The following is a 144,179-nucleotide window of genomic DNA, read 5'->3' as shown; positions in this document are numbered from 1 at the left end:
TTCAGCACCACTAAAACCAGCTTTACAACAAATACTAAGGGAACTTCTTTAGATGAAAAGAAAAGGCCACAACCAGAAGCAAGAAAATTATAAATGAGAATGCTCACCAGTAAAGGCAAACATATGGTAAAAGTAAGAAATCATCCACACACAAATATGCTACCAAGCCAAAAAACATGAGAAGAAAAGGGTACAAATGCAGGATACTGGATATGCATTTCCAATCAAGAGATCAGCAATTAAAACAATAGTGTGTGTGTGTATGAGTGTGTGTGTGTGTATTCCTATATCAAAATCTCATGGTAACCACCAACCAAAAACTTGCAATAGATGCAAAAAACAATCCATACACAACCGCAAAAGAAGAGAATTAGTGTTGTATTCTGCAACTTTACCAAATTCATTTATTAGTTCTGAGATTTTATTGATGGGATCTTTAGAATTTTCTATGTATAGTACCATGTCATCTGTAAATAGTGAGTTTTATTTCTTCCATTCCAAATTGGGTTCATTTTGTTTATTTTGTTTGTCTGATGGCTGTGACTAGTAGTATATTATACTTAAAGAATAAGCTCTCATGCACTGTGGTACTTCCCCAATCTTGATTTAAATCATGTATGTCAATTTTTTTTCTTGTTTTTTAGGGCCACACCTGTGGTATATGGAAGTTCCCAGGCTATGGCTCAAATCAGAGCCACAGCTGCCAGTCTACACCACAGCCACAGGAACACCAGATCCCAGCCGTGTCTGCAACCTATGCCACAACTTGCAGCAATGCCGAATTCTTAACCCAATGAGTGAGGCTAGGGATGGAACCAGGTTTGTTAACCACTGAGCCGTGATAGGAACTCCTACTAATAAATTTTTAAGGGGTTTATAGGCACCAGCTTAAAAACACCTGGCTTAAACACATAAACTGAATAATAAAATCTTCAAGAATAGAAGTAGAGTCCCTAGTTGTGAAATGAACTATGTTTTCATAGAGGTCTTTTGTCCATCAAGCAGTATTAAATCCCTGTTTCTATAAGAGGATGAAAAGAGGGCTGGACCTTCCTATTCTGCCATTTTGCTGACAACATTCCCAATGAACTGCTCAAAGTGACAAGGCTAAGTTTATCTCAGAAAGATTATTTTGAAAACTCTGTGGTGTCTGTGGGTCTTTCAAGAGGCTATCATTCCAGGTTATGCCTACAGAATTCCATTTAAACCCAATACATTCTAAATATGGTATAAATCTTATTGACTCTGTAATCATGCTTGTTAGGCAAAAGGGTAGAGTGTAACCAGCAGACAGATGATTATATTTGGGAAGATGGAAATGGTTGAAGACATTAACAGAGAGTTTTCAGTGGTTTGGTGAGACAAAAATCTGACAAGTGGATTGAGGAGAGCAAGAGAGATAAGAAAGTAAAGAAAGATGGGAAAAATGACAATATGTTCTAATGATGATGAAATGACCTAAAAAAAAAAAAAGATGATGCCAGGAAAAAAAAAGTATATGTGCAGGAGCACACACCTTGAATATAAAGGAGCAGGCTAGACTTCAATATAGAAATATAAGGATTTTTTTTTTTTTAAATAGGAATAGACATGTTGTGACCACTCCTTAAAACCAGCATGGGAAAAAAAATCTGTCTGAAATTACATGTGATGGAAATGGAGAGAGAAACAAGAAGATTTAACTTAAAAAAAAACAGAGCAAGAGGTGACGCTGACTTACACAATGGCTTTCTACCCCTCAGACTCCCATTTTATTGCCCCATACTCTCGGAGAGCCTTCCCTGGGCAAGGGGAATTACCATTATTTTCAGCAATTACACTTTCTCTGAAAACTTAAAGGCTTTGTGCCACTCATTTCTAGGTTGAACTTTATTGTGGAGAAATCTGAGGCTAACCTGGATTTTCCTCCCTATAGATGATTTGACTTTTTGCCAAGATTATCAAGAGAAACTTTCTTTATATTTAAAGCTTAGCCTCTTCACTAGACTGTAATCACTTTTAGCATTTTATCATTTGTGTCATTTCTCCCCTTCTAGAACATAGTGTTTTTTTTTCTATTTGAAAAGATTTTTTCCCTTGAAAGCTTTTTCTTATTAAACTTCTGAAATTTGTTTTTCTATTTAATACCAATTATGCTGAATCTCCTTTGTCATACTTCATATCTATTATTATTTCTGATACTCTTTTTTTGGTTGCATCTGTAGCATATGGAAGTACCCTGGCTAGAAATCAAATCCGAGCTGCAGCTGTGACCTATATCACAGTTGAAGTAAGGTGGGATCCTTAACCACCTACACCAGGATGGGGATTGAACTCATGCCTTAGCAGTGACACAAGCTGCTGCAGAGACAGTAACTTAACCCAATGTGCCACAGTGGGAACTCTATCTCTAATAATTTTATTTTATTTTATTTTATTTTTTTAATTTTCCCACTGTACAGCAAGGGGGTCAGGTTATCCTTACATATATACATTACAATTACATTTTTCCCCCAGCCTTTCTTCTGTTGTGTCTCTAATAATTTTAAAATCTAGGTTCATCCCCACTTATTTTTGTTCATTTTCCTCATTCCTGACTTCCCTATGTCTACCTGTATCATCAGCAGTATTTCTTATGTATTGCCTATAGTGTGACCTTTGATTCTTGTTCTCCCTTCCATTTCTTATTCTAGGTTTTGCTGCATTGTGTTTATATATCCTCATATATTGTTTTATTCTACCTTTCCTAAACTCTTCTACTGAGTTTATGGCAAGATATTTAATCATGGCTTTTATCAGCTCAATGGTAATTTTTTGTTTATATGTGTGTGTGTGTGTGTGTGTGTGTATAGTTGATTGTTCTTTGCCAGTTATTTATGCTTTTCTTTGTAATATTTTTTATTACAAAGAAATACTGTAATTATTATTATAGATAGTGTCCTGATAATTTTTGATAATTATTCACTTTAGAATCATAATAATTCTACCTGAATCTTTTGTTTATAGAAGCTTCATGGAGGGGAGACACTAATGGGGTGTTCTGGGCTAGTACTCTTATCTCACACTCAAGATTCTTGTGTATGTGTCTGTGTATTGGGGGAGGCAGTTGTCGTACCCTTTTTTTTTTTCCAGCCAGTTAAAATATGAAACTCTTGGGCTGCTTGAAATTTAGAGTCAGGAATTTCTGTTGAGGCTTAGCAGGTTAAGAACCTAATGTTTTCTGTGTGAAAATGCAGGTCTGACTCCTGGTCTTGCTCAGTGGATTAAGCATCCAGAGTTGCTACAAGTGACGGTGGCATAGGTTGCTGATGCAGCTTGGATCTGGTGTTGCTGTGGCTGGGATTCAACCCCTACTGTAGCTCCGATGCAACCCCTACCCTGGGAAATTCCATTTGCCAAGAGTGTGGCCATTAAAAAAAAAAAGAAATTTAAATCATTTTCCTCTATAGTGTCTTATGTGTAGACTGCTTCCTGCAGAAGTAGCCTGACCATGCATTTCCTCATTCTGCTAAGCATTGCCTGCTGCTTTTAATATCAGTGACGTCCTAAACATATTATCAACTGTAATCCATGCAGTCTATATCATTAGCCCAGTAAATATATTTGCTCCTTGTTTTCATCTTCTCGGTATGAAAACTTAGATCTTCTTTCTTTGAGATCAATAGTTGCAAGTGATTTTCCATACCTCTGGTTGATCCTTACTTTTGTCATTTTTTTAGATTTGGATGCAACAGACAACACTCTATTTTGTTTAAGGTACAGTTTGTGTTTCCACTCTTACTCCCAGAGACCGTTAATATTATAAAAATAAAAATTCCTTACCACATAGAAATGAAAAAAAAAATCTTCTAATTGTTTTAGAGGATTTCCAAGAGGATAAGATGATAAAATTGTGTTTATTCTGATCTCAAACCAGAAGTCGGAAAGCGTTTCTTTTGCTTTTTTTGTTTGTTTGTTTGTTTTTTTGGGCTGCACCTGAGACATATGGAATTCCCAGTCTAGGGGCTGAATCAGAGCTGCAACTGCCAGCCTACACCACAGCCACAGCAATGCCAGATCCAGGCTGTGTCTGTGACCTACACCAACGCTCATGGCAACACCGGATCCTTAACATTTTGAGCGAGACCAGGGATCCAACCTGTGTCCTCATGGATACTAGTTGGGTTTGTTACCTCTAAGCCATGATGGGAACTCCAGAAATCATTTCTTAATGCTTGTTTATTGTAGGGGATATTTATAATTGAACTAGAATATCAAGGCTCTCCTAGTATCATGAAACACTTATGGAAGATAAATTTGGGCCAGGTTCACCTTAAGTCTTTCTAAATGGACATCTGACAGAACCTAATTATATTCATCCATCCACTGTTCAGAATTCTTTTTGCTGAAAAAGAAAGAAACCCAAGTCAAAATATTTTAGCTAAAATGAGGGGTTTTTTGCCTCACATTATCAGATTGTGGGAATGTGAGGAGTAGAGCTGGTTTTCTGGACAAAAGGAAGTAGAGACTTAAATGCTTAGACTTTCTTTTGCTTCATCTCTCATCTTTGTTCCTTTATGTGTCAGCTTCAATTTCCTGGACTGGCTGAAACTACTGTAGAGGATTCTGTGACTTGTAGCTCCAAGCTTTCATCTTTATAGTGTCTTAAACATCCAAAAGAAGGGAGATTTTGTCAGCACCAGGGTGAAAAATCCCCCAGGGAATAATTCTGATCAGGCAAGATGAATACTGGTGACTGTCCCTTGCAGCTCTCATTGAGCCAGGCTTTGCCTTGCCTGTGTGCTTAATCCATGCCCAAGAGAAGTAGTGCCTGTTGTTGGGAGGAAGGATGTAGAAGCCTACAAACAATAGTCACCACACAAACCTAATCATGATTATAAGGCACAATGGAGATGATTTCCAAGAGCCATGTTATATCACTTATAAAATATCATAGTCAAACTGTCTCTGTAATACTTACACAAACACACTTCATGGTTGTCTCACACAAATGTGACATAGCTATTTTATTGTGAGCTGACAGAAAAAGCATAAAGAGATAAATGTGTCCCCTTTCTTATACTTCTCTATCACTTTTAAAATTATTTAGACAGGGTGGTTTCTAGCTAGACTGACCATTAATTAATGGAGACAATTCTAAAGAGGTTCCTCTGTGAAAGGGCTGCTTGGTTCCTAAATACTTAGGGAAGTACTTTATTAAATACATGGATTTTATTTAGTTTATCTCAGTAGACAAGAATTGAACAGGAATAAAATGATTATACCACTCTGGGATGGAGGGAAGAAAAACACTAATGCATAAACTGATTAAGAATCCAGGATGATTGCATTTCACTGAGTAAACAAGTGTTCAATGCTATTTGTACTATAAGAAAGAAAACATCAGAGTTCCCGTTGTGGCGCAGTGGTTAACGAATCCGACTAAGAACCATGAGGTTGCGGGTTCGGTCCCTGCCCTTGCTCAGTGGGGTAACAATCCGGCATTGCCGTGAGCTGTGGTGTAGGTCGCAGACGCGGCTGTGGCTCTGGCGTAGGCCGGTGGCTACAGCTTCGATTCGACCCCTAGCCTGGGAACCTCCATATGCTGCTGGAGCGGCCCAAGAAATAGCAAAAAAAAAAAAAACACATGACCTGTGGAATTTATCTTTCTTTAATCTCTTTAGGTACATTTTCAAAGTATTGATGTTTATATGAAATACTTTGATTTCAAAGTGTGTGACAAATCAATCAGCTGCTAAAAAGAAGAGATGATTGCTAGCTCCAAAAGAAAAACATTTGAATTTTGTTTTATTTTGCTCTTTTTTTATCTTGCTATTGCAGTGTAACTTCTTCCCAATCAGTCTCAGAGTAGTTTCATTCTCTTTATCAGGATAATGAAAGACAAAATTTCTTCTTTGAGGGGAAAGCAGCTGGAAAGAAGTAAAATGAGCAACGTTTTCTTGTTCTTTTGTGAATTTTATAGGATGGTAACTTGGCACAGACCCATGTTTCTAACATCTTACCTCTAAGGAGCTAGTTAGTGTAAAAAAAGAGAAAAAGAAAAAGAAAAAACCCACTTGGGCACATACAGGCACCAGTTCCCTCTCTCAAAAAACAAGAGGAAAGAAAACAATCCATGTTTTATGGTGTATTACCTTCAAGTGCAGACGTGACTGTGGTAATCACGCTTTTGTTGCCCACAGACTGTAAAATATTTATGGAGACAATGTGATTTGGGTCAAGACATTAAATAAAGTAAAAGTTGCTTTATTCAATATGTGATGAACAGTATCCATATTAAAAACCATTGGGAAAAGTGTTCAAATGAAAAAATATGCTTAAAACAAATTCATCTGTTCAATGTTCATAAATGTTTTAAGAAATGCAGACAAACAAGTCTTGAAATCCATATTTATTGCACACAGTTGGAAAACTAATAGTATTTATTTAATCCAGAGGGGGAAGCGACTCAGAATTTGGCTTTTAATGATCAACAGGAAATACTTTTCCTAAGAAATTACCAAAGTGTTTGTTGTCAATCAAGCTACAATAGGGTTATCACTCTTCTCTTGGCAAATAGCTAATGTTGTTAGTCTAACATCGATTTACAAAGAATAGGTTTCTTCCAGACCTGCAGAAAATCTTAAGTCTTGACTGAAAATACTGTCTAGGTTGAAGGAATGTGTATGTGAGAAATGCAAAGCCAAGTGTTGATCTGAGACTTGGATATTGCTCAACGGTTATTATGTAGCAAATTAGGTAATATATTCACTCAGGGATATTATCGGGTACTGATTAGGGTCAAACTGTGGGGTCTTGTTCTACTGGGTCATTGTCTAATGTGTGTTCATGATGAAAAAAAAAAGCTTGGTAATTTAAACAGAAATGTGAAAAGCAGCTACTTAGTTTAACGGTCTTTAGGATATCTGTCCTCTGAAGACTATGCTCTAAGTTAGCCAGTGAATTTAAGATCGGATTGATTGTGACAGTTTCACATACTTATTCAATGTTTGCTAATTATTTACAAATTCCTTCCTTGAGAAGAAACAGAGTTATCCATTTTCACCGAAGCAAATTTTTTATGTGTGAATCTAAATTCAACCTTAAGTAATTACATAAATCAGTGCATACTTTCTATTCTTGTTTGTATAAATAAATGAATGATGTGAAAAATCCTACATGACTTAGTTCATGTAAGTTTGAGTCAAACTTCAAGATAATAATAATACAGCCAACATTTAATAATAGCCAACAATGTAGTACATATTGGGCCTACACTGTTGTAGGTGCTTTCTTTGATTTATTTAAAGTGGTTTAAATAATTTTTGGTTTTGAGTAAATCATAATGTTTAATATAATATTACATGGCAAAGAAATCTTCTATATGTTTATTTTGTCCTTTATGGGCATAAGGATTTGCGAGGCATCACAAACTTATCAAAAGTATGATGTGAGAAGGTTTCAAGAAGACTAAGGTGAAAGAGGCCTAACGAAAAATGCAAAAATAATTAAAAGCATACAGTTAAAAGAAAACTAAATATTAAATGCTAATAATTGTCCTTTTAGTGGTACATTTCCTTAGCATTTATATAGCATTCATACAGCATTCTAGACAAAACAAACAAACTGAACACCATTAGAATCTGGGATTGGAAAGTGAGGAGTTAACAGACAACATTTTTATATTCTACATACAAAATCATTTCCTGTCCAAAATGCTTCATGTGCCTGTGCTTCTTCCAGACAAATTAGAAGAGAAAGAACAAAAATAAACTAATATGTTTACCTTTTTTTGACCTTTTTTTTCTATTCTGGTGGTTGGTTCAGGGACCAAATTCATCCTGATATTTGCTTTTATACAGCATGTGAGATACAGTGGTTTTAAAATTTTTAAGCGGTTGTAAAAATTTTAACAAAAATATTTCATTACATGTGAAATGATAGAAAATTCAAAGTTTAGTATCTCTATATGAAGTTTTATAGGAATACATCCATGCTTATTCATTTATGTATTATCTATGGTGCTGTCTTTCCATAACAACAGAGTTGAGTAGCTGCAACAGGGAAGGTAAGTCCCGAAAAGCCAAAAATTCTTACTAACTGGCCCATCAAGACAAAGTTGGCCACCCCATTCTGACCCAATAAAGTAATGAGTTCATTACTAACTTGTACCAAGTGCAGCTAGTTTTTTGAGACCCATCCTCAATGCAATATGCCTGGTAACTCTGAAGTTCTGATATTTTACCTATAAGCTCAAAAGTTTGCCTGACACATTTCATGTTTGCAAGTAGAGGACATAAGATTCCAAAAAGGCAGTTTACTAACTCATGGCATTGTCAGTCTCCAGAGTATCAGCTTTTTTGAGCTGCTTTTCCAAGTCCCAAACAGTCAGCATGCATGATGGGTGTGTTGAATTGCAAGAAAAGAGCTCTGAGCTTAAGGACCTAGAATCTTTAATAATTGGTGTTAAGCATTCTTCTGTTCTGCTACAGAGAAGGAGGCTACGTGTGTCTTCCAAGACTATTCACACTACAACCACCAATGAAAACAAAGGAACGAAGTCAAAGGCAAAGTGCCTTACTTGCAAGACCTGAAGAAATACAAGAGAGCTATTCTGAATTATTTCTAACGTTAATTATTTTGTTACCTTCAGTGATAAGACCAAATAAATATTGTAAAACTCTTTAGGAAAGTAACTAAAAATTCAGAATTGTATTTGACAATTTTCCACAAGGTAAATAGTTTTAATTTTTTTTCTATAAATGTTTAAAAGTTATTTAGAGAGGTGGTGCATAATGGAAAATGGATGTTTTTATCAACATAATTTGGTAATACACGTTCAGGCCTGTATATCTCATAATCAAATGCCTCACTTTCAGATATGTAGTAAACTTTACTGTTTACATTGTAGTGGAATTGTTTAACCCTCTCTGTGGTTTAATTTTCATAATGGAATTTTATTATTTTGTAGATGAGTAGTCTTCCAAAATTGTAGTTTTAGAGATTACTCATACTATTGTGTTTTCCTGTGGCTATTAGAATCCTGATGAAAATGTTTCATTTCCTTATCTCCAAAGTAGAAAGTCATTGTTAACTCACCACTTACCAGAAGTCTGTGAGAGTACTAAAGTATGGCCCCATAATAAGTAGCTAAGTGATACACAAAATAAAAGGATGTAAAATTTAATGTCACAAACAGTAAATGGGGGGTGGTGGTAAAAATTCAGTGTTGTCAAAATGTGTTTGAACTTAAGAGATCAGCAACTTACCCATATGGATATATAGATACAGACAGATATAAATGGCTATATATAACCTCATAGTAATCACAAGCCAAAAATCCACACTAGAATATATAAACACACAAGAAAAAAATCCAAACATATAACTAATGGTAGTTATTAAATCACACAGGAAGAAAGCGAAAGAAGAAAGGTGGGAAAAAAAGAACCAAAAACAATTTAAAAAATGGCAATAAGCACATACCTATCAATAATTAAATGTAAATAGACTAAATGGTCCAACCACAAGACATAGATGATTGGATACAAAAGCAAGCCTCATATGTATACTGCTTACAAGAGTCTTACTGCAGATCTGAAGAAAAACAGATTGAAAATGAGAGGATTTAACAAATGTATTCTATACTTCATCTTTTCAAAGAAACAAGTCTTGGTTTCATTGATCTTTTCTATAATTTATTTTTGGTCTCTAGTTCATTTATTTCTGTTCTGATCTTTATGATGTATTCATTTTATTAATTTTGAAATTTTTTGCTTTTAGATATAAGGTTAGGTTGTTTATTTGAGGTTTTTCTTGTTCCCTGAAGTAAGCTTGTGTTGCTATAAACTCCTTTTAGAACTGCTTTTGATGCATTTCATGGATTTTAGATAGTTGTGTCTGATTTTTATTTGTATCCAGATATTTTTGGATTTCTTCTTCTTTTTATTTAGAGGTCCATTTTTTTTTTAGTATCACATTATTTAGCCTTCACATGTTTGTGATTTTTGCTTTTTTTTTCTTGTAGTTGATTTCTAGTCTCTCAGTTAGTTAGAAATAAAGCTTGATATAATTTCAATATTTTTAAATTTATAGAAGTTTGTTTTTTTGCCTACCATATAATCTATCCTGGGTAATGTTCCATATGTAATTGAAAAGAATGCACATTCTGCTTTGTTTGGAAGGAGTTTTCTATATGTGTCTATTAAGCCCATCTTGTCTAATGTGTCTTTTAATGTCAGTGTTTCCTTGTTGATTTTATATTTGGATGATTTGATTGCCCATTGATGTTAAAATCCCTTACTATTTTGTGTTACTTTCAGTTTTTATCTTTATGACTGTTAATATTTCCTTTATGTATTTAAGTAGTCATATGTTGTGTGCATATAGATTTACAATCATATTTTCTTCTTGGATTGATTCCTTGATCATTATCAAATGTTCTTCTCTGTCTCTTGTTACAGCCTTGTTTTAAAGTCTAGTTTGGCTGATACAAGTATTGCTACCCTGGCTTTCTTTTCATTTCCCTTTGTATAGAATATCTTTTTGAAATCCCCTGACTTTCAATCTGTGTTTTAATTCAGATCTGTAATAAGTCTCTTGTAGGCAGTATATATATGGGTATAGAACATTTTACTAATTTTATCTTTTAACTTTCCTACTAGCTTTATAAGTGGTTGATCTACTACCTTTACTATATATTTACCTTTACCAATGAGATTTTTCCTTTCAAAATTTCATGTTTCCAGTTGCAGCCTTTTCTTTTTAGCTTAAAAAAACTGATTTGTTGATATTGAGTGCTTTTAGCTTTTGTTTGTCTGTAAAACTGTTGATCTCTCCATCATATCTGAATGAAAGTTTTTTTTAATCATTTTCAAAATATTATGCTACCTTTTTCTGGCTTGCAGAATTTCTATTGAAGAGTTGCTGATAACCCTATGTGAGTTCCCTTGTACTTGATATTGTTTTTCCTTGCTGCCTTTAATATTCTGTCTTTATCTTTAATTTTTTCCATTTAAATTATGTTGTATCTGAGTGTGGTTTTCTTTGGATTGATCCTGTTCAGGACTTTCTGTGGTTCTTAGACATGAATGTCTACATCCTTTCCCTAGTTAGGAAAATTTTCAGCTATTATGTCTTCAAATATGTTTTCTGCCCCCTTTATTCTCTCTTCTCCTTCTGGGACTTCTGTAGTACATATTTTTGTTCACTTGTTCCTACCCTTGAGCACCTAAAACTGTCCTTAACTTTTAAAATTCTCTTTTTCCTCTTCAGCTTGAGTGATTTCCACTATTTTGCCATCCAGCTCCCTGATCCATTCCTCTGTATTGTACAATCTAATATTTATTCCTTGTAGTGTATTTTTTAAATTTTGTATTGTCTTCTTCAGCTCTGATTGGGTCTTCTTTACCTTTTCTAACTCTTTGTTAAAAAGTTATAACTTCTTTTTCTCTTCTTCTATTCTTCTCTTATATTCTTCATGATCATTACTTCAAACTTTTTATTGGGCCATATGCTTTAAGGGTGATTTTATGTGGGCTGCATGTGTCCTTTTGCTGTGGCCAGGCTGACAACTGTGGGCATGCTGGTAGGCATGGCTGGGCCTCTACCCAGTTGGTTGTTAGGCATTGTCTTATGTGGATACTGCCAGCTTCAGGTGAGTGGGGCTGGGTCCTGGTACTAATAAGCTAGAGGAAGGATTTCAAAATGTCACTTAAGAGCATTAGTGTCCTTGTGGTAGGATGAGTTCTCAACATGGCTGCTTCCAGCATTATAGTCTCATGGAGAATTTTAACTGCCTCCTGCCTCACCAGGAGGCTTTCCAAGATCAGCAAGTGGCACTGTCCCAGATTTGTTTGTTTGTTTGTTTCTTTCACTGCACCAGCTGAATATGGAAGTTCCTGGGCCAGGGATCAAATCTGAGCTGTGGCCTGACCTACACCACAGTTGCAGTAATACCAGATCCTTAATCCATTGCACCTGTCTGGGAAACCAAACCCACACCATTACAGAGACAATGATGGATATTCTACCCACTGCACTACAGTAGAAACTCCCCAGTTTCTTTCAAATTACTTCTGCTCTGGGTCTCAGGGTGTGAGAGATTTTTGTGCATGCCCCATAAGAGTGGAATTTCTACTACTTATAGCCCTTTGGCTCTCTCAAATACTGGCTTTTAACGTCAAATGTTCTGGGGGTTCCTTTTCCTGGTGCAGGACCTCTGGTCTGGGGAGACCAATATGGTCCCTTGTTTCTTGGGGGCATGCTCTACAACTGTAATTATACTTTTAGTTGTGGATTGCCTACCCAGAGGTGTGGGTTTTGACTATACTGTGTCTCCTTCCCTCCTACCTGTCCAATTGTGGTTCCTCCCTATTCCTTCTAGATAGCCCTGGAAGAAACTGCTCAACCAATACTTTCCCTGTAGAGCAAAGAAGCCCCTGACATTCATTCCATCTTCTACTTCCCTCTGGCAGAACCACAGTCCACTTAGTTTCAGATTTCAGTGTAAAAAGGTGACTCTTGGATGGATACACCATGGGTGACAGCAATATATAATTTCCACTCTTTGTAAATCAAATGCATTATCTTGTTCTCAAGGTCCCCTGTGCTTTATCTATTAGTGTCTGGAAGTGACATTTCATGTAAGGGGAGGCTGGTCATTACATAGTGAAAAGAGAATGATCTTTGTGGTAAGAAGTCCTGTGTTTGAGCTATTTGACAACATGGACAACTTGTTTTATGTCTGGAGTCTCATTATCCTTATTTAGAAAGAAAAGGAATAAAGGAATAATAATCATATCATCTATATATGACTACCCAGAGGGACAAATGTGATATCATATGAAAAAGTCCTTTTTAAATTGTAAAGCTCTCAAAAACTTTTGGTACTACCTATTACTTGAATTAAACAAAGACTTTTATGTTGTCCTCTTCTAAAAGTCAAATAGCTCTGGAGTTCCCGTCGTGGCACAGTGGTTAACAAATCTGACTAGGAACCATGAGGTTGCACGATTGAACCCTGGCCTTGCTCAGTGGGTTAAGGATCCGGCGTTGCCATGAGCTGTGGTGTAGATCGCAGATGCGGCTCGGATCCTGTGTTGATGTGGCTGTGGTGTAGGCTGATGGCCACAGCTCCGATTGGACCCCTAGCCTGGGAACCTCCATATGCTGTGGAAGCGGCCCTAGAAAAGGCAAAAAGACAAAAAAAAAAAAATAAAAAATAAAAAAAAAGTCAAATAGCTCTGGAAGTTGTAAGATCTTATGACGAATGCTCCTATATGATAATTAAGTCTTGCTATCAAAGAAAAAAAAAATGTGCCATAACACATTAAGTTCAAAAGTTGACGTGAGAAATAGTGGAGGCTAACTTCATATGTGTTCAAGTTTGACTAAGACTAAAATCCATTTTCTTGATCAAAACCTTGGGTCGTTGAGAGGAGCATGTGCAAGAAAAGGATTATTATCAATTAATTTTAAATTACTTTTGAGAAAATTGTTCTTGGTCAATGTTGTCTTTCCTTGTAGTTAAAAAAGATAGATATCAATGTGTTTAGTGACAAATAAATAATCTTTATATAATAGATTCTGTTAAATATATTTGAAGGCAGTTAAGTCAAACAAGAGCATTTTATATTTTGACCTTGTTTTAGGTGGAAAGGAAACTCCAGGAGCCCGGCTATTCCCCATCAGTTCAGATGAAGTGACTGATTTCTTTTCAGTTGAAAGCTTGTTTTAATTATTTTGAAAATTGTTGAGACAATTATAACTTTCAAGCTATCAGAGAAAGCAGAACAGTGACAAGAAAAATAATACTTAATTCAGTTATTCTATTGAATGTAACTGTGTGCACTCTTGTTGTCAGGGAGCAGGGGGGAGAACAGAAATAATTCTGATAATCATACATGTGAACTGTTGATCTAAACCCAGATGAAAACTCCTCAGTTCAGGCTGCAGGAAAGTATAGACCTTATGGCAAAAAATTAACTCTCCACATGGGAAATTCACTACCGCCTGCACTAAATGAATGTAGTGTCAGCACATTGTTCTTGGTCACTTGGTATCCACTGAGGTCTCTTTTCGGCCCTGTTATTCATAAGCTTTACGACCTAGGTTCAGTATTTAATTTCTAGACAACTCAGTTTCCTCTTTTGCTAAATGTACTTTATGCCATTACAAAAATACACTTTTTGAGTGCACGCATTACATTATTACTTTATGTATTTTAGTTCTCATAACTGCACTATGATTGAAACTGTGGCAAAATAAAAAAAATATACAACTTGCCCAAATATCACATCACTGATAGGTGGAACAATCTTAAACTAAATCTTTTTTTTTGTTGTTCATTTGTTTTTCTAGGGCCACACCCATGGCATATGGAGGTTCCAAGGGTAGGGGCCGAATCAGAGCTGTAGTGGCCCACACCCCAGCCACAGCAACATGGGATCTGAACCATGTCTTCGACCTACACCACAGCTCAGGGCAACGCTGGATCCTTTACCCACTGAGCAAGGCCAGGGATCGAACCTGCATCCTCATAGATGTTAGATTCGTTTCCACTGAGCCATGAAGGGAACTCAACCTAAATCTTATAGTACCCTACAACTTCACACTGCCCATTAGGATATGGAAGAAAATAAACACTCCCCAAATGTCAAATCTCCTTTCTTCTCTCCTCAAAGTATTACTGTTACTGAGGTGGGATTCTCAAGAAGATTTTCTATGAAGAAAATCTCTGAGAGTAAAAAACAAAACCCCAAAATCTTCCAGTAGTCCCTCCAGGTTTCCTTCCAGAATAAGCATGTGAGAATGATGGTGGGAGGAGTGACTATATATTCCAAGTGTCCTAGAGTGGTCCACTAGGCAGGTTGGTGGATGAAAAAACCTTTAGTGATAGGAAGGGATGACAGGAGAGATGGAAGAAACAAAGGGTGGAGAGAAAGGCAATAGAAAGACAACATGAAGATAATGGGGTCGGGGAATGGTCAAGAATGGAAAAAGGTTTTAGCAAGAGCTTTGAGTTTGAAACTCTAGGAGAAAAATCTAAGAAGGTTTTCTATGTAAAGAACTGTGTCACACCACTACAACTCTCTTTAAAGAAACTCAAAACAAGTGTCTGCCTTATTGTCAGAGAGTATGGATGTGAATTGCTGTTTTTGGGGGGGTGAGATAGGAAAACATTGGACTGGGCTATTTATGCAATCTTTCTGCTTCAGCAAAGGGTCATTGCATGGTCATAACCATTATCCACAATACCAAAAAAGCATCATCAAGAAAGAACTATGGGGAGTTCCTGTTGTGGCTCAGTGGTTAACGAATTCAACTGGGGGCAGTGAGGTTGTGGGTTTGATCCCTGGCCTCGCTCAGTGGGTTAAGGATCCAGTGTTGCCATGAGCTGTTGTGTAGGTCGCAGATGTGGCTCAGATCCCTCACTGCTGTGGCTCTGGCGTAGGCTGGTGTCTGCAGCTCCGATTAGATCCCCTAGCCTGGGTACTTCCATATGCCATGGGTGTGGCCCTAAAAAAGATAAAAAGACAAAAAAAAAAGAAAGAAAGAACTGTGGGATAGTGGAAGAGCAGTGAGGAGGAGTAGAGTTAAGTAATACACTCCTTTGTATTTGGGGATTGTAATATCTCTCTCAAAGACATGTGAGGCTCAGGTAAGGCTTTATAAATTGTAAAACCTTCATGAATATAAGTTATGATTATTATACAGTGCCTAGATTTGTTTTTTCCCAAGTCATTCTATGGTGAAAAGGACCATCTTACTTGAAGCCACATTTGGATTTTTCTCTTTCTTGTAATTTAATGGCTTCTGTCCTAGATGAGGCTTGGAAAATCAGGACTTTTGGGGAATTTACTTTAGGAGTATGTTCTAATGGGTAAGTCAGACAGCAGTGATCATATTTTGTCAATTAAAATTAAAGACATATGATCAGACAACAGGACATAATATTTGAAACAGGTTATATATGGAAAAATCTAGGATTTCTGTCAGTAGAATTATAAGCTGGCATTTCCAGCAAAGGCTCTTCAACCTCATATTTTTCAAGGTCTTTGCTGAAGGGCAAAATTCCAAGTTTATAAAGTAGGGCACTACAAGGCTTTTAATTTCCCCTTCTGCACCCAGGGGGACAAATAATTAGTGCTTTCCTGTGTCTAAATAGGAGACCAGAGCCCAGAAATTCCACTATCGATGCTAGCTTACTAGGAAAAGACATGCTTTTGCCATGCATCACTAAGGATTATAACAGATTAGCAACTAAATTTGAGTTAATTAAAAATAATCAACTATAATAAGAAGAGAGTTTCCAGAAAATTACCATATTGATCAAGTTGCTGTCTAAACAACTTGGAAAACACTGAACAAATTTTAGAGGCCCAATGCCAAGTATCTGAAGAGGCTCATTAAAATTTACTTAAAAATGTTACACAATTCAATTAATTTTATTAATAGTGATCATAAAAATACATAGCAAACAAACATCAAGCTTAAAAGCTTGATAGCCTGTATAATAACGCAAAACTTAGAACATAAAATGTGACATGACTTTAAGAAGATTGAATGTGATAGGTGAAGTTTTTCTTTTTTTTTGTCTTGTTTTGTCTTTTCAGGGCCACACCGTGGCATATAGAGGTTCCCAGGCTAGGGGTCTAATTGGAGCTACAGCTGCCGGCCTACACCACAGCCACATCAATGGCAGATCTGAGCCACATGTGCGACTTACACCACAGCTCACAGCAAGGCTGAATCCTTAACCCACTGAGTGAGGCCAGGGATCAAACCTGCAATCTCATGGTTCCTAGTTGGATTCGTTTCTGCTGTGCCATGATGGGAACTCTAAGGTGAAGATTAAAAAAATAAAAATAACAAATGTTCTACAATAAATAAAAGTGTGATGTGTTCTGGAATACTTGTATGGTGACCTATATTTTGAAATAGAAAACATTGTATTTTGAAAAACAGATTCTCTTAAATCAAGGGGCCACAAAGCTTGCTGCTAATTTATCTAGAGGGAAAATTTATTAAAAAATGCATCTTAGTGTCTTCTATAGTTAGAGCTTGGTTGTATTTAGATCTAGTTATAATCTACTTTAAAGATTTTTAAAAGTCTTCTTTTAAAACATTGTCACTTGAGAAACTCCTAATCTATCATAGTAAGTGTCTCAGAAAAATAAAATGTTTTATCACATGAAGCTATCAGGGTCTTCAGATAGATGAAAATAGATTTGGTAAAATGGATTACCTGGCCTAGTTTCCAAAATTGTCATAAAACACATTGAATGACACAAGTTAATCAAAGTTAACATGTTTCTACTGGAGTAATATTTATTAATCTGTTTCATTTCTCAGATTTACTTATACCCAGCTATTTCCCAAAAGAATTTATGGTAGTTGTTTCCTTCTTTATAGGTACTTCTTGAACAATGTTTTTGGCTCTCTTATTTCATTTCTGTGATTCCAGTTCTCCTGTTCAATAAAAACATACCTACGAAAGGCTGATTGAGAAAACAACCTGTCTAGGAAATAAAGGCAGAATCCAGACTTGGAGGATAGCCTCTGCCAAAAGTCATCAGCAAATGTTTCCTTCACCCCAGCAGTTCTGAGCTCACTTAAAACCTTAAGTAAAGATATCCATCACTCAGCTAGGCAGTACCTATACCAGTGGGAAGAGACGAGCCAGCAGTTGCTATGCTGGCTGCTGAGCTCTGACAATAAACTCATAACTATAATGGGAGTTAGGTGCCCAAAGGAGAAAAAGACAAATGCAGGCCCAGGGCTCCTTAGTAAGTTATCTCAAAAATAGGATGAAGAGTGATACAGAAATTAGAACTCAATATCATGAACAGATAAACAGTCAGTTCTTATTCCTTCCAAGTTGTCTAGGTGATGTGCAGAAGACTAGGGAATTACTTGATTCCCCTTTACTTTCAGAAATAGATGAAGTAATTAAAAATCTCCCCCCAGAGAAAGTTCTTGGCCCTGGTGGAGCTATAGGAGATTTCTATAAAACCTTTGGCTTATCCCTCTCTGTACATTTGCTTGACGAGCTCAATCATTTGAGGGACTCAGGTGGATTCTTCCCTGCCAGCCCTTACCTCCAGATTATCTTAATTGCTAAAAGGGATTAAGAAACAGAAAACTGTACCACATCTAAGTTGAAACCCCTGATTAAAGTGGATATCAACTCTTGGAAAGGATTCTCACAGTTCTCATCATTATTTGATATCTGGGGCACAGTAATTAGGCTGTTGTTTAGGGATGGGTCACTCTTTGCATAAAATGATTATTTTTTTTTACTTGGATACTAATTCTGTTAGAGTCACAGGGCACTAATGACCCTATTTATTGTTTCCCTATTAAAGAACATTTTTTATTTTTTGTCAGAGCAATGAGTATTAGGGATACACTATAGGCTCAGCAACCCCAGATCTTCCATTATTTAATAACATGTATTTTGTTGCTGTTTCAAATGAGTAGGATAATCTCTATTTAGCCATTTCTCAGTGTCCTCAGGGCTGAAGTAGAGAGGCTGGTGTTATATTATACTTTTATCCTATTGACACACATGCACACACAAACACAAACATACACACACACACGTGTAGGAGGGATAAATTACAAAACATCTTGCAGTATGATCCCAGCTATTTGACATTCTTGAAAAGGTAAAACCATGGAGAGAATAAGAAGATTGGTGGTGGCCAAGGGCTTGGGTAAGGGATGGATGAAAAGACAGAGCACAGAAGATTCTTAGGGCAGTGAAAGTATCTTGTATGATAAAACGATGGTGGATTCATGTCATTATATATTGGTCTAAACCCAAAGAAAGTGCTACATTGAGAGTAAACTTTCAATATAATGTAAACTATGCACTCTGGGTAATAAAGATGCGTCAATGTAGGCTTATCAATTGTAACAAATGTACCATTCTGGTGGGGGATATTGATAATTTGGGAGGCTATGTCTGGGTGGAGGCAGAGGTTATATGAGAAATCTTTATACCTTATGCATTGAGCATATAATTATAAGTAAGCATACAAGTATTGAACTGATATGAACCTTAAACTGTTCTAAAAAATCAAGTCTATTAAAAATACCTTGCAGGAATAATTTTGGGGGGCTTTTTTAAAAGTGAAGTAGAGCCCCCAGTCAACTTTCTGGGTAAGAAATGTCAAAATATGTTTGCCAAGACTATCTAGATGAGTGAAGTAAATTTTTTTTTCATGAAATTTCCACTTCATGATGAAGTGGAAATTTCTCAGAAAGATGCTCCAGCCAAGACATTCTATAAATATTTCCTTTACTAGAGAGGTGTCTCTAGATGTCTGCCATGCCTGTGGCTTCTTCTGAGAGAAATTGTACCATCTACCCCCTAGAGAAGCCATGCTAAGCAACTTCTTCCATATGGATTTTCATCTTCTATACCAGGTGACACCAACATTCTAACTACAGGTCAATTGATCAAGGAATGGCAACTGACCCAAGGATATTCAATGGCAAGTGGTATTTAAAATATCCTAGCATAAAAGTTTTATTCAACAATGACATTAGGGAGATTTGAATGTAAGAAATCAGAGAGTAACTAAGATGGTTGTTCTGGGAACATAAGATTTATGGAGAAGCCAAAAGAGAAGAATAGTTGAGTCAAATTAACAGCTGACATTTGAGATCATTAAATTTCAGCTGTTTATAAGATGAAAATAACTAAATTTCTAGTCATGGTGGATTCTCAATGATCTTCTAAAATATGTCTAGGTTTTTATAAGACCTGGTAACCCTGCAGTTCTTTTTTCTTTTCTTCTTTCTTTCTTTTTTGAAATATAGTTGATTGACAATGCTGTGTTAGTTTTAGGTATACAACAGAGTGATTCAGTTGTACATGTATATAATTTGTTAATATTCTCCTCAATTATAGATTATCATGTGATATTAGGTACAGTTTCCAGTTCTTACTCCTTTTAAAGATACGTCTACATAGCTATTCTGAGCTCTTATGCAGTCTGGTCATTTACTAAGACATTCATTCAACAAATAATTATCAAGCACCTACTGCATCCCAGGTCCTTTTCTAGTAGCTAGGGGAAAAGCAGAGAGCAAAGTAGATATTGTTCCTCTGATATAGAGATTTTAGTCTAGTAAGCTTGAAGAAGATACATTATTAACTAACATATTTGGGATGGGACTATGAAGGAGAACTACAGGTGTTGTAAGACCTTAGGTATGATACTATAGCCTAGTCATGGGGGAGAGAACTTCCTGGTATTGTAATTCTTGTCTCTCTCATTTCTACAGGCTCCTTAGAATAAGCTCTTCATAGAGTGCTGAGAAACAATGCAAAACCATTACATCTGTGAATAACAATCATCAAAAAATATAAAAAAAGTAAAAATTGGCATTTAGAAGGACTTAGTGATAATATGTCTGTCTTCTGAGAAAATCCTTCCAAGGACATGAGAGGAATCTTTTTATTAGACATCTGCTTTCATGGCTCTTCAAAATCACCATGAACTTATTTTAAGTGAAAAAAAATTATCTTTCCTCTAAAAAGCACTTCAACTCTTGTTTTATTTAATGTATCACTAACATTCTCATTCCGCAGTACTTCAAACACATCACCACCCTCATACTAGACTCTGTCCTCTTACTCTAACTAACCAGAAATAAACCTCATAACCGGCCTCTTCTCTCTGTCTTCTTTGCTGTTACCTTAATCTGGACTAGAGGTTAACAAACTATAGCCTGGCTAATTTTGATCCAGTGTCTGTTTTCATAAAGTTTTATTATAACACAGCTACATCCATTTGCTTAAGTATTGTCTATGGTGCTTTGGCACTACAACAGCAGAGGTGAGTAGCTGAGACAGAGGTCATGTGGCAACAAAGCCTAAAATATTTACTGTCTGGCTCTTTACAGAAAAGTTTCTGGACCTCTTGTCTAGATACTGCATCTTTTGCTTCAACTATTAAAATAACTCTTTATATTTTTTCCTGCCAGCATATTTTCTCACTACATCCTGTTTCTTGCACTGAAAGAACACTAATATGATTGTTTCTTACTATGTTCCAGTTCAATATGAGCATAACTTTTGCCACAGGAAGAAAACTAAAAAGGCAAAGGGCCTTAAAAAGAAACCTTGACAAGCTTATCCATTCTTACCCTTGGCAGTTTCCTACCACCCTGTTTCAACCACAATCAATACTTTTTGCTCCATGGCCTTTGCACATGCTATTCGCACTGCCAAAAACAACCTCCCTTCCCTCCATCTCTCCCCAGCCCTTGAATTTTGCCTCATCTGAAAAATTCATATTCTTTCTTAAAAATCAGCTCAGCTGCCTTTTCCCATGTGAAGCCTTTGCATCTGTTCCCTGGGCTCCTTCCCTATGATCCCTTTGTTTTCTGGGCTTCTTTCGGGCTGAGTTCCTACATGTACTCTAGCACTTGGCATGATCTATTGTTATTTATCTGTTTATGTGCTGCCTGCTTGCATGAATCTTGTCTCAGTTTTGCATCAAGAGCATTTAGCATGGTGCTTGGCAACCTTTGGGCATTCAGTATACAGTTTTCTCTAGTATGTAACCAAGTGTACATTTCTGCAGAGTTCAGATTTACATTCTTAGAATCATGCAAAACCTGGATACACTAAAATATTTATCTATTTTTTTCTGTTTTTCTTAATGTACATAACTGAGAGTTATAATAACTACCCTCAAGAAAATTAAATGGATCTAGACCCAAACAAACAAACAAAAAATAATGTAAGAAGGAATTCAAATAAGAGGTGGGGGATATGTTGCAGTTTGGGTGTTCTAATGAAGACTAGATCAGATAAAATCATTTTGCAGAAGAGCTAGGACTGGTTTTTAAGTGCCTTAAAAGATGGATAGCACAGGACAAACATCCAGTTAAGAAAATGTTTCACTGTTCATTCATGCATTCATTTATTCACCTCACTGTCTCCTTGCTGAAGATTTTCTTGCTCCACATCTACAAAGTCTCTTGTCCTCCTGGCCTAAACTATGAGTCCTTTCACTTCATCTGACTTACCTTATTGTGTTAAGACTTTCAACTGAGGGTCTTCCGACTCTAAATTTGGGTGCAGTGTACTTTCCCCTTCATATATCCTATACAGACATGTACGCGCTTATTTCTTTAGGCATAATCTCTCCTAACTGTAAAGTGTGGTCAGGATCATATCTTTCTTGTACACCTAGAGTGATTGGTGCATAGATTTTGTCCTTTGCTCTTTCAATCACTTGACAGACATTTACTGGGCATCTACTGTAGGCCAGGCAACCAGTTAACATAAGTAAATCTTTTGTGTAGGAACTGAGAAAACATGAAGATGAGTAAAAGATATTAGAAAACCGTTGAATAGAAAAGATGGTATGCATGCCTGAAACACACTGCTCTTTAAACAAAGAAGAAACATATCTAGCAGGCACAGAATCTTGTTTATTTTTATTCTCTCTCTGGTAGAAAGGGATAGGAACAGCCAGTGCTGGTAAGCTGTGGTTGGATGAATGAATTATTTAATAAATGATAGGTTTCCAGCCTTCAAAATCCCTGCCTCTAATGTGGTATTCAGAGAACTGCTTTTTATATCCACTCCAGAAGAGCCAGCACCTGGTAGGATTCTGTCTCTGAATCTGAGATTTTAAAATTCATGCCCAATCTAGGATGTTTAGTGAGGGGATGTGGAGGGGCTACTGCCAGCCAGTTCTGTGTACCAAGTGGTCAAGTGTTCCCATCCAACTCTGTTTTCAAAAGTTGTGGTGTTTTGTTTTAAAACCAGAGTTAAAAATGGTATAAAAATGTGAGATGGAGGGAAAAAAGAAGCAGCCAACCACAATAAGAAAAGCCCACTGCCACTAGCAAAATTGTTAAAAATTCATGATTCTTCTCAAAATTTGTGAAATGCCTATAGTCATACCACATAGAGTTAAGACTTGACAGATTTCAATATCTAAAATGTATCTAACCTTATAAGTGTTTGGGGCGAAATTCTCCAAGGAAAACACGAAATGCAAGGGGAGGAAATCTTGCTTAAAGAATCTGTCTTTAGGAATTTGGACAGTAGGCCATGTGATGTTCTTGAGGAAACTGCCTTTTCAGATTGACACCAAATGGAATGTCAAGCAGGTACATGTGAATATAATCTTGATCTTTTGCGTGGTTACCAAACTTTCCAATTATGATCTTTTGCATGGTTACCAAACTTTCCACTTAGCTGGTGAAGGAACTGTCATAGGCACTGTTCTGAATTCCAAGAGTGGACAGCTTTATCGACTTTAATAAATTTGGTCCCAGAAACAGTATAAAACTTCTCTAGTTTGAGGACATAGGAGGCTAGAATGATTAATAAAATAATTATATTATAAAAAGTGTATTTGAGAGAACAGATCATCCCAATTCCCTTTTTTGCTATAATCTTCAGGTTTTAGTTATTTGTATAAAGCCAGCTAGATATAAGATATACTTGGGCACAAAATAGACAAGGACCCCAGTCTCAGGGGTGTATGGTGCTCAGAAGTTGAGTATCCCAACTAGGGGAAAGGCTCTAATGTCAGAGTTGGGATGGTAAGAAAAAATGAAAGTATTAATCCAGCCAGTAAAGGAGTGAGAGCCAACACAAAAACTCAAAGTGAAAGTGGGGTGTGGGAGAGTCACACTAAATGGAGAGAGGTTTTGGGGGAACCAAGCAAGCACGTGTAGTATATCCAGGATGGGATATGAGCCCAGATGAATTTTGGAGGTTCAGGACAACTGAAATACTGGGCTCATTTAAGCAGTTAAAATAGGGTGAAAATAAGACTTTTCATTTACTAATAGGCAAATATTGTGAGGATCCTCGAGGCTGGGAAGAGGCCGGCCTGTTTTCTCCTCTACATGGATTAGCCTGTGAATATTTGGGAACCATGGGATCTTGCCCATTTATATAAAATCAAACATGGACCGCCTTGTCCTCACGTTTTCTAGTTTAGTCTCTTTCTATTGGACTCCAGTTTGTGTACTGCTGCCAGGAACTCTCTGTCACATGTCTCTGTCATCGCTTAGCTCATGAACTTGCAGTGGCTTCCTTGGCTTCAAATCCAGTTTGCAGATAGAATCTCCATTGACCCCAATGTACCTTTCCCAGATCACCTTTCACTGCTTCCTACAGCATCTTCTATTCAACAAGGGAAATAATTTTCTCTCCTCCAGTCCCTACTCATTCTCTTATAATGTTTTTCTATTTGCTAACCTTCAACCCAAAATGTCCACTACTTTCAAAGCTCATATGAAGGTCTGTTAGGTTCAAGAAACGTTGGGTTATTAAGTTTACCCTACTTAAAATTTATTTTGTTTTACCATAGTATATTTTCTCTTAAACTTGTATGTAGCTTTAAAATTATTTCCAATATGACTCATATGAATGCAGGTTTTTGGCCTAATTATGCAGTATTTTCCTGGGCAACACTTTTTACTTCTTTTTTACTCTCTTTGAGTCTCAAATAGAAGCTTGAATATACAGGAAGACTCATGTAATGCTTATAAAACAGATGGAGACATCCCCTTACACTACTGGGGCTCCCTATTACAGAGTAATAAGAATTGGTTTTGAAAAGCAAATGTTTAATTTTTATGGTTCTTAATTAATAATGTATATATGACTCCAAAATTTATATTACTCAAAGTTACAGTGTACTGTTATTAATGTGGGAATTTTAGGATAAATTATTCCACATTTACCCACATTTCTTTTTTTTTTTGTCTTTTGTCTTTTTAGGGCTGTACCCGTGGAATATGGAGGTTCCCAGGCTAGGCATCCAATTGGAGCTACAGCTGCTGGCCTACACCAGAGCCGCATCAATGCCAGATCCTAGATGTGTCTGCCACCCACACCACAGCTCATGGCAACGCCGGATGCTCAACCCACAGAGAGAGGCCAGGGATCAAACCCACGACCTCATGGTTCCTAGTCAGATTTGTTTCTGCTGCACCACAATGGGAACTCCCACATTTCTGCCCATTCCATTTATTTGGGGTGAGAAAGGGTTGGGTGTTGCTTTGATAGTACTGGGGTACCAGATGAATAAAATTGGACTGTTTAATTAGCACAGGTACATTTTAGGTTCAATCAGCAGAGCACAATTTTCCAAAGCTAGGTGGGAGCAGCAGTTGTTAATCATGGAATCCTATTATAGGTATATAGGTAGGTATATAGGTATTATTATAGGCATATGTACACAGATAATTATATAGATAGACACATGGACCTGGAATATAATCTTCTCTAGGTGCCAGTGAGTGAAACTTCTTTTTCCTATATAGCTGTCTTATTTGTTGTCAAATCTTTGGTTAGGCAAAGTATTATTGTGTGGTCTTTTATCATTGTCACTGGGACTCTAATAACTTTTTAAGGATGACTTGCTTCTATGCCCCAGATCTTATTTCCTTGTATTTCAACCCAATAGTGAGTATTCTATTAATGACTGTTCTGCATATTGAATGGAGAGTGTTTTGTTTAAAAAGACCTATTTTTCTTTCAAACCAGTAGGGATATCATGTGCCAGATGGTTAATTCCCATGGGTTAATGACTGTACCCACACATTTCATGATTTGAAATATCCTGCGGACATTTCCTTTGGTGAAAGGATTGCTAGATTTTAATTTACATTTGTATGAAGTATATGTTTGCTTTTTTCTGCTGATAACTGAAAATATAGATTTTTATACATAATGTGTGAAATATATGGCATTTTAGTTATAGAATCCTCTGATGTTTGTAATGTAAATAATTTATAGAAATGTAACTTCCAGTCAAATTTAAGATTACATTTTAATTATCAATTGCATTTAAATTGGAGAGTAGGAACACAGATTTCTGATGTATACTTGAGGGGCTAATAGTTGGCAATATTTAGATGAGTCATTCTAGTGTCCTTGTTTCAATAAGATTTATATTTTTAACTGATTCTTTACATTATTATGTCCAATTAAGAGGCTAATAATTTATAGCCATTTAAGATGAAGGAGATTCTTTCAAAGTGGCAGTGCTAAAATGTCCAAATATTGGTAAAGGTAGAAAATAACATTTGAATCTTCATTGAGAAAAGCTCAAATAAAAACCACCACTACTTTAGATATTTTCAAGTAGTTAGGTAAGGATAGTTGACCTATATAGCTGAGTTTATGCAATAGTTTATGCTTTAAGGATTCCAGGATATAAAGGATGAACATAAAACACAAACAAATTCATAACAAAATATTCATATTAACAAACACTATGTTTATAGGTTTTTAAACATAAACATAAAATATTTTTATAGTACTCTACAAATGATTGTAATTTGCATGTGCCAAAAATTATATGGGCTATTAGTAGAGTGCAGTCCATCGTGCTGGCCACAACGTTTATAACTGAGAAAGATACTCAAAGGTTATAGTGCATCAAAGTAAGATAGCTAATCTCTAGGTTTTTTGGACAAGTCTCAATTCACAATATAGGACTGACATAACTCCTTCTTTTTGTAGATGAGATGAAAAAAGGCATCATCTTCTCCTTGGGCAATACAGCTAAATTTACTCAGGGAACTGACCAAACAATCCACCCATAGGGCTGCTGGTAAGAGGATTTCAGGTAACCCAACAACTGATAGGGATCAACTAAAGCAATAGCTGCACAAACAGATCAAACAAAATCTTGCGTATTCCTCAGGCAAGCAGTTGGTATGTTGTTTCCCCATTATTTTTCATGTTTAGAACAGGACAAACTCAAAATGGTGAAAAATAACTTTGAATCCTATATCTTACATATCAGAAAGTAAATGCTAGAAAATAGAGAACTGGGAGAGTTCCCATTGTGGCTCAGTGGGTTGAGAGCCCAACTAATATCCATGAGAATGTGGGTTTGATCCCAGGCCTCACTAGTGGATTAAGGATCTGGCATTCCCACAAACTGTGGTGTAGGTCATAGATGCAGTTTGGATCCTGCATTGTCGTGGCTGTGGTATGGGCCAGCAGCAGCAGACCCCTAATCTGGGAACTTCCATTTGCTATAGATGCGGCCCTAAAAACTTATATAAATAAATAAATAAAAAGAAAATGGAGAATTTGAGGACAAAGCTAGAGTGGGAAACTAAATACAATGTAATATAGCTTTTTTTTTTTCTGAGAGAAAGTAGCTTAATGTAGAAATCAAGTGGTCCTTGTAGTATTTAAATATAGACACATTGAGGCAAGATCAAGATGCTAGAGAAGGAAGACCCTGAGCTCACCTCCTCCTGCAGACATATTATAAGCACATATTGAGCAACTCTGAGAATGACCTTGAAAAAGTAGCAGAACAGCTCTTCTACAATAAAAGATATGATGAAGAAAAAAAAAACTCACACTGAGACAGTTAGGAAGGGAAAAGAAAAAAATTTAGTTAGGACCCACACTCCAGGCAAGCAACACAAAATGAAAAGAGGTATCACAAATTTGGAGGTCCTTCCTAAGGGGTAAGGGTTTAGATTCCCACTTTGGGCAGCCCAGCTCTAGGATCAGCCTATGAAAAACAACTCCTCCCTAACTGGTTTCGAAAACCAGCAGGGCTTAGGACTAGAAGATCCAGAGGGATATATAAAAAATAAGACTCTTCTCAAAGTCTTACTTGCTCTGAGTTCCAGCAGAGAGGCATCAGGTTGAAAAGTGCTTGACATTCCAGTCAGCTTTTCATGGCTATCCCAGCATGCACCCCAGCCCACACCTGGCTCTGGTTCCAATACTCCTGCCAAGGTGGTTGTTCCCAGCATACCCTGGGAGAAGCCCCATATGCTGCTGGGCTCTGGCTCTAGCTACCTATCACCAAGGCAGCAGCCGTAAGTTCACTCCAGGAGAAGCCCCAGGCTATGCCAGTCTTTGGATATATCCCCTTCAGCTCTAGTCCTACCCTCCTTGGCATGCCCCAGAAAAGCCCCAGCTGGTGCTCGTTTTAGCTCCATCCCTCTTGCCAAAACTACCAGGTACACTCAGTCTATATAGGGATGATGGTATACAAAACACACCTTCAAGACTGGCACAGGTAACTGTTTTGCCTAATTTATCAAGAGAAACACAGGAAGCCAAATAAAATGAGAAAACAAATGAATATGTTCCAAACAAAAGAACAAGATCAAATCTCAGGGGGCGGGGAAACAGCTAATAAAATAGAGATAAGTGATTTAAGTGACAGAATTCAAAGCAATTGTCACAAAATGAACACTGACTTGGGAGAACAATTGAGGAACACAGTGAGAATTTCAAGAAAAAATTAGAAAAGAATTTTAAAAGAACTAATCAGAGCCGAAGAATACAAAAAGGAAAAGTGGAAAATCAGTTAGAAGGTAATCAATAGCACATTAGGAGATACAGAATAACACATAAGCAACCTGGAAGACAGAATAGGATAAATTACCCAATCAGAACAGCACAAAAAATACTTTTAAAAAATGAGGATATTTTAAGGGACTTTAGAGGCAACATCAAGCATACTGACAGTCATATTACAGTGCTTCCAGAAGAAGAGAGAAAGGGGCATAAAATGTATGTGATGAAATAATGGCTAAAAACTTCCCTAACCTGAGAAAGGAAACAGACATTCAGATTCAGAAAGCACAGAGTCCCAAATAAGATGAAATCAAAGACATACACATCAAGACATATCATAATTAAAATGGCAGAAATTAATGATAAAGAGAGAACTTTAAAGGCAGCAAGAGAAAAACAAAGAGTCACATACAAGGAAACTCTCATAAAGCAATCAGTTGCTTTTTCAGAAGAAAATTTACTGGCCAAAAAGGAGTGGTGTGATATATTTAAAATACTGTAAGAAAAAATAACTACAACCAAGTTTATCATCCAGGCAAAGTTATCATTCAGAATTAAAAGTGAAATAAGATTTTCCCCAACAAGCAAAAACTACAAGAGTTATCATCACTAAAATAGCCTTGCAAGAAACATTAAAGTATCTTCTTTAAGTGGAAAATAATATCATAACAAGGTACATAACAAAAATCATATCAAAAACCATAATAACAAAAATGATTATATGCAAAGGAAAGCATCTTGCTGGTAAAGGAAAATATATAGTAAAGGCAGTGGATCAATCATTTAAAAAGCTAGTAGGAAGGATGAAAGATGAAAGTCATAAAATCACTATATTTATAGTAAGAAGTTAAGGGATGTATAAGAAGATGTGAAATATCTCTCAAAAACATAAAATATTGTGGGGGGAGTAAAAAAAGGAAAGCTTTTAGAAACTATCAGCTTTAAACAGACATATATGTCTATCTTTCTACATATAGATATATATATATACACCTCATGGTAACCACAAACCAAAAACCTACAATACATACACATACAAGAAGTGAAAGGAATCCAAATATGACTTTAAAAAATTATCAAATCACAAGGGAAGAAACTAAAAGAAGAAGAAAATAGCAGAGAAGGACTGCACAAATCTGTTGCATTTCTATACACTAATAATAAAATATCAGAAAAATAATCCAGGAAACATTTTCATTTGCAATGACATAAAAAAGAATAAAACACCTAGAAATACATTTAACCAAGAAAGTGAAAGACCTATACTCTGAAAACCCTAAGACATTGATGAAAGAAATTGAAGATGACATAAAAAATGGAAAGGTAATAATTTTTCATGGATTAAAAGAATAAAAGGGAAAAGAATATTGTTAAAATATACATATTACTCAAAGAAATCTATAGATTCATTGAAATAACCATCAAAATAGCCATAGGATTTCTCACAGAACTATAGTAAATAATCCTAAAATTTGTATGGAAACACAAAAGACCCTGAATAGCCAAAGCAATCTTGAGGAAAAAAATGAGAGAGAGATATGCTCTCTGACTTCAAACTATACTACAAAACTATAGTAATCAAACCAATATGATACTGGCAAAAATAGACACATAGATCAATGGAACAAAATAGAGAGCCCAAAAGCAACATCCCAAAATATATATGGTCAATTAATCTATAACAAATAAGACAAGAATATGCAATGGAGAAGAGATAGCCTCTTCAACAAGTGGTGTTGGAAAACTGAACAGTTACATGTAAAAGAATGAAACCAGAACATTTTCTCACATCATATAAAAAAAATGGCTTTAAGCCTTAAACATAAGACTTGAAATCGTAAAACTACCAGAAGATAATACAGGCAGTATATTCTTTCAAATCTATTTTCAGCTATGTGTATACATATATATGTATATATTTGTCTTCTCAAGTAAGAACAACAAAGCAAAAACAAAAAACAAAAAAACAAATGGGACATCAAATTAAATAGTTTTTGTACAGTGAAGGAAATCATCAACAAAACAGAGTCAAGCTACTAATGGGAGGATATATTTACAAATGATATGTTTGATAAGGGGTTAATATCCAAAATATATAAAGAACTCATACAACTCAAAATCAAAAAAACAAACATTACAAAAATGGACATAGAAACCGAATAAGCAGTTTTCTTAAGAAAACATATAGATGGGCAATAGGCCCATGAAAAAGAGCTCAATATCACTAGTCATCAGGAAAATGCAAATTCAAACCACAATGAGATATCAACTCATGTCTGTAAGAACAGGTTTTACCAAAAAAAGACAACAAATAACATGTGTTGGAGAAAATGTGGAGAAAAGTGAACCCTCACTCCCTGTTGATTGGATTATAACTTGATGCAGCCACTATGGAAGACAGTATGGAGTTTCCTCAAAAAATTAAAAATAGAACAGCCATGCAATCCAGGAATTCCACTTCTAGGTATTTTATTTATCCAAGAAATGAAAACATTAATTTGAAAAGATAATGCACTCCAGTGTTCATTTTTGCATTATTTACAATAGCCACAATATGGAAGCAACCTAAGTGTCCACTGATGGATGCATAAATGAAGATAATGTGGATTTATTAGCTACGAAAAAGAATGAGATTTTATTGCAACAACACGATTGGACCTAAAACATCTTATTTTAAGTGGAGATAAATCAGACAGAGAAAGACAAGTACTATGTTTTCACCTATCTGTGGAATTTGAAAAACAAAACAAAAAATAATAAAACAGAAACAGAGTCACAGACACAGTGGTTGCCAGGGGGTAACAGGTGAGGGGATGTGCCAGATAGGTGAAGGGGACTAAGAAGTACAACCTACAAGTTATAAAATAAATAAATCAGAAGGATATATTGTACAACAAAGTGAATATAATCAGTAATATTGTAATAACTTTGTATTTTGCATAATCTATAAAAATAGAGTCACTATTTTTTACACCTGAAACTAATATGACATTGGGAGTTAACTATAATAAAAAAATAGAAAGACAAATTAATGTAATAAATCACTTAAAAGAAGGTGAAAAATACATGTACACAATAAGGCATGTATTAAGACTAATAAGATAAATTAAAATCAAATAACATTTAAGAAAAATAAAAGAAAAATGCTTCCTGTTAGAAAACTTTAAAGTTATTGTTATTCAGAGCACAATGAATAAAAACTATGCTTCTTTGTATCCATTTAATGATTGACTTTTAAAAATGATTCATTAATAACTGGCTGAGGTGATAAAAAAAAACCACATAGGCTTTCTGATACACACATTTCTCTATCATATAAGAATCAATTCACATGTCTGCAAAGAGAATACACTACAATGTCAAAGATTTTTTCACATTTTTACTTTGCATTTGAAACCAAAATCAGATAATGTATATATTGCATTAAAGAATCTGTTTCCCACTGGTGTCTGTCTATATTGCTCTGTTATTTTCATCTAGTTTATTCTTCATTATTATATTGTACTTGTTCTTCATCTTTTTTTCACATCTTTACGTTTCCTTGCTTTATCCAGTTCAATTTACTCTGCAAATGTTTAGAAAACGTATTATAACTCAACCTTAGTGTAACAGTTTATAAAACTTCTGATTATGTGATCTTTTTAAGGGCCATTATATTGACAAATAAATTATACTTACTTCAGTCAATTGTATGTACTTATGTCACCTCAAATTTAACTTTATCAGTAGTTGTCAAATTCTACCCTATGGTCTTTTTAATGTTCCAATGTATTTGGCAATATTTTTTTTATTGACATTTCAATTTTGTTTTGCAGTGTACTAAAGTTATAAGAAAATAAATGACTAAAAGTTAAACCTGGGTCAACCCAGGCTGAAGTTAAGTTTTAGGAGTCTTTGGGATGACCTTATTTTTGTTGAGAGGGTTTGCTTCTGGACTGGTTAGGACCCTTCAATCAAGATATGGGTGTTGAGCTTTATTTGGTGAGGCATAAGAACACAGACAGGAGGTACTCAAAAAAAAAAAAAAAGCAAGTCCAAGATTTAGATTTTTTCTTACTAGCTTTATGTTTTTTAAAATTAGTTTAATTTTAAAAATCTTCTATCATAGTTGATTTGCAATGTTATGTCAATTTTCTATACAGCAAATTGACCTGGTTATACATGTATATACATTCTTTTTCTCATACTATTTTCCATCAAGTTCTATCCCAAGAAATTGGACATAGTTCCCTGTGCTATAGAGCAGGACCCCATTGCCCATTCATCCTAAATGTAATGGTTTTTATCTACTAACCCCAAGCTTCTACTCCCTCTCCTCTCCCTCTTGGCAACAACAAGTCTGTTCTTTATGTCTGTGAGTGTGTTTCTGTTCTATAGATGTGTTCATTTGTATCGTATATTAGATTCCAGATATAAGTGATATCATATGGTATTTGTCTCTCTTTCTGACTTACTTCACTTAGTATTGAGAATCTCTAGCTCCATTCGTTGCTGCAAATGGCATTATTTGGTTCTTTTTTATGGCTGAGTAGAATCACATTATATATACATATATATACACATACCACATCTTAATCCATTCATCTGTCCATGCACATTTAGGTTGTTTCCACATTTTGGCTATAGTGAATAGTGCTGCCATAAACATAGGGATGCATGTATCTTTTTGAATGAAAATTTTGTCTGGATATATGCCCAAGAGCGGGATTTCTGGGTCATATGGTAGTTCTGTATTCAGTTTTGTGAAGTTTCTTCATATGGTTTTCTATCGTGGTTGTACTAATTTACATTCTCATCAACAGTGTAGGATGGTTCCCTTTTCTCCAGCACTTGTTATTTGTCGACTTACTAATGATGGCCATTCTGACTGGTGTTAAGTGGTACCTCATTGTGGTTTTGACTTGCATTTCTCTAATAATTAGTGATGTTGAGCATTTTTTCATGTGCCTGTTGGCCATTTGTATGTTTTCTTTGGAGAAATGTCTATTCAGGTCTTCTGCCCATTTTTCAATTGGGTTGTTTGGGTTTTTTTTGCTGTTGAGTTGTATGTGTTGTTTGTATATTTTGGAGATTACGCCCTTGTCAGTTGCATCATTTGAAAGCATATTCTCCCATTCCAAAGTTTGTCTTTTTTTTTTTTTTTAATGGTCTCCTCTGCTGTGTAAAACCTTGTAAATTTGATTAGGTCAAACATTTATTTTTGGTTTATTTTTGTTTTTACTTCTATTGCTTTGGGAACCTGACCTAAAACAACATTTTCACTGTTGATGCCAGAGAATATTTTGCCTACCTTCTCTTCAGTAGTTTCATGATGTCTTATGTTTAAGTCTTTAAGCCATTTTGATTTTATTTCTGTGCATGGTAGGAGGGTGTGTTCTAGTTTCATTGATTTTCATGCAGCTGACCAGTTTTCCCGGCACCATTTTATATTTTTGCCTACTTTGTCAAAGATTAATTAATTGACCATAGGTGTCTGGATTTATTTCTGGGTTCTATTCTGTTCCATTGGTCTGTCTGTCTGTTTTTGTACCAGTCCCACACTGTCTTGATTACTATAACTTTGTATTATTTTATGAAGTCAGGGAGAGTTATCCCTCCTGCTTGGGTTTTTCCAGCCCCCTCATTTTTTGTTTAGTGGTCAATGAAGGAAACTGTATATCATTTAAACACTGTGCTTTGTAACATTCTCCTTTAGTGAGTTAATTACTATTTTCCTTGTTTTGTTTCTTATTTCATGACAAATCCATCCCAGATACTATAAATTGCTTTTCCAAACCTTGTCTATCTTCATGTCTCCTATTTTCTCCTGTACTAACAGATATGATGCCCAATATATTTTTGATGATACATAGTTGCTGCCTCACACACAAACAACTCACGAAATTGCTTTAAGTAGAGATATGGCTTGCACACTATAGATTTTGATATGTGTGTTTTTCCTTTAATTTTATTAATTTTGGAAAATAAAAGGATCTATTATGTTTCTTATTTTATCATTCTACTGGCTAATTGCACTGTAAGCTTTTTAGAGTTGCACTGCCTGTTCAATACTAGCTACTAGCCACATGTGACTATACAAATTTAAATTTAATTAAAGTAAATGAAATTTAAAATTCATTTTTTTCCCACTACACTTGCCACATTTCATATGCTCAATAGCTACATGCGGCTATTAGTTACTATACTGAAGAATGTAGATTACAGAAGATTTTCCTCATTGTAGAAACTTCTTTTGGACAATGTTGCCTTAGAATGTTCCCTTAGAAGAGCACTCCAAGTATTGAAGAATGATAAAAATTCCTTCCTTTATAATTTCAGATTGCTTAGGAAATGTCTGCTAGTTCAGACCTACAATATAGGCACAATCATTCCTGGCACTAAGTAGATCAAAATGACATTAAATTGGCTGCCACCAGAACCACAAAGTAAGATTTAAATGCCAGGAGCTATATCTGTGGAATGACTTCATAGTGGTTCTCTTGGTTCTTTTTCCTAGCAGTTTCAGTCATTCACCAATGCCTTTAGAAATTGGCTTGGCCTGTCTCTATAAGAGATTGCTGTTGGGCAATGGGGAACTTAATACATATAGCATGTTTTCTGCATATTCAGTCCTTAAACAGAGACAAGATTCACCAGGAATATTGAGAGTAGATACTTCATTTCTTACCACACCTCTTTTAGTTGCTATAAGCAAGTGTTCGAAGAGTGTTCTGGTGTCCGCATGTCTCTGCCTAAGAGAGATACATTTTCCAGTTAGAGTTATATCTGAAAGTTATGCTTCCTGCCAAAAGGAGATTTAAAGATTATACCCTCCCTGCATCTCAAGGAGAAAAAAGATCCCCCAGAACACAGACAGCAGATAACAAACAGATCACTCTAAGTAGAACAAAGAGATGCAGTGTCCAAGAAACAGAGCCCAACTACCTCTGGGCAATAAAAAGCGAGAACTTTTAAGACTCTTGTTGATGTTCTTAAAATGAGCCTTTAATAAATTACACATGATGGCTAAGATTAAGGACCTCCTTATGAATGAGTGACTTTCTATCATAGACCTACAAAGGTCTAGAAAAGTGTGGGATATTAAAAAATAAATAGAAAATGATCCACCTGGAACCAGAACGTGAGCTGTTCTTTGTGCCGTACTACTAAAGAGTTTTTACCAGCTCTGCATGAAGAGCAACTAGAAATTGTTACCAAAATTCCACTGTTTTGTTGTTTATAATGATGAAATTTGTCATTTCTAAAATGTGTCTACAAAACCGTTAACTGGCTAAGGAGAAAGTTTCCATGGTAAATAAGTTTAGCAAATACTGAGTTAAGTAAGATTAAATACATTAAAAAATAACTAGGCGACTTTTCAAGACTTTCACTATGATGATGTGTACTGTGATTCTCTAAAAAGCTTTTGGAGGAATAAATTATTTCTTAAGCTTTTGTAATAAGTATTTGAGATTTTAGGTAAAGCCCCCAGGCAGAGAAAAATTGGTTTAAGCAGCTTCATATTTTAAAAAGTAGCTACTAAACACATTGCCATAGAACTTGAGGGTGACAATATGCTGATGCTGATGATGTAAATATTTTAAAAGTGGGCACTTATAAAACTCTTAGAACAGTGTCTTGTACGTAGTAGATGCTCAAAAGTAATAGTTACATTATTTGGGGACTTGATGGGCTATGGGAGACAGAAGACATATGGAGACACTCTTGGCCAAGTAGAAGTGAGAATACTATATAAATTCTAATGATGGGAAATCAGAAACTGCAGAGTGTTCCAGGAGGGCCTGGAGGACTGGCTCATGCCTTACCCCCTCCCACATGTGAGACAGAGTGATGGTCATGGATCACTCAAAGAGCCAAATGTGGAATGGTGATTGGTGGAGGTATGGGGGTAGAGGGAGCTGGCTGGTGAGGAAACAAACTAGAGATGGTACTAGAGGTGGACCGAAGTCCCATGGAAGTGGTAAGACTTAAAATTCAAATCACGTTCATCTCTTGGCAGCAGTGAGCATGCTTTTCTTAGTGATTTTGATGTTAGAGCAAAGTGATCATGCCAGGATTTGACATTTATTTATCCAATGTTGAAACAGCAGGGAAAAAACTCAGATACAATCTTCATCATTTTCTGCTCTGGCTTCTCTGTTACTACTGCCCTTGAGAAGAGGTCTGCTCAGGACTCAGTCTCTCAGGCCTGAGTCTCCCTGGCTGAGTCTCTCTAGGAGGATAATTGGGAAAGCAATTTTGGTTAAGATAAATTTGACTGGGGAGGAGTAGTCCAGGCCCTAGGAACTAGAGCCAGGATCTGGAAGGAACAAGCAAGTGAAACTGAAGGATTCCAAAGGAATTCAGTCCTGGAGGAAAGGAATTTATCAGAACTCAGAAGGTTGAGGATTGGGCCCAGGATATAGCCCCTGATCATAATTTTCCTCTGCTTTCAGGATTATTTCCCACCCCATTTTAAGACCATTCCAGCAGAGACCTTGGAATTGATGGTGACCCAAATTGACTCTGGGGAAGTAAAAATGAATTATAAATACAAAAGATAAGAGATACTCAACCACCCTAAGAAATGAAAATTTAAAAACTGAGATAACTAGAAAAGATTTTAAGCACATGAAGGATATGTTCAGAATACTTTCTAAGTGAGGGAAAACTTATTAGAATCAGAATTTTCTTGTAATAATTCTCTAGGTAAGTTTCAAGGCATAAATGATTTAGGTTTTAGATTTTCTTGATAGACAGAAAATATAACAAGGCTCCAATAAAGACAATGAGAGTTTGGCTTTTAAAAATTGCATGTACACAGATTGGTAAAAATGAATGTTGCATTTGCTTCTCTCACTCTTACATGGATAGTCTTCTGATAAGTGGTGATAAGTCCTGCATATTCTCTAAAATACTCTGGACCTCTGTGTTAGTTATCTGTTGAAGCATAACAAACCAGCCCAAACCATAGTGGCTGAAAATGTCAACAAGTTATTACTTGTGTTAACTGGGCAGTCATTTTGCTGTTCTTGCCTAGCTCACCAGTGAGGCATTAGTCAGCTGGGGAATCAGGCCAAATAGCTGAGATGGTTGCAATAGCTGGATCTCTCTCTCTCTAAATGTCCTTGCATCTTTGGAGTCTTCAGAGCATGGGGATCTCAGGTTGGAAGGCAGCAAGGGCCAAAGCAGCAAAGTCTTTTCAGATAGAGGCTTGGAAGCAAAATAGCATCGCTTCTACCACATTCCATTAATCAGAGGTAGGCCAAATTCCAAGGGATGGGAAATAGATTTCACCTCCAGATGAGAAGGGTGGCAAAGCCATACTGCAAGGGGACTCATGTCTAAGGGAAAGACATTTGTGGTCACTTGTGCAAATAAGTCACCACAGTCCCTTAATCTTTACTGAGGAGTTAGAAGGAGACTAAACAAGAGAATGGTAGATAGACAGGAGCCTTTTTCTAAGGAATAATTTTACCTCTATTCCCCCTCGAAGTTTGGATCTTTAGACCTTAGGTCTCCATCTGCCTGGTAATGTTGACAGTAATTTTTATGTTTATGTGTAAATGGTAGAAATGGATTATACAGCTGTACTGGAGAAGTAGATGAATTTCTTCAACATTTGCGCTGGGCTTTTATTCATAAATTGGCTTTCAACTTTGTAATTTATAAGCTTAAAAAGCATGTCATATGATATCACTTACATGTGGAATCTTAAAAAAAAAGATACAAATGAAATTATTTACAAAATAGAAGTAGACAGGCAGAAAACAAATTTATGGTTGCCCAAGTGGGGGAGGGGTAGATTTGGAGTTTGGGATTAAAATATACATATTACTGGAGTTCCTGGTATGGTTCAATGGGAGGTTGTGGCCTCTTGGGAGCAGTGAGACACAGGTTTGATCCCTGACCTGGCACAGTTGGTTAAGAATCTGGTGTTGCTGAAGCTGCAGCTTAAGTCTCAACTATAGATCAGAGCTGAACCCTGGCCTAGGAACACACTATATGCTGTGGGGCAGCCAAAAAAGAAAAAGAAAAAGAAAAAAAGGCATTCCCGTCGTGGCTCAATGTTTAACGAAATTGACTAGGAAGGATGAGGTTGTGGGTTTGATCCCTGGCCTCACTCAGTGGGTTGAGAATCTGGCGTTGTGGTGAGCTGTGGTGTAGGTTGCAAATGAGGCTCGGATCTCACGTTGTTGTGGCTCTGGTGAAGGCTGGTGGCTACAGGTCTGATTAGACCCCTAGCCTGGGAACCTCCATGTATCTCAGGTATGGCCCTAAAAAGACAAAAAAAAAATACACATTACTGTATATAAAATAGATAACCAACAAGGACCTATTATATAGCACAGGGAACTATGCTTAATATTTTATGATAATCTGTAGTGAAAGATAATATGAAAAAGAATATATATATGTATTACTGAATCGCTTTGCTGTATACTGGAAACTAACACAATACTATAAATTAAATATATTTCAATAAAAATTTAAAAAAAGAATAGTCCCCATTTATTTTGCCCTTTTTCCAAAATATAGGTTTTATAATCATCAAAGAAACCAGCATATTTTAATTCTAAAATTATTTTAATTATGTTATTTAATTATGTCAACGTTGTTGACATTTTGAGCTTTTGAATTGTAAATTCAATAAAGCAAAATACAGTTGATGTTTATATTTTAATTCCTTTTCTTATTTGTGTTCCAAATGGCCAAACAGGCTGCAAAAACTGACAAGTTCTTTGTGCTTGTGTCTGCATTTCTTTAAAAGCCAGGATACCAAATAGAATAATTTGTTGATAAATAGAAGTCCTTACTAGTGTAGATGACAATTTTGGGTTTCTGGAGAAAAAAAGCCAATGACATAAATCTGATCATAAAATCTACTAGTTTATTCTTTAGAAAGTCTTTTGCTAATTGTCATAGACCCTTTTTTAAAATTCTCACTCTCTTCTTTTATTCTTATGATGATAAACAGGTTGAAGTCAGGGTGTTGTGTGTGTGTTTTATGCATATCTATAAATGTCTTAAGGAAAAGAGAGAGAGGGACAGAGACAGAGAGAGACAGAGAGAAGACAAGAAAAATTGATGATGTCCTATTCATCTCACAAATTTTGACTTCATCCTTGTTTACATACTTTTTGCTTTCTGGAGACCTCATGCTTAAATCAATTATTCAATTTTGAGTCTCAATATCTCCAAAAAATCCCCCATTCACTGGCCTTCACTTTCCCTTTGGGAAACATCTCTGATTATTTTTAAACATTTTGGAAAAATGTACACCAATATGTAACTGTGCAATATGAAGAGAAGGATGATGGTAATGAAATTGTGTGTCTCACTAATCCACTCAATACATATTTATAAATAAACAAAAATAAACATAATTTATTCACATTTATTTATTCCTCCCTTATTCCAGGAACTTGCTAAGTATAGAGGCTACAGAAAAAGAATACACAATGTTAATTTCTCTCAAAGAACTCTTTATATCAGGAGTTGGCAAAAGGACCGGATAGTAAATATTTTAAAATTTTAAAATATTTAAAATTTGCTGACCATAAGGAAAAGGACATTGTCACAACAACTCAACTCTGTCTGTATAGCACTAAAGCACTCCTAAAATATATATAAATATATTGATATGAGTGTCTTCCAATAAAACTATATTTATAGAAACAGGTGGTAGGTTGGATTTTGCCTCTAAGCTACAGTTTGATGACACTTATGCTATATACTTAAGGGACATAAAATTTAAGAGCAGTAAAATATAAATAATGTGGTAGTAATAGGTACAGGGGCATGAAAGAAAGTGTCAGTTCTCTGAGGTTGAAGATGGTCAGAAAAAACTTTCTGTGAGAAATGAATAGGTTCCTGTCAAGTGTACTAGGAAAAGAACAGACAACCTAACATTTCCCAGGAAGTACAAATGGTTTGGAATGACTGGGCCATAGGCAAAGCCACTGCAGCATGCCAATCATGGAATTTTTTATCTCAAGAGAGTCTTAAATTTTTTTTTAGCACAGTTACTCATCAATTCATATGTCCTTTTATACCATTCCATAAAGAATCTATGAAAATGACATTTAAGGATCAGCAAAATTACATGCTTTAAATTTTATATATATCAAATATATATTAAAAACAAATATCCTTATATCAAATAGATAAAGCACAGCTGATAGCTCATTTATTTCAAGCAACCACCAACACAATAACATTTTCCTAATATTCCTTTTCCCTTTTTACACACCACTCTCTACACCCCCTCTCTACTCACAGGTTCAGACTTACAGGATCATTCTCTTCTTAGAAAGGACAGATTCAGGTTTGTGGAGCCTGAAGCTGATATTTTTGAGGCTCTCTCTAAAGATAAAACTGTATGAAAAACTTATGGTCTCCAGAGGAGACAGTTTGGGGGGTGGGGGGATGTGCTTGGGCTGTGGGATGGAAATCCCGAGAAATCAGATTGTTATGATCATTATACAACTACAGATGTGATAAATTCATTTGGGTAATAAAAAAAATTAAAAAAAAAACAACTGTAAGTTCAAATGTTCTAGGTTACCGTTTGGGACCTTGGAAGGGGCTTGTATAAGAGGGGCCCTAATGTTTCATCAGCTTTGTCGCAAATCTGCCTCTAATAGCAATGGAATTTTCCAAGTTTCATTGAACTCCACAGACTAAAAAAACAACAAAACAAAACAAAAAACCCACAGGGAGTTCCTATTGTGGCTTAGCAGGTTAAGAATCTGAGTAGTATCCAAGAAGATGCCAACTCAATCCCTGGCCCTGCTCAGTGGGTTAAAGGATCTGGCATTGCTGTGAGCTGTGGTGTAGGTCGGCAGCTGCAGCTCCAATTCAGCCCCTTGCCTGGGAACTTCCATATACTGCAGGTGCAGCCCTAAAAAAACAAAACAAAACAAAACAAAACAAAACCCATACTCTTTCCTCTCAAAATCTGCCTGTATTTGGCATATGGCAGCTCCTAGCCTTTTGAAATCTAGAAATACTGAGTCATCCTATACTTGGCTCTTTCTAATACACCAAATCCAAGCAAGGCCAAGTTCTGCAGATTTTATTTCACAAAGAGCTCAGGTGTCTGCCCCTCCCCCATTCTCACTCTTCCCACTCCAAACCTCCTTACCCCTTTCTTAGGCTTGCCACCTTCTACCCATCCAGAAGAGGAAAAATCACTTCCTAAAATGCAAATCTAATAAGATTACTCATCTTCTTAAAACCTTTCAGGAGCTCTCCTTGGTCTCTCAGAAACGTTTATAATGATGTACTCAATCTTTGACAATGTCTTTGCGACGCATTCTCATTCAAAAGTGTCCTCACAAACAAGCTAAAATGATCTTTCTAGCTCCCAAATACAATGTCCAACTGTACTTAAAATTTTCTGTCTCTCTCTCCTCCCATAGAAAAAAAAAATTTAAACTTCTTGGCCCGATGTTCAAGAACCTCCATGAGCTGGCCCCAACCCATCTTTTCAGCTTAATCTCTCTTCAAGCCTCCAAATACGTCATCTCTCAGGCTGCCTCAACCTGCACACACTCGGTGTGCTGCCTGGCACACCTTCACCTTCTATCCACCTGGCTAATTACCTCATTATAATTCTGTCTTCCTTGAGTTCTTTGGCTTATACCATGTGCGTTTTCTTCTACATTTTGTCTTCTCCAACAAACGGATTACCTTTTTTAATCTTATATTGATTTGCTTTAAAATCTGTTCCTTTTTTATAATCTAGATTTAAGCTCCTTTAGGAAAGACCATGCTTATAATTTTTACTATTTTTTTCATTTTTTTAAATAATGATTTTTAATTTTTTCCATTATAGCTGGTCTACAGTGTTAAGTCAATTTTCTACAGTGCAGCAAGGTGATCCAGTACTATTGCCTTTGGAAGGGATAAGCAATGAGATCCTGCTGTATTGCACTGGGAACTATATCTAGTCACTTACTGGAACATGATAATGTGATAAAAAAAGAACATATACATGCTTTTAATTTTTAAATTCCTCTTTCTCTGTACAATATTGCAGGCACAGTAGCACACAGTACATACTTCTTGAATGAATGAATGAGTGAGGGAATGAATGGTTTAGAATGTGAAAATCACACAGAGAAAAAACAGACATCACAAAAAAATTCTGTGCAACAGAAAGATATTCTGGTTTCTGTATATTAAAATAATTAAGGAACTCTGCAATGAAGGCATGAGATTTGGCATAACAACCATCTTTCTAAGTCCCAATATTCCATAATGTTTTCTAGAAGACACCAGTATCACTTGAGTGCTGAAGGCCTAATCAAGCACTTCCCTTCATTATGTTATTATTGGTTTAACAAGTAGCAATCTTTGGAATTAGGGCAATTGGAAAATATTTCACCACCCCTTGACATATAGTATTTTCTTTCTTTTTCTTTTTTCCCCTGGCTAAGATTGGGGAAGGAAGAGAGGGGGATATGTTCTGTATTCAACTGATTTGATTACCTGGGGCTTGGGCATCCTTCCCTCTTGGTAATTTCTTTTCTTTTCTTTTTTTCTTTTTAGTGTTGCACCTGTGACATAAGGAAGTTGCTGGGCTAGAGGTCAAATCAGAGCTGCAGCTGCCAGTTTAGGCCACATCGATGTTGCTTGTGGCAATGCTGGATTTTTAACCCACTGAGCCACAGTGGAAACTCCCTCTCTTGGTGATTTCTGTCTCACATTTAAAGGACTTTGATCTGTCTCCATGCTGAGGTATCCTTTACTCTGGTCCAGTCTGATATCCTTATTTCCAACAACATTTCTTCCATTTTAGACGTATTTCTGTCTCCCTCGTATTGCTGTCTTCACCTTTCCACTACTGTATCTCATCTTAAAACAATAGTCTCCCCTAACACAGGAGACCTCCCTGTACACTGTAATTAGTGCTTCTTTAGCATTTGTGTGAGTTCTGTAAGCAGCAGCTGAGACTGGTTACTTACATTTTACCCCCAGCATATGGAAGTTCCCAGCTGAGGGATCGAATCTGAGCCGCAGCTGCAACCTATGCTGCAAACTGAACTGCTGCAGAGGCAGGACTTCTGAAAGTGGAGCTTTCATTACAGGCATTGGAATCACTTGGGGTGCTTGTTTAACATTCACATCCTTGGACCCCAATAAATCAGAATCTTAATTGACCAGCCCATGAAATCCTTAAGCAGACAGATGTTTGAGAATGTGTGCATCATGATACATATTTTTTTAATTTTTAATTTTTGCTTTTTAGGGCTGCACCCGCAGCATATGGAGCTTCCCAGGCTAGGGGACAAATCGGAGCTGCAGCTGCCAGCCTACACCACAGTCACAGCGATGCCATATCCAAGCCGAGTCTGCGACCTACACCACAGTTCACGGCAATGCTGGATCCTTAACCCACTGAGTGAGGCAATGGATCTAACCCACATCCTCATAGATACTAGTTGGGTTCATTGACCACTGAGCTACAAAGGGAACACCTCGTGATATATTTTTAAAGTATAATATTTAACATACTTTGTGATTAAGCAGAATTTGAAAATCAATGAGGGTCATAAAATGCTTTATAAATCTTTGGCTTAGTGAATTTTGTTAGTCTGTAAGTTTCTTAAAAACCTTATATCCCATTTAAGCTCCACAACATTATAGGAGCTCAGAAAATAGATATTAAATTGTATTTTGAATCAGTAACTTTGAAAAGTGAAAAGTCAGAGCACTTGCTATTTAGACATTAGATTTTTATTTTGGTCCTAAAGGCAAATCCTATAATCAATGAATATTGTCTAAGGACATAGAAATTCCATCATTTCTAAGGGACAGAAACATTTCATTCATTTCTAGCCCTAAGATTAATTGTACATAGTCTGGCCAACTTATAGCATTTCCTTGCCTCAAGGTTTTCATCTTTTAAATGGGAAGCATGCCTATGGAAATGACTATTTTAGGCATTACTAAAAATATTAATTACCATATGATATAGAAAAACAGTTTGGAAAAACACAGCTTTCCTTCTGATATATTTTACAATAAAATATGTACAAAAATATTTTAAAAAGTTTTCTTAGTGATATTTAGATAAAAATATTTTAAAAAGTTTTCTTAATGATATTGCTTGTTTAAATTTTTTTCTTCCCAATTTAGGCCTCTTAATAATTATCTACTTAATGTCTGAATGATGTGATGTTGGTCCCATATCCTATAAAATATGCAGTTGTTTTCATGACACCCAAGCCTTTTAAAATAATATTTTGAAAGTTATTTCATATCATTATTCGGTTGCTGTATATAGTTCTAGAAAAAATACTTTATCAGTGTGTTGCTAATTTATCATGTCAATTGTAACATTTAAAAAATATTAAAAAATCCTCCATTATGATTTAGTATTAAACTTTTAATGTTATAATTACTCTACTAATAAGTGTGTATAGATACCATCTTGTGGTTCTTAAAATTTTCATTTTTATCTTACTTTTTATTTTTAATGGCTACACCTGCAGCATGTGGAATTTCCCTGGGCCAGGGACTGAATCTGAGCCATAACTGCGACTTATACAACAGTTGTGTTAATGCCATATCTCCAACAGTGACCTGAGACATTACAGTCAGATTCTTTTTTTTTTTTTTTTTTGCTTTTTAGGTCTGCACCTGTGGCATATGGAGATTCCTAGGCTAGGGGTTGAATCGGAGCTACAGCTACTGGTCTATGCCACAGCCACAGCCACTCCAGATCTGAGCCGAGTCTTCGACCCACACCACAGCTTACGGCAATGCCAGATCCTTAACCCACTGAGCGAGGCCAGGGATCAAACATACAATCTCATGGTTCCTAGTCTGATTCATTTTTGCTACACCACAACAGGAACTCCTGCAGTCAGATTCTTATCCCACTGTGCCACAGTGGGAACTCCACAATTTATTTTTTATGGGTGTTTTTCGGTGGTCCTTTCTTCCCTTTTTTCCCCATGCTTTCCTAGGACAAGGTTGAGGAGGATCCTGATATTATAACTTCTGTCTTATGAGGACCACAGTTTGGTCTGCTTGGAGTCTGGACATTTTCCCACCCCCTTCATATTCACAAGGTGCTGGGATGGAAGGGGGAAGAGGGAAAAGGCATAGTTGGAAGGAGGAGAAGTACAGATTTGGCTTCTGCATAGCTCCTCCTCCTCTAGGTTCCCTTGTTGATTGAAGGATGCTGCTTTCTGCCTTCATCTTTGGGTATGAGGTAGGAGGGAAGTTCTCAGGCAATGTCCATTCTTGCCTCTTCCTGGGAGCCATTGAAATGATTGTACCTCAGGGCATTGGACCCCACTCTCAACTCCATCACTGAGGTTGACTTGATCAATAAGGAAGTCCAGGAACAATGAAGCAGATATCCTACTCCTAATCTGTTTTGGACTGAGAGATAAAGGAAATTAACCTATCTTGAAGTTCTGCTATTGACAAGATACTCTGCTAAGGCATTGATTGACCTATTTTTGCCACAGCCCAGTGAAGTGGCCTTTACTACTTTTTCACTAGTAAAAAGGTGATTTATGCTCAGAATTCTTTTTTGTTTGTTTGTTTTTGTCTTTTTAGGGCCATACACGAGGCATATGAAGGTTCCCAGGCTAGGGGTTGAATCGGACCTGTAGCTGCTGGCCACAGCCACAGCAACACCAAATCTAAGCCACATCTGCAGACCTGTGTACCACAGCTCATGGCAATGCCAGATCCTTAATCCACCGAGCAAGGCCAGGGATTGAACCTGCGTGTCCTCATACATACTAGTCAGAGAGTCAGATTTGTTTCCGCTGAGCTCCTTATTTTTTTCTTTAACAGCCGCACCTGCAGCATATGAAAGTTCCCTGACTAGGGGTGGCGTTGGAGTTGAAGCTCTGGGAACTCCTTAGCTCAGAATTTAATGAGTTTGCTTAAGTCAAATAGCTACTAAGAATCAGAACTATAATTAAACTAAATGTGAGAACTGGACTCAAACTCAGTGTTAAATGACTTAAAATCCATATAGATACACACATTTTCCAAAACGTTCCAAGCAAACCACGTTTTAGAATTGTGCATATAGGAGTTCCCATTATGGCTCAGCGGATGAAGTACTCAAGGTAGTGTCTGTGAGGATGTGAATTCAACCCCTGGCCTTGGTCAATAGGTTAAGGATACAGTGTTGCCATAAACTGTGGCATGGTTTGCAGGTATGGCTTGGATCTGGCATTGCTTTGGTTATGGTGTAGGCCACTAGCTTTGATTCGATTCCTAGCCTGGAAGCTTCTTATGCCACAGGTATGGCCCTGAAAAGAAAAAGAAAATTTTTTTTAATTAAAAAAATAGAATTGTGCATATATTAAATGTTAATGGGGACTGACCAAGGTCTCAGGTACCTATCGTTTGAATAAAGCTCATGTGCAAAACAGAGCAAAACTGAACTCAGAGCTTTCAAGGTGAGTGATCTTTGGGTTATTTGAATGCTTTCCATTTCAGGGTAATCATGACACAAGATTCAGATAATGTTTTTGTTTTATACTTAGTTATATATTATTAGGCTTGTTTTTGACTACAGCTAGTGAATGTTGCAGACTATGTTTACCTAACTGCTCCCTCCCCCAATTATACACCATTCACTGTATTGCTAGGGATGAATTTATTCTAAATCTTGTTCCAGTGTAGGCACTTCTTTTGTTTCCAGTCTCTTGATTCCTCTGCTTGTCAGTCCTATATAGTTAGCAATGTGTACTTAATGATTAATATAAAACAGGAATAGCATTTATGAAACAAAAGAAAATATTTAATCCTACATGAATTTAAGTGCTATAAGAAGAAAACTATAAAATACCTATTGTTATATAATTTATGTTTAGGGCTGGCCCTAAGGAAAATGGTAAAGGGATAAAATTTGCTTTAAAATTCCTTAGCTTCCACTTTTTGAACTCTTTTTAGCAGTCTATAACACATATTCTTATTCTTAATGGCCATGTATCTAAACAGCCAAATTAACGAGTCTCTGATTATTGAAATGCATCAATAGAGAAGATATTTGAGGGCTTATTGATTTGTTCTGAAATTACAGCATAAAGGTAGCATTTTGTATATCTGAGACAAGGGGTCACCCCTCAGCTTTATAGAGTTTTGGATGTAAGATCCACAATACAAATGACTAGAGAAGGTAAACTGAGATACTAGGTTAGAAACATTGAAACAATTCTGGTGTTCACTTCCAGCAGAGTTAGAGACAAAGGCCCCTCCCATGCTGGTTCTAAAGGTCCAAACCCTCTGAGGTATCTGTTTATAGTTGCCGTCAAAATGCATGAAGAAAAATTCCTGCTTTTCTCCAATTTTTTTTTTTTCCCTATCAAGATAAAAACAGAAATCTTACTTGAGGATCTTCTAGTAATATTTCAGAATAAGCTGGCAGAATTGTGAAAGGTTCTATAAACCTTTAAATTGCCATTAGCTTATCAGAATCATTGTTCAGTGATCATTATCTTTTATTAAATGACCACTGAATCAGAATGTTCATACTGCTTTTCAATTAAAATGTAGAATAGCCAGAACTGACTCACTAGCATACAGAGCAGCAGCGGTATGACCCAGTGAAGCTGCCATTACCCAGAGGTAATTGACCACTTAAGAACTTAAGTTAACTTCTTGATATAGCCAGTTATTTCTGCTAATGTCATTTCTAAAGGTGTTTCCTACAGAAAGAGCACTCATAAACAATATACCCTGTAATAGGGTGTTCAAGATCAAAACTGCTTATGATTTAACAAATTCCAATAAAACATAATGCTATTTTTTTTTCCTTGTTAGGGATTCATGCAATATCCTAGGGGGACAGAATGAGGAAGGGTGGTAGAAAAAGAGAGGGGCCGTGGATAGCTTGGGTATGACTAGTTAAGGATAGGACTAGTAAAATTTATTTTGAATTAGCAGGTACTTATGCATATGCTCAGACTCATATACAACCATCTGAGAGATCAAAGAAATTGATGGCAAAATGAAAAATCTGGTCCTTCGATTACCTCAAACATGATAGCAGATAATGTTTGATTATCTCTTTTTCTCACAGAAGGTTCAGGATTATCCTTTTAATTTTATTTTTTTATTGTTGTTGTTCCACGAACAGTAGAAAGAGCTTAATTATACCAAGATAGGATGGACTAGCTATCAAAGAGTTAAGTTTTCCATAAGAAGAGAAACACAGTTAAATACTACATCACAAATTACCATTTTTATGTCACCACCCCACCATGACTTTAGCACTAAGCCTGCTACATCTTCACACTCTCATTAGGATATAATGCATATTCATGGTCCTGATTATATAGCCACTTTCTTGACTTGTTTTAATTGTGCATAAAGACACTGTGACAGGAGACCTGACCTTTTCAAGATCATTTTCTCTCCATTGCTTTTCACAAAGCTATTAACTTGTCTCCTTCCCAAAGATTGCAATAATTTATTTCCCATTAATAAAAAATTCCTGGTGCCATGCAAATTAAAATTTATTCAGCAAATAGAATTCTTTGGATTATTTTCTAATGGCTTTAAATACTTCCAGCTTAGGAAGAAAAATAATATTAATGGGCACAGGCTGAGTGGATAATTGCATACATTGAAGAAAAATGAATATACAACCAATGCTGTAGCTTACCTAACATCAATTACCCAGAAGAGTTGCTTTACTTTTTTCAAAAAATATATTAAATAATTTATTTCAGGGGGTATCATTATGGTCTTGAAATTATCCCAATTGAATGAAAAGCTCAGCAACTTACATGTATAAACAACACATGTTGGTATAAGAAAACCAGACCACGTTAAAAAAAAAAATGTGAGTAGGTGTAAATGAGATTATTTAAGGGGGTCACTTAGCTAAATTGGCAACTGAATTACAATATAATGTGAGCAAGGGAAAAATGAAATGCAAGGAATTGAATTTCTTTTCTTACTAAGTGGCCCCTGTCTTTCTCTTTGTAATTGAGAGTACCCTATGAGAAAATCGAATTGTTTTGGAATCTCATTCTGAGAGAAGTTAAGTATATCTTCTTCATGCTTTCACTATTTTCCTTTTCCTTGCATTTTATGTTCATGTGATGAAACTTGTGTGATAAAATGTTTATGTGCAGAGTGTTTTAGACCTAAAGTGCTGTGGGTAGCATGCAATATTTACTGTCAACCGATTTGCTCCATATAAAAATAATATCAGTGCCTAAAGGATGTCAGTTAAAACTTTGAGCCATCATAAACATAACTCTTTCTGGTTTTTGACATACTAATTGGATTGGACAAGTGGGATTAGAAAGCCCAAGAGAACTTTGTGGGTTTGAAATTTTCCAATGGAAACAAAGCTCTTTGAGTATTTTCTTCATAGTCTAGGAAATTAGAAAATGAAGGAGTGGGTGGGCAATCTAGTTAACCTGCCAACTGGGGCAATTTTCTCCCTTAAATAGAAGACTTCATTGTCTGATCCAATCTAATTTTAAAGACGTTTTTCCCCCCTGTTCTCTCTCACAGTCCAAAAGGAAAAAGACAATTAGAGGAAGAACTGTTATTTTGATGCTATAGAGTGTGCAGTGAGATTTTGCACGTTATTTTACTGGACCTTCAGGATTATTCTTTGAGCTAGTTAGGATAATTTTTCACATCTTGCTTTACAGATAAAGAAATTGAAAGCTCATATAAATGAACTTATGTGTTCAAGGTTTTAGGCTGATCAATTAAGGAGCCAAGACTCAACCCCAGATTCTGCGGCCCTTCCTAAGTGCCTGCCAAATTAACTCAAATAAGCTAGTCTTATCAGCCTCTGTAGCAGTGGTTGTCAGCTGGGAGCCATACTGGCCTCCAGAGAACATCCCACAATGTCACTTTTAGTTGTCACAACTGTGTGTATGTGTTGGAAGGTGCAATTGGCATTTAGGGAGTAGAGGCCAAGGATGCTTCTAAGCATCCTCAAAGCACAAAACCATCTCCACAGCTCAGGATTATTTGGTTCAAAATATATGTCATTATTGAGAAATCCTGGTTTAAACATGAGATAAAAAAGAAATGAAATACATGTAAACAACTTTTGAAATAAAGTTACTTATACATGGATTTTTAGTATGATTGGAAAGGGTGATAATGACTCTGAACAACAATGGAAATAAATGTAGAAGAAAACCAAAAAACAAACAGAGACAGAAAATAAGATAAAACAATTCTTAAGAGAAAAAAAAAAATCTTGGGAGGAAAAAAATGAAGATTAAAGATCTGTGAATGTCCTAGACTGCAAAGCAAATAAAAAAAAAATTCTAAAATTTATTCAGCAATAAAGACTGAAGATGATGTGAATCACTGGGCATCCAGAAGATTTCACAGACTGTCTCAAGAATGGACACACTTGATAAAGTCCTGGAGTAGTAACAGGAAGTACTGTTAGATGGGCTGATCTAAGAAGTGTATAGAAAGAGGAGAAAGAGACTAGGAAATACTCTTTGAAGCAACATACAGCATCAATGTATCGTGTCCAAGCTTGGGAAATAAAGAAAAAGAAAGAGGGTTTTCTACCCTACCATTAAAGGTAGAGAGGAGTTTAAGTTTAAAAATAGGAGTTAAGCCTTCTTACTCTGGAGTTCATCTTTCTTTTTTTGAAATCTTTATATACGGTATATTGTAATCAATTTAGTTGGAGGAGTATATTTACCTTGTTCAGTCATTTTAAATGATGTATTACAGAATATTCTGATGTTTTGTAAAATTTAAGGCAGCCCTGGAATTTCCAACCTTACCAGGGATTTAAAATTAACAAGTTTCAATAAAATCATGGTGTGAGCGTGTGTGCATGCATGTGTATATATTTTAAATAGGACAGATCCCGTTTTGCTGAAAATAAAGATTCCAAACAATGTACAGCTCTTTGGAATTCCACTTGTCGGTGTGTTTTTGTGATTTGTGTGTGTGTGTGTGTGGGGGGGGGGCTTTCCTATACCAACAGGCAATTCTCAGACACCAGCAGGGTGTCTGAGAACTCAACTCAAATCTGATGCTCTCAAGAGAGTGTCAGATTCGATAGGTTAAGAGCTCAGTCCTCCAAGACTACCTCCCAACCCCCACCAAGCCCATTTCAAATATCTGTCAAAAGCCCAAGTAAGTACTTGTACTTCTGACAGACTGACTACCAGCTGAAGCATCCCATGATCTCTTCCTTGGATTTGATTAATTTGCTAGAGTGGCTCACAGCACTGAGAGAAACATCTTACTGACTAAATTGTCAGTTTATTATAAAAGGATATAACTCAGAAACAGTAAGATGAAAAAGATGCACTTCAGTGTCCTCTTTAGGCGCCATTCTCCCAGCATCTCCAGGTATTCATTAACCTAGAAATTCTCTGAGCTTCCTTCTTTGGGTTTTTATGTAGGCTTCATTATATAGGCATGATTGACTAAACCATTGGCCATTAGTGATTGAACCCAATCTCTAGTTCCTCTCACCTCCCCCAAGATCAGAGGTCAGAGAGAAATTCCAACCTTCTAATCACAGGGTTGACTTTCCTGACAACTAGCTCCTGTCCTGAGGTATTTCCAAAAGTCATCCCATTAACACAACAAAAGATATCTTTATTGTTCTCATCACTCTGGAAATTCCAAGAGTTTTAGGATCTCTGTACCAGAAATGGGGACAAAGACCAAATATATATTTCTTATTATAAATCATGATATCACAGCAGCCTTAGCTACACCTCCTTGCCTCTCTTAGCCATCTTGTTGAAACTGTGAGAAAAGACAGGCAGTTTAGGATCAGACAACCTGAGAAAAGGCTGTAAATCCCACCTCTATTTCTTACTGGCTTATGTAGTGCAGATATTCCTAAACTTTTCAAACATTGGTTTCCTATTTGGTAAACTAGGAATGAGAACTATTTATTGCAATGGTATTAAAAATATTTCACAATTAGTGTAGTATGGATCCTGATCAAACAGAATAGGTGGACTGACCAATCAGTGGACACTAGCTAGAAACAACCCATATGACCAAACCAGTCACTGATTATCAGGCCTGCCTTGCTCACAAGGTTCTGGAGAGAATTATATATTTGTTTCTTCATTTATTTAGTACATATTTATTACACATGCATGGGTTCTAGATGCTCTATTGGGAACTAGGAATAGAGAGATAAACATGATTTCATGCCTTTGAAAGTCTCAAGTCTAGTGAAAAACACATATAAAGTAATAATTGTGTATGTACAAGGGATTATAACTATTGAGCTTTATTTCACTATTACTTGCTTTGGGGTTCCACTCATGTCTAAGATCTTCAGGCTTAACTTTTTCTTGGTGTTTAGTGCTGCATTTTTAGCTGTATGCTGGACATTCTTTTGGCTAACTGCAATTACCTCAAGCAAAATAACATCCAAAACTGAATTTACAACTTTCTGTACAAAACCAGTTTCTCTACTTTATATTCCAGAATGATGCTGTTTTTGATGTTGCTGTTGCCAGGCTTAAAATCTTGAAGTTGTCCTTGGGTCTTTCCTATCTTTTAGGTCCTCTGTCTAACACTCAGCCAATCCCGTTGGTATTCCCTGTCCATTTTCCTCCATTCCTTTCCTAGACCGAAACTAGTTCAAAACTTATTATTTCTTAACTTGTCTCCTTCCAGGCTCTCTGCTTTTACTCCTAATATATATATTCCCAATTCCTAACTTTTTTTAACAACCAATTTCTATTTACATTTTCTTTATTTTTCAAGACCTATCATATCACTATGTTCTGTTTTCTATGGGCTATTATTTTCTGAAATGAACTTGCTCATATATTTTCTTATATGGTTATGTGTCTCCTTGTCTTCCCTCCCCAATTGACTCATGCTGATTATTAGCTACATGAGCAAAAACTTGACACAGAGGCATTCAGTAAATATGTGGTGAATGAATGAATAAATGATTGGTCCAGTTCTTCCCAACCCCTCAGACAAAACTGCCTGAATTCCCACACGACTTTATCTGTGTTTGCCTCTTGGCCACAGCTCTGGATTCTCACAGTTAGTGCCTCTATCATCTCACCAGTCAGTGATTCCAAGAGTCCCTAGAACTCTTGCCCAAGTAGTTCTCCCTATTAAAATTAAGTAACTAAAAATCAACTAAAAATTATAATTTTGCTTAACCAAAACATCTGTAACATAACATCTCAATAATGTTGTTAAAAGAAAACTCTGTGACTTTTAAAAATTTATTGCTTTGACATGAAAAAGAAACCTTAGCATTAATCCATTAAAATAACCTATCAAGAACTCGTTTTATTCTGCACCTAGATGAAGGTAAATTAAAGAATGCAGATTGAAACTCTAAGTAGGTAAACCCTGCTGTTTCTCATTTGCCATGCTAATCAAGGCTGCAGGAAGAAGTTTCTGACTCCATTAGCCTATGTTTTCATTTTCTACTTCTTTCTCTTCTCAGACCTCATGTTCTTTGCCACCAATCTGAGACTTGGATACTTTTCCAGAATAAAAAAAAGGATCTTAGTCAAGCATAAACTGTTCAAAACACTCATGTTAATTGTACTGACAGAGAACCATTGTAAAGGCATAGATTAACCTGTTTTATTTTTTCTGAATCAAAAAAATGCTCATTTTTAGCAAACCTGGAGACTATAAAGAGGGAAACACGAGACAGTATATACAAATTACTAAGTTAATGGTGCTAACAATGAATAGCTCAGAGTACTCTAATGATTGATTTCTAAATGAATTGGATATAAACTGATGCTATAAAGTATAGAAGAAAGGGAACTCTGACTTGTATTGTCCTAAGGGAGACACCTCTGCCTTCACAAATTTTAAATTTACTTCCACTTTAATCACATTTCAAAGGAATACCCTATTATCTCCCTTTCTTACTCCTTAGTTTCCTGTAACATTCGACTCATTGCAACATTTTATATTAGTGTTAAATGAAATGCTTCATATTATAGAAACTGATATGAAAAATGCTGCAAGAGGACTTAGAAGACCTGTTTGGGGGAATTTCTTTTAACTAAGAGAGGGCTACCATGAACCATTTTTGCTGAAAGTGATTTAGTGATCATTATTAAGAGATAGCCATGGGATATTTATTTTTTCCAGAGAGGCTTTTAAAGTTATCCTAATTTATGTGGCCATTTAATGATATTGATTATTGCCTAGTGGAACTGGAGATATGGATGCTGAAATCAGGACTGATTATGAATTAGATAGTTTAAAATTTATGCTGTGGATGCATATCTGCTTAATTAAACAGAAGTCATATACTCTTACATGAGACACTTTCATATGCTTCTTAAAACATGAATAAAGAGCAAAGGCATCTGTTTATGAAGAGGAAAGGCAACCTATTACAAGCCTGTAGCTATTGGTCAGCCTCAAGCTCAGAAACACCCAATATCATTCAGTGTACCCGGCTGAGTTATTATTGTTTGAGCTCGTCTTTTACTTTTGCTGGGAATTGTCTTAGCACTTCCTGATGTACCTGAATAATGAGGTTGTTGCACCTGTGAAATAATTATCACACAAGCCACCATCACCCATGGGATGTTTGGTGCAGCATGTGGGCCAACTCATTATATACTGGTGGGCTGTCTTCCTCTTTATACTTTTCCTGCTTCTTCTCTTTAGTGCAAATATGTGATTTAATCAAATGAAGACTAACTTGGCAAATAGCATAAAATTCATCTGCACCTTCTTCAAATCAACACTGAATACAAATTTCCCATCTCCAATTTTATGTTTGAGGTATGGAATAAATATAAGATGATCATATTCATGGTCACCAAATCTGTTCTGCAAAAGAGAAAAAAAAAACTGATGGAAACACTCATGTGTCAAAACTTATTGTTTAGAAAGAGAATCAACAAATTATATGATCATTTTTCTTTCTTATTGAAAAAATGCCAATTTAGTTGAAGATAGCATGATATAAATATTTTCCCTAGGTCCCATGAAAATATTCTACATGCAAAATGCATACTCATTGGGATGTTTTTGGACATCAAGACATGGAAAACTCCATTGTAAACTTAATTTTCACATATACATGTTTAGAAAATAGAGATGTTTTGTGCTCAATGATGACTTTAGTTCTTTTACAGTAATTACAATAAATGCATGCAATAGAATCTAATTGTGAGGAATGTTAACCTGTTCTGAATTTCTGAAAATCAGCTCAGAACAGTAAGTACATCAGTGGTTTATGTGATCAGTGCTTTATCTCTGAGTATTAAGTGCCTGGACTAGCTCTCTCACCCCCCATTACAACATTCTTCTTGTTGGAAGGGTTGAAAAGTTAAAAACTACATTTCTTATGCTGTCTCACAACCAAGGAGTTCTGACTGCAGGTCACTTTGTATCCACTATACTCAATAAGAGATTTGGGGGGAAGACATTAGGGAAGAGCCACCTTCTGATACCTCTGTTTGTTCTCCAAGTTTGGTCCCTGTACCAGCAGTACCTTGACTTGAGAGCACGTTAGAAGCATAAATTCTTGACACTAGCCCCAACCTACTGAGTCACAGACACTAACCTGTGAGGAAGCTAGACAATGATTTACCAACTACAGCAATCACCAATTTACAGACCCAGCAATCTGTACTTAAACAAGCTTTCTATTTGATTTTGATGTACACTGAAGTTTGAAAACCACTGCTAAGCTATTGGCAGTTAATTGAAAAGATATTGGACACTTGAGGATTCCTTATACAATAGTCCATTCTCTAGCTTCCTGGGTGTCGAGATACAGTCGAGCAGAGACATCTTCCTGATATGACTTTCTGTTTGAAAAGATGGATGTCTATTCTCCAGTTTTTCTGGATATGAGAGGCAATTACAGCCTTCACATTTGTGTCCTGTGTTTAGTGGCATTCCAGAAGCAGCCTCCAAAATAGGAGTGAATCACCTCTATGTTCCAGAAGTCTGAAGAGGACCAGCCTAAAACTTCCTTCTTCTCTTGTTCCTATACTCTCAGAAGCATCTACCTATATTAAACACTTTTAACTTAAGATATCTAGAGTGAGATCTGTTTCCTATACTGAAGCATGATGGAGCCATTCATTGGCAGTTTTGAAACATGGCCCCCGAAGTCTTCAACCATTTTCTCATTGAGAGGTGGACTCTCCTGTTGACCTCGAGGTCTATGACGGCTTGACCAATAGCATACAGATAGAAGTGACAAATTGCTAAGGGTTAAAGAAATTTACAACTTCCATTCCTTGTCTATTGGTACCCTGGCTTTTGTAACACAGACACTAACCTGTGAGGAAGCTAGACAATGATTTACCAACTACACAAGTGAGGCATCTTGGATGTGGATTCTCTAGCCCCAGGCACACAGCTCCAGCTGATGGTGCATGGAGCAAAGATGAACATTCTCTGCTGAGCTCTGCCCAAATAGAAGACTCATGAGCTTGGGAAAAGAAAAAAGATTGTTTAGTTTACTGCAAATATCATCTTGCCAGTTTAAGAAGTCTGATATTCCTCAATTTGCATTTCTACTTTCCTAATTCCAGTTTTTTTTTTTTAATGGACATTACCCTTAAATAAAATGATGCTATTTTATTTATTTATTTATTTGTTTATTTATTTATTTTTGCTTTTTAGGGCCACACCCATGGCATATGGAAGGTCCCAGACTTGGGGTGAAATCAGAGCTGCTGCTGCCTATGCCATAGCCATAGCAGCTTGGGATCTGAGCTGCATCTGGGACCTACACCTTAGCTCACAGCAATGCTGTCCTTAACTCACTGAGTGAGGCCAGGGATCTAACCTGCATCCTCACAGATACTAGTAGGATTAGTTTCTGCTGAACCACAATGGGAAATTCTAATTTTTTTTTAAGCGTAGTTGATTTAAAATTTATGCTGTACAAAAAAGTGACCCAGTCATTATTTTTCTCATATTACCTTCCATCATTCTATCACAAGAGATTGGACATATTTTCCTGTGTTACACAGTAGGACCTCACACATTATGCTATTTAAATGTGAACATTGATCCCTCTTATTTAGATAAAGACATCAGCAGAAGACCCTGCTGTTGTTTTAAGCCACTAGGTTTTGTCATGGTCTGTTATGCAGCAAATACATATCTGGAATAGACTCCAAGTGAGGATATTTGCAGAATTAGAACAAGGATGTCAAACCTAGGCCAAAATGTTGCCATACTTTGGGTTCCCCTAAGCAGACCCAGATGTGAGGTGGTTGGGGTATGACATTAAAACAAGACAGGAGGGGATTTTGAAGACAAGCAACCTTTCCACAGCTTTTATCGCGTATCACAGAGCTTGTTTGAATATTTCTCTACATCTGGTTATGTAAAATTAGCGTGTTTTCTGCCAAGGAGGCACCTGCATACTAGAGAGAATATACGATTTTCTCTGTATATATTTTCAAGAAGGCATAATTTTCCTGTTTTCCGGATGAAAAAACAGAAGTGCAGAAAAGTTAGGTAATAGTCACAACATCACATATTTAATAAGTGAATAAAATGATTAGGCACCTGGCCCTGATGGCCCTGAATCTTATGGAATATTCAATTTTACAGAACATAGTGAAGCAGAAACTTGGTCATTCTTATTGAAACTGTAGATTTGCTTAGTGGGATCAGGAAAATGAGACTATTCAAGATTATAATAGTTATAACAAATTATATTAATAAAGTATTATTTTAAATCATTGACATATTTCATTTGATCTTCAGAAAAACTTTATAAGATATATAGGGCAGAAGTTTGGCTTCATGCATTTTTTTGTAGTTTACAACAGTGAAACTCAGAATGTAGTAGTTATTTATCCAAATCAATATTTAACCTGAGTTATCTATTTAGATTATAAACATGGAGCAAAATTCCTGGATAATTCCTAATGTTCCACCATAATAGCATAACAAATAGGTCATTTTAGTACTATTTATTAACAATTCATTATTATATATATATTTTTCTTTTTCTTTTCTTTCTTTTTTTTTTTTTTTTTTGACGGGGCCCATGGCATGTGGAAGTTTCTGTGTCAGAGATCGAACCGACAAAACAGCAGTGACCTAAGTCACTGACAACATTGGATCCTTAACTGTGAGTCCACCGGAGAACTCCCATTGTTCTATATTTTAATGGCCTTTTTATTTGAAACTTTTAAATTCCATTATCTATATAATCATAATAATTTGAACTCTTCATTTCTTAAATTAAAAAAACCATGGACGCATAGGAAGGATTTCAAGACACGAAAAGACCTTTAAGAAGATCTCTTAAAATGTTCCTTTTTACAAATACAGAAACAAATGAAGGCTCTGAGAAGTGAAATGACTTTTCAAAGGTCATGGCTAGTTTATCCAGAGTGGGGTCTAGGACCCTCACTTTCTGACTGTTCCCCTCAAGACAGTACATGCCTACATACACAGGCTGTCTTCTTAACTGTTGCAATGCCTGTCACAATTGGGGTCTTTAATGTTTATTGAATAAATAAACAGTATCAGCATTGAGTCTCTTTGTTTCTATGATAAGCCACTTGAAGGCAGGGATTATGATTTATTGACTTTGTATTTCCTACGATGCCTAAGGACAAATTTTAAGCTCAAATCAAATATCCAAAAAGATTGGTTGAATTTGGTTTGGAAACGGGGACGGCAGCATCAGATGCGGGGCGTACAATAGTAAGCCATTTTCTCTCTTCTCCCCTCCAGAAATTTGCATTTTAATGTATGCCCTCTCCACAAGCACTTTCAGTTGTCACAAAAGAGTAACAACTAATGTTTGCATGTCTCCTTCCAAAGTGCTTTCCTGTACATGCTTTTGCTTGCTTCTGTCATGACCACGTGAAGGTTTGTACAGAGAGGGAGCACATTATAGAGAGGTTAATGGATTTGTTCAAAGCTATACTAGAGATACATATAAAGCAGGGGATTTGAATTGAAGCTTCATGTTCCAGAAGTCATGCTCTTTTCAGGTCCTACCTTGAACCAAAGGACCACCTAGAAGATGACTCAGTAAGGATAATGGATGAAGAAATAAGAGGTCATGTTTGAAAAATTGTTTTACCAAACAAATTCCATAACCTTAGGCAAACCTTTAATGTTTCTACTTTGTTCACGGAAAAATCCCACTTCAGATAATCCCAGGAGGAAGAAGAAAGTTGTGGAATAAATAGATACTTTCCACCTTTCCATGTAGTAAATACCACCCTTTGTTTCTAAACACTGTAGTGCAAGATGAGAAATCCAAAGTCTCTGTAAGTGTCCTGACATTTCAAACTATGTGATTATCGAATGCAGATATTCAATTCAGTTTGAAATGGGAGACAATATTTTATGCAGTTATTAGATTCCAGCCAGATACTTTTTGTGACAAAATAAAAATGTGAGAATACTACTCCGCAGTTTGTGTTGCAGGAATATTGCTTTCATTTCTTCCAGAGAATAAATAGGTACATGTCCATGCCATCTATTATGCTGTTATCACTTTATTTGCAGTATATTATAAAACCCAAGGAGACATATCTTTTGTTCACAGTGTGACTCTGCAAAAGAGAGAACATATCTGTTGGCCAGCCTGATATTCCAATAGAGAAGGGCTGTCATTAAAATCTTGCATACTATCAAGTGGGGAAGCAGACTTATATTGCAATTACTTTCCTATTAGCTGCTGCCCATTGCTCCTGACAGGTATAAATTAGATCTCGCTAGGTTGCCTACAGATTAATGAGTTCCCAAATTGGCATTCAATTGTTTGGGAGTGAAAGGCAGGAAAGGGAGGTAGATGCAAAATCTTTATACACCTGTGATTAGAGGATATTTTCTTTCATTTCATATTTTTCTTCCTTCTTCGGTATCGCTTGGGTGATAACTGACACTTCTATCCAAGGATTCCTTTCCAAGCAGCAGAAACTTGCAGCTGAGGCGAGGCCAGAATTAATAATTTGCGTGAGCAAACACACAGCTGCTGTTTGTGGAGAGAGATTCTATTAACGAACAGTGAATTCTCATAATTAGCAGAGCGGTTTCTGCAGCTGCCCGCCTGACCCCCAGACTACACAAATTGTGGGTGGTGTTCGGCCTCGAAATCAATCTTACCTAATTACTATAAGCATGTTCCTCCAGTCCTAATGACTGCAAAAAATTAGACATTTCTTACTCATTCAAATGCTCTTCTTATTAGATTTTCCTTTGTACCTAAATTTATATTTGTCTATTAGCATTTCTAAGAGCGTACAGGTGTAGTTACAAATCAGGCGCAGAGAAGTATAATTCATTTTCCTGCAGGCGTGCACCCACCAAGGTCTGCTCTGCAAACACAAGCAAGATTTGTGCCCCCTGAAAGCATCATCTCCCAAGTAGCATTTAGAGAACATTCTGCAGGTTGGTAGTCATTCAGAGCCCTGCTTCTCCTCTATGCTTCAGGTCCCTATCACTCCTCTCTTCCCCTATCCCACTCCCCAAAAGTCTAGTAAGTTCAAAAGGAAGCGGTTATGTCTGCCATGGTGAGCCCCGACCTCATGGGAGCCAGGGTTCTGCTGGTTATTCTGCCACCCTGAAATCAAACCAACTTCTTTGACATTGATTTGCCTGACAAAGGTGAGGCTGAATGTCCCACTCTCAATATCACCCCCCTCCCTCCCCCCCCAAATTGTAGCAACTTCTAAGACATGCCCAGGATTAATTTGTTCAGGTAACTCACTATGTTTTCTTTGCAGAAGCAAGCTTTGGACAAAGTCTCCATGCTGTCTGCTGGTCTTCTGTCCACATCACCTGAGCACCAGTACTTGTGTCTGCTGCTACGCTGGAACCATGTGCCTATAGCCCAGACGTATCTCAGCTACATTACTTTTCACTGAACTTAAGAAATGTAAAAGTGGAGTTCCTGTGGTGGCTCAGCGGATTTAGAACATGACATAGTGTCCATGAGGATGTGGGTCTGAACCCTGGCTTGGCTCAGTGGCTTAAGGATCTGGCGCTGCCACAAGCTACAGTGTAGGTTGCAGATGTGGCTTGGATCCCGTATTGCTGTGGCTATGGTGCAAGCAGGCAGCTGCAGCTCTGATTCAATCCCTAGTCCAGAAACTTCCATATGCTGCAGGTGTGGCCATAAAAAGAAAAAAAAATGTAAAAGTGCTTATTCTGAATTAAGGTTATTACACTCAGGCAGTGGAGTGCACAGTTGGGCCTCATCTTCCATTCTACACCTAGAAAATAGGGGTTATATTTTTTTCCCCCGCATCAACTATATCATCCAGGTCTGAGATGAATGAAACTAGTGTGAGCACCACTGAAACTATAACTTCTCTTTTGTTACATATCCAATCATTCAGTATTAACTAGTTTTTTTTTCTTCCCTTTCCTGCTCTGCCTCCCTTCTTTCCTTCCTTCCTTCCTTCTTTCCTTCTTTCCTTCCTTCCTTTATTAAGTGCCTATTATCTGCCAAATACTATTTTGGGTACTATGTTTGTACTAACAGGCATAATCAATATGGTCCCTCATCTCATGGTACTTCTACTTGAGAGGGGAAGACAGACAATAAGCAGGTAAATAAATACATACATGTGTAATTACCAATTGCAAGAGACAGCACAGTATTGTTTGAAGGGCATGGGTTCTAGAATCAGACTTTGTGTCTTTGAATCCTGGCTCTAAATCTTACTTGTTGAGGACTGGTTATTAATTTTTTTCATTCCTCAATACCTTCATTTTTCATATAAATGTACTCATTTGGTTAAAATTAGAATTAAATCAACTGATATCCGCAAAAAACTTGGAACATGGTCTGGTATGTAAGAAGAACATATCTACATGTTAGGTACTGTCATAATTGTCAAGAAAGAACAGAAGACAAGAAATAATGGAGGAAGCTGCTTTAAACTGGATGAGAAGGGAAGGCCTCTCATTGGAGAAGACATTAAGCAGAGACTTGACATTTGTGGAGATGCTGGCTGTAAGGGGTTCTCTAAGCAGTGAAGTTACATGTACAAAGGCTCTGAGATAGGGCATACTTGGTATGTTCCTGGGACTAAACAAAAGCCAGTGCAGTAAAAGATCCAACACCAGGGACATCAGAATAGTTGAAAAGCTAAACGCTCCAAAAAGTAAGCATGAAGTAATGCCTTTAAATATCCTGAGAAACCGATGTCATGATTCCATGATGATTGTAAATTTGTTAAAAATCTCTGGTCTAAAGATGGGATTACAACAGAATCCCCTAAAGTGCTGCACCAAGAAAAATAGATGTGATCTGATATACTAGGTTGTCAGTTAATTTTTCTTCTTCATTAAGCCCTAAAATCATTTGCCCTTTTTTTTTTTTTTGGCTCTTTAGGGCCCCACAGGCTAGAGGCTGAATCAGAGATACAGCTGCTAGCCTATGCCACAGCCATAGCAACACAGGATCCTTAACCCACTGGCAAAGACTAGGAATCAAACATGCAACCTCATGGTTACCAGTTGGATTCGTTTCTGCTGCACCGCAATGGTAACTTTTAAAACCATTTGTCTTAATTGCAGCTACATAAAAAGAAAATTTGTGTGATGAGCCTTAATTGAAATCAGGAGTTGAAAATCACTTCAGAACTCAAAGAGCAGAAACAGAAGGAATTTTGCAAACGAGACCTTACTGAATTCTGGGGTGTGGAAAATAGAACAGTTCCTACCCCCAACCCCGAGTTGTATGTTAGCACTCACATTTGAGCCTGAACCTTTGGAGCAAACCTGACATAACCAGGCATAAGTGGGTATAGGAAGGGCTACCTCACATATCTCAGTTAAGGCAAAGGGGTTTTATACTCACATGGCAGAATGAGAAATGAAGGGGTACTGGCTTCCAGTTACTAAGTTTGGAAACAATCAGGTGCAACTAATGCTTTGCCAGGGAAAGGCCATGGTACCATAAGCAACTAATGCATCTCCCTCTGAGCCACAGAGGTTTGGGCACCAGGTGAGGCTATTCCCTGTGGTCTTATGGACAGAAAAAAAGTGTGTTTGAAAACAGATTGAGGCCATTTACCCAAAGTAATTCATTCAGCATTAAATATATAGGCAGTATTACCTAATGTTTTAAATATACGAACATTCCAAAATCATCAATTCATCAATTCAAGCCAAAACTAGCTCTTTATAGCAGAATTTAACTTTTCAGTAAACAGTAGTAAGATAAGGGAAAATAGTTCTGGGACTTCCTTTCTCAGAAGTAATCCAGGACTAAGTTGCATCACTGTCTGGCTCTATCTACCAAGAGGGCTGGACATGACTGAAGGTGAATGTCAAACAGGGCAATGATTGGATCTCAGGACATATGGTCCCATAGGAGAAGCCATTTAAAGGGATTTTATTGCAGGCTGTTGTACCTGGAGTTTATGGCTAGAGCCTGAGTTTCCAAGGTTGACTCTTAAAGGGTGATTCTTGCACTTGCATTGAAACTACTTGAAATGCACACAGTTAAAATGAAGATTTATAGGCTCACCACTCACTGTCTACACCATAACCAGAAGGAAGCAGGGAAGAAGACTGGCCCAGGAATTCCCAGTGATTGTGATCCTCACTAAAATTTGAAGATACTGTTCAATGCTAGATTCATAAGATTTACTCCAGAAAATGATGGAAATTCAATTGAAGATCTAAGGACCACTTGTATGTTACAGAAAATGTTTTATTTATTTATTTATTTATTATATTTTTCTTTTTTTGGCACACCCTAGCATATGGAATTTCCCAGACTGGGGGTCGAATTGGAGCTGGAGCTGCAGCTGCAGGCCTATGCCACAGCGACAGCAGTGTGGGATCTGAGCCACATCTGCAACCTATGCCACAGCTTGCTGCAATGCCAGATCTTTAATCCACTGACTGAGGCCAGGGATCAAACCTATATCCCCATGGAGACCATGTTGGGTTCTTAACACACCGAGCCACAATGGGGACTCATAAAGTTTTATTTTAAAGAAAGTATTTCAGTATATAAATTTTCAAATTCAAATTTTAAACTTAACTCACCTTGTGAGTGTGATGCACATATATTCTGGATAAAAGTCATTGAACTGACAATATCAAATGCTAGTGAAGATATGGAGCAACAGGAACTCTCATTCATTAGTCATGGGAACACAAAGCGGTACAACTGTTTAGGAAGTTTGACGGTTTTTACAAAACTAATCATACTCTAACCATATGCTCCAACTATCACAATCCTTGATATTTATTCAAAGGAATTGAAAACTTATGTTCACACAAAAACCTGCACGTGGATGTTTATAATAGCTTTATTCATAACTGTCCAATCTTGGAAGCAGCCAAGATGTCCTTCAGTAGGTAAATAGATTAATAAACTATAGTACATCCTGAAGACAATGGAATATTATTAATCTCCAAAAAGAAGTGAAAAGAAGCCATCCCATTCTGGCTCAGCAGTTAATGAACCTGACTAGTATCCATGAGGACATGGGTTCAATTCCTGGCCTTGCTCAGTGGGTTAAGGATCTGGCATTGCTGTGAGCTCTGGTGTAGGTTGCAGATGTGGCTTGGATCCTAAGCTGCTGTGGCTGAGGTGTAGGCCGGCAGTTACAGCTCCGATTCGACCCCAAGCCTGGGAACCTGCATATGCTGCAGGTGTGGCTATTAAAAAAAAAGAAATGAAAAGATATGGAGGAAACTTAAATTTATATTACTAAGTGAAAGAAGCCAATGTGGGAAGGCTACATATTGTACATACTGTCTGATTCCAAGTATATGACATTCTGCAAAAGGCAAAACCAAGGAGACAGTAAACAGATAAGTGGGTGCCAGGAGTTGGAGGAGAGAAAGGTGGAGCACAGATTTTAGGGCAGTGAAAATACTCTATGTCCTATTTATATCTAGATACATTCGTCCAAACCCTTAGTACATCCAACACCAAAAGTGAACCCTAGTGTAAACTATGGACTATTGAATGAAAATGGTGGGTCAATGTAGGTTCATCAATTGTAACAAATGTACCACTCTGGTGGGGGAGTGTTGATAGTGGGAGAGACTCTGCCTGTGTGAGGTAGGGGGTATATGGAAAATCTTTTTACTTTCTGCTTCATTTTTCTGTGAGCTTAAAAGTGCTCTAAAAGTTTAAATGAGTAAATACATCTAAAAAAAATATTAAGCAGCTCAGAAAGTTATTGGGTGTTTGGTACTTGAGATACCACATTAGGAGCTGACTAATGCCATGGGCTCTCTGATGACAGCACCCAATACAATACCTTGCACAAGTGGTCCTCAGCAGTGACTGGTTAAATTGATACTGAGTGGTCAGATCTGTGACTCTTCAACATCTGAATTAGAAATTGGGTATTTCCTTGCTTCATCTATTTTTTTAGCTTGGAAAAGAACCATGTAAACTGGGATGCTTTCCCATGAACTGAGTATATTCTTGGTCAAGCCACTCATCTGGTCCTCAGCCTGAATTTCCCTATTTTAAATTAAAGATGATGATAACCTCAACAAGTGCTGGGAGCAAGAAATAAAATAATTTTTGCAAATGTGTTTGACTGAACACATAAATGCATCTAAAGTACAATTAATAAACTTTATACATAGTTGGTGGTTGATTCCTTTACAAGTACCAGCTTGATTTAATTGGAGGCAGAAATATATGTTCTTAACACTTAATTCTTTCCCCAACACATTAACTGATCAGTAAGAACTCTTAGAAGATAGTTCAGGTTTCTCATATCTAAAATTGAGGTAGATTGTGAATTCAAGATTTCTTTCATAATGTATTAACTCTTAAGGGGGAATAGAGGGAAATCTGATGAAAGCTATGAGCCCTCTTCCTGGAAAATGCATGTGGACATTTCAGGTGGCTCCTGTATGGATTCCTTCTGAAGTCCATTCAGGGAGCCCAGGTTAAGAATGCTTGAATTAAAATGTAAGTTTACTCCTTGGGAAGGGCTGCTTTTATTCATCAATTTATTCATTCATTCAACCAACATTTATTAAAACCTCTTTAGTCCTGGAAATGCTAAATTCTTAAAACACACTAAAGCATGGTCCCTTTTTCCAGGAATTTACAGTTTAGTAGTAAAGAAGAAGAGAATGTCTCAATGAAAGGAAAAGTGCTGTGGAAAAATAAGAGGAATATGAGGGTCCTGACAAATCAGGGAAGGCTTCTCGAGAGTCTAATCTATAGAGATCCAACCATAGTTTTAATGGGTAAAGGGAAACAAGAAGTTGGCCAGAATACTGGGGGCATATTAGGGTGAAGTAAAGAAGAAGGATACACCAGGGAGAATAAGGTGTATAGACAGAGAGCAGGTCAAGGTTATACTGCCAAGAGAGCTGAATGGGCAGAAGTGTGAGACCAGGCTGGACAAACTAGTAGAGAACAGATCATTAAGGGACTTCTTGAACACACCAAGAATCTTTCACTACTTGGAAGGCTTGGGAATGTATCCAGGAGGATTTTAAGCAGGAAGCAACTTAAATTTGCATTAAACCAATACTATGCAGCAATTTTGTGAAGTATAGATTAAGCAAGATTAAGAGTAAGGCAACCAGTTTTGGGAAATGTTACAAGTTATCCAAGATAAAGATGATGAAGATTGGAACTAAGGTTGTGGAAATGAAGTGAGAGGAAAGGGGATGGATTCTAGATAGGTTAAAAAGAGTGACTCCAGCAAGATCAATTTATTGTGTGTGGACTCAAAGTTTAGAAGGACTTGAGTTTAAGACTCAGGCTGGGGGGCAACTGGTGAATAGGTTCACTGAGATGAGGAAATAGAGGAAGAACAACAGTTTGGGGGGAGGTGGGATGAGGAGAATTCATGAGTTTAAAGCGCCTGTGAGAGCCCAGGTGGAGATGTGTATATAGACATCTGGAGGGTCCAGAGTAAGATGTAGGAGAACATGGGAAAATTAGGAGACATTAGCAAATAAGAGAAAATGGAAGCAACAAGAGGATCTAGGGTGGTATGCAAATTAAGATTTAGGAGAAGAGAAGCATATCAAAGACAGAAACTTGGGGAATAGCTTCATTTATGGTATGGACTAAGAAGTGGAAACACAGATGTGGTAAAGCCAGGTATATAAAAGAACATCAGGTTTTGTGGTAAAAGGAGAAATTTCAAGAATGATTGTGTGGTCAAGAGAACAAATGCTTCATTCATTAGCCCATAAGATATGGGCTAATGGTGTCCACCCATTTCAAAAATGAGAGGCCACTGGTCGTCTTAAATGAGGAGAAAAGTAACTTGACAGCTTTCATGGCACAGAGAATCATTGCAAGGTATAGAACACATGAAGAAACACATGAAAAGGGCAGTGTCTGATACATATTATATGCCTTTACACCAGTATATTCTGCTAATAAATTTTAGATCTTTGACATTTCTTGAAGCAATTTATTTTAATTATTATTTCTGGAGTTTTATCATTTTATTTTAGTAGTTATATCCATATGATTTTAATAATCAGATATTTTAGACTCCAGTCTTTGGGAAAAGATTGTGCATTTTTTAATGTACTTATGACCTTTACGGAAAAATGGCGATTTTTTAAAAAAGCTTTCTCTCTGTGTTTTTATTCTATTTTTATGGGATATATTTTTTTCAAATTGTTTTACCAAAATTTTCAATTAGGGAGTACGAGGACCTAAATAATTTGGTAAATGACCTATGAAGTGTGATTTGGAGTTATATTTTTTTTAAAAAAATAAGCATTTAATATATATTTGATGGAAATTAAACAAAGGATAGCAACATCTGATTAATAAATTTGATATTTTGAACACCAAAAATTGGAGCTTCTTTTTAACTCCAGATTGACAGGGAATGACTTTCAAGTTTGAGTTTCCTTTATGCTTAGAGAGATTTATATAGGGCACTAAGATCCAAGTAAACCATTGTTTCAGATATAACAAAAGACCCAAAATAAAAAATAGGAAGGTATTAAGTACAAGATTTATTATGAAAGGGAATTATAAATATCATTTTGTGTCACAATATCACTCACAATATTAATGAGAAGGTCTTGACAGGTTACTAATTCTTCCCCCTGACACCTGCTTCAAAGATTGCAAATAGGAAACTCAGTTTTGAAATCATATTTGTTGGATTTTACATCTTTTATTGCAGAGTGTGCATGTGTGTGGGCATCACTGTTTATATATAGCAGCTGTAGCTACTCTGGGACCCTCCGATTTTCTCTCATCACCAGTCCCCAACTTTCACTCTCTAGAGCTGATGGACCAAGGTGATAGGAAGTTCTTGAAAGAAAATTCTTAATCCTGGCTGAACATAATAAAAAACTGGGGAGTTGTTTTTTTTTAATTTTATTTTTTTGCTTTTTAGTGCTGCACTTACGGCATATGGAGGTTCCCAGGCTAGGGGTCAAATCTGAGCTACAGCTGCCAGCCTACACCACAGCCACGGCAACATGGGATCCCAGCCAAGTCTGTGACCTATGCTGCAGCTCATGGCAACCCCGGATCAAACCCGCATCCTCATGGATCTTATCGGGTTCATTAACAGCTGAGCCATGAAGGGAACTCCGTGGGGAGCTTTTGAAATGCTGGTTCTTGGACCCCCAAATTAGAAATTCTGATACATTTCACCTAGAATAGGGCTTGGGCATTCAATTTTTTAAAAAAAGCTCTTTAGATAATTCTAGTATGCATTAGAAACTCTGTCCTAGAAGGTTTTTGCGCCCCTTCCTCAAGAGCAAAGGATTTGTCCTACAGTGACATCAGTCAGATAGAGATATGAGCAAGGCTGCTAGGTGAACTTCAGTTTGTATTAATGCAGCAAATATACTTCAGAGGCCTGCAACTCCTTTTCACTTTTAGCTTTAAAAATTCTTTCAATTGCAAGATACGAAATAGGAAAAGCTAGACCACATAGATGAATTTTTGTTCTCACTTTAAAGAAGAATTAGTGACAATTTGTCAAAAATCTGTAAGTGAAGTTTCATGTTCAATACTAAAATCCTAGACTCCGTGTGTGTGTGTGTGTGTGTGTGTGTGTGCGTGTTTTGCATCTTCCTACAAAGACTTCTGAAAAAGACACTGCGAGATTTCTCAGCATTGTTTCTGCAAGATGATTTTGATCAGTGAATTTAATATCAAAGCTACTGTTTCTTAGAATGAACTTTTCTGGTTTTTAAATTTTCTACCCTTGAGATAATGCTCTGACAAAGAACCAATGAGAAAAAATGAACAGGAGGTTGGCTTGTGTCCGTTTGAAAGGAATGGTTGGGAAACAATATATATATATATATATATTTTTTTTCATATCTGAAAAGGAAGTATTTTGCTCATCATTCTTTTCCCCAGAGTTTTCTTATACAGTGGAGTGGGCATCATTCGCTCCTGGCAAGGACAGCTTCTCCAGGCTTATCAGCAGTGACTCCACTGGGAGCTGGGAGTGGAAACATTTCCTTCATCTCCATTTTTCATTGTTAACCAAGCACCAGAATGCCCTTACTTTTCACATTTGAGGCTAAGTTCCATATGTTTCAGGAACCCTTGAGGAGTTCCAGTGTGAGGATATATGTTATTCACAGTAAAAACACCTGTAATACCAACATCCACCGATTAACCTATGAGTCATTTGTTGTGCTAGTTGTGGATTTTGCTTTGCAGCTTTGTGTGCTGGGCAGACATTCGTGCATGAAAATCAGTTCTCTGTGATGTTTCATGGCAGGAAAAAGAAAGTATTTTCCCTGACCATGAGAAGATGGATGCGAGCTTTTATGTGCACACTGCTTTAGGCTTCAGGGCAGTCTAGGATTTCACAAGTTCTGTGAAATCCTTTTTTCTTCACCCTCTCTTTATTCATGGAAATAACTCATTGCTGCCTCATCTGATAGCCTTTCTTTCAGTGGAGGTGTTAAAACCAATAGTATTTGCTGATGGAACACATTGCCTTGGACCAGAGTATTTTAATCATCTGGGCAGACCAACATTTATCATTCATTTTCTTCTATTTCAATTCCAAGCAAAGAAAGGCAAAAGCAAGGTAGGAGATTTCCTCTATGCATATCCCAATCCCTAAAATGGCTGGTTTCCTTTGTTCTGCATTGTATGACAAGAATTATAAAGACTTGTTTGAACCTCCCCCAAATAAGTTATGGTTGTATCTCATTTGTGGGCCCATTGAATGAGTAAATGAATTTTTATTAGTAGAGTGGCAGTGTTCTTTCTTCTCTCCTTTCATCTTCAATACAGACGTGTCTTCTTCCCACTTATGATGTTTCAACAAAAGTTATGTTGATTTTATCTCCTGCTTAAGTGAAATCAGATATAATTTTAAAATATTTTTAGATTTCATAAAATGTATGTGTAGCATGACTAAGGTTGGGTTGGAAAAGAAAGTCATAAAAATAAAAACCACCCTGAACACTCTGAGCTATTACATGTCATAAGCCCCCTGGATGACTGAAGCAGATTTGAAGGAGTTCGCACCCACCGAAACCCTTGGTACATGGAGCATGAATCTTTGAGACCCAAGTGTGATTACACATGAAAAAACAAAACGCTATTTCAGAGGGGAAAATCACAACCATCAAAAAGGTTTGGGACATCAAATAGATCTTAAAAATCAACAATTTGATGAGCTAAATCAAAATGAATTAGAAACATATGGATTAAATTTCTCTTACTGAACACATGGGTTTAAAAGGAAAAGAGAACTTGGAAAATGTGTTTTGTGTTTCCTCAAACCCAAAATGTTTGAAAAATAATTTAAAGCAATTGTTGGAATCAAATGTGCTTGACTTCTCCCAGTCTTGAGTACACCCACTTACTGAGTCTACAGTGATAACATTTCATATTTTAAATGAATAACAAACACTGAGGGAGATCCAACTCCTCATGGATTTTCCTTACAACATGTGAACAATCAGGTTGAAAGTTATCCAGCCAGTAGTCTTTGATAATTACTAAGCATAATTTTGAAATTTATGTAGACTATAACATACTTTTAAAAACTTGCTTTATTTTCAGTTTGGAATTAGCAGAAAAGAAGGAATTAAATTGTACTGATGGTTGTACATGCAGCTTACTCTTCCATGGGTTGAAAATCAACCACCTTTTTAGAGAGTCCTGTGTTCAGACGGCTTGCATAAGTACTCGATGCAGTATATATATATACACATACATATATATGTACATATGTATATTATTTTACATTCTGAGATATTCTGTATATCACATTAAATATGAAACTTTTGGGCGATAGTTGCAGTTTTGATGGCATTTTGAGAATTCTTTGATTTCTGAATTACTACTAAAATAACTGCACAAGATTATTAAAATTATATTTTGTTCTTGTTCACTGTTGATGTTTGGATTTTCATCTGTACTGAACTAAGACAGAAATTGATTTTTTTTTTGTTTTCCTATAACAACATTACTGAACTCATTGATCCATTAAAAGCTTCACACTTCATAATAATCATAAAAGCTACTGATGATTTTGTAATAGTCAAAAGGGAATTTTGTCTTTATATTAGGTGTCTTATTAGAAGAATCACAGCATTGTCTTTACCAAAACAAAGACATGTATAACCATACTTCTTTTCAAAGCCCTCGGCTACCTTGGTAAAATCTATATCCTAAAATATACCATGAGGAGTTCCCATTGTGGCACAGCAGAAACAAATCTGACTAGGAATCATGAGGTTGCGGGTTCAATTCCTGGCCTCGCTCATTGGGTTAAGGATTCGGTGTTGCTGTGAGCTGTGGTGTAGGTCACAGATGCAGCTTGGATCTGGCATTGCTGTGGCTGTAACGTAGGCCGGCAGCTGTAGCTCTGATTCGACCCCCAGCCTGGGAACTATGAATACACAATGGAAGTCACAAGGTAACTTGGCATGTTGGGTAGGTTAAAAACATGGCTGTTGTGATAAATTCAAATCCTAAATTGAATCCTGATTCCATCACTTACTAGCTGTGTGGCCTGGAGTGAGTTTCCTAACCTTTTCAAGATTTGTTTATTTGCTCTGTAAAATGGGGATAGTTAGTAATATTGATCTCATGGGGATTGTTGTATCAAATGAGATAATGCATGAAAAGGGCTTAGAATTGTGCTTGGTAGGTAGCTATGAAATCAATAGAAGTTAGCTTTTAGTATTATTAATAAAGAAAAGAGACTGGATTATAGGAATTAAATAAGCAAATATACACAGGAAAATTAGACATTTAAGTGCTAAATTACTATATTACAAATAATAAAATATTTCCTTAGAATTAACTTGAAACGTAGTTTCATACTTGAGAGGGCAGAGGAGAATGAATGTAAGAAAGAACAAATAAGAGAGATTTCTGGTGTTATTGAACCCGTTCACGCATCCCTTCTACACCACTTAATACAAGACACTTATCTGTAGAAAGGGTAATAGAATTCTGGTGTAAATTTTAATAATTGCAGCAGTGATTACCTTTAGATCCTGTGAGTTCATTATTGGCTGAATAATTCCAGAGGCTCTCGTTAAATGGCCCATGGAATGAACCAGGCATGGAATTAACCTATCTTTAGTTCCCTAAAGCTTATGTCCCATGAAGGAGTACTCATATTGCTTTGTGCCTACACATTTTATACCATTTATCCTTTTGGAAAATAATTATTTAAAGGGGTTAAAACCAGAATTCTAAGTGAACTGACCCTTAAGTGATTACAAAATAAAAAAGGAAAAAATTCCAGTGGCCGAAATTATTTTAAATGACTATCATCTTTCTCTTGCAGCTACTTTAACTGCACATCATTATTCGCTATGCCCTGTGGTTTGGATGCCAATTGCAAGGCGGCTGCCCTGTCCCAGCCTGGGAATTCTCTGCAGGGGATTCTTCAGGAAAAGAGGCATTATGTGTGATGGAAGGATAAGTACTGGGTTAATAACCACTAAATATATCTTTTACCAAAGCCTCGCTGAAATTCAAATAGCGTTTTAGTTACTTAAAGTGTTGCTTTCTAATGGGGATGCTGAATTGGGTTCACTGAATTTGTGAGACTATTTCTTTGCCATGTAAATTTTTCTTTTTTTAACTGTAGAAAAAGTGGGCAATACTGCTTTAGAAGTGTTGTCCTGGAAAGATCTTCATATATATTTCTCTTTTTAGAGATTTTCCATTTATGCATTCCAGAATATTCTTTGTCTAGTCCTTCTTTGGGGGCTCTAAAAGTTTTCAGATTTATTGAATCCAAGAAGTTGCAGGTCGTCGTATCCAACCTCTTGACTCATGCTTGACTCTTTTTACCAAACCAAATTATTTTATAATTTGCCCTTCCATTATTAGAGAACTCACCATATTCCAATATACTATTTGTCAGAGAACTATGCTTTTAGATAGCTCTTCTTCAGGTAAAGTTGATTTCCTTATAATACTCACCAACTAACCTAATTATATTAATTGCCACCATACAGTTCAGATCTAAACCCCTTTCCACATCTCTAGGACTTGTTGCCAATTCAGTTGAACTCACACATGGAGTTCTTACTGTGTGCCAGCAGTCATTGCTTATTTGAGGTTATTTCAGCTCTCTCACTATTTGGCTTACTCTTAGGGTGCCTTAGTTCACCCCTGTCCTTTCCAAAGGATAGTGAAAGACCAATGCATTATACAGGCCCCATTCTCATCATCTTTGGGCTAGTTTCTATATGGACTGATCAAAAATAAATTTACATTAGCCATTATGGAATGCTTTTTTTTTTTAATATTGAAGTGTAGTTGATTTACAGGAGCGGTTTTTGTAGTGTTGACTCACAATAAGCTTGAAATCATTCCAGCACAAAGCAGAGATGAATAGAGCTGGTGCTGCCAATGTCTACCTCACACACACATGCACTTTAACACTGACCTCCTTCATAGATACCTGAATGTGAGGAGTTCCCATTGTGGCTGAGAGGGTTAAGAACCTGACATACTGTGGGTTTGATCCCAGGTCTCTATCAGTGGGTTAAGGATCTGGTGTTGCTGCAAGCTGTGGCATAGTTTGCAGATGCGGTTCTGATTTGACTCCTATGCTGGGAACTTCCATACGCTGCAGATGAGGCTCTAAAAAGAAAAAAAAAAAGTGCAAAGGCTAGAGTGAATCCATAGATGCTAAAACTTCATCTTCCATTTACCTCATTTGTGTTTTCTCAGCCCTATATTTCTGTATAACTTTCACCACAGAATCAAAAGTAGTATTGTGCTCTCAATGCCATTGTCATCTTCTTAGACTTAGACCATCATTCTACATATCAGATCTTTGGATGAACCTTTATTTTTTATTTTGTTATTTATTATATTCAGTATATATCCCAGATTTTTTTTTTACTAGTTTGATCTGCTTATTATCAATTAACAACCAAGCTTGTACATTTTCAAAATTTAGCAATACCGTTGGTCCTTGAGCAACAGAGGTTTGAACTGTGTGGGTCCTCTTTCAGCCTTTTTTTCAATAAATATACAGTCAACCCTCCATATGCACAGGTTTCACATCTGAGGATTCAACTAACCATGGGGTGAAATTTTTATCCACAGTCGTTTGAATTCATGGATGCAAAACCCCTTAGGTACGGAGTGCCGATTGTACTTGGCCATTTTTCATAAGGAACTTGAGCATCCCAGGATTTTGGTATAGCCGGGCATCCTGAAATCAGTTCCCTGCAATACCGAGGGAAGAGTCTACTGAAGAATTGGCTTATTTTCCATATTTTGGATGTGCCACTTGTTTGGTAGCTCCAGAAAAACCAAGTTTCTTAGGATAATTAGACCAAGTCTTTGAAACTACAATCTCCAGGGGTTGTCAACACCTGGCTTTATCAATATATCTAAGAAATTATGTAAGGGCTTTCATACACGTTAAGTTGATGTAAAAAAAATAAATATACTGTGATTACATGGATAACTTACCAGTGAACTCAAACACCTCTTTCCTTCACATGAAAGTCTTGGGCAGACATTCTTTCTCTTATTTGTCATGCACTATTATTTCTCATAAGCTTGAAATAGGTAAAAAGAGGACATCAAAGTAGCTTACAGTTTGAAGGACTTTATGCATAATTTCCTGTTAGATTGATTTTATGGAATGTAAGTATGGATCATAGTTTCACCACAGTTTATCACTTCTGAGAATCAAGATCAAGTAAACAGTAAAGGAATTAAAAAAAAACATAAAAATCTTCAGAGGATTGATTGAGATTCTCCTATACCTGGTGGTAGAGCTATTGAACCCCAAAAGACTCATACACCTCTTAATCACAAATATTCTGCAGGCATTGATTTATTGGATTCTTTCCACCAGCTGTTTAGAGGGTACAGAAAATGCACCAAGCTTTGCTGGTGACCCCCAAGTGCTTTAATTCCTATGCATGCATATTTTCACATTATTACAGAAAGGTTTCATTTGCAATTTACAGGCTGAGTAGCAATGAGTCCGTTTCACAGAGGTCAGTGATTTCACCATTCCTCCTAGTGATGGAATTATAGTTTAAACAGCTGGAGCACTGTCCCAGGAGGGACACCGGGGTATGGTTCCTTAACGGCAGAATAAATCCATCAGACATATTTCATGTGTCTGATAACATTAATAGATACCAGGACTGTTTAAATATTTAATGAACTCACTCAGAGGCTGTTTACCAAGGGGAAAAAAAGAGCTATCAGAAGGGATGATCACATCCTTTTGATCTACAATGACAACAACAAAACCGAAATCTCAGCCAATGACTTCTCTTCCTTGCTGCAAACTCCATCAGGGGAACCCTTTTGCTACATGACATGTTTCATTTCCACAGTGTGCCTGAGAGTGTTTTCAGTTTTGCAGTTCAAAAGTTAATCATTTCCATGCGGCTCACTACTTAATAGAGATGCCAAAAGTCATAGAGCAGTTTTCAGTTGGGATGGAGAAAAAGGAGAGAAAAGACAATCAGAGACGCATAGAACAAGCAAAAGGCGTGCTGAACACAGATCCCCAGAGGCCCTTGGTGTGTTAATGAGGGAGGAAGCCTGATGTAAGTGTGGCTCCTGGCTACCTTTGGTAATAGTCCTTGGGACAATCGCTTGGTAAACACTTCTTTCTGGATATGAATAATGGTCATTGTAAAAAAAAAAAAAATCACAGCCTGATATTTGGCATAAGTTTATTTTAGTCTGAGAGCAATTTTGTTTTGGTTTACGAAATTTCACTAAATGTGGTTTGGCCAGGCGGAATAAAAATGGTTTTATTTTGTGGTTTCAGATGCCTGTTTGGTCATGCAAAAATGAAACAATAGCTAACTTTCAAATGGTGGGAAATTGCTAGCTCTAGGTCCTTACTGTCTGTTGGCACTAACAAACACTTATGTTGGAAAACGGTCTATGGCACACTTTCCAGAGCATTTTTTCCTCAATTGTATTGACTATAACCCTAATCCAGTTCTCTTTATGGGATCAAGGCTATGCCTAAGCCTTGTGTACACCATCTTGGTCTGTTCTAATACCTGAAAAGCTCAGCCTAGATTAGAATAAATTAAGGGTGCCTCCTAGACCCGGTTGAAAATTTCTGGCTGTTTGGCAATTTCAAACTGAGTGTAGACAGGAAAAAAGTCATGGCAATTTTCTTTGGGGACTAAGAGAGTATGTTGGCTTAATTAAAAATGGATACATTTTCGAACATCTCAAATGAATGCCATTAGCATTATTTATACTCTGTTTTCGCTCAATTCTGTTTTCCTATAGGTCTGTAATTTGTAATAAGAGCATAAGAAAGCAGATGGTGAATTTCCTGAGTGCATAGTGTTGCTCTACTTTTTGAAGGGCTGTCATTCTCAGAAATGAAAGACTTACACTAGACCATACCTTTCCAAACAAATCATTTTCAAGTATATAAATAGCATAATTAATCACAATGGAAATATAAAATGTTTAATCAGTAGCAGATGGACCGAAACAAAGAAATCTTATGTATAAGACTACTTGAAATGTTTAAAGTTGCATACTTTTAATGTTTGTAAAAATGGATTTTAGGGATCATGTTTTCATTTAAACTTTATTGTTACAATTTTATTCCTTTTTTTCCCCAAAAAGATTAAGCAGCCATTTAGCTGCTGTTTTAGGAAAGCAATGGAGTCACTGCCCGGCATAAGAGAAAAGCTATCTAAACTGCACATTTACCAGGGAACAGTTTAAATTATCCAAATTCTCCCTTTCATATTAACTAATGATAAAATTTCCTCATGAACTTGAGAAGTAACCTGGGAGAGACATTATGTGGGAAAATGTAGCTGGTATACCAAAGGCACAAATCTTTGATCTTGATCATCATTTTAAATCTTTTAAGTAAGTGTGTTTTAGAAAGAGAAAATTCTGACAGTAAAGGAGCAAAACCTCCTTTTGGAAATTGGGTCTGGTTTGGACTAAACTCTGCAGCAATAAAAGCTGAAACTAATTTCCAGATGGAATAAATTGGTTCCAGAGTTTCTGAAATTTTGGCCAGCATGTTGCACAGCTGAAGTTGATCCTTGTTTAGAACTGTTACAAAGGGCAGGGAAGGGGGGCTGCTCTATGGGGATACATCTCCCAAGAGATCATAGGGCTGGCAGTTAGTGTGGTCCTGTTTGCTTCAGCCATCCATTTCTTTGTGCTTCAAAGGGTGGTGCTTCTAATCAAGTCTCTGAGCCTGATGGGTACTCTACTTCTGTCCCTATAGTTTGCCAGACAGTCTGACAGACACGGTCTGTCAAGGTAAAGAAGTATGCATTCACCATACCTTTGGTCACATTCTGAATCCACTGAAGTGGGACAAAGGGATGAGGGCCTGAAAACTGACAGCCCTTCTCCTAGAAAAAAGGCAGAAGATGTTTTGGAGGACATCCTAGAAAATAATTTTGAAACATCTTCAAGTAGATGTAGGCTAGGAGTTTCTGCTGTAGGCACAGTGGGTTAAAAATCCTACTGCAATGTCTCGGGTCACTACAGAGGCATGGTTTGATCCCTGGCCCTATGCAGTGAGTGGGTTACATGATCCTGCATTGCCATAGCTGCAGCATAGGTTGCAATCCCCGGCCCAGGGAACTTCTATATGCTGCACATCCAGCCTAATTTTTTTTTTTTTTAAAGTAGACACAGGCTCTACTTCCTTCTCACCATATCATCATGCCGTGAGGACTAGAAGAGCATCTGGGAGTTCCTGTTGTGGCACAGTGGAAATAAATCTAATAACCATAAGGATGCAGGTTTGATCCCTGGCCTCACTTAGTGGGTCAGGGATCTGTCATTGCCATGAGCTGTGATGTAGGTTGCAGATGCAGCTTGGATCCTGAGTTGCTGTGGCGGCAGTGTAGGCCAACAGCTGTAGCACCAATTCCACCTCCAGCCTGGGAATTTCCATATGCCTCAGATCCAGCCATAAAAAGCAAAAAAAAAAAAAAAAAAGAGCATCTGATGGTATTACAACCAGCTCACTGGGAGAGGGAGCGGTTAATATCCTATGCTCAATGTCACAGCAATGATGTGGATCATGTCAGGGTATGACCTTTTTCTTACCTTCCTCCTGAGCATGGCCCCCCGAATGAAACCTTGATTAATGAAATTTGAGTAAATGCCTATCTGGAAAATTTTTGACATCTAGGTGAACTAAGGATTTTTTAAAAAACACTTAAAATGTGTCTTCAAGGGTTTTAATTCTCTGCTTATTCTACTAACCTTCTTGGATGATTTTGAGTGGTTAAAATTTCCCTCTTTTCCTTTTCACCCATTTAAAAAGAATTCTGAAATCTGAATTTCTTTCCCACAATTCTAGGGAATTTACTCAATCTGAAATAGTGCAACTTTTTCTCTTTATCTGTTATGATGTTTAATGTAGTTCTGCTCAGAAGGCAGTTTTAGGTGGGGTACATGTATGGCAGGAGAGATTGTATGAAGGCCTCTCTCAGAAAGTGACACCACCAGGCATTCCCCAGCCCAAATCAGGTAAGGCCTCTCTCAGAAAGTGACACCACCAGGCATTCCTCAGCCCAAATCACACTGACATCAGATTCTGAATCTTCCACTTCATAGCATCACTTGAATTTGCTCCTCCCTTTCTCTCCCCATTGCTTTGGTCTTAAGTCAGGCTTTTACCATCTCTCCCAGGCAGAATCACATTAACTTCTTGACTGGTTGCCTTGCCTTCATGCTTGCTTTTCTTCTATCATCCATGGGGCTGCCAAATTAATTTTTCGAAAGCACAAGTCTAAAGCCTGTTAACAATTGCTCCCTACCATCTATAGTGTGAAGTTCAAATTCCTACTTGGTAAAGCATATACATGCTTGCTCACCTCTCCAATCTCAATTTCAGGCATGCCCTGCCTTCATATATGATCCTCCTAAAAATCCCTTAGAGTACCAACCTGTCAGCATTCCTTACCCTCACAGCTTCTCTCATATTATTTCATCCATTTGACACTCATTGCCCTTTTGTCAACCAAAAGTTCCTTCTTAACATGCCAAATGGTTCATGCTCATTCATGCTACACCTGCACTGAACCATCTAGAATGTTTGCAACTCTCTAAGCTTTCATTTCTTTATCTAGAAGCTGGGACCAGTTGGGAGGACTAAATAAGATAAGATTTATAAACTCCTGAAGTGAAATAAGTGTTCCACAAATTGACATTTCTGTTACCTGGTGCCTAGTTTTATTTACAGGGATGGTTTTTTTGAAGCTGCTGCCTCTTCCGCTACCATGTGAACCCCAGGGACTACCACAAGGTAAATATTATGTGTTGGATGAGTGGGGAGATGCTGCCTTCCCTGGTATATGCCACTATGGAACAGTCTGTCCATCCTAGATGGGCTAGATTCTGCATTTCCCTGGTAAAAATTTTCATCAACCAAATGTGTTTCAGTTTGAGGTAATAGATTATCTTCTTCCTTATCTTTCCTAAATGAGGGCATTTCCAAAATCTTCACCTTTAGCTCTCTCTGCCCTTCTCCCAAAAATGACCTGTTACTTGTCCTTTTTACCTGATTTTCTTAACTTTAACCCCAAAGCCACACTTCAATCATCCAAAGATTGATATCCTGCAAAACTGCTTCCATTATGTTGATTGCTTCATCAAAAGCTCTTAATTGACTTTGAGCCTTGCCTACTATACTGAAAAAGTCCGATTTTCTTTACATGAGCATTTTCCTACTGTCTCCACCTCCAATCTCTCATCAAGTATTGCTGATTTGACTGTAGTCCAGGTCCCCATCATTTCCTGTGTCCTTGTGTCCACTTTGCCCCTCTCAATCCATTCTCCATTAGTAGAGTTGTGCTTTTGATTACATGGCTTCTTAGTGTACAGTTTCTCAGTAATGCCCTGCTCCCCTCAGGATATAAATTCAGACTAGGCATGCCCCTCACCCCTGAAAGCCTGTTGTATCTGACTACTTTTTATTGCTCCAGCTTCATCACCACTTACTCATCATGTTGAAAACAGTTACAGAGCTTGTAGCTCAGTCAGCTTTCCCTTCACTGTTTCTGGGCCTTTGGAATAAGCTGGAATCCTATTCTTCCCTCTCCCACCATCTCTGTGCTTGGAGAACTCCTTCATATCCTTCTTCTCTTAGGCATTGAATTAGAAGACTTTGCTAATCCACCAAACTAGAGTTAGGTACCTTTTCAGTGCTTTTCATATTTTTCTGAATTTTTTACCTCATGTTAGACAGATACTATGCTTTCCTCTTTCCTTGCCTCTCTTGTCCTGAAAAGATGGCAAGTTCTGTGAAGTTAGAGGACAGTGTTTTTGTTTTTTTAAGAGTTGTGTCTATAGTTCCTAAGTCAGTGTCTCATATTTAGTAGGTACTCAAGTTAATACTTATTAGATGAATAAATTTGAAGCCATTCAGGATCTGTCTTCATTCAGCCACATTCCTTAACATGAGCCAGAGGTTGACTCGTCCCTTCCTATTTCCCAGTCACCTCTTGCTTCTTCTTGCCTTTAGGACCTTTTGTTTTATCCCCACATAAAGAATCCTTATGTCTTCCTCCACACTGCATGGCAACACCCCTCTGGGTCCTAACCATAAGTCTGGAAACACTCAGGTTCTTCTTCACCATGAAGCTTTCTCTGAGATTCTTATAACTGTACCCTTTGACAAACTTCCTATTTTGTTTATTATAATTCACTGCAGCTAGTCATATCATACCTTGCTATGGATTTGAACTTTATTTTCAGTGTGGGAAAGACCTCAGGTCCAGAAGGTTGAAATCATTATACTCCATTTTAATTTTGTATGAATTTCCAATTTACGTCTCAACAAAATGACTAGGTTCTTAAAGTAAGAGCTGTCTGTTTATTGCTAACAGTCACAGCCCCAATAAATGTTAAGCACATGGGAAATAGTAAATTTAAATTAATGAAAAAATTTGAATTTTAATCTGTCAGGAAAATGTACTACCTAATAGGAAAGACACTGCAAAACAAATGTAAAATAAACATATGTTATTAAACTCTTGCCAGTTGATAACAAAATGCTCGATCTAGATTTAAACTAATAGGCAAGTTGTGGTTGAGATCCAGTGACCCATGACTCCAGATCCTAAAGTGAAGAAACTTCTTCCCACTTTAAACAGGGCATTAAATTCTTTGAAACCACTGGGCACCAGGGCCAAGAATTTGCTACACAAGGTTATAACAGAGTTGTACACAAGTAATCTTAAATAATTGATATCCCTTAATGTGGTTTATTTAAACCAAACAAGTAAATTATTCACCTGAAGGATATAGAATGATTCATTCTTTTCTGGTTATCTCCTCCCTCTATTCTTCTACAAACACTTATGAATGACTATTTGGGCAAAGAGGGAAGTTCACAGTAAAAAGAAAAATTAATAAAAAAAGCAAAGAAAAAAACAAACAAAAAAAGATGCCCAGTGGCTTCTTGTTGATGGAGTTGTCTTTCTGTGCCATGAATAAAAATAGTAAGAGTAATTTGAAATTAGTCATTTGACATGAATGTTGTTTTTCAACTTATGCATGATTTCTTCCATTTGCAATTGTTATTAACAAAGGAACATGTCCTAGGTTTAGGAAGAGCAAGTCTATAGGAAATCCAATAGTTCAAGAAGGTCTAAATTGTTCACTATACATCTCTCAATTTTTATCTTGAAATGAAGTTTTATATGTGCATCTATACCATTTGAACTCCATATACAGACACCTATGAACATGATAAAACTTATCTTTCATATTTGATAAATATGAAATATTGCACTGGTTTATGCCTTCATTGTGGAGCCCTGGGTCTCTCTCTGCTCAGAGATTACTTTTCAGTGTATTCATCTCAAGTGGTCTCTATATAAGTTGTTAAATTAATGAGAACAATTCACCCAACTCATTAACTTTAGCTACATTATTAGACAAAGCCATACTGTATACTGGAGACTGTCATGTTAGTGCTCTAAGTAATTATTGTAAACTCATCATGCCGTTTGGTGCATTGAGGTCATGATACCATTGTACATGAGGCCAAGTTAGTAGAACTACATCTGCTAATTCTATTTACATGAACATTTTGATTTTTGAAAGTGAAGGTGATAATATTAAAGATGCTTACTTTTTAAATTCTGTTTAGAAGCAAATTTTACTTTCATTTCTCTATTTATTTATATATTTATTTACAGCCACACCTGTGGCATATGGAAGTTTCCAGGCTATGGGTCAAATCGGAGCTGCAGCTGCCAGCCTATGCCATAGCCACCGCAACACAGAATTGGAGCCAAATCTGCGACCTACACTGCAGCTCACAACTGTGCCAGGTCCTTAACCCACTGGGCAAGGCCAGGGATCTGAACCCGCATCCTCACGGATACTAGTTGGGTTCGTAACCTGCTGAGCAACGATGGGAACTCCCTACTTCTATCTCTCTTTACCCATCCATGAAACTATTACCTCCGATATCTTCTCTGATTTAAATCTAGAAAAAAACCAACATAAAAATATTTTGAGGTTAAATAAGTTATTCAGTGTTTTAGAGAAGTAAACCTTATGACTTCAGTTACTTCCACAATTGTGTAGCTCTTCTTCCTGATTGTCTCTTAATTCTATGAATTAAGCTCACATAATGGGTCCAACTTGTGAAATCAATACATAATGACAGTAGAGTGTTTCCTGTCACTAAGTCAACCCTGTTATGGAACTTCTTCAGGGTTTAAGACCAGATCTGAAAGATAAGAAATAAACATACTAAGAATTCATCAGATGGTGTTTCCATTGCAGATGCTGAAGTCAGAAATTTTGCAGCTTCCATTAACTTTCAGCTTAACCTGGAATAGAGCAAAAGATATGGGGCATATTTTTAAAAATGCGGTGACAAAACGCACTCAACACTAAATAAAATATTCAGCTAAAAAAACCCTCATCTTTTGAGAGATGGTAAAGCATTAAGGTTAAAGGCACAGACCCTCAAATTACTGCTTGCCTTTGAATCCTACCTTTATAACCTAATAATTGCTAACCTTGACAAGCTACTTAATTGCATCTGTATCTCAGCTGAATTTCTAAAATGGATATAATATAGTACTCACAGAATTTCTGTGATATTTGAATGAGTTAATACTTTACCTCACAGACTATATGAATCAAAAAAACTATACCAAGTACATTATACCTTCCTAGAGATTGTCAGACATATCCAATTTTTGAGATGTTAAATGTAAAAGAAAATATTTGTCTTAGAAATGACAAAAATATGGTCCATATGAGCACCTGGAACATGTCTGGTAAATTGCATATGTATATTGAATGTTCACTATTATTATTTGTAACGTTCAAGTAATAATCATGCTAAGAATGATCAGTAAAATGTATCTGTGTTATTTCCATTTTTCTTCTTCTGGAGAAGGGATAATTTTGTCTTTCCACAAAACAAGGCCATTGGAAATATAAATATTTCATCTGATGATATTAATTGGCATTTCATTGTTTAAAGTTATCTCAAGGAAAATGGTGGCCTCCCAAAAGCTTCAAACAGCTGAGGAGGACAGAGCCTTCTCTGGTGGGTGAAGGAACTATACCTCAGTCAAAGATGAGGCCTGACATTTCCTACTAGAGACTCCAAAGTACTTTCTGGGCACAGTATAAAAAAATGAATGATAGATAATACAAGCTTGCTAGAATTTTCATAAGAATAATAGTTTAGAATCTCAAAATCAACAAAAAATAAAATAAACGTACTGATAAAAGCAGCTGACTGTTTTTGTTAATGAAATCGAGATTTTTATGAGCTATGAATATATAACTTCATATATATATATCTTCACCTATATATTCTTAGACTAAAAACTTGAAGACTTATTAAAGAATAAATAAGCACTTGGATACAGTAAATTCCTAAGTCTTTTTCTTAAGCAGGATGCAATAAATGTTGAACAAATTAATGAAGAAGTGAAATAGCAAATTAAGTGAACAAATTAAAAATATAAAAGTGAAGTAGTAAACTCAAATGGAATGGCTGAAAGAGGGATGTTACCTTTCAGTCAAAGTGCTGCCCTTGTCATCTCACCCAGAACCAGGCACAAAAACATATTGCCTAACAGATTAATTCTGAAGAAATTCAGCTAAGTCACTGCATGGCAAAGCAAAGAACACACACTAAAATGGAGAGATTTGTTTCCTTGACTCAAGGCCGTAATATCAGGAATTTCCTTTGCTAATAGACAGTGAAGCAATGAATGACGCATTGTTAATGGATGTCTTAGGTTATGAGGAAGAATCAGGTTTCCAAAATGAATGTACTTTCAATGCACTAAAAGGAAATGATGGGCAACCTAGAACTGGAAGTGCTTTTGCATTAAGGAGCTTCCTTTACATCTTAAAATGGGCAACAATGGTTTAGTTAAAAATGAAATGAAAGAAGACTAAAGGAAAAGAAAGTAACATGTTCTTGTTGACAAGTTGGGGCAAATCTTCACTCATAACTGGTGACGAGGTTCCCAACTCTGGAAACAAATAGAATTCCATATTGCCTCAAGTTAAAACACAGTTGTTATCATAGTAAGAAAGGAAATGGCAGGTGAGAAATGATGGGATTCACTTATGTAAGTCCAGTTATGGAAATGCTTATATCTGTGGCTAAAAAATTTACCAAGATTTGTCTAAAGGAAAAAGGAAAAAGGTAAGATTTTGGTTTCTTGGGTTTCTACGTGCTTAGTATTATCATAACACAGCTAGACAAGAAAGAAAGAAAGAAAAAAACTCCCGGGGTTGGAAGGGGATTTTTAAACTTCGCATAGGATTTCTTGGTTGACTAAGTATGTGATATTATTATGGGATTTTCTCTTAACTCTTAAGTATCTGTCCCTATTGTAGGCACAATGAAACTCACGAGAGCTATAACTGGGTAGCAAAGCCCAATTTGTCATCCCATTTAATCACAACAGGGTTCTCATTGTGGTGCATCAAGTCATGATCCCTTTGTCAATTCCCTTAGCTGATAGAAAGTGAAAAATATCTTAGAGGATGCTATTTATTGCACTCTTGGCTAATGGTACTTGTCCTTCTTTGATAAAGAAACAACCTGCTCTCTGGGGTCATTGTTTCATCTTTCTCCATGTCCTGTACTGCTGATTCAAGTATAGTGATACTAACTTCAAAGGGAGCTTAATAGTGCATGGAGAAAGACAGGAAGCATGGCGGGAATATTTAAGAGAGGACTTTACAAGGTCAAGTTTCCTTTCTGAAATTTCCTTGTGCACATCTCAAATAGTTTTGTCTTTCTATTTCAGGAATGGAGGGATGTTAGGCCCCTTTCTTATCCTCAACCCTCATTAAAGTCATTAAAATGTTTCATTTGAATTCTGCATCCAGTACAATTAATACATGGGTTCTGCTAGCCTGTGTATGCAATTCACATTACCTCGCTTGGAAGCTCTCTCACCAAGGCTCTGTGGATGAAATTTTGATACCAACTTATAGCATCTTCTTCAGATGTAAATACATTTCCTAAGATGGTGAAAACCAGAAACTATAATGTTGCTTTCTTGATAGAGCATCAAATTCAGTGCCATCCACGATGCTTCTTCTATCATTTTCTTTTCCCTGATATTACTAATGTGATTATGCTGATAATGATAGGAAGTGAATGGATTTAGGTTTTTGTTTTCCTTTAAGCTATGATGTAAATCTTCTTGAAAACATATTCCATTTATATAAGATTATGTATACATATGCAATGTCTACCTATGCCAAAGCATTTTCTTTATTATAATGAGATGTATCTTTCTGGATTTTCTGCACAATCAGACTGTAATTAAGCATAGGAATATACAGGTAAGTGCCTGAGACGCATGCTTAATTAAAAGAGAAAATGCTGGTTAAGTATCAATTTTTATGACATTCAATTTACAAGGAGGATTCAAAAAGCTACTCTTGCTCACGTGTTTCCTTTTATATGTATGTATATATTTATACACATGTATGTTTTCACACTGAAATCATATTCTCATTTCATATGCTAGGGTTGCTGCCACATGTACTGCCCCCATCCAAGAAAATGTTGATTATATATTGAAAATCCCCAAGAAAAATAAAATGCTTGCATAAATTCATGTAGGGCAAATAAAAAAGCAGCCAGGACCCGGCAGGCTGAGTCAATGTATAGCTTGCATATGGAAACAATGACATGATTGTTTACTCACTGGTTTAATGATATTCACTTTCTCCTAATGGCAACGTGGAAAATGTGAGTGCCAGATGCTGCGCCCAGAGCGGAGAAGAGAGAACAGGGGAAGGTCTAGAGTAAGGAATTTATCCTGACACCAGAATGTAGTGTAACTCTTCAGTTTATTAACGCTGTGGGGTTTTTTTTTAGAAAAAAATACTTTGATGTCTGCAGCTTAAATTTCCATATTTTTATAACAGTTCAGCAACAAATTTACATATTTCCTGGAATCTGCAGATATAAAAGCGGTAAAACACTCCAGGCATTATTAGATAGTAGATTATAACCCATTACTATTGTTTCAATTAGCAATGTAAAAGTGACCTGCAGTGTTCAGATGACCCACTAATGGATTTAAACGCTTTCAAATATTAATGCAGGTTTTCTAAAGATGAATCCCAAACCCATTATTCCTGGAACAACTATGAGCTGAAAAGCTGGCAATGATTGTGCATTATGTGGAAAGGCTCATGGTTAATTAAATGAATACCTAGCATTACACTATTCACTTTAGTGCTACAAAATTATTTCTCATTGATTTTTACATTCTGAGTCTGTGATTCAATTTACTTCTGCAATTTGTGTTGCCGTGTCAATAAAAGAGAACTGCTTGAAGATGGAAGCATTAGAGACTGATAAATACATTAAGATACAATGAAAACTGCAGTTTTCCTATTGTTTTTCTCTATTGAAATATCATTTGTAGCAGTACTTTGTTATGTATTATTAATACAATTTTTGTTTGCTTCCATCTGCTCTCTTCTCCCCTTTTCTATTCAGGAACTGGAATGTTAGCGATTGCTTGAGGGTGAGTAGCTAATTTTTCAGTAACAACTTCTCTCACTATCAAGAACAAAAGCACCATCAACACAAATCTGTTATTTCATGTTAAATGAACTAGAAGACCAGATTCTCCATCAAAGGCAGTGTGGGGAGTTACTGTGTGTGTGTTTTAATTTCAAGGAGTAAATGACACTCTTGTTTGTTAAACCATGAGAGCTAAAAAAAAAAAAAAAAATCACAGATAGTTCTAACCCCATTATCCAATTTAAGCAATATAAGTGCAATTTATTGTGTTTATGAAGTCCACATTTTATTCAAAAACCTTATCACACATTTTATGATTGAATCTACATGGATCTTTTTGCGAACTATCCAGACTCAGTTCTGTTGAAGTTTAAACTAAGTTGATATTTGCTTTAACAATTTTCTTTACTCCAAAATGTCACAGACTTCAGTGTCATAGTTCTTAGTGTCTAAAGAACCTTAAATGTGTAATGTTCATTCAATTTAGACGCAATCTGGGAAGTATTTGGTATGTACTATACATCGAATCTTTTCTGAGAAAAGTAGGTTTACCAATCAAGTGTAATAAACAGTATATTCTATCTAGGATCATCTTGGCGTTTAGTTTTCCCAAACAAACTGTCTGCAAAAGGATAGCCACTAGGACTTCATCTCATCACAAGGCTGAATTTGTCTGCTCTCTGCATTAGACCCAATAAAGAATCAAATCTCAGCAAAGGTGGTATGTCCAGTCCTAAAGGAATTACCTTCCATTGTCTACACCCTCTTTACAAATCCCATCTTCACCATTACTTTTCACATGGAGCTGACTTGTTGACTAATTTGAAATAGATTATTGCTTTGATGTAAAATATACAACATGAAAAATTTTGTAATGAAAATTATTTTGGAAAGAGTTTGAAAAAAAATCATTCTGTAGACATAAGAAAATTAACAAAAGAAGAATACAAATAAGCAATAAATTAAAAAGTTTTAACTGCCCTATTAATTGATGAATATGTACTTAAAACAATTAGATGTTTTTAGCCTGTCATTGGCAAAGATGGGAATAAAGAATAATATTTAATATTTGTGAGGGAAAATGAAGATGCATATACCTGTCCCATTGGTAAGCTGTACAGTGATGCACTTTTTCTAAAGTTAGTTTGAGCCTAGGTGTGTTTATGTTTTGAGACTCCTGAGTACCTTTTCATTCCAGAATTCTATATTTTGGAATAAAACCTCAGGAAATAATTATGAACGTGCATAAAGATTTAGCTTTATAAACTCTTCATTAAGACCCCATGAGCCTTAATAAGAGTAAAAAAGTTGGAAGCCTCCTAAATATTTAAAAGGAGGAATTAGCTAAGAAGTTATGGTGTATTAGTACAATTGAATATCATTCAATGATTTAAAATAATATATAATAATATTTAATGATATGGAGAGACATTTACAATATATCATTGATGGAATAAAACATATCACATCTGCATACGCAAACAAATGCTTACAAGTGACCAAACTATGTATAATATTTGGCGTTTAAATAGTTAGGTTACATAATTTCTTCAATAATTTTGAAGATATTTCAAAGATTAGAATTATAATTTAGAATTTTTTTAATAAAAATTATCTTATATTCATGGTGGAGTAATTTGAAATATCTGTAAACAAAACAAAACAAAAATACTAAACGTCTCTACATCCACGTGTACCTACATCCAAGTGTACCTACGAAGAAGAAAGGGTAACAAAATGTTTACATAAGTTATTCTTTAGCTATGTTATGAGTGTTCTGTTGCACTTTTTAAACTTAAATATTTCTATAAATAACATGATGAACATTTTTAATAATTAAAAGTATGATTGGGACAGTTCTTTTAGTTATCCTACACAGAAACCAAGTAGAAGGAAGCTCTTGTAATTTTTTATGGAAAGAAACATGGAATAATCAGAAACAACCATGATAGAGGAAAAAAATACTGTCAAAAAAAACCTGGATTAGAATCCTAGCCCTCTGAGTTAGCAGCTGGGGACACTGGGTGACTCACTTAACTTCTCCGAGCTTCACTTTCTTCTAAATATACATATATCCCCAAAGCAGCACTGGTCAAATGTGAAAAGAAAATGCCTGCCCAGTTGCATCTGAATATTGAGATGTAGTAACTTCTGAGGGGGGCTGAAAATGGGCTTAAATATCACTGATTCCTTTCTCCAGTTCCAGTTCCCTGCTTTCACTCTCCAGAGCTGTGCATATTTAAAAACCACTAAGACTTTTACCTTGTGACATTCGCTCTAAAGGATTTTCTGTCATTAAATGAAATATACCTTTTCAGAAGGGAGCAGAGCAGTAATATAGCAATGTTCATAACACCTTTGCTCCCTATAATTAGTAAAACGTCATCCTTATTGTGGCTTTTGTGTGAGCTCCAAGAGTGCAGGGTCCACGTGGTATTTCACTCACTGCTGCCTGCCCTGTGTGTGCACGTACTAGGTTCATATTGTCAAACGAATGTATATAATACACCCAAAGGAGAGTTTCAAAATTTGAGTACCACATTTTTGCTGAGTACTTATTCACCTCCATCACAGCAAAATTGAAGCAAGTAACTGAACAAATGATTATACAACACTTTGATAACTATCTAGCTGCTAACTAAAAAATTGTGTCTTACTTAAAAGGAATAGTTGCTGCTCTTAGAAGCTGAGGTCATCACATTCAGTAATCAGGAAACCAGCTCCTTGCTTTGTCAAAGGCCCTAAACAGTCCCCAAGTCAAGTTGCACAGCCTGGAACTGGCTTCTGGCTTGTGCCCCTCGGACAGTCCTTGTGCTCATGGGTGTGTGGCTGCATGGTGAAAAGGGCCAAGCACAGGCCTCTGGCGAGGTACGTAATACTCTTTCTTAGGTAACTGAGCAAGGAGGTTAAAAAAAAGTTTCCTCGTAATAGAAATTTTCAGCGTCCAGATTCCTAAGTAACTACCATCAGTGAAGGTGGACTTTAAGGATGAACACACTTTAAAGCTGGTTTGGTTTCATGCTGGTTTTCAGTTTGACATATCTACAGGAGAGGAAACCTTGGGCTCTCACTACCTCAGTTTGCTCATCTGCAAAATGGGACTATTCATAACATATGAACTATTGGGTAGTTATGGAGGTGAATGAGTTCATATGTGAAGAAAAATGTAAACAGTGAATGCAGAGAGTAAGCTCTCAAACACTAGTTCCTCCTTTTGTCCTAGTTCTGGAGATAGGAATCATGTGTCAAAAGGCCTCCCATGAAATGAGACTGAGAAAATGGAAGTCTCTATAAACGAAATGGTAAAGAAAGAAAATGGTTCAGTTTATTAAAGCCAGGAGGATACTTGACAAAACCCCCTTAATTCTTTCCTTGGTAGGCACAAGGATAGCTGTAAGTGTTGAGAAGACAGTTTCCAGTTGAAAGAAACCTTACAAGGTATCTTGTAAGGTCCCCTTAGTAGAATCTCCATCAGAGATTACCAAGTGCTGCCCAGTCAGATGCCAGCATTAAATATAGTTCTCATGCTGCAGGACCCAATCTCTCTCCTATATTTATTTATTTTTCTTAATGTCCTGGAATAGGTGATCTTTAAACTAAAACAAAACCCCTCACAAAAAACAAAGAAAACTATTGTGCTCTTAAGTCTTGACACATTGAAAGAGACACATTTCTTGCAGTATTGTATTTTATAAATTACCTTATATATTAAAACACACACACACACACATACACACCCTCTCTCCTTCCTAATGATTAACCCAAAGCTGCAAGATCTGGGGTTTGCAAATACATTTTTTTTTTTTTTATAGAAAAATTCAAGATTCCCATGTGTAACTGCAGAGGAATGACCAGAATGGTAATGGAACCTGCCAGGCTGAGATCAGGGCATGGGCTGGCTGCATGGCATCTATATTGTCCCTAGGTTCTAGGAAGCATTGATGGAAGATCTCATTGTCTGCTGCAGAATAAAGGGAACACGATCAGAGCATGCCACTCCCATTCATTTTGAGAATAACATATAGAGTTAAATGGATCCAAGGCTGAGGCATGGCGCTATCAGTGCTGTAGAAAAAGAAGCGTTGTTGCCAGTAGACAGAACGTTACTCTAGGCTGACAGTTCAGGCTTGTGTCACTAATTGTACCTTGGACAAGTTAACAGAGAATGTGGCACCCTTCACATTTGGTCAAAGTTCATATGACATTAATTTTGTTTTTGTTTTTGATCTGATTATCTTTACTTGCACCATTATGTGGATTAATGCACAAGCAGATGACAGATATAAATATTGAAATAACTGCACCGTAGCTATCTAGGGAAAAATAACTAAATGAAAATAGAGTGTCATTAAACAAGGGCATTTCATAATGAAATAGACAAAGAGCACATTTTAAACATGCATTTTCCTCTAAATGTTTTCACAAATTTGATAATTATATTCATTTTATTTAAAGTTAGCTAAAATTAACTTACACCAAGAGAAAACATATATCCTCTGTACTATACTATAAAAGCTATAAAATCTAATTAGATAGTGGAAATTCGATAGAAATTATTATAGCCATAAAGAATTAGACCACAATAAATACTATAGATTTAAAAAAATTTATAGCCTAAAGTAGATAGTGCATACATTATCAAGTGACACGGGAGCCGTCTGGAGCAGTATTTATTCAGAAGTAAACTAAATGAGGAAGCCGAAGATTATTAAGGTCACCATAAAAACGTTAAACCATGGAGAGGGAGGAGGAAGATTCTGAAAACAGACTCAGTAGAATGCCTTATAAAATTCGTGTTTGTGAAGAAAGACTGCATTAAAAATACTTTTTGAATAGTTGTATAAATACTTCATTATTCGAAAGCAACAGGAAATACATTTTACGCAATATGATTAGAACAGAAAAGCTGCCTTTTGCGCAAAGCCTGATATGAATTCATTTTCTTTGTTATGGCTTAACTAGCCCCAGCCTCTCACCTCTAATCATAACAGCCTCCTTCTGGTTTAATTATGTTTCTAGTTCTAAAGATGAGTTAACCACTTACACAGGGAATTTGACTTTCATTGATCAGGGGAAAAAGAAGTCTATATTCTGATTAACCATTTAAATGACCACCTTCTTAGCTTCTTCAGATGGTTCTTTTCCAGGCATAAGAATTAAATACCCAGTGTATAGACAGGATGTAAGAGGATCTCCTCATATACTGCAAAATGACTGAAAATAGCCCTATAAGTTAGTTCTTCGTTAAACATAGAGTTGAGAACCTGAGAACTGAAACATGAGAGGACTTTCACTACAATGAAGTGAACTGTGCCTTCAGAGACAAATGGTGAAGAAAATTATAAAAACAAGCTGGACAATTTCACCTGAAACTTGACTGTGCATTATATCCTTTTGTCCTGCTAAAGAAATCGAATTCTCAGCTTACCTTTGAAACTTTAATTGCAAGGCTGATGAAATCACGGAAAAGCAAACATGAGGTTAGATTTGAAAATATGTAATTTTATTTGGCAATCAAATAAAAATAAAATCAACTTTTCAATAACATGCAGCATCCTGGAGTTCCTGTCATGGCACAGTGGAAACAAATCCAACTAGGAACAATGAGGTTACGGGTTCAATCCCTGGCCTCACTCAGTGGGTTATGGATCCGGCATTGCTGTGAGCTGTGGTGTAGTTTGCAGACGTGGCTCGGATCTGGCGTTGCTGTGGCTGCAGTGTAGGCCAGCAGCTGTAGCTCCGATTGGACGCCAAGCCTGGGAACTGCAGGTGCGGCCCTAAAGAAAAAAAAAAAGAAAGAAAGAAAGAAAGAAAGAAAATGCAGCATCCTTTTCGCTTGTATACTAATCATGTGTTTTTTTTTTTATTTTTCAAACTTGCACTGAAGTATAGTTGATTTACAATGTTGTATTGATTTTTGCCGTCCAACAAAGTGATTCAGATATACATGTACACACATCCATTCTTCTTCAAATTCTTTTCCCAAGTATTTTATCACAGAATATTGACTAGAGTTCCCTGTGCCATACACCAGGTGTTTTTTTTTTTTTTAACATGTTCTGAAATATGTTGCACTATCCGTAATAAACATATTGTAGTTTTTACAGAAAGTCATTGAAAAACTAAATTTTTATTTGGTCTAAATATCAGTGTTCTGGTCAGGGGCTACTGAATTTCACATTGTGTTTCATGACATTTTTTTCCCCTAGTTTAATGCTGTGGAAAAGAAGATTTGGTACTCAATATCTTTGTCTTTCTTAAATTCTTAAAATATTAAACTAAGAGCAATTATACGTAGATATGAAAGAGCTTGCTATTGGATGGTAATTCTTCAGAAATGTGAATTTTGGTGTGAGCTAAATTAGCTCTAAGGATTTAGCCAGTGTCTATTTTTGATGTCTATTCACTGGTATTCTCTGGGCACTATTTCAAATTTCCAAGTTCTTGTGTTCAGTGAGAAAATATAACTCCCTATGATCACTGATATAGCATACTCCTTATTGTAACTTTCTTACCTTTAAAATGAAAAAGGTGGGGAGGAAATAGTTTAAAAACAGGGAAGAAAAACCAAAAGTTCACAACATGGTCCTTCATATTTTAAAATTAAGTTATGCAAAAGCTGTGGAAAGCTTAAGGCCACAGGCATATATATATGGCTTTAAGATTACACTAAAATTCTGTGAGCTGAAATTCACTGTTGATAAGAAAAATTAAAAGTATTTGACTCTACTGGACCTTACCTTCATTGGGGCTTAGTATATCTGATGTAATAAATTCACACTTTTCTAAGTTAAATTCATTTGTTCAATAGGAGCTTATAAAAAAGAATATAGACTAAAGAGTAAGTTGCATAATGAGATTTAATCTATGTAAAATACGTCCCAGAAGAAATGTCCTTTACTTTGATCATATCCCTTGAAACAAGATCCCCTGCTGGAAACCACAATAAAACGAGAGCTTGGGAAAAAACTCCTCTGGCAAGCAAGCATGCTTTTTAAAACAAAAGTTCACCAAGCCCACCAAGCCCATGATCCTGGGGTGGGCTTAATTAATGTCAATGAAATTTCAAAGATTCCCTGAGGCTTAAAGGGGAAATAAATCTCAATGGGTTCTCTATGCCTTCTTCTCTAAGATACTCAGATTGGACACAGACAAGTACCCACATACTTAAACCCCAGATGTGAACATGTGTGCATTTCATACACATCATACACACATGTGCACACACACAGTAGTTATCAATTTCATTATGAAATGCTCTTTCAAGTATTTTATTTATTGCAGAGTAGGTTCACACTTTGCTTTACCATCATGTTCAACATGGCTCCAGAATATCAATAACTATCTTGTAATATTATAATCAGAATGATTTAGCGTATTTCTCAAAGTGGACATGCTAACATTTCTGTCTTGCCTTTGGGTTCTGTCGCTGACATTTATATTGAATTCACAGTGCTACTCTGTCAAGATCAACTGAAAAGACTTACCTGAATAGAATCCCCAATTATTTTTCATTAAATTTTTACTCTATGTTAAACGGTCCCTCATTGAATCAAAAAAGTTTTGTTTTTCTGTTTTTTTCCAAGTGCATATGCCATGTTATTTTATCCAGTCCGTGAGATTTTGGACCTGATTGCATATGCTTCTAGCGGAAACAATTGAATATAAATGCTAATAGAAGTTTAACTTTCTTCTATACTGGTTATGTATGCAAAGACTTACCAAGAGCAGGTTCACAGTTCATAGAAAACTGTGTTGTGCCAGAGAAATGAATGAGGAGGTGAGAAATGAGTTTTCATTAATACCTAAATATACAGTTAATTCTGATTCACAGGCTTAAAAGTTGGAAGTCCACCCTTCAAAAGGCCCATGTGACTTTCCACATGAAACACACACACACACACACACACACACACACACACACACACAGAGCTTTCAAAAACATTAAGCTTCTGTAATACTGGGAAAGCAATCATATTCACTCCTGATCTACACACTGAAAAAGAATCATTTTTATGAAAATTCTCTCCTAGGTGTTCTTCTCCTGCCTTTCCAATTATGTCAGCCACATCATTTTAAGCCTCTGAGTCACTTTAAAAGTTTTGTTATACAGACTTCAATTTTCTAAAGATCTCAGAAATATACCAGTGGTCTTAACAAATACAATGTGACTGCTACGTGGTTTCACATTGGCTTTGTAGTTTCTAAGACACTCTAACATTATTTAATTAGCTAAAATTTCTCCTCTCTGGAGAAATGGAAACTCAATGAAATGTCAACAATGCTGTCAGTCTGCTTCAGGCTAAACTCATTACACAAAAACTAAAGGTAAAAATAGTCCAAGGCAGAATTCTTTGTCATAATTTTGAGGCCCACACCTTATGCCAGTGAAATCCATATGCGATTCTATGAAAATGCTAAATTGGGAAGAGTGGCTAATAAATTATCTCAACACAGCCAATAATTGATCAGTCCTCACATAGAAATGTATCTAATTAGCCAAATAACGTATCAAGTTTTGTTGTGGATTGTCTGGGTACTATGTTGGTTGTATGATGAACCTTTGCTTTTCAGGTCCAGTAAGGTGGAAAAAGCTCTGTGCTGCTCTTCACTCCTAAAATGAATCTTTTTCCTCAAGAAAGAAAGAAAATACCCTGTCTTTCTTAAAGCCAAGTACAGACAAGAAGTGAACAAAAATGCTTCACTTTAGTCTGAATTATCATGGAGAGTTTGGGACCCATGGATTCATTATTAAAGATAATAAAATTTGGCATTTTTCTATTGTCTGAGGGTTTATAAAGGCTACATTTCTTTACTTATTTAAATAGATGGTAGGAAAGAGCAAAGTACAAAAACAAGTGCTATATACTGAAGGCATGTGAATTACCTCCTTTCCAAGGATAATGCAAATTAGAAGTACGTAAAGCTTTGTCTGCACCTGGGATCTTTAATGAGGATAAAGAAAAATCAGACAGAGATTCTCCTGGGGAAAGAGAGGATCGTTATTTGAATAACCTGCGGTGAATTCTAATCAATGCGACGTGACTTTGAAAATGAATGTGGTCTTTCAACCCGCTGTACTTGAGCTGTAATATTAATCATAACTTCATGGTACAATAAAGCTTATGACAAATGCTTATTCAGTGGACTCAGAAAAAGACTGGCTTGGATGTACCATGGAAATATGGAACCATGGAAGTACAAAGGCTCTGCTTTTTTCCTCCTTGCTAGCCCATTTATTGCTGTTATCTTTCTTTGATTATTTCAGAAGAGGTTGATGAAAATTGCATGTCATAACTATAATTGTCATCTTTTTTTTTTCCAAAGGTGACACTTTATATGTATCTTATTTCCTGATGTGGTCTTAAGAGTGTTATTTAACATTAAATTATACCAGGAAACTGGCGTGCCCGTCTGCTAAGGATGCATTAAACAGTGCAGCAAATGTCTGCACTGCCCTGTTAGAGCCCTGCATTTTTACAAGTGCATCCTGGACCCGAAGAAGGTTGAGCATAACACAGCTGATTTCCCAGGATGCTGGGTAGAAGAGTGATGCTGACTTAAATAATAATTTAAAAAAAATCAGCCATCAAGTGTTTTCTACCTAAAAGAAAATATAATTAGTTTTTGACAAGTTGACATTAAAAGGCTTATATCAGAGGAATATAATGTATTAAAGCTAAATGCTGAAGAAGGAAGAAGATGATAAAATAAACATCTTAAAATAATTTAAATCCTCTTTTGTCAGAAAGTAATTTCAGGGAAAGGAGAGGCCTGGAATATTTGCATTGGCCTAATGGAAATAGTGTTTAGTAATCAGAGCTGTCATCTTGGTTATTGTTGTTGCTATAATGCTTTGAAGTGAACTGCAAAGGGTGTCACTCAGACACGCTGTCCAGCACGTGCCATTACTTTATGATGAAGCCTTATTCTTCAGGCAAAGCAGAAGTGAATTCCTCAAATGAATGTTTTTGTAGGAGAGCAGTTTCTGTATTTCAGGTCTGAAGGACAGGGGGAATGTTAGGTAGGACTCAAAATCTGAGGGCAATCCCAAGTGAACAGCTGCCCTCCAATTCACTCTTGTTTTGAAGAATTTAAGAACCTAGAGGTGTTATGAGACATCATATATTTCATCTGCTGCTTCAGTGTTGCACTCTAATGATCAGTCTCTGGATATACTTACACACACACAGATAAAATTTATATAAAATACAAATGAAATGTGTGTGTATATATAGATGGATACCTGCATATGGAAAAAGATGGAATATGATGAGAGGTATATGTGTGTGTATGTATGTGTATATGATGTACAAACTCATATATATATATATATATATATGTCTATAGATATAATGTAGACAATGGGTAGATCACTAAACTTGAAGTCACACCCTATCACCTCACAGACCCTCAAATATGGTCTTTAAATAAGTGTTTTCAAGTGCTATTTAATGATCTTTTACTGCCACTTTTATTCCTAGTCAAAATTGTGAATAATTATAACTTATTTGTGTGAGATTTTAAGCTTTTAATTCCAGGACTGATAATGTCCAACATTTTTTTGCTCTTCTGATTTGAGATAGACACTATTTTTATCCCCATTTAAGACATAAGAATCCAGGGTCTTAGGGATGTTGAGCTACTTTCTCAATGTAATCCAAGTTGTAAGCGACAGAGTCAAAAATGAAATAGACATTTCTAACGTTAACCCTTCATGTTCTTTAAAAACACCTTTATTAAGTTATAATTCACATGCCACAAAGTTCACTCATTTCAAGTTTACAGTTGTGTGATTTTCAGTAAATTTACTGAGTTGTGCAACCGCACCATATCTAGTTTTAGAACATACTCTTCTCCACTGCTGGATCTCATATGACTGTTTGTAATTAATCTCTGTTCCTACCCTCAGTCCTAGGCAACCACTAACCTATTTCTGTCTCTATAGGCTTGCCTTTTGTATCTATAGGTTTGCCTTTTGTAGACGTTGCATATGAATGGAATCATAAATATGAGGTCTTGGTGTCTGGTTTCTTTCCCTTACAATAATGTTTTTGAGGTTCATCTATGTCGTTATGTTTTTTTACAATGCATTTGTCTACTCTTCACTTTGTTCTCTGCTTCTGTTCTATTTTGAACTGTTTCTATTTTGATCTCAACTTAGGATGGAAAGCAAAGAGATGCTCAGCAGCATAAGGGAAAGAACACTTGGACCGAGAGGAAGAAGATCTAGGTTTGAGTCCTAAGACCAAGGCAATTCTGTCTCTCAAATGCTTAACCTTTTAAAATTTGCCTGTTGAGAAGATCAAATGAGACAAGACCTATATTAGTGCTTGTAAAACCAAAAAAATCATAATTGCTGTTTTATAATAAATATAATCATTTGTGTTTCTAATAACATTGTGAGGTAAATGATTCATGTTTTCAAGATGGAATATTCTCTCTATACTCAAGGAATTCTGGATCTGAAAGAAAGTTTGATTAACAAGATATCAAGAGTGATAAGGAAATCTAAGATCCTTCAGTTCAGGTCACCAATACCTGATTATAAAGTTGCTTTAAACCCAAGGTCAAGTTTAGATGCTATAAGTGATAGGCTTTAATTATGCAAAACTTCCAAACCAAAATTCTTTTTGAGGCAGCCCATGATAGTGGCCACCAGTCCCAAATTGTGGAAACTGCATAAGGATCACATGCGATGTCCTTTAAAAATTCAGATTCCTGGCTCTACTAGAATTAGAGCCTAAAATATTCATTTTTAACAATTCTGAGGATTATCCATTTATATCCTAAAATTTGAGAACCAAACTTGAGTGAAAGAGTTCTTAGATATGTTACCCTGAGTGTGGCCAAGATAATAATATTAAAGCACTCTAGAGGCAAATCACAAATTCTCATGACACAGAGGTTACTGTTGGCTTCCAAGACCAATTCTCCCCTTCTCGCTTTTAGTACCCTTACTCTAGAATGTTAGCTGGCACATGGTTGCCCAGGATGTGGTCATGGATTAATTTCTGAGGGGTGAATGGAAATGATATGTGTTCTTTCTGAGTCATGCCCTTGAAAGAAAAATTTTGCTTTCCATTTCTCTCTTCTTTCTTCTCACCTGCTGAGATATGGACAGGGCAATGGTGAGCCATCCCTGACCATGTGGATAAAGCCAATACTGAATGGCAAAGCAACTGTATAGAAGTTCAGGTACCAAATAATCTCATGGATGTCTTGCCAGCTCATGTTCTTAAGTTAGAGAAATAAACTTTTGTTTAATTTTATTTTGTTTTCTGCTGGGTAACCAAACAAGTATCTTAACCAATATACCTGTGGAAAAAAAGGCATTCATTATTCAAAACACTCAGGCAAATAGCTTTTGGATGTCTCAATTTCTAAAGTTATTTCTCTTCTGGACACATTCACTTCATAGAGTTTACGACCAGTCTCTCTGCTATTCTGTGCAATAATGGCATTCGATTTGAAGAGCCTGGAGATATGGTCAGAGGAGCACTCTCAAATAAAAGCTTGTGGGGAAAAAAAAAAAGGGACTTCTTGTTTTGGCGCAGTGCAAATGACTCCAACTAGTATCCATGAGGATGTGAGTTTGATCCCTGGCCTTGCTCAGTGGGTTAGGGATCTGGTATTGCTATGCGCTGTAGTGTGGGTTGCAGATGAAGCTCAGGTCTAGTGTTGCTGTGGTGCAGCCTGGCAGCTGTAGCTCCAATTTGACCCCCAGCCTGGGAACTTCCATATGCCATGGGTGCCACCCTAAAAAGCAAAAAATAAATAAGTAAAAATAAATAAGAATAAATAAAAAAATAAATAAAAAGTTTGCAGTGGAGGTAGCATAGAGAATCTAGTTTATATGGCAGGGGTTTACATTTTTAGGCTTGGTAAGTTTGAGGTCACAGGTATGAATAAATTGAGACCAGGTAACTGGTTTTCATCATCTTTTGATTTCTCTCTAGAACTTGGCACACAGTAAACATTCAAAACTGTCTGTTGATTTATCCTCCGAATAAGCCTTCTGAGAAGATGGGTGCTCATACGATGAAATTTGTAGGCTTATCCATCAGTAATGCACATCCATGCTGGGGCTATTTCTTTAAAAGAGAGATATAAGAGTTTGTGATATTAAGCAGGTAGAATTAATAATTGCTGCGTTCCTTTGAGCTTTAATACTTCATGGTTCTTGTTCCCTTTCCCCTAAATCCTTTGTTGGTTTTCTATTAACTTAAGAATATAGTACATAAAGATTCAACACCTTCTGTAAATGCATCCCAGTTTATGCTCTTTCCAGCTTTATTTCTCTCTACACTTGCCCTGAATTCTCCCTGCGTTTTCCTGACCTTACATTCTGCTCCACCTGTTCCCGCTGCTTGGGGACATATCTACCTATCAAATTCCCATCCACTCTGCATGAGCGAATGCCCTTCAGTGTTGTGTGAATATGCAGATCCCCTGATGGCAGGAGAGGTAAACAGCCTTGACAGCTCCTGGATGTCACTCTAATAGATTTTGAATGATGATCTCTCACTGAAGAGACTCCATACGGCACAACTCCAAGTTCGAAACCAGAAGACTGAAGATGCCTATTGATCAAGAACAGGTTATCCCCGTATTCTGGGCCCCTGATAGACTAAGGTCAGAGCTGATTCCCAGACATAGCGCTTTCCTGATGGTTGCTTCCATTTAAGTCCTGGGGGTGGGTACTATCACCAAAATACCTTTTAAACACTTCATCATCTCCACTGTATCTGGGTACTACGTATGCTCCCCAACGACTACCATCCTAGTCCGAGCCACCATCAACTTCTACTCAAATTTCTGTGAACCATTTCTGCAGCCTGCTTACTAGTCCCTCTTCTATCCTAATCTCCCTACTCCAGTTAATTCCACACAAAAGAATCAGAATAACTAAAAAACCATCAATGGCTTCCCATTGCACTGATTATGAACCTAATAACAACTTTAGTGACCTAGCTTTTGCCACTCCCTTTGATTTCACCTTGTACTTTCTTCCCTCTACCCATTATTCTCCAACCACACTGGCCTGTTCCTCAACATGCCAGGCTTTCTGCATTTTGGGGCCTTTTCACTCGCAGTATATTCTGCTGGGAACACATTTCTCTTTTAGCTTTTCCTGGCTGGTCACTTCTCATCAAACAAATCTCAACTCAAAAGTCATCTCTCAGGGAACTCCCCTGGCCCTGCTAGCTAATGCTCCTCTCTCTCACTGTATCAGAACATTTTCTTCAGAGCACTTAACATTATTTGAAATTAATTTTAATTGAGTACATAATTACAATAAATTGTTTTTAAAGGAATGAATTTAGCCTCATGGTTAAGAGTCAAGCTCTGGGACCAGTCTTCTTGAGTGAATCTTGGCTCTGACATTTGATGTCTGTGTGTTTGCGGCAAGATACTTATCCTAATTGAGACTCAGTTTCCTCATCTGTAAAATGTGGACACTAAAAGCTCCTACCTCTAGAGTTTTTGTCAAGATTATTTATTTATTTATTTAGACCACACCCTTGGCATGTGGAAGTTCTTCTTGGGCCAGAGATCAAATCTGAGCTGCAGTGTGACCTACACCACAGCTGTGGCAACACTGGATCCTTAACCCACAATGCAAGGCCAGGGATCAAACCTGTGCCTCAGCAGTGACCCAACCCACTGCAGAGACAATGCCAGGTCCTTAATCTTCTGTGTCACAGTGGGAACTCTGAGTTGTTGTCAAGATGAAATAAGTTAATGCATGCAGCAGAGAGGAACAATACATATGTCAGAAAAGTCAGTTCACAATTTAAAGAATTAAATTTAAATTTCTAGCTATGGAGTTCCCATTGTGGCACAGTAGAAATGAATCTGACTACTATCCATGAGGATGCAGGTTTGATCCCTTTCCTAATTCAGTGTGTTGGGGATCAGGTGTTGCCGTGAGCTCTGGTGTAGATCACTGACATGGCTTAGATCCCAAGTTGCTGTGGCTGTGGTGTAGGCCAGCAGCTGTAGCTCTGATTTGACCCTTAGCCTGGGAACTTCCATGTGCCATGGGTGTGGCCCTAAAAAGCAAAAACAAACAAACAAACAAACAAACAAACAAACAATTCTAACCATGATTCAAGCTGAAAAGCATTTTAGTAACTACACAAGTTTATTAAATGCTTCAGGTTTTAGGTTGAAACAGAACACTTACTGATCATTATATCTCAAATTTTAGGCCCTGGGATTATTAAGACAAGCTATTGTTCAGGATTCTGACATTTTCTTCATTAATTCACTCATTTACCAAAGAAAAATTTACAGAATTATTATATATCATGTTCTGCACTAGGTTCTAAAATGGGTGGATTGCCCATTGACTTGAGAACAGAAGTAAAAAAGATTTACAGTACAATGAGCATTGAAAGCTATGAATCCAGAACTAAGGGGGTACTGAGAAGAGAGCATGGATAAAGAGGCACCTACCCCAACTCTTCTTAGGGATGGGGATGGGTGGCCAGGAAAGATTTTTGGTCCTTGCAAGATGGGCTCAGCCTCGGGCTGCTTGGTATTTTGTGAGCACCTGTGGATTCCCCATTGTGGACGAGAACACGACTCAGGGAACATGTATTCGCTTCACAAGTGCATAACCAGGAAAGAATGCAGGGATGTTTGCTCTACCCAGCAGCATGTGAATAAATATGCCACACATATGTATTTACACAAATGCAGAATTACGGGCTTCCTCCAGAGGGATAAGGAAAAGAGTGTTGAAACCTGATGGCATATCAAGCATTTCCTGAGGGATGTTGTCTGTCAGTCTGTTTGTGCTGACGGATTGGAAATCACATGTGGCTTTCAGATGTAGAAAAGGAAAAATATTTGCATATAAAAATGGGACTTTTTTTTTTCTAGTATAATACTTGACATAAGCCACTTGAACAATCATATATTTTTTTTCTGGACAAATCTTTGGGCACAATTTTCTGGAAAATCTTCTGAAGACCATCTTCTTGGTTTTCCCTTTCTTCCCTGGCCCTGGTCCATGTCAGGGATGTGGTTTGTTCTAGCTAAGCACCCACTCCCCATTTCTCTATTTCAGAGAGATGATAAAAGTATGGAATGTATTTTCACCCTGTTTTCTTTTTAATCAGTGCCAAACCTTCTTATAAGAAACTAAATTCTGTAAAATTCATTCCACGAATAAAAAGCTCTGAAGTTGATTTTTTCTTTTTAAATTGGGGATGGGGGAAAAGGGCACTAAAAAATTATAAGGAGAAAAGCATAGTCCTTGTTTATCCAAATCTGTCCTAATCAAAAAGTAAATAAAACTTCAGAAGAGGAAATGGTCCAGAGTTTTAGCTGAGTGTATTCCTTTTGGACAAAATTAGACGTAGATCTGAAGGCTGTCCCTGCTGCTTACTAATCATCTTACCTTGGTGGCACAGCCTGTCAGGACTCCTCCATGCTCATCTTCATCTCTTGCTGGACCCATAGCCAGTTAGACCCATTCCCAGCGTCCCTTACACTTAGGTGTGGTCACGTGACCAAGTTCTTTCCAATGACTCTACTCTGATTCATGGCCAAAATATGTTGGAAGGGTACATGAGAAAAAAATGAAGTTTTGGGGGGTTAGACAGCAGAAATTTTGAGGTGGATATAGCAGCTCATCTACTCTTCCACATTTGAACCAGATGACAAAACTCTGTGTTAGTTTCACCAGTAAAATGTCGCTAATGCATTTGCCTTCTAAGGTTGTTATGAGGACCCTCGGGTGGTTCCTCGTACCTGGCTTCCAGTTATTTTCCTCTTCTTTCATTTACTTATCTTTTTATTTGTTACAATAAAAAGAAAATTGTCTAGTTCTCATTTTCTGATGCTAGCTAGAGAAAAATTGTAGGAAAAGTAAAGTAGCCCAAGAACCAAGACTCTAAATGGGCCGTTCTTAGGAGGAATGACAAACTGCTATATGTCCTTAATTCAGTATAAGATACACGCTGGGGCAAGTCTCTGAGCAGAGTCACATTAACTGAAAATACACTACAGAGGACCCTAGAAGCTCTGAAAATTGACATTGATCATTACTAATTTTCTCACAAAGGCCATGGCGATTTTACACAAATTTGTTGCACAGAGTTTCTCAGAAATACTTTCTAGACATCAGACTCTCTCCTTCAGTTTTACACTCATGAGAGCTACTAAAAACCTCTCCCGTCCCTTTCCTCATCTATGTGGCTTCCTTTCCATCAGAATCATCACTGCCTTCACTCTCTCTTCCTTCTCCTTACTGCCTCCCCGCTGGAGAAAAATGATGGAACTCCTGGCCCTACCCACTGGCCAGAGCAGTGTACATGCTGACATGAACCCCAGGCCCTGTCTCTTGCTTCACGGAGGAATGTGCATACCCCCTGCAAGTGTGGTTCTAATTTCCTCCAACAACTTCTCTTGTAAATCATTCTCATAGAACATCTCCAGTGAGTAAAGTTCTCCACCTTGTATATGATTTGACCTCATAATGACTTATGTGACCTGAGAAATCAGAATATTCAAATCTTCATTCTGCTAATGAGCAGAATAAACATGTCTCCACCTTCAATGCAAAGCTGAGAATTCATTATAAGGGAAAGAATGATAAAGGAAGCCAGCCTGAGAGGTTTGATTGAGTAATGTTAATAATCCTGGATCTCTCTGAGGGTGTGGGAAGAGCCAGCTGAATGGGGAATGCAGTCCAGATATGCTCTGATTTAATTCACATAGGCAGAAGCTTCTCTTGCTAGTGACACTCCTTACGTCTGGCTCTCTGTGGTACTGGAAATAGTCACATTTCCTTTTTTTTTTTTAATTATAGTTGATTTACAATGTTCTGCCAATTTCTGCTGTATAGCAAAGTGACCCAGTCATGCATATATATATATATATATATATATATATATATATATATATTCTTTTTCTCATATTATTTTCCATCACCTTCTATCTGAAGAGACTGGCTATAGTATCCTGTGCTGTACAGTAGACCCTCAGTGCTTATCTATTCTAAATGTAATAGTTTGCATCTACCAACCCAAACCTCCCTGCCCATTCCACTCTATTCCATCCACTCCCCCACCACAAATAAATATATAGAGTTGGTTTGCAGTAGACTTGGAACCCATGTAACTTGTCTTCTTGTTCAGGGCTCTTTACAGGGCTCAGTATATAAACAAGTTAAATAGCAGTTAAAAGATAACTAGGTTTATGAGCCAAAACAAAAATATAATCTATGTTAATCAAAGCACAAAATAAAGTAATAATATCACTACATTGTAAAATTTAGAATATAATAATATGCATTACCTGTGTAATACAATAATAATAGTTACCATTTACTTTGCAGACCATCTTATTTAATTCTTATGGTATCTCTGTGATAGACAATATCCTCTCCATTTAACAGATGAGGAAACTGAAATTCCGAGAGTTTGAATGTTTTTTCTTGAAAGCTGCTAAGTAATAATGGTGGAGCTGGATTTGGGCCTATGGAGATTCACCTAATCTCAATATGCTTTGTTTCTAGGATACACTGCCACTATTGGTAGATAATTCTCCATGGATCTCTTGAATTTCTACACCACTGGCAAGCAGAGGCATTGACAGTCTTTTGTCCTAGGCTCTCTTTTCAAGGATGCCAGTGAACAGCCTTGAAGGGTAGAGCTGGTGTCTCCCTCAAAGAAGAGAACAAATTTGTTTGCTGTCTAGGGTAATAAAGATAATATCTCCTCTGAAGCAAAGTTTTGACAGGTTTGCTTCCAACCTATTACAGAAGATTGGAATTTCCTAACTTCAGTATCACTCAGGTATGACCCAAACTCACTGCATGCACATTGTCCCCATGGGACCTGGATGACAAGAAGAAACAATGCAAATCCAAAGCTCATGCTCCTGCTGTTTGTGAGTCATAAAGTCTTTTGTCTCTCAGGAACCACTTTTGTCTCTCAGGAACCACATGATCTTGAGAACTTAAAAGGAGGGAAAAAAATCTCAGACCCTTCACAATCTTTTTTTTTTTTTTAAGATTAAGCATATTTAAGTTTTGCACTTTATTCTAGAAAAAACTATTTCCTATGCATATAACAGAAAGCCTCTTCAAAAGAGTGCATGTGTGTGTGAGCATGCATACACACACAGACACACACATTTTTTTTTAGAGTGTAGGTGATTTACAGTGTTGTGTCAATTTCTGCTGTATAGCACATTGACCAATTATTAACAGCCATATGTTTGTTTGGTGGTGTGAAAGATGGCAGAAGAGTGGGTTGCTCCTGGCTGCCTATCCACTGGGACCCCAAGTTGCTGGTTCATCCTATTTTCAACTGAGGTTAGTCAGCCAGTGTCCCAATGCCTCAATGACTGAATAAATGTGGCTGAAGTTTAGTGTGAAGTAATATCAATCATTAATATATTTACCTCTCATATTAAAAAATGGCATTTTCACAGTGATTATTCTACTAACAAAGAGAGCAGACTGGTGGTTGCCCATTGTTTCTTCTTGTCATCCAGGTCCCATGGGGACAATGTGCATGCAGTGAGTTTGGGTCATACCTGAGTGATACTGAAGTTAGGAAATTCCAATCTTCTGTAATAGGTTGGAAGCAAACCTGTCAAAACTTTGCTTCAGAGGAGATATTATCTTTATTACCCTAGACAGCAAACAAATTTGTTCTCTTCTTTGAGGGAGACACCAGCTCTACCCTTCAAGGCTGTTCACTGGCATCCTTGAAAAGAGAGCCTAGGACAAAAGACTGTCAATGCCTCTGCTTGCCAGTGGTGTAGAAATTCAAGAGATCCATGGAGAATTATCTACCAATAGTGGCAGTGTATCCTAGAAACAAAGCATATTGAGATTAGGTGAATCTCCATAGGCCCAAATCCAGCTCCACCATTATTACTTAGCAGCTTTCAAGAAAAAACATTCAAACTCTCGGAATTTCAGTTTCCTCATCTGTTAAATGGAGAGGATATTGTCTATCACAGAGATACCATAAGAATTAAATAAGATGGTCTGCAAAGTAAATGGTAACTATTATTATTGTATTACACAGGTAATGCATATTATTATATTCTAAATTTTACAATGTAGTGATATTATTACTTTATTTTGTGCTTTTTTCCCCCTTTTCTAGGGCCACTCCTGTGGCATATGGAGGTTCCCAGGCTAGAGGTCTAATCGGAGCTGTAGCCGCTGGCCTATACCACAGCCACAGCAGTGTAGGATCCAATCTGTGTCTGCGACCTGTGCCACAGCTCACGGCAGTGCTGGATCCTTAACCCACTGAGCAAGGCCAGGGATTGAACCCGCAACCTCATGGTTCCTAGCCAGATTCGTTAACTTCTGAGCCATGACGGGAACTCCTTATTTTGCACTTTTGATTAACACAGATTATATTTTTGTTTTGGCTCATAAATGTAGTTATCTTTGAACTGCTATTTGACTTGCTTATACTGAGCCCTATAAAGAGCCCTGAACAAGAAGACAAGTTACCTGGGTTCCAAGTCTACTGCAAACCAGCTGTATACTTTTAGTGAGTCAATCAAATTATTGCTTAAAAGAGGACCTTGGACAAGAATTCAGGGGTAGAAAAAAGATTTTGTTTCAGTGCCAGGCCAGAGCAATCGGTAGTGCCTGCCTGGAGAATGGTGCTGAGAAAAATTTTGAGCAAGTATCTAGGCTCAGTAGGAAAGTATGCCCATGATGAGCTAGTCACATCTTTGAGGTGGATGGAAATGTGGTAGCACTCTTGCAATTGCTTTGCATAAAACAGTTGCTAAGTTAATATAATGTTAATTCATTAACTGATGAGTTGAATAACAAGGCTCTTGAATCCAAGGTCAAGGATGAAAAATGTGGAGCTCTGAAGTGATGGTCAGGGGAGGAGAGTAGCAAAGAACCATTTATGATTTCACTTTGGGGGGAGGGGAGGTCTAGTTTGAGTTAGGTTGTGACCTCTAAGCCAGGTTAAATACTTGTGGAAATTCCCAACTGTTATCAGACTGTATGTGGAGGCCAGCAGGTTTTTTTTTGTTGTTGTTGTCAAATGACGTGGTATGTTGATGCTGCCTTTGGTTTCTCCTGGGCTCTAAATTATTGCTGTGAAGCAGCTGCTCAAACCCTTTTAATGGCCACAATTAAACAGTCCCGGAGGCTGACCTTTAGACATGGCAGTGGTTAATTGAGCCAACTGCCCTGGGGTCTGCCATCTTTGGCAAAGCTTTGCAAGTCCAATGTGGCTCGATCTTTTGTTTGGTTTCCCGGTACATGGTCTGAGGGGAAATCTTTCTTCTAATCACACTAGTAGAAATGGAAAAAACCTGGGAATGAGATAAGACTGCTGAAGACATTCCAATCTGTAAGAAAAAAAAGTCTTGTAAATGGCAAGTTTGAAGTTCTCTCAAAATTGCTCAGGCTTCTTAAATCCTCTAACAAGTAGAACCAAGACTTTGCTGGAAAGAGAGAGGGAATTCGTGACTAGAAATTAGTGTTTTCATTGATAATTCAATTAACACTCAATTAATAGCCAATGAATGATGAAGAAATAACAGAGCGCGCTTCAGATATGAGGAGACAGCCTTGGAAACTGGGCTAGAATGTCAGTCTGTGAGGGAAGAAACAATTTTTTGTTAGTTTTACTCCATTTCCCAAATGCTTAGAAGACTGCCTCATGTGTAATTGGTGCTCAATGAATAATTTTTGAATAAATGAGTGAACAAAACTCTGCCTTCATTGAGCTAATATTCTAGTAAGTACTTGAACAAGATGTTTATCTTTTGTCACAAGTTCTGTGAAGGAAAGAGGTGTTGTGATACAATGTGACAGGGACTGAACTGGCGGGGGGGGGGGAGAGATATTTTAGTTAGTGAGATCCAGGAAGTCCTCTCAGAAAGTTGTCTTTGAGCCAAGAGACACATGACAAGGGGGACCCATCTGTGGGAAGATTGTGAGGATGGAGAGGAAATTTACAAGCAAACAACAGCAATAGACAGAGTTCCTGAGAAAGGAAATATGTGTGTGTTACAGAAACAGAAGGATAAATATGAGAAGAGAGTATGAGTGAGTTTGGGAGAAGTGAAAGACTTAATTGGAGTAGTGGGCAGGAGCCCCCTAAATATGGTCTCTTAATCCTGTTAGGTCATACTCTGTGTATTGGTCTCCCAGGTCTGACAACAACTTACATCAAAGCAGATGGTTTAGGATTTCCTCAGCGGCGTCGTGAATTAAGGATTCCAGTATTGTGACTGGGTTTGATCCCTGGCCTGGGAACATTCGCATACTGTGGGCATGGCCAAAAAAACCAAACCAAACCAACCAACCAAACAAACAAAATCATAGAAGGTTTAAAACAACAGAAATTCTTCCCTTACGATTCTGGAGACCAGAAGTCTGACCTCAACATGTTAGTTCCTTCTGGAGGCTCCAAGGGAAAAATCTTTTCCATAGCTCTGTCCTTAGGTTCTAGTGGCTGCTAGTACTCCTTTGTATCCTTTGTTTTGTACACATCATTCTGGCCTCTGTTTCTGTCTTCATACAATCTTCTCTGTCTTTCTTCTCTCTTTCTTCTCTTCTCATAGGATACTTCTCATTGGTTCTATGGCCTACCCAGATAACCAGATAATCCAAGATGATCTCTCATCTTAATATTCTTAACATACTTACATCTGCAAAGACCTTTCTTCCAAATAAATTCACATTCACAAGTCCCCGGGGGTTATACTTTGTGTGTGTGTGTGTGTGTTTGTGTTTGTGGGGAGGAGCACCATTCAACCCGATGCAGTCTATTTGCAATGAAAAGCCTTTAGAGAATTATGCAGGAGAGTAACAAGAGTTTTACGTTCAGGGACAAGAAGAGCAATGCTAGAATATCCTGAGAGTGGAAGATGAGGTCCTTGGAGTGTTTCCATCTATGGGGATGCAGGAATGGATAGGAAGTCCGAGTTAGAAGTTGGGCCAGAGTGTTGGGTGTTAAGGTAGTGTGAGAGGTATGTCTGGGTTGAAATGGGGAGAGTAGCACTCAGGCAGCAGCTCAGGCCCAGGAATAGCTAGTCGAACCTTATACAGATGTCAAGTCTTTATGGCTGGAAATCAGTCAGACCTTTTCCTTTTTATGTTCCTCATTGCCCCTTGGCCCCTTGCAGGCTTCCTTTTCCTCTGGGTGAGGTTGCACTGAGGATTCAAATCTGCTGTGTTTATATTCCACAGATTTTAGGGTCCTACCCTTCCTATGTAGAATGTCCATCAGTCTCAGTGCCCAGCTACAAGAGGCCAGGACTTTGGCTTCTCACTGCACCACATTGCCTTTCTGGTAAGTTCTAGAGTCTCCAGTGCTCATTGTCTGTCTGTCATGAGCTGAGATTGCCGTAGGAAGGATTAAAAGCCCCACTTTTTTTATAACTGAAAATTAGATCTTGGCAAGAAGTTTTTACTTTCCCCTTATGGAAGCATTTCCAATAGTATCCATGGGTAGCTTCCTTTAGAAGAGGAAAAACAACAACAACAACAAACCCAATAAGTAAATTGCATGTACCAAAACTTCTCTTTCACCGCTTAGAAGCCTTTTCCAGAGGCATGGAAACAAAGGTGGGATTTGTAATTGGGAATTAAATATGGAATTGAAGTATTTCTTTTTTTTAAAACAGAAGTTCTATTTATTTATTTTTTTATTTTTTATTTTATTTTTTTTATAATTTTTTTTTAAATTTTCTCACTGTACAGCAAGGGGGTCAGGTTATCCTTACATGTATACATTACAATTACATTTTTTCTCCCACCCTTTCTTCTGTTGCAACATGAGTAGCTAGACAAAGTTCTCAATGCTATTCAGCAGGATCTCCTTGTAAATCTATTCCAAGTTGTGTCTGATAAGCCCAAGCTCCTAATTTATCAATTTTTCTTTTATGCTCAGCACTATTTTGAGGTTCTGTTTAAGAATTTTGCCTACTCTAAAGACAAAGATATTCTTGTGTTTTTTGTATTCAGTTTTGAAAGTTAGGCTTTTTTTTCCAGTTTAATTGAGATATAATTGAAACACAGCAGTGTATAAGTTTAAGGTGTACAGTATAATGGCTTGACTTACATACATCATGAAACGACTACCACAATAAGTTTACCCCCCCCAAAAAAAATCAAAGACAGAAAGAAAAAGTATATATATATATATTTACATTTCCCCCCCTTGTTATGGGAACTCTTAGCATTTACTCCCTTAACAATGTTAAAATAGACCATTCGGCAGTATTTGAAATATTTCACTTTGGAAGCCTAAAGTGCAAAGCCTTAGAGTAGGACTTGTCAGCCTTTCTAACTAGTGGGAAAGAAAGAGCAACTTTTTTTGTGGTGTAGCAAGAGTCTGAGTGCTCTGGGGAAATATGGACTTTTTCTGAAATTACAAATTTTGCCTATTCACAGATTCCTTACTTTGTGCAGTGGAGTCCTCAAATGATGAGCATTTTTGTTCTAAATCTTTTCAGCTGTGAATGATAGAAAAAACTAATTCAACTTGGCTTAGTCAAATAAGGAATTTAGTGGGTAATGTAATTATATTGCTGAAGCAGTACAAGGTCCCAGGTGCTCCAATATGGGGTCTGGAATCCACTTTCTATTAGCTTCACTCTCTCTATGCTAACATCATCTACAGGCATTTCTCACCTGGTGACAACCAGGACACCAGACCTCCAATTCCACACTCAGTAGTGTCCTTGCTTTTGACTCATCCCGGAACCATTACCTCTGTCCAGAAAACAGCAGTGCTGATTAGCTGGGCTAGGGTCCCATGGTCTCCCCTGACTCTGTGAGTAAAGTTGGCACCATAGGAAGTACAGAGATTAAGAAGGGGGAAGGAGTGACTTCTTAGAAGGAAACTGTGGTGCTGTTAACAAAATGAGGGGATAAACATGATAAAGCAATGTAACAACAATAGCACAGGCAAATGTCCATTCACTAGCTGAGTGACCTTAGGCAAATTGTCCAAACCTTGTTCCTGTTTCTTCATCTCTAAAGTGGGAATAATGATATGCCTACCTTCTTCATAGTGTAATTGAGAAGATTAAGTAAGTCAATGCAGGTGAAGCACATAGAAGAGTGTTTGGCCACATCTGTGTTAACTTTATTACTCATTTATTTATTTATAGTGGAAGAACTGCCCCTGCTGAATTTTACATAGACAGAAGTCAAGTTATTTTATTGAGCAGGTTTGAGCCAGAAAGATATTGGAATTCATTTCCATGCACACATAACTAGATAGCAAGCAGAAACTACAAAAAAGAGATGAAATATACCCTGATTCCTGCCAATTATCACCGTGTGCATTGCATATTTCAAAGACACAAAGATATTCTCTTACATTTTTGGTGCTCTGTTTCAAAAGTTAGGTTTTTCTACCAGTTCGATTGAGATATAATTGACATACAGCACTGTATAATTTTAATGGTTTGACTTACATACAACATTAAATGATTGCCACAAGTTTAGTGAACATTCATCACCTCAGATAGATACCATGTTCATTGCTGCCCCCTTTTCCAAACCAGATAATCACTCAGTAGATTTCTGAAGCATTCTCTTTTCTAATCTCTCAGCCCGGCTCTTGACTCCTCACAGTCCAATCCCCATAACACAGACCAAGTAATCTTTGTCAGGAATATATCTCTAGCTAAGTATCTTATAGAGGTTCCCTAGTAGAAATCAGGATACATGAACTTCAACTCCTAATTTTCTGGTCTGTCTCTTTCCTACCTCTACGACACTGCTTTCCTTCCCTGTGCCCATGGTATTCCACTTTACATCCTTCCCTTTGTGTCTCACACATGCAAAGCTCATTCCCATTTCTTTTTAAAACAGTATTCCCTTAGATCTTCAAGCGACTGTTTCTGTATTACCATTCTTATCTCAATTTGAATTCTAGCTCCATATTAAGATATTATCCTGATCGACCCAAACAAATTATTTTCCTCCTCTGGTTTAGTAATTCTCTATATTATTTTACTTCTTATCTCTTAATACTTGAATTTGTCTTACTTATTATTTGATTCCTTCTTCTAGAATAAAACTTTTGAAGAGGTAACAAGGTAGTGAAGAAATACCTGAGACAGAGGTGTAGAAAATAAGCTTCATGTTTGGGGCTGTGTTCCTGGGGACATTTACTCATACCTGAGAAGCCAGTTGAGAGTTTGAGAGGTTGAACAGACACTCTGCCAGTCTGTGAATCACAGAAACAAAGAGAGTCCCCTTGTTTTGTGTTGGAATAAGTGAAATAGAAGAGATAGCAGTTTAGCTTTAAGTCATCTCCATCACTGAAATTGAATTGAGGTCATTTTTAATGCCCTAAGTGCTCTGTAGACATGCATGTAAATATAATCTGGAGAAAGATGATATCCTAAGCCTATCTCAAATTTAGAGAAAATCATTTCTATGAACAATTTTGTGAATACAATTTCAATCATCAATAAAAAGTAACCAATGACATAAAGATACATGATAACAAGAATGAAAATCTGTAAGGAAAAACAGACAATAGGAAAAGATTAACAAGAGCTCCAGATACTTGAGTATAAGATACAAACTTTAAAAAAACTTTTACTAAGTTCAAAGACATAAGAAAAGATTAAGAACTTCACTAATGAATGGGAAGATTTTTTTTAAAAAAGAAACAAGACTAAAAAAATAAAGTGATTAAAATTAAGATTTCAACGGATAGGTGCAATGACAGATTCAACTAGAGGAAAAATTACTGGACTGGAATATATGGCAGAATAAAATGGAGCAAAAAAAAATGGATGGAAAATACAATCACAAAAGTAAGAAAACATAGAGGTTTAATTGAGCAGGCATAACATATTGCAGTTGAAGTCCCTGGAAGAGAGGAAATACAATGGGCCAAGACTTCTCACATTAATTAATGGGTCTCTCTGCTGTCAAGTTGATTCCTATTTCCATCCATAATACTGCTAGAGTACAGTTTTTAAAGCAATACCTTGGTGCTTAAAAATATTGGTTTTAATATTTTTTAAAAAAGAATATTGGTTTTAAATTTTGTCTTTGTGACTAATTAATTGTATGACTTTAGTCAGACTATTTAATTTCTTTGAGCTTCAATTTACTCTTCTGTAAATGTTTATAATTATATCTAACTACCAGGCCTATTTTAAGAATGAAGCTAAGTTTATATATCTATATTCATCTATTTGTATAGCTATCTACATATCCATTTAGAAAAGTAAATATAGATATGTAGTATTTGTCTTAATAATAAATAAATAAATAGATAAATAGCAGCACTTTATAGTTTGCTATTACTCATATCTAAATCCCTATTTTCACTCGATTTTTAGTCTATTACGGTTTTAACACCTAGGGTCATGTATAAAATTATCTGGAAAATTTTTTACAGCTTCACCTCAACCCTCAAATTTTTTCAACCAGGGTTCCTTTCTTTACACTTTTCTCTATATTGATGGTTCTCAACCTTGGCTATAATCATGTTCATCTGTGGAGTTTTATATAAATACAGGAGTCAGGGTTCTACACAGAAATTGATTAAGAACACCTGAATATTTACTTTTCATAAAAATTTTCCCACACGTGTCTGAATGATAATCTGAAGTATCTACTGTGTTCTACAGTTTCTCTGGGACGCCATTTCTTTTAGTGTTCTCAATTGTGATTATTTTTCTTCAGCACCAGTAAAGAACCAAGTCATACTCACAGCCTTGGATTTTCTCTGTGATCTTTTTTCCTGAGTTCTATACTTGCACACACAGCTACCTTTACTTAGATGCTCAAAAATGCTCACACCTTACATGCCATCTTCCCTCCATCTAATTTTCTCTCTCTCTCTTTTTTAAATTCTCCGTGTCAGTAAATGGCACCATAATCCATCCAGTAAGTTAACAATTTAGACTCAAGTGTTATTCACAATGAAATATGATTAATTAGTAACAAAAACCTCAAAGGCAATTTGTAAATTTTATGGGGAAAAAAAATCACCCATAGTCTCACCTATTATTTGCTTTGTTCACATTGCTGTATACATTTTTAAAATTGATAATTAGAGTGTTTCTATGCTTTCTTTCTAAATGAGTGACCATTTCTTTCGAAAATGCCAGATAGGGAGTTCCTGTTGTGGTGCAGCGGAAACGAATCTGACTAGGAACCATGAGGATGCCGGTTCGATCCCTGGCCTTACTCAGTGGGTTATGGATCCAGTGTTGCTGTGAGCTCTGGTGTAGGTCACAGATGTGGCTCAGATCTGGCATTGCTGAGCCTGTGGCATAGGCCAGCAGCTATATCTCTGATTCAACCCTTAGCCTGGGAACCTCCATATGTTGCGGGTGTGGCCCTAAAAAGACAAAAAAAGAAAAAGAAAATGCCAGATTGCTAGGCCAAGTATATACAAAAATCTATATATGATAAATGAGTCACTAAAATCAATTTGAAAGTGATAGATCACTCCATAACTGATGCTGGAGTAAATGGTTAAGCATTTGCGGAAAAAATTTAAATCATGCTCCTCTCAGACTTTATACTGTAAAAATTTTTAGGTGAATTAAATATATAAAATAGATAGAAGTTCTAAAAATTAAATATGGTTGTTTTGGGCTGAGAAAAGTCTTTAAAGAATGGTACTAAATTCAAGAGTCTAAATGTAAAGAATTGATAAATTTGACCATATAAATATAAAATCAAAAAGCTTTTATTTGATGAAAATCTTTCAACAATAAAATGACAGTAAACAGGTAAATTCTCAACATATATGATTGTTCTCTTTAAGAGAAAAAGAATTCATAATAAAAAACACATATGCCACAATAAAAAAATGTGAGAAGTATAATATGCAAAATATATAAAATTATTCAGATAAGTAAAATGTCAAAAAATGATGTAATATTTATTTAACAAATTGCCAAAGATAAAAAATGGGACAATAACGCTGTGTATGAGCTAATGTCAATTGTAATTATTTGGTGGACATGCAAATTGATACAACCTCTCTCAAGGGCAATTAGTCATCGAAATTAAAGACATATGGATTTTGATCATGCAATTTCGTTTATAGGAGTTCATCTAAAAATAACTGGTCACGTGAACAAAAATACATGTATAAGAATACTTACCAAATTTAGTTATTTTTTTCATTGAAGTATAGTTGATTTTCAATGCTATATTAGTTTCAGGTGTATGATATAGCGATTCAGTATTTTTATAGATTGTACTCCATTTAAAGTTATAACCTAATAATGACTATATTTCTCTGTGCTGTACAATATATCCTTGTTGCTTATTTTATACATAGTAGTGTCTCAAAGTTAGCTTTAAATATTAAAAATAGGAATAAATATACTTCAATAGAGGATTAGAAAAATGTTTAAGTTAAACAACATGGAAGCAGTAATAATAATTTTATAGACATGGAAAAATATCTATAATGAAAGAAGTGATGGTTTGGTTCCTGTTTAGAAAATAATAGCTATGATATTCTCCATAATGTTCCCAGTGGTTTCCTTTGTATAGCAGTGTTATGTAAAGGTTTTATTGCATTCTATTGCAGTCTAGATTTTATTTTGTCCAATGAACATGAAGTATTTTATTATTAGAAAGTATAATAAATCTCTTTAGCAGAAAAAAAGAAATAATATTGAAGTTCATCTTGGAATTTGGATCTCATTTTTGTTATATTGTTGGTTAGTGCAGCTAAAAATTTAGAATACTGATCTATCAAATAGCTCTAATCGTATGTGGACAGGACGGAGATGTAAAAATATAATTAAGCTTCAAAAATCCATTTAATTTATGCCCTCTTTTGTTTGTTTGTTTCTTTCTTTCTTTCTCTTTTTCTTTCTTTCTTCCTTCCTTCCTTCCTTCCTTCCTTCCTTCCTTCCTTCCTTCCTTCCTTCTTTCCTTCCTTCCTTTCTTTTTCTTTTTCTTTCTTCCTTTCCTTTCCTTTCCTTTCCTTTCCTTTCCTTTCCTTTCCTTTCCTTTCCTTTCCTTCCTTTCTTCCTGTCCTTTTAGGGCTGCACCTGCAGCATATGGAAGGTCCTAGGCTAGGGGTCAAATCCGAGCTGCAGCTGCTGGTCTACACCACAGCCACAGCAATGCAGGATTCGGGCTGTCTCTGAGACCTACAACACAGCTCAGGGCAACACCAGGTCCTTAACCCACTGAGTGATGCCAGGGATCAAACCCGCATACTCATGGATACTAGACAGATTTGTTAACCACAGAGCTATAAGGGGAACTCCCTCTTTCTTTTTTTAGATCTCTCTTTTTTTTTAATTTAAATAATAGGTTTATTTGTTTATTTTTTTAATTGTTATTTCCCCAATACAATTTTTTTCTACTATACAGCATGGTGACCCTGTTACACATACATGTACACATTCTATTTTCTCACATTGTCATGCTCCATCATAAGTGACTAGACATAGTTTCCTACATGGCAGTATCTCATTGCTAATCCATTCCAAAGACAATAATTTGCATCTATCATCTCTTCTTTTTGTTTTAAAGTATAGTTGATTTACAATGTTGCGTCAGTTTCTGCTGTACAGCATAGTGACCCGGAAATAAATATGTCTGTGTGTGTATATATATATATGTATTCTTTTTCTCATACTATTTTCCATCATGTTCTATACCAAGAGATTGGATATAGTCCCCTGTGCTGTAGAGTAGGAACTGGCACAACATTTATCCATTCTAAATGTAATAATTTGCATCTACCAATCCAAGTTCCCTATCCATCCCACTCACTCCTCCTTCCACTTGGCAACCACAAGTCTGTTCTCTATGTCTGTGAGTCTGTTTCTGTTTTGTAGATAGGTTCATCTGTGCCCTATTTTAGATTCCACATAGAGTGATACCATATTGTACTTGTCTCTTTCCGACTTACCTCACAGTAAGTATGAGAATCTTACTTAGTATGAGAATCTCTAATTGCATCCATATTGCTACAAATGGCATATTCATTCTTTTTTATGGCTGAGTAGTATTCCATTGTATATATGTACCACATCTTCTTGATCCATTAATCTGTTGATGGACATTTAGGTTGCTTCCATGTTTTGGCTATTGTGAATAGTGCTGCAATGAATAGGGGTACATGCTTCTTTTTGAATTACAGTTTTGTCTGTATATATAGAGATATAAATATATCTATATCTATATCTATATTTATATATGGATGATATAGATATATAGATCTCCAGGAGTGGGATTGCTGGATCACATGTGCTCACTTTCTTTTTTCTTTTCTTTTTATAGCTGCACCTGTAGCATATGGAAGTGCCCAGGCTAGGGGTTGAATCAGAATTGTAGCTGAGGCCTATTCCACAACCATAGCAACACCAGATCTGAGCCACATCTGTGATCTATGCTCCAGCTTGAAACAACACCAAATCCTTAACCTACTGAGTGAGGCCAGGGATTGAACCTGCATCCTCATGGAGGCAATGATGGATCCTTAACCCTGTGAGCCACAATAGAACCTCCCTGTGCTCACTTTCTAGAAAGAGAAATGGAAAAGCCAATGGAAGAGGAACTGATATATGTTCATTGTTTTAATATGTGATAGGTATAGTATTAGGTATCTGACATCCCTAAATAGTCATTTAGTGGTTAGAATGTGGTAACATTTAGGAAATGGGCATTACCTATTACCGAAGGAAATGGAATTAACTCATTGGGCATATTCTTCTGAAATCCACAGATAATTTTCAGTAACTACCAACCTGAGTAGAAATAGAATCTCTGCAATCAATTTTTTTTTAAAAATGCTTATTTTCACACTTACCTAGAGGTGGCATGTGTTTTAATTTGCAATTAAGGCATAACTATGGGGCCTGGGGATGACATTGGGGGACATGGCAGGTTGAATGTCTGAGAAAACCACTTGTTCTTTTAACCTGGACCCCAGGAATTACACAAGGTGTGTGTCAATTTCCTTAGGAGAACCTGAGTCCTTTAGTTGTGTTTTAATCTATCCTGTTCACCTGACACATTTATTCTAATTGGTATTATTTTGCAAATTCTAAAAAATATGAAAATACTAGTGATTGCCTCATTAATATTCAGGAGCCTCCTGTGAGGGAGGTAAAACTCAACAGCTGGCTTTTTCTCACCTATGCTCACAAGAGAATTATCTAAGTTTGCCTCACAAGTTATTAATAGTTGTGAAGAAAACTCAAATATAAGCTTTAGAACAATGCTTTTTTACTTCAATGGCATCACACACAGCAGACTGTGAAGAGTTAGGTGAAAAGTTGACAAAATTATTTCTCAATTGAACTTGCCTCCTCTTCTGATCTGCTCCCTCAGTTGTAGATATCTTTTGGGCAGTAGCTTCCCCAGACTTAGAACAATAGTAGCCATCAAACCAAATGACCTAAACCAGAGCAAAATCTTCTTTGGATCCAAATTTGTAAGTTGAGAGGAATGATAATACATACCTTACATAATTGTAGTGAGGATTAAAGGGATAATTAGGGAAATAGAAAGCAAAATTTAATTTTATTTTCTCCAATAATATTGGCAAAAATTTAAAAGACTAGGCAAATACAAGACTCTCAAGACTACATAGAAACAGGCACTCTCAAACACTACTTTTGGGGCTATAAATTGGTACTGAAATTTGAAAGGCATTTTGGCAGTATATTTCCAATCTGTACCTCCTTCAAGCCAACATTTTGCTTCTTGGAATCTATACCACAGAAATCCTCACATGATTAGGGAAGGAAAATGTACAGCATGTTTAATGCAGCATTTTCTTTAAAATATAAAAAAGAGACCATTTTTCCATCAAACGATCATCACAAGTAAATGGTTAAACATATTAAAGTAAAACCAAGGTATGACATTCTATACAGCCCTTAAGGAAAAACTTATATGTGTATATCTTACACTTTTTAGTGATTGGGAGGTTATTCAGGATGTATTATGGAAAGAAAAAGCCTAGTTACAAAGTAATATATAAATTATTATATCATTTCTGTTGGGAGGAAGAGAATAGAAGGAAGGGGGGAAGGTAGGTAGAAAGGAAGGAAGAAAGGAAAGAAGGAACTTGTGTATATAGTCTGGAACACACACCATAATATTACCAATAACTAAGCCCGTGGAGTAGTGGAGAGGGGGGATTTCAACATTAATCTGCCTCCCCTTCTTGTCCTTTCTCTTCTTCATAGTTTATTTTGCTATTTGTCATAAGTAACTCAGAGCCAGATTATATTTTGAAACTTTTAAAATTCTTTTGGGTACCTTTTTGCCTACTGAGAAAAGCAACATCCATATTCTAGATGATCTGATTAAGGGACTCACAATGAGCATAGAGAAGATTTCAGAGAAGTAGTGGATAAATATAGGCAAATGATACAATTTTTGCAGGCATTTTATTGACTACACAATGCATTCTGATTCTGTATTTTGGTATCTCACCATTGCTGTAATTTTGTAAAACTCCATGCAGCCTATGAGGGAGCCCAGCTGAATTTCACAACCTCCTCACACAAGGCATTTCCTCTTATACCACATGCTTTATGTGGAATTGTCATCCATATCACTCCCCTTTGTTTATTCTGAGAGCCCATATAATAATACTTAATAATTATTAAATAATTTAATAATTATAATTAAATGATAATACTGAGAGTTCCCATTGTGGTTCAGCAGATTACAAACCTGACTGCTATCGAGAAGGATGTCGGTTCAATCTCTGGCCTCTCTCAGTAGTTTAAGCATATAGCATTGCCATGATCTGTGGTATAGGTCTCAGACTGATTGGATCTAGCTTTGCTGTGGCTATGGTGTAGGCCAGCAGCTGAAGCTCTGATTCAACCCCTAGCCTGGAAAATTCTATATGCTCCAAGTGCCGCCCTAAAAAAAAGCAAAAAAAAAACTTCATTGAAATGTAGGCATTTGATAACTGAAATTTGAATAAAAACATCAATGTTAAAGCACCATCTGATTCCTGTACTTATTTTGATACATGACTATCTGGAATGGCAACCTGTAAGGACTGTTAACCTACTATGTGCCATACTCTTATCTAGAATCTTGGTGACAGTAATGAATAAGATTCCTGCTGTTTTGTAGTATTGCCTGCATTATTATTTTTTTCTTTCTTTTGGCAATCATATTCTCCTTTGGGGGATGGAAACCTACTTTTAGACTACATGTTTAGGCAAATCTTTGCATACCTCAATCTGGAACACAAGAGGCATTGAAGTAGTGTTGGCCTTTTGGTACATCATATGCCCATAGCTTCAGTGATGGTCAAAGATGGGCATGGGGCCCAAACCAAGAAAATCAAGGCTAAACCCAGGATTTATAATGGAGACTCTTTTTGCTTTTCCATTGGATTTGAACATGGGGAGATTTAAGTCTGGAGCTGCCAATGGGCCAGTAGATGAAATTTGAGAATAAAGTCAACATGAAGGAGAGAGGAATGGCAAGAAAGAAAGAACCTGCACACTCGTTACTACATGAGGCCCTGGAGAAAGTCACACCTGAAGCCAATAATGCCTCAGGAGGTTTCCATTAAGGATCCAATAAATTTCCTTATTTGCTTAAGGAGATTTGTTATTTTTGTCAATGTGTGACTTGAATCCCAGAGTTCCAACACTACACATTAGATTGTTAAAAGTAGTAGATCGTGCCATTATTTTAAGCATCTGGCAAAGAATTAAAATCAACTATAATTTTTTCAAATGCTTATTATATTCATAAAAATCTGGAGAAATTGCCACAAATCATGAAAAAATCCTTGAAAGAGTTTTAACTCTTAATTGAAATGCATTTTTAAATGAATGCAAATATTTATGATTTCCTGTATGCAGAAGGTGTGTCAAATGTCTTTCAATGGAGATAGTCTTGGACATGAATTTATTATCCAAAGAAACATCCCTTGGTTCTCATTGTGGCTGTAATAATCATTGGTGTAAACAGCTAATTATTGCCCATTGTCCTGATAATTTTTATTTTGATATAATTAGTAAGATGGTCCGAAAAACAAGACTACCAATTAGGGATAGGTCCAGGCTGCAGAGCTGGGAGGGCTTTTTTCTTTTGACCACAGGCAGAATCCATCATTCAGTCATCTTGGATGTTTGCTTTTACTACTTTGTACCTGGCATATGTTCAGTGCCATCATCAAGGTAATCACCATAATTATAATCAAAATTCACTCAAGGTATTGAGATCATATTCATTCAAGGTGTTGAATGCTATCATTGCCTTTTTAGAACTTATGCCTTGTACTTAAAAAGCAATAACATATATTAAGGATATTTCAGTAAGCTGCACTAATGGGCTAATATTGGTAGAAAAATGTAGTCAAAAGGTATATCACATTAATAAAGATATATTTAACTGGGTTAATTTGTGATTATGATTATGAGGTGATCTTCAGAATTTAAGAGAGAAGATAATTTAAGGTGGAGGACAATTATGACATCACTGTCTTTCAAGGATGATTTCGAAAGGTATTTGGAGACGCTAATAAGAATATAATTTCAGGAGTTCCTGTCACAGCACAGTAGTTAATGAATCTGACTAGGAAACATGAGGTTGTGGGTTTGATCCCTGGCCTTGCTCAGTAGGTTGAGGATCTGGCATTGCCATGAGCTGTGGTATAGGTCACAGATGCGGCTCGGATCCCACGTTGCTGTGGCTCTGGTGTAGGCTGGCAGCAACAACTCCAATTAGACCCCTAGTCTGAGAACCTCCATATGCCGTAGGAGCGGCCTTAGAAAAGACAAAAAAAGACCAAAAAAAAATATGATTTCAATAATTGAGGCATAAGATGACTGCGGCCCAATTCACTGTAACTACAAAATATTTAGGTGGCATCTAAAGCCACAATTTGTTTAAATGATTTTGCGAAATCAAAAAAATTGATCCAAACTATGTACCCATTTAGAAAAATCTGTAGTAGGTAGTTTAATGCCATGGTCATTTCTATATATTTTATAAAATATTGTCATCTTTAAATCTTTTTTTTGCTGTCTTACTAATTCCAAATTTGGACAGCAATGTCATATTAACATCTTTACATGATGAAATACGTAGATGCATTGTGATTTTTGTAGAAACTATTTTTGAAATAAATTTCCTGATTTTTTTATCTAAAAATACTGAAGTTCCTTTATTAAAAGGGTTTTTGTGTACATGTTTCAACAGGTAGTATATGTATGCAGAACTGTGAAAATACATTTAGAAAAGGAGTTGAAGTCACAGTCCTCAATCAAGGTATAGACCTTAAGGTATAGGAATTACATTTATGGTCATATTTTGTCAGGCAATTTACCAGGCATTTTGCAATTTAGTTCTCACAATGAGGTAAATATCGACACTCCCATATTACAAATGAAAAACTGAAGCTAAAAAGAAGACAATTTACTTACCCGAAGGACCATAGATAATAAGAAATAGAATCAGGAATCAAATAGGGTTCTGTCTAAAACAAAACTCACCTTCTAATCGTCTTTCTAAATTTCTAATCTTTCTGCTTTCTAACCTTCTATTGTATTACACTGCACTTCCAGATTCTTGTGGTCAGTATGTCCACTTTCTATTCTGATAGCTCTTTCACTTTCTTAACACTTCTAATTCATATTCTTCAAGGAACTCTCAATAGAGTTGAGCTCTATTTCTTCATAATTTTCCACTGCTAGAGATCTTTGAAACAATGCCAACTGCAAATACTCTTTTACCTTTTGACAGCTCTGACATAGAAAACTCAGAATATTTAAGAAATAATAATAGTAATAACACTAGCAAAACTAGCTAAATCTTTAAGGCACTGTGTCTTTCATTAGACTAAGTGCTTTACCTTAATTATCTCATTTAATCTTCATAAAAAATCATACAAGTGAGTTGCTGTTTTGACCCATGTTTAAAGGTGAGCCATCAAGTTTAAGTAAATTCCTCAGAACCTAGTGAAGAGCAAAACAATGTGAAGAGCAAACAAGTTTCCAGGTGGAATTGATGTACGAAGGCAAGGACAGTTCTTGCATGTTTTGACTCATGTAATCGGGAGGACCTACCTCTTTGTAGGGACATTTAGGAGGCCACACACAATTCCATTTTATTTCCTGACTCACAGGAAACAAAACATTTCAAGTATTCTGCAACTGTTTAATTCTTAGCAATTTTCAGAGTTTGAAAAACACAAACCCAAATAATTTTATTTCTAATTTCTCATCTATGGGATATTTGAAAGATGTTTGGTTCTTGAAGATTAGTTTCCAGTTATTGTAAAACAATTGTGTCACCTCGGAAATTATTTTTAAAAGATATGCAGTAAGATGAGGTTTCAGTTTGATTCGTGAATGATTGGCGTTTGAAAATGTAATAGACATTCCAAAAATGACTTGATTTTAAAATACCTCATTGAAAAAAGAAAAACATTTGAACTAGAAAGGGAAATTTGGCACGTGTGAGTTGTTAGCTGGTAAAAATAGGTGTCTAATTCTGGAGGAATCCATTATTAAGTGTTTCATAGTGGGAAGATAGAAATACAGCATACTACCACTGTTTGTGTCTGATATTTTGCAGGGTCTCATAATGCTAATTTTGATGCAGAAAGTTAGTATTCAACAATAAGCAACAGAAGCTACTTTTTCCTCTCTACTGACTCTCAGAATTTAATTCTCCACACTGCCATGCACAAAAACATGCACACGCACACACACACACACACACACATACACACACATACACGGAGAGACACACAAAGTAGTAAAGAGAGGTTGGAAGATATTGCAATTCATGTTTGCAGGTCTAGATGGACCTTTCTGCCTGAAACAACTAAAGAAAATACTGCTGAAGCAAATGGTCTTGCATTCATATATATTCTTTTTAAGATACAAGCAATTAAAAGTTTTAGAACTTTACATATGCTGCGTAAAATTTTTAAACCCCATCCTTCCACAGGAGAACACTGGAAGAATCCCAAGATTTTCTTTTAAGAAACATCATATTAATATTCTTGTGTATTTGAGATTTAACATTTCATATTCTTTCCTCTGCACCTTTTATTGTTCCTATTTACAGTGCACCTGAAACACATTGTGTAATTGGCAGAGAGCCCAGATTTTCCATTTAGGAACAGTTTGATGATTTCACTTTTTCTTCTTCCCTTTTTTTTTTCAAACAGCAGGTGCTCTACATTGTAAACAATGCCAGTCGCCATAATATTATTAGCTTTTGAATTTTTATTACATTCTTGCCTCCCTACATATTTTAAACTTCAGTGCAAGGATTTTTTGGCACCAGCTCAGCAAGCCTCTTATTTCATAAGGAAGATAGATTCCAGCGAATAGAGTGCTTCATTGTCATTTATAATTAGAAAGTATAAGATTTACCTAATCATAAAATCACCCAATATTTTCAGGTTTGTTTCTAATTTTCTAGGCAATACATTCACATCTGTCCCATGCAGAATGCTAATTCCTTTTCAGTTGCATTAGTTTAATAAATGTTTAACCCTTTTCTTACCCATTATCTAAATAGAACACTCTTTTGGCCAATTATTACAATGAAGGCTGCGGTTAAAGGCAAGTTTTTTTTTTTTTTTAAACACTTCTAAAATGGCCAAAGCTCATCAGAATTGATGCATTCAATTGAGTTGTTTTAGCAATTAATGTGTATCACTTCATGATCGATTTAGCTTCAGCAGTCAGCATGGAATAAGGAGATGGCTAAGGTGATACAACTGATGGTGCTTCTTGCCAAATGTAATTTATTATATTCCCAGGAATGGTGATCAAACAAGGGGGTACATAAACTATGTTTTCCACAGAGGAAGTGCTCAATAAGCATTTGCTTAAAAAATAAATAAATGACTCAAAAAATTCCACGTTGTCCTCAGAAGTTAAAATATTATTAAAAAGTGAGTTCAAATATCAGTTCAGGGCACACTTTGAAATACTGAATTAAGCAGTTCAAAATGAGTCAGCCAGGTAGTTGATACAATGAAAGAACTGCTTTACATAGAGTGATGAAAAACAAAAATTTTATCCAGCTCCAAATGTGGATTTCCCTTTCATTTTCTGAGACAAATTTTAAGATAACATTTATCATAAATAATATTTAGAATTTTTCTTCACAGGTTGTGAGAAACTTTCCATTAGCTAACCAAAAGGGAGAAAAAAAAAATCAAGCTATTTTATTTCTACAGCTATGATCTTTCCCTCTAAACTGCATTTAGAGCTACATTTTTTCCAGATCACTTCAATAAGTGAAAGCCCAACAGAGGATAGATGCAATATAAGAGCAATAAAGGAAGAAAAAAATTAAAAATCCTTTGTTCTCCCTGCAGTACATCCGTAAATCTATTAGCATTATTTTCCTTTCTTTCTCTCTCTCTCTCTTTTTTTCTGCATCCCAAGCCAGATCTCAAGTTCTCTGAAGCAACCCTTAATCAAGCTCCCCAAAGGCCTACGACTGCATGCAGCAATTTCTCCCCTGCTCTCAGCACAGATGTTTCGAGCACATTCCATTACACCTACATGCCATTACAGCTAATGGCTTATTCTGATGAAGAAAGCTGCTTTCTGCTCAGTGCAGCAAAGGGGAAAATTTCCTCCTGTACAATTCGATCCCTGCAACAATGAAATGTGGGGGCAGGTGGTAAAACAGAACTCTCTAATGTTAATTACATACTGTATTACCCCCAAATTTGGCTGGTCATTAATTATGCTAATTTACCTTACTGAAAATTAGCACCATCAACGTGAACATTTGAGCAGATTATGGCAAAATGTAGTCTATCATAGTTTGCTTGTAAACCTGGACCTTCTAAGCCATCCAAAGAAAAATTACTCTTCTTGGATACAACAAACTTAAGAAATGGGTTTTGGCTACACTTGGTCCCCCTCTGGTAAATATACCGATTTTTAAAAAAAATAATAATATAAAAAAGGAAGAAATTTCTTAAGGTCCTGACTAGTAATGCATTGTATTAATTTTTAAAAACTGCTAAATTGCTAAATATAGAAAAATAAGTATACAGTTTAAAACATCAAAGAAGATAAGGCTTGTGTACTTTGCACTGAATAAAAATCATAGGTGTAATTTTGGAGCAGAATGAGTGGAGAAAACATGGGAAATAAAACTTTGCTGGACGTGTGTGAAGTTTTCATGCTATGGAGTGTGGACATTTCTTTTTTGCATATTTTTTCATGGAGTCTTGATAAACAGAGATGGACATTGTCTTAAGTGCCCCCACAGTTATATTAGAATAAATACATTTGTTATTTATTACTCCATAAAAAAATGAACACATCCCTCTTCCAATTATAACTCAAATTTTACCATATTGATCATAGGTTTAATAAAGTTTGTGAAACAGGTTAGGCTCATTTTCCATATGAATTAAATAAGTACAACTTCATTCTGGCCTGTTGAAATTGATTAGATTTCAGAAGTAAACAGAAAATCTTCTCTATGGAGTGAACAGTCTCTCTTTCCTCTTCAAGGCTGCTGTTTCCTTCTATCCATCTCCAAGAAGCCATCATCATATTAACATAGATGACAATCTGGCAAGGAGGTGCTGATCAAAGATAAATTTCACACTCGCACTTCGCATTTTCTAATTACACCATCTGTGTCAGACTCTTTCGTGGCAGTTCTGCCCAATCTGTCAAATGCTGCGTGCCTATGGGAATGCAGAGGAGCTGAGAAAATCTCCTTGTCTCCCCCCACCCTCCCAGCCGATCCATCACCCCCAATCGGAGCTGGGCAGATATATTAGTCTAATTGGGGACTGGAATGAAGGTTCCAGGTTGCATCAGAGATGAGGTGTTTGGGGGATGCAAGACATGAGATTGCAATTTGAATCATATTACAGGGCCTGCCCTAGCTTGTCTGGGAGCAGGCTGAGAACAAGCCATGCATGCCATATCAGGATGGGAGGGGGGAAGACAAGGGAACAGTTTTTAAAAGAATCATGAATGAGAAAGCGTCTCCTTTCATTTCTCTCTGTTTCTTTCAGGCGCATTAAAGGATAAATGATTGTGAACAGCCACTGATGGGCAGTGCTCATCCTTTTATTATAATGTTATAAAACACATAGGTGTAAGGAGTTAAACACAATGATCCAGCTGATGCTGCCAGGTCTAATCTAAACAAGGCCAAGCAAATAAATCTAACAGGTCTTTCTAAACAACACAAATTATTTCTTATGCAATGTACATGGTACTTCACAATTGGACACAAGGGCGTAGAAAGAGGAGAGAGGGAAGGCTGCTAGCTACCCTAATAAGGTGTTCTCAAATATGTATTAAGCTTTAAGATCCACTTTGATTTCTTCTTTCTTTAACTGAGGTTGACAAAGTCCATGAAATACCAAAGAAAAATGAAATGATTGACCTTTCAAACTGGAGCCATGGCATAGCTAACTATTTCTAGTTATTGATTTCTCTCTGCCACGTGTCACTGCCTTTAAGCCATGTTGCGGTTGATGCCAAGGTAAGCGAATATATGTAGTGTCTCATCTTTAACTCTTCAAGGGTGCATTTGTGTGTGTTCACTTTAAAATGAGACCACTATGAAACCAAAAGGAATCAATTATTTCTGTTTTTTAATTTATATGCAGTGCTTATGCTAATACCAGTTCTGTTACCCTTGAGAAATTTGCAATCATGCTTTTATCTTAGTCATTCTCAAATGAGGTCTATGGTGAAATAGAAATGGGAAAATAATGAGAGTTAGAAAATTTGACTCTAGACCCAGCTCTGTTAATTATAACTCTGATTCAATTTTCTATAAACTTCACTCTTCCGCTTTCATACATATGAGGTAGATACATGTGAAAGCATGTTAAAGATTATAAAACATCCTGTAAGTTATAAAGCCATTGAGTTCCCATTGTGGCTCAGCAATAACAAACCCGACTAGTGTTCACGAGGATGTGGGTTTGATCTCTGGCTTTGCTCAGTGGGATGAGGATCCGGTGTTGCCATGAGCTGTAGTATAGGTCACCAAAGTGGCTCAGATATGGCATTGCTGTGGCTGTGCCGTAGGTCAGCAGCAGCTGAAGCTCCAATTCAACCCCTAGCCTGGGTACTTCCATATGCTGCAGGTGTGCCCCCCCCCACAAAAAAGAAACTATGAAGCCATGTTATTTATGCATTTCTGTATGTATGCCCTGTCTCAAATTACAGTCTTCCAAATTACAGTTGATTGTAAAGATTTCTTCCCAAGTATGCCATCCTAATGTCCAGATGCAGAAGCAGGACCTCTCATGCACTCATTTTGTCCTCTAAGAAATTAATTCTTGTTCATTAGTCTCTGTCTTATGTTTTGTCTATGATTACAAACCTGTTTATGAAATATCTTTGGTACATTTAATAATCATAAAGTGGAGGAATACTATTTGAGCCATTGAGTAAACCAGGCTGATGGTGCTGACATGACTGCATTTGCCAGGAAGGGAACCTCTTCAACAACCTGTCCCTTTAGCATTTCCTTGCTTTTGAAAATCAGGACTTTACCATCAAATATTTATGCAAATTTTGTGTTTTTGCTTCGATTCTAAATTTCCCCTCTTCAAGTAATGGATGAAGATTACCTCAGTCTGGACTGTTCCTAAATGACTTCATTGTAAAGGTATTAAGTAGATAAAATTTAAGCCTTTGCTTACAGAAACTATCTTCTTCAACCATGGTAACAAATCCATAGGAATACTGATCTTGTGGGTTTTATAGTTTCCTGATTTATTTAGATGCAATATCATTAGTTCCATCTCTCTCTCACTCAATCTATCTATCTATCATAATATAACTTGAGAGTTCAGAGAAAATGTAAAAGAAAGTATTATTGATGACCAAATTAAAGCCCAGAGATTGGAATACTATGGAAAGACTAAAGAAATCTATCCTTTTGATTGAAGAGTAGACAAAAGAGGACAAAATTAAAACCAGCATTCAATGTCACATTGCCCATGGTAGAGAGTATCCTTCATTTCAGCTCTAAGCATGGGCATCTGTGAGGATTCCTCTTAGTAATGTCGTCATTGAATTATTCAATCACCCCACTTGCTAGTTCAGTTGTGTTTAGCATTGGCTAGTAACAGAGGCAGATGAATTTTTGTTCTTAACTATTGTCATGTAACAGTGTCCAACATCTAAAACTATTTTGAGCCTTCTCTATTCCCATGAATTTCTAGACAACCGAAAATAAAATCCATAAATCCTGTACATTTTTAGAGAAAGTAAAATGACCACTGCCGCATTATTTGCAAAATTGTACATTTCTGGAGCATTGATCTCTCTCCATTTTGCTTAAAGAATATTAGTTATAAAACAGCTAAGTAAGGTGGTCTATCATAAAGGAAAATCTTCAAATTTAAAACTGAACTATGTATGTGATGCTTTTCTTTACTAAACTTGGAAAAATATTTCACCCTCCTCATGCACACACACATACACACATATATATTACAAGCTAGATCTTTAACAGCTTTAAGATATTTACAACATAGTTACAGGTTTGGAAATACTCATGTATTAAATAAAGATCTTTGGAGAACTCACTATAGTATTTTATCACAGACACTTTCCAAACATGCCATGATTTACATCTTTCTAAATTCACAGGTAAAATTAAGGAACTAGTTGATAATTTGATGAAGCAAAAGGATGTAGAACCTTGAGGAAGTCCATAATAGTTTCTTAACCATTCACAGTCTCTTCTACAACTTGGTTTCTGCCCCAACAGCCCCTTCAATGTCATGTTTCCATTGAGCACTAAGAGCTAAAAATAAAGTAATTATGTCACAACTTTGTAATCCAATCCAAGGAATCATGCATTCTTATTGCAGTAATGCTTCTATGTATAAATATTTCAAGAATAAAGATTATTTTTGTGCTCTCTGGCTCACTAAAACTCAACAACTTAAAGTATAATATTTACAAAAAAGAAAAGTAACATTTGGGGCCAGTATTCACAGAGCTGTCTCCTAGATAAGGCATTAAGGATGGGAAACCTCCAGCTTCACCTCCATCATCCTGGAAACTAAGGGAGAAAAGCCCTACTGCCAATTCTGTCTCATCTTGATTGCTGGCCAATTCCCGCCCAGCAAGCTATGTTTCACACCCCATTTAGAGCATGTTTGGAGGGGCACCCAAAGATTTGGAAGTAAGCTCAAAAGCTTATCTTGACTCTCCAGACATCAGCAGTGTGAAAAACGGGACTTTTTAAAATAGTGTTTCCTGTTCTTCCTGCTTCTGGTGTAGCCAAAAATTCTGTAGGGATTGTTGTTCTCATGGAATTTTGGCATTTCCTCTGCAAGACACATCCAGAATCAGGATGTGCAGAGGGACGTGGAAATTGAAACTGATTGAAAAGTCCCCAATAAGGACCACAAAAAAAAAGGTTGGGGGAGCACATCCTATTGGGGCTAGAATTCACAAGAACACCAACTATAAGAGTACAGTTTTTCTAATAACATCGTTGATGTCCAGCCAACCCCTTATGATTCATTTTCAACACAGGTCTTTTAAGTCAAAATATATGGGATGTCCACATAGACTTACAGCTAGTGACTACTCACTCATTCAGTCCAATCTTTGCTTATTTACCACAAACAAGATTGACTGGCAAACAGAAAGAATAGTAAACATTAAAAAAAACTGTGATTTTCTTAAAGAGATGTTATTGGGATTAAAATTTTTTTTTCTATAAAGGTATCATTTTTCAAGAGCTGCTCACTAGTGTATGAGTTTAAGCATGTAAGTATAGTTTTTGATCTTGATAAAATATAGTAAGTGAAATGTACAGTTAATACTAATATTTAATTGAAGGAAGCAAGTGTAGACAAATCAAACTTTTCCTTTTCATTTTCCAAGATATTCAACAAATTTTCCCCAATCACTGACATTTTTGTTCAAAAATTCTATTGCATTAAAATGGTCATTGCTGGAGTTCTCTTGTGGCGTAGCAGGTGAAGGATCCAGCACTGTCACTGCAGTGACTTGGATTGCTGCTGTGGTGTTGATTTGATCTCTTGCTCAGGAACTTCCACATGCCACAGGTATGGCGAAAAAATAAGAAGTTAAAAAAATTAAAATGGTTGTTGATTTTGGAACGAATTGATTTGTGAAACATTGGTTAAGATTGCATAGATAAAAATATTTTTAATAATTCTTTTATGAAGACTATGTTTGGGTCTGAGTCAGGTTAAGTTTCCATCCTTGAGGTGAATATGCCATTAGGGTAAATGAATAAAGGGCATGATGTTTAAAAAAAAACCAAGGTATGAGCAAATCTTCTCATTGCCAACAAGAACACAGCATGGCTCTGCTGGCCCACAGGCTGCAGAAGGCTGAGGACACCTTCAAGGCATTCAAATCAAAAATGTATCTTGATTTTAAAAATTTTTGAATTCTTAGATTTGAGGGGAGAAGACATTTTTCAAGAACTAAGACAACAAATTATTTTGAAAAGAATTCCAAATATTTAATCCACATTAAATATATGTGCTTTCTATCAGATGAATAATGTGCATGTATAACAAACTTTTTTTTTTTTGGTCTTTTTGCCACTTCTAGGGCCGCTCCTGCGGCATATGGAGGTTCCCAGGCTAGGAGTCTAATCAGAGCTGTAGCCGCCGGCCTATACCAGAGCCACAGCAACGCAGGATCCGAGCCACGTCTGCGACCTACACCACAGCTCACAGCAATGCCGGATCGTTAACCCACTGAGCAAGGGCAGGGACCGAACCCGCAGCCTCATGGTTCCTAGTCGGATTCGTTAACCACTGCGCCATGACGGGAACTCCTATCACAAACTTTTTTAAGTTAAAAAATTGAAGTGTGTTTCGAATGAAACTCTTCTCTTAGTAATATACGAATACTAGGTCTTCTGTAATTGCATATAGAATATTAATAAAACGTTTTTATAAATAGGAGTTACCGCTCTGGCACAATGGGTTAATGATCCGACCGGGCTCTGGCATTGCCAGTTAGATTCCCGACACTGCAATGTTGCTGTAGCTGTGGCAAGTTGCAGATGCAGCTTGGAATCCACCCCTGGCTGGAGAACTTCCACATGCTGTGGGTGTGGCTGAAAAAAAACCTTTTTTATAAATATTCAAAGTCCGGAATATTCAAACCAGACTCCATTCATGCCAAGATGGGAGTCCTGCATGACAACAGAGGGAGAAATTCATGGAACAGAACAACTGAGTCACACCCTTTCGGGATGAGTCCACAAGTTCGTATTGAAGGCAAAGCAAGCAGAACCCTCTTTTTCTTTCTTTCTTTTTTTTTGTCTTTTCTTTTTTTTTTTTTGTCTTTTCAGGGCCACACCTGTGGCATATGGAAGTTCCCAGGCTAGGAGTCAAATCTGAGTGGTAGCTGCTGTCCTACACCACAGCCACAGCAAAAACTGGATCCGAGTCTCATCTGTGACATTCACCATGGCTCACAGGAACGCCAGATCCTTTAACCCACTGAGCGAGGCCAGGGATCAAACCCACGTCCGCATGGATACTAGTTGGATTTGTTACTGCTGAGCTACAACGGGAACTCCAGAGCCGTGTTTTGAAGTTATATAGCAGAACTCAGGAAGTCTTCAAATGATGTAAGCTCTAGCACCATTTTGAATCAGGCCTTCACCACTTATATAGGCAGCAGGAAGATGGGTGAAAGACATGGCTTTGTAGTTAGCCCCCCTGGGTATAAATTTTGAATCTATCTCTTGCTACCTGTATAACCTCAGGGAAATCACTTAGCCCCTCTCTGAGTTCCAGCTTCCCATCAGTAATGTGAATATAATAATGTCTATCTCATAGATTTGAAGTAAACTTATGTCAGAGAATATATACCTATATCTATATTCATACATATAGGTGAAAGAATATAGACATATTTAATTATCTCCTGGACATGCTAAGTGATCAATTAATGCTGGGTTACATCCTTTTCCTTCCCTTCTGTTGGAATATGAGTTAAAGTAGCCTATCAGGGCCAGAATTAAAGTAAAAGAGCAAAAGTCATGCTTTCTGGAGATCTCTTACTAAATAGCCTTTACTGTAAAAAATGAAGTGTATACACTATGACTCAGAGCTGTGGGAAAGGTACCTTTCTCACTTTTGAAGCTGCCTTTTGCTATTCTTCAGTCTCTGTCCCTGTTAGTTTTGGTGGAAATCGGTGGTGACTGTGGGCAATGGTCGGTATGGTTTGATGTGGGATGGTGACAAATTGGGCAGTTAATAGCATAGACAATTTTAGAAAAGTTTTAGTCAAATAATTTAAAGTTTATGTCATATGAAGGTGTTTCTCTTGCAGTGGCCTCCCTTTCTCATTTAAAAAAATGACAATCCAAGTTTTTGTAACTTATCGTGACTGGGGAAGTGGCCCCACTCCACCCCTGTCTTCTGTAACCTTGTTACTACCTGTCCTTTCCTGATGCAACTGGAATGCCCTTGACTCAGTGGAAATACCATGAACAATGTGATTCACAAAAAAATGGGTGACTTCAGTTTACTGTTAAATATAAAACTATGTTCTTATTTTAACATTCATGTTTTGCTATTCACCCGTGGGTACAGACAGATCTGTGAGAATGGAGCTGATGTTCTTCTTTATCCGGAGTATTACAACCATTGACGTCAGAGTATCTGAAGAGTTTTGCCCCAAGTCCTCTGTGCACAGATGTGTCTCCTCCTGAGAAATACTGAGAGATGTGGGCTTTCTCAGAAAACTGCTGTCATGGGCAGTGGATTTGGAAGTCTGTAGCATGTAAGAAACTAGAAGACTTGATAGAAGGCACAATAGACTACTTTGCTGACTACCATGGTGTCCGTCCCAGCTCCTGGAATTGTCAAGAGGTGTGAAGGCAGTCAGTTTCCTTCAATGAAGGACCTCTTTGACCAGTGTGGGTTACAGGAAATTCCTCCTTCGGGGAACCTCGAAGTTGCCTGCTATGTAAGCAGAGTCACCTGTAGTTTGGCTCAGAGTTCAATATTCAGGATTCTTTGCTGCAATTCTTTCCTGCTACTGTATACACCAATACATTGGCATTCATTCCTATACCTTAGATGTGGCTTTGGGTTCCTCTTGCTTTTAATTTTTGGTTTTTGTGGTAAAATGTAATTAAGACTTACCTTGATGGCTCATGCCCTTCAGGTTAGAGCATCTTAGACATTACACCCTGCTCTGGCTGTGCCCTAGGCTCTCAACCCCTAGCTCTGTCCACGGCCTGGTACCTCAGGGAGGGGTGTCCCAACCAAAGACATTCAAGCCAGCAAAATAATATCAATTAAATTATAATATTTTCTAAAATTTATGTAGCATAGTTTAAACAGTAACATTCTCCCAAACTGGATGATATTTGCCTATTGCCTATTTCATTGGTTCTATTGTTCTGAATTACATTTAGATTATTTCTTCATTGGTATAACCAAGGCATGAAAGTAAAAGTGGGATTAAAATAAAGAATGGAGTTTCTGTTGGGGCACAGCAGAAATGAATCTGACTAGTAAACATGAGGCTGCGGGTTCAATCCCTGGCCTTGCTCACTGGGTTAAGGATCCGGCATTGCTGTGAGCTGTGGTGTGGGTCACAGATGCAGCTCGGAACCTGCATTGCTGTGGCTGTGGTGTAGGCCAGCATCTGTAGCTCCGATTCAAGCCCTAGCGTGGGAACCTCCATATGTCACGGGTGTGGCCCTAAAAAAAAATAATAATAATGATAATAATTAATAGAATAAAGACCCAAAGCAAACAGGGGATAGAGAAGATCACAGAGGGAGGAGGACCCCAGGCGTTCAGGATTAGAAGAACAAGAAATTGGACTTCATTCTTGCCTAAGCGTGATTTTGGTGGAACTACAATTTAGGGAACTTGTTTTATGTGGCAGATCCTGAGCCAGGAGCTTATCTGTGATGTCTGTTTCGTCCTCCCTGCAACACTGGGCAATGTGAATGCTTTACCTTAAAGGGGAGTTTGGTTCAGAGAGATGAAGTAATTTGCCATCAGAAATAAGTGCCAGAGCAGTGATTCGAATCTACCTCTGTTGAACAAAACTGCTCCTGCCCCTTCCACAGTTTGCACCCTGGGAAGAAGATAACCACAGAGGGGACTTGTCATTCTGCTTAACATGTGCTCTTGTTCCAATACTTCCCCAACCTTTTCAGGTGGACGAATAAGCCCACATGCATTTCACTTGGGCTAAGTCTCCCTTTGTTTAGGGCAGGAAATCTCTGCGCTGAAGTATTTATTAAGTGCCCACATCTGCATAACACCTTGCTACCAAAAGAGACAATAAAAAGCAAGTGAAAATGACAAAGGCCCTGCCCTCTGGAACTTTACAATCAATAACAGATGGACAAGAATTTCGGAAAGGGGGACCCAGCTCTCAAATACATGCTGAGAAATTATTGGAGACTCAGAGTCAAGCTGGTTCTGGCACAGGACGGGCCCAAGTGAAAACACAGGATTTCCCTCAGGGTCTGACTAGCTAAGCTTCTGTCGCGGTGAGGGAGCAAGGGTGGAGGGTGGGCTGTGGCTATTTTCACCTGGACAGTGATAATCTCCCCAGACTTCAGGTTTACCCAGGCTCTTTACTCATCCACTATCACGCATTATCTTCAATCAGTTTGAAGCAAGGCTTTTCATCAGTGTCATATTAGTGAATCTTTCAGTTCCTCTGAGTATTCTGTTTAGCTATTATGTCATTCTTTTCTGCGCCACTCATTGTATATGAGTGTGTGTGTGTACATGTGTGTGTACGTGCGTGTGCATGCACGTTGAGTGGCCTGGCGGTGGGAGCCAGGCTTTCAGTCATGCGAACTCTTCACTGCATACAGCGGTGGAAAAGTGACTCAGATATCCACTTCAAAACAACTTTCATCTTTATAACATTTCAAAGTAAAGTGAAATTAAGAGTGAAGGTAAGATGCTTTCCACAGTCATTAAGAGAAAAGGCATTTCTTCATATTTCAAAGGCTGGACTGGCAGTAAACTAGTTAAATTGCTGACTTGGCTTCTTTCTCTTCAGCGTATTGAATAATAACATTCTCCATAAGGAAAGTTGGGTAATACATAAGGCTATGAATGAAATGTATAAAATATATTTAGACTGTGTCTGAAGGCCAAGAGAGTAAAGAGGAAGAGGTGGAATTTGCTGGGGAGTCTTCTATTATAAATGTATTAAAATCTGAACTAGTAGTTGAGATTATCCTAGCAATGACATCACAAAATCACTGTAAAATCTACAGATGAGAATGGCTATTTTCAGAAAATATTAGTATTTTTTTTGCATGAGGACTGCGGATTAGTATTGCCTACACATATAATGGATTCTTATACAGTTGCTTACTCTAATGGAAATTTCAGTTCCATGTAGACCTAGGAATTTAAAGTATTATTTTCTGTTTTCTAAGTAGAATTTTCCTTTTCAGAGATGCATTATTCATTTGTAGTGTATTACTCAGGGAGAAAATTGTTAATAAAGAAACTGTACCTGTCCAGTTTCGATGTCAAACTCTGCTGAGAAAATCAACTCCAAGCCCAGCTGGTCTAAAAAATCGATCACACTTTTCCTTTTTTTTGATGGATGTCATCCTGGGCATTGCAGATCGTGTGTGTGTGTGTACTATATAATTATATTGTCCATGGATTTATGCAACTCTCCTGCATATTTCATTACTTTTTCTTAGTCTACTTATTAAAGCTACATTTTACATGTCTAATAATGCAATTCAAATTGTACCAAATATGAAACACTGACATGCAGGCACAAATGATGCCTGGGCAATTTCACCTGATTCACTGAAGGACGGGAGAATTGCCTTTATTGTAATGAGTTATGGAGGGTGGTTCAGGCTGTATTTTCACATTTGTGGTTCTGCTATCCACCTTTCTCCTGAAATCTAAGCCTCTGTCAGCTTGTACGGAAAACTTGGACGCAATTCACACTATCATGCTCCCATCCAAGGGAAGGCGGTAGTGAAGGGAAGGAGGGGGGCTGCTTATTGGTTTACAGGAAATCCGAACACCCATGGGATGTTTTTGAGAATCCAAACAGAGTTCAAAACATAAACATTCCACGTAATTTGTTGTTTCCATACATCATTTGCCTCTTAAAAAAAAAAAAAGACTGAAAAAAATTTTTTAATGTGTGACTACAGTGACAGAGAGTGGGTGCCAACAGCTCTCTGGATGGCTTTTTATCTCATTCCCTTAGTGAAAACAGTTAACTAGGCACTGGTGAGAGATTCTATAACTGCACAACACAAAGCTGGCGCCGATGCCAAGTGCGGCATGCCAGATGTGTGAATGCATTCTGGAGGCAGCATCAGCAGCTCCAGCAGCTCGCCATAGCCATTAATCTAGAGACCTCTGGGAGTTCCGGGTAGTGCTGTAAAACCCGGCCCTGCCAAGGCTGCATCAGATAAAGCCATCAATGCATTGTAAAAAAGACACAAAACCTATTTCATGGGCTGCACTGATCAAGCAATTACAATCATTGACTACATTAAGCAAAGAAACAGCGGGGTGCCCTATAAAATTGACTGCCAACTTGAATAATCAATAGACTCCATGTAGAGTAAATTAAATAACTGAAAAACTATTTGGAAAAGCTGAAGTTAAAAAGCCAATCAGTAATCCCTCATCCATGGCAAAACAATCCTGCTTCCAAAAGATCCTTTGGTTAGCTTTAATTCTTATCCTCCGGAAATCCTGGGACAGTGAGCTTGGGGTGGGGGAATTCTTCCACTTCTTTGACCCTTCTCTTTCATAACTGTACATTTAATTTGAATGTTATTTATAATCAATCGATGGCTCTTCCTGTCATCCAAGGCAGGAAGGTTTTTGACTGAAGGTCACCATCATGATGAAAGGCATTGGGATTTGACATGGTTCAGGGTTTAACCTGGGGCTTGTAATAACAAGGAGTTGTTGTTGTTGTTAATGCACATTTAGAATAATTTGGAATTTGTGGATTTTTAATTATTAAATTTTGTGCAAAATAAAACCATACATATGAGAGACAGAACTGGGTAAAAGCCCTCTTGAGATTTTTGCCAATTTACCTGGTCACCACACATTTAAGTTTTTAGAGGACAAGAGCAGTCATGACCAAATTTCATCTTTCCCTCTTAATAAACTATTTTTATCTTTTTTGCCCCACTAGAAATTGACAAAATCTGTTCAGGTAATTTGTATTTTATGTTATTGGTGCCACAGAAATTTTGCATTATTTTGTAATAAAATTATTTATTCATTTACACATACACACACAAACACACACACCCCCTCTATAAAAATTTCCCCATTGTCTTATTAGAAAATGCAGGAGAGGAGAAGAATGGAAATATGAAATGATTTTTCCTCAAAGGTAAATAAAAAAAAAAGCCAATTATTGGGTGGGTTTCCTTCATGGTTAAAATGCAATGATAATAATTCTAGACCTCAGAAGCCAGGTTAGTTGGTAGCGCTGTATCTGGATGTGAAAATGATAGCACTGGAAAGATTACCAGTACTTATGTGTGCTTATTTTTCCACTGAAAGAGAGAAAAAATACATTTGAAACCATTATTGCAGATACAATACAATTTTCTTTGTAGTCAAGTCTGTTTCTGAAAACAATATATAATAGTAATAGTGTGAAGACACCTACGGCACTGATGAATACATCATTAAGCAGGCATTATTGCTGTTCCCACTGAATGTAAGATCACCCTGATATTATGAATGATTTGCATATTAACTAAAATAATATTGAGGTGTATTTAATGTGGCATTTGAATTAACTCTTAATGGCATGCAAGTTCTTTGGAGGCACGCTAGTGACTAAATTGCAGGACGAATTCAGAAATAATTGTCACTGGTGAGCTTTTATGAACCTAGATATCTAGAAAATATCTTAGTGGTATTATTTTTAACACATTGATGTGTTTTATAGAGCCTACTACAGTGGAACACAATAAATTAGTTGTCAATAAACAGCTTGTTTTAACAACACACTGCTTCCTTTCCTATTAAATCTAATAGGGACAAAATCCTCTGAAATGGTGTATTTAATGAGCAAACTTTATTTTTTTGAAAAGCTGCACAAGGAAAAGGAGAAATATGATGAACTAAAAATGATTATGTGTCACAATAAAATTCTCCAACTTGTCTGCTGATGAGACGATAATGTTGCCCATAAAAGCAGGAGTGAGGCTGCTATAGAGCTCTTGATAAAATGTCTTATTGAAACCTATTGTATTTACTTCTTATTAGATTCTGAACTCAAATAGATCTTGATTGTTGAGAGCTTGGGTATTTAAAAGCTTTAAGATCATCAATTACATTACTCATAATTTCCACATCTGCCTTTTCTGCTGCAATTCAGAGAGAGAGAAAGACCATTATAACGGCCTTCCTGCAACTTGATTACTGGGAGTCTCTGTTACAATGTGAGCTTGAAATGCTGTTAAGATGTGAACTTAACGGCGATTTTCACTTTTATGGAACTACTCCTGCATGGATAGCTTTTCGTAATAATTGAAATAAAATGGCAAGAGACTTGCCAAATGAGCAGGGAGAAACAGAGGGCCAGCTTAAACCCCAGACCCCTGTGGTGCTGCAAGGAAAAGCTTGCCTTTTGGAGCTACCCTGTTTTACCTTCCTGATAAAAATTAGCTTTGTGGGAGCTCAGATGCATTTTGACTTAAACAAAATAATAATTAAAATGGCTATTATGTAATTGAACAACAGTCTGGTTATGTTTATGCTGGGTAGAAGCAGGCTGTGGGGAGTAAGAGCCTGGAGAATCCTCGCTGTCAAACATTGCCAAAGCAGCACTTTTTTTTTTTTAAGAAATACATTGTTGTTTCTTAACTCCTGATGGGCAGGATATCTTGGGGGTAGTTTGCATGATCTTCTGAACATTTGCTGTGTATTCGAGGTTTAGGTGTCCTGATAGGAAGGGTTTAAAACACTGGTTGTCTTTCAATAAAGCAGTTCAAAACATAGCACTGTACACATATAAGTCTTTACTTTGTCTTATTGAATCTTGCCACGTACCCAAGGAACCAAAAGAGAGATGGTCATCTTGTCCATGAAGTGGGAATCCTGGGTCCAATTTATGATCAAAATTCTACACTTGGTTTGATGGTGGAGATAGATTTTTAAGACACAGGTTTATACACACACACACATGCATACACATACACATACAGAAACATGGAGGGACTTTCTCAGAAGAAAAAGAATATTTGAAAGGACATTGCAAATCTTGGGAAGGGGGGAGAAGACTGAGGAGATATTTCTTTAGAAATGACTCCTCCTGGGGAAAAATGTAATCCTGAAATTTTACCTTTTCAGCAATGCTTTTCAATATATACATTTTTTTCTCTCTCCCTGAATAATTGGCCTTGAGATCAGAATCTGAGCAAATAAAAGGTCTCATCTTTTAACTCTTTTTTTTTTTGGTCTTTTGTCTTATTTTAGGGCCACACCCATGGCATATAGAGGTTCCCAGGCTAGGGGTCCAATTGGAGCTGTAGCTGCCGGCCTACGTCAGAGCCACAGCAACACCAGATCTGAGCTGCGTCTGCGACCTACACCAAAGCCCATGGCATCGCGAGATCCCTAACCCACTGAGTAAGGCCAGGGATCAAACCCGCAACCTCATGGTTCCTAGTTGGATTCATTTCTGCTGCTCCACGATGGGAACTCCTCATCTTCTAATTCTTAAACACAAAAGAAGGATATGTTGGATCTTAACAATTCCTATAGAACCTAGAACATTTTTTGTTCTTTGGTTAAAGGTTTTGTTCAGCATTTAATCCATAAGCATCTTAAAGGGATTAAACAAATACAGAAATTGGGCTGAAATATTTTGGGACTTCTCATTAAATTCATTTACTACCAAGAAAAAATACTGCATTCTGAATGAGCTCTATTTCTTTCTCTCTCTAAGAAAAACATAATAAGAGAAAATAATTGATGTCTCGTCACCTAGAAGAACAAGAGTTTGCAGATCCCGTGACAGTATTTACATGATCAGAAATATATGGAGCAAGCGTGAGAACTGATCAGGATAAAAGTATAAACCGTTCTCCATAACATCTCCTTAATAGATGTTGAAATGTATTTATGCACATATAGCTACTGGAGTATTCAGAATTATCACAAACAAATGTACGAGTTACCCTGGCAGAGACAGCGTTAGAAAAGTTTTTAGTTACAGAAGAGAAATATCATTTCTAAGAAAAATTTAAGTACAGGTGTTGATGTCTAGCAATTGATTTATTTAAAAATTATATTGCAGCGGTGTCATTGTAATGTTAAACCAGAAGTATGTAGTTTAGGTAGATCCAAGACCTCTATCAGTTCTCAGCATTGGGGAAAAAATGTACCTGTAGAACTTGCTCATTCTTTTATAAAATGGGCTATCTAGCTCATGACTGTAATTAACCTGACCTATTAAAAAGGAGACCAGTTTCAGTTTGCCTTGTTCTTACGCTTTCCGTTCTCTTTTATTCTTAACCCTTCTTCCCTCAAGGATGCAGGAAGGATCCTAAGGCTCTTATGTAGTTTGAACTCTACAGTGTGCTCTGATTTTGCCTCTTTTTTTTTTTTTTACAAGGACTGGCAGTCACACATGAAGGAAATTAGATGATGCCCAAAGCAGACAAGCATTTTAGCACACATTGTGCTATCTGTCTCAAGGCTGTGTGTAGCAAAACAGAAATGCACAGAAAGCATGTAAAAAAGAAGTACTGAACAGAAGGCGGAAGGGTGTGTCTTGACCAGCGACCGGACCAGGTGTAGGGCTCACATCCTGCCTTGTTTTTGACACCTTGTCTAGATTTTTCTTTTTAGTCTGTCACATTCTTCATCACTGACACAAATAGAGAATTAACTAATCAACACAGGGGCTGTGTTGATTGAGCATTAATTAAGCATTTTGGCTAAAAACCTGTGGCAGGACATATGAATCTGAAAATGCATAAAAAAGAAAAATGGAAAATACAGACCACTTTGAGGAGGTCATCTAATTTTATCATCAAGAAACTGTCATGTCCACTGATATGGGCCAGTTTATTTATCCTAAAGTGTTTATGGCACATATTTGGCAAGAGGCATCAGGATTGCCAATTTCCGGTAAGGACTGAAAGTAAACTTTAAAAGAATATCTATTTCAACCACCATTCTGATTCTTAAATTCCTTATATTTAATTCCCTTTAGGTGATGTGCTGGGCTGGCTTTTCCCTTACCCACCTCTAGAAGTTGAGAATTTACTACTTCTCTAGGCTGCCTGTTTCATTTGAAACTCTGATGCTTAGAAAATTCCTCTTTATAGCTGAACTACACTTTCCCAAGGTCTCCATTCTTACCGCTTTGTATGCATATGTGCAGGTCAACTTTCTTTTCCTTATGTCTGCCTTTCAAGTATTGATAGAAATAACAAATCACCATCTGAATTGACTCTTTTCCAAACTAAATATTCCTGATATATTCACTAATTTCTCGTTACATGATTTTAAGGCCACTCAACCTTTTGATTATTTTTCTCT

This window comes from Phacochoerus africanus, chromosome 6, assembly GCF_016906955.1.
Source record: "Phacochoerus africanus isolate WHEZ1 chromosome 6, ROS_Pafr_v1, whole genome shotgun sequence".
Taxonomy (NCBI): domain Eukaryota; kingdom Metazoa; phylum Chordata; class Mammalia; order Artiodactyla; family Suidae; genus Phacochoerus; species Phacochoerus africanus.
This window is presented reverse-complemented; position numbering follows the sequence as displayed.